At 44.3% G+C, this 142593-nt stretch overlaps 3 protein-coding genes and 1 pseudogene across 8 annotated transcripts; 3 read left to right on the top strand and 1 right to left on the bottom strand.

Annotated features, from left to right (window-relative positions):
• Window positions 1-602: 602 nt before the first annotated feature.
• Window positions 603-15276, bottom strand: CMAS (cytidine monophosphate N-acetylneuraminic acid synthetase). The gene is made up of 8 exons (XM_066634202.1): window positions 15049-15276; window positions 13023-13165; window positions 11989-12144; window positions 11505-11638; window positions 10279-10373; window positions 9109-9280; window positions 4381-4534; window positions 603-2586 (listed from the first exon to the last, which is right to left on the bottom strand). The coding sequence occupies exons 1-8, from the start codon at window positions 15237-15239 to the stop codon at window positions 2393-2395; spliced, it is 1239 nt and encodes a 412-aa protein (XP_066490299.1). The 5' UTR covers window positions 15240-15276; the 3' UTR covers window positions 603-2392.
• An 8234-nt stretch (window positions 15277-23510) lies between these two features.
• Window positions 23511-102690, top strand: ABCC9 (ATP binding cassette subfamily C member 9). Of its 5 annotated transcripts, none has more exons than XM_066633338.1 (40): window positions 23511-23612; window positions 30087-30252; window positions 30751-30892; window positions 32115-32236; window positions 33693-33859; window positions 35133-35375; window positions 36456-36647; window positions 38671-38829; window positions 41297-41452; window positions 43780-43914; window positions 44673-44835; window positions 47117-47157; window positions 47712-47854; window positions 53332-53440; window positions 54192-54302; window positions 55113-55185; window positions 55745-55850; window positions 59788-59826; window positions 61978-62016; window positions 65037-65135; window positions 65355-65439; window positions 66352-66432; window positions 67686-67823; window positions 70978-71103; window positions 71519-71615; window positions 73995-74236; window positions 74810-74958; window positions 75043-75112; window positions 76313-76470; window positions 76697-76789; window positions 82945-83047; window positions 85066-85167; window positions 86071-86191; window positions 93380-93510; window positions 93801-93879; window positions 96234-96342; window positions 97473-97576; window positions 98265-98398; window positions 99714-99776; window positions 102360-102690. In XM_066633338.1, exons 2-40 carry the CDS (start codon window positions 30108-30110, stop codon window positions 102495-102497), a joined length of 4707 nt encoding a protein of 1568 aa, XP_066489435.1. In that variant the 5' UTR covers window positions 23511-23612; window positions 30087-30107; the 3' UTR covers window positions 102498-102690. The 5 variants fall into 5 exon arrangements, with proteins under 5 accessions (XP_066489435.1, XP_066489433.1, XP_066489432.1 ...); XM_066633336.1 differs by lacking the exon at window positions 59788-59826 and adding an exon at window positions 100460-100638 and having other exon boundaries at window positions 102360-102447; XM_066633335.1 differs by lacking the exon at window positions 59788-59826.
• On the top strand, window positions 36216-36335 carry LOC136658030 (5S ribosomal RNA; annotated as a pseudogene).
• Window positions 102691-113040: 10350 nt separating the features above from the next.
• On the top strand, window positions 113041-121533 carry KCNJ8 (potassium inwardly rectifying channel subfamily J member 8). 2 transcript variants are annotated; one of them, XM_066633912.1, is made up of 3 exons: window positions 113041-113426; window positions 116034-116499; window positions 118561-121533. In XM_066633912.1, the coding sequence occupies exons 2-3, from the start codon at window positions 116135-116137 to the stop codon at window positions 119459-119461; spliced, it is 1266 nt and encodes a 421-aa protein (XP_066490009.1). In that variant the 5' UTR covers window positions 113041-113426; window positions 116034-116134; the 3' UTR covers window positions 119462-121533. The 2 variants fall into 2 exon arrangements, with proteins under 2 accessions (XP_066490009.1, XP_066490010.1); XM_066633913.1 differs by lacking the exon at window positions 113041-113426 and having other exon boundaries at window positions 115991-116499.
• The last annotated feature ends 21060 nt before the right edge of the window (window positions 121534-142593 follow it).

Here is a 142593-nt window from a genome sequence, read left to right as displayed (position 1 = left end):
ACCCCAGCCAGTGGGTCCTGGCCTCTGCCCCCTTAAGGGGCGAGGGCAGCCAGGAGACGGGGGAAGGCAGCTGCGCCATCCGCAGGATCGCGCCGCTCAGGGGGGCTTGGGTGCACTTGCCCAAGCCTCCCACAGCCTCCTGGGGGTGCGGGGAGCCCTGCGCAACCTTCGGCAGGGCTCCCCAGGTCAGGAAAAGTGAAAGCGGAGCGCAAAACCGGAAGTGGAGTGCGATCGCTCCACTTGCCCTTCTGATGGGGCTGCAGGGACTGGGGTGCACTCACCAGTCCCTGCAGCCGCCGTCCCTGTGTGCGGGAGCGGCTCTGCGGAGGCAGAGCAGATCGCTCCACTCTCCCTTTCCCTGACCTGGGGCGCCCTGCAGGCACTCGCGCAGGAATGGCACACAGGAATGGCTGCTGCAGGGACTGGTGAGTGCATCCCAGTCCCTGCAGCCCCCTGAACGACGTGATCCTGGGGATCGCATCGCTGCCTTCCCCCTGCCCCTGCTGCCCCCCCCCCGCCCCTGCAAAGACTCACTGCAGGTTTCAAACTCCCAGAGAGTTTGAAAACCGCAGCTCTAAGGATTGGAAAGAAACAGCATGAAGTTGATTTTTCCTTTTTATTGGATAAAACACTATAAACCCTATTTTGACCATGATTTCTTTTAAGACTGCAGATAACAACTTGGCAATCATAAACATCATAAAGACAAATCAATAAAAAGTATCTGATACAGTATTCTACATAACTCAAAACACTTGAGCATTAGAAAGTCAGCATTTTTTACTCCTAGGAGTTTAGTGTGAAGGGACTCTACAAAATCGGGGACACTGCAAGAAAAAATGTCTCCCCTTCCCCATACAGGTCTCAAACAATGCTAATGCCTTCCACACACAAATAATCCAAGGCAATTGCTAATGACCCCCATATACAAATCTGAGGCAACTACATATACACTCTTCTGGACATAGATCCAAAGCTGCCTTATATCAAGTCAGACCCTTGGACCATCTTGCAAGGTTTCAGATAGGAGGCCTGTCTCAGCCTGACTTGGAGATGCTATGAAGGACCAAACCCAGGACCTTGTGCACTGAAAGTGCATGCACCACCACTGAGCGATAGCCCTATCCCCAGTTCCACTAACGGAGGCTGTACTGTGCCTTTGCTGGGGAGAGATATTACATTCATAACCTGCCTGTTCACTTCCCAGAGGTATCTGGTTGGTCACTGGGAGATGGAATGCTGGACTTCATGGTCCAATGCAGCAGGGCTTTCTTACGTACCAATGCAAATGCCACCCTAGCTCCAGCAAGTCAGCTTGTCCCATAAAGCATGAAGTGTATTTGCGAGATAGTTTTACCTAGTTCTCACAAACAGCTGATAAGGTGGTAAGACTTGTGCCTGAGCTGTGCCACTTCAAGCTACAGGTGTGGTGGTGGTGGTGGGGGGGTGATCATGCAACTGAATGCTCCCACATATAAATAAACCCCTGCACATACAAAGCTAAATGGTAGGGAGAAGAGTTAACCCCAGCTCTCCTCTCCCTGGCATGTTCATTTTATATGTTTAGGAATGTTTTGTCATGCGGAAGTACTTGGTCATGTGAGCCCCCACCTTCAGTCTAAGGTAGTACAGTTTGCAGAAGTCTGTTTGCAACAACTAGTCCAAGAAGGAGCTTTGTGACCATGATGTAGGAGAAGGAAAGTTGCATTCCTTTTCAGCAAATCCTAAATTACAAGAATAAGAAGTAAGTAAGTAAGCAGCCAATCAGAGCTGATCCGGAGTAGCACCTGATGAACTGGGTCAGTCTTTCACATAAGTCCAATTTGGAGTAATGGTGGAATCAAGCCTCTTCCAACTGTGGGAACCTGCTGCAGACACAAAATTCTTGGAAGCTGACAGGAACATATTGTGGAGATTACCTATTCCTACCCACTAGGAGAAGATTTTTTCCCACTGTTTTCACCAGATCTACTCCTTTCACTGTCACATGGTCTCACTGAATCAATAATTTGTATTAGCCTGCCCTCCCACCTACCATGATTCTGTTCTGCTTGTCCCTAGTTCTATTTTTGTACATGAAAACATGTTTTCAAAAAAAAAGCCCCTGCGAGGCAAGCATTGATGCTGCAAACGTTTTAGCCTTTTCATAAGATCCGTGAAGCAGCATTGACCGGAATCAGCTCAATTTGTGGGCTTTTACGCTAGTTTGACTGCAACTGAAAATTAAACAATTTCGTTTAAGTGCCTGAAGATGCAGGGTTTTATGAATTTCTTGTCAATGCCCTTCGGATTCCTGAAATGTCAAAACCAAGGAGGGAGTAACAACAGAGAAACCAGCAGAATGAATTAGGACTCCTTCCTGCCAAGTGGTAGCTGCTGAAAGGCTTTGTCATCACAGTTTCTTTCCGGCCGAATTCACCTTTTCCATTAGGAGGAATATGTGCTCGCCAAACTCCCGGATTGCGCCACGGCCACCCTTACATTTGCAAATGTAGCTTGCGGCCTTCTGTGCAGCAGGGCAACTATCAGCAGGGACCGCACTCATGCCAGCATTTTTCAGACACTCTACATCAGATTCTTCATTTCCTATAGTGAGAGAGACATCAATACACATTAGATCAGGGCTAAGAAGGGGGTGGGGAAACATGTTATCAGTACAAGGTAACAAGTTCAACAATGCCTTGGGCAATTCTCAAGTCCATTTCTGAGATTCTTTATTGCTGTAAGCACCCAGAGTAAGTGAAAACCAAGCCTGTATCAAACGAACAACCATATCAACAACAACAAAGGGTCAGCTGATTCCAAGCCAGAGCTTTGCAGCAATCTGCTAATGCTTCAAAAACAGAGAGGTATTTAACTGCTGCAGAAGCACAAGGAGAGGGGCCAACTGGAGTTCTAGCCAAATGATGTGCTGCTACTGATGCTATTGGTGTTGAAGTATGGAACGTGCTTCAGTTGGCTCTTGCAGTGCTCGATATATGCTCTTTGACATTAACACCAGTAACTTCCATTAATACAAACAATAATAGTCTGTGGAAGAGTGGACTTCAAGGGGGTGGGGGAAGATGGGACAAGGGCATTCTGTCAAGTCTTAGTCTCATCAGCATTTACCAGAAATTTGCCATTACCTCCTTGTTTGGGCTGCCTTTTATACAGTTCTAAGCAAGTAAATTGACAGTGTATCCATGGATCTGGCATCCGCAGATTTGCCATTACCTCCTTGGTTGGGTTGCCTTTTATGCAGTTCTAAGTAAGTAAATTGACAGTGGATCTGGCATCTGGATCTGGCATTCTAAGTAAGTAAATTGACAGTGGATCTGGCATGGATCTGGCATCTGCAGATTTGACTCCCCATTGGTGCTGTGCATACTGGGGGAAAAGCCATTTCCCAGTCTGAAGAGCAAACAGAAGTGGCTTTCTGAGGACTCTGCGGGCATCAGAACACCTCTGATGTCACCAGAAGGCACTTCTGGTTGCATCCAGCGGCCCTCTGAGGGACTTCCTGCAGATCTCAATATCTGTGAGTTTGGTATCTGCAGGGGGTCTGGAAACAGAACCCCCACAGATACCAAGGACCAACCTGTACTTAAGCAGCAAGTAATAGTGTCCTATTATTGGGGGGGGGGGATAAATCTTTTAAATAAATGAATTTTTAAAAAACAGCACTTCATATTTTAAAGGAGAGTAGCTTATTCTGTTCTTAGAAATAGTAGTTTGCTAGCTGGCTGTGCTAATAGGATCATAGTGCTGTGTCTTGAATATATATCTAATTATTTTATTTTTCAATCTCACACTGTAGAAGTTCTTGTTTTGCCAGCTTCCCATGAAGCTGATGGTGGCATTCCTCCTGGTGCCCAGCCTTTTTTATGCCAGCAGGCCTTTTCAGAGTACTGTACTCCGATATATTTGCCGTGGCTGTTTTAAAATGAGAATCATTTGTTTTTGGCTTTAATCATTTTGCTGTTTCTTTAGTATTTGTAAAACTACACCGATTAGGCTTTTAGGAAAGAATAGAAACACAGTTGGCATACATCTAATGCAAGGGTTAGATTCTGAAGTCAGTGCATAAGGGGAAACTTGTACACACTCCAAATTACTGGAAAATCCCTTAAATCCAAATAATACATGAGGTCTTTAAAGACTACGAGAATCATGTGGGAACTGACTGAGGGAAGAGCAGATTCATTCTCCCATCTCATGCTCACTCCAGGGGATATATTTAGTAACTGGAATAGCAGGCAGAATTGCCCGCATTATTTAATAATTGTTGTTTCCTCTTTGTTTTCCAAGATCACATAGGTGAATTTGCACAAGAATGGATAAAATGAGGGCAACTGTATTAAGAAAGCAACTCAGTTTCACTTGGGGAGAGGGCCTCACCCAAATATGCCACTTCTTTCCAGGATAATCCCATTTCCTTCCTCCATTTCTCAACCACATGCAGCTTGTCAGTCACACTGACTTCCACAACACAGCCCAACTTCATAGCAGAGAGAGTCTTCGATGAGCAAGGCCTCTCAGAGACCAACCGCACCTGCTCAAACCAAAATACAATTAGAACAGTTTGGTGTGGTGTCGGCATAAGGAAAATTTCACAAAGAACAAGGTAATGAAATGGAAGTGGCCCTATAGACAGGGTTGGCCCAAGACCTTCTTGGCACTTGAGGTGGTGTGTCAAATGCTCTCCCCCATTACTGGGTGATGTACCAGCCTTTGCTCCTCCCACTTCCTTGATTAGAAAAAGAAGAGAAAGTTTCTGACACTCTAGCCCACTACTCTCCTCTGCCTGAAGCAACTGTCTCAGTTGGCCTCATGAATGGACCAGTGCTGGTTACAGAATCTGATCTAACATATGAGCATAGAAAAGGAGACTGCTGGATCAGACCCAAAGGTCTACCCAGTCATATATCCTGCCTGTCACAACAGCCTCCAGAAAGCCCACAATTAGGAGGTGAGGTGGCAGCCTATTGAACAGCATACTGCTTCTGGACATGGAGGTTCCATATAGCCGCTGACATGAGAGCACAGAGCTGGCAAAGCTTTCTGAGGTGCAGTAACCAGAAGATATTTGCCCTTTCTCATACCTAGCAGAAAGAAAACAAGTCAAATAAACAAAGCAAACAAAATCATAATTTAACTGAATACACTTACCGTATTAGTTGTGTCATGTGCTGGTTGTTGGTCGCTTTATAGTTCACTTTCATTAAACGTTTTCAGGCAGACACAACAAAGTGTCATGAGTTTGGTGATTTTGGCGGGCTTTTCCAATTTTGTTTTAACTTGCCTATGCCTTGCCTTCGAATTGGTTCAAACCACTGTGACTTTTGCTTGCCTCTGCAATTTTATTTTGCCTAGCCTTTGCGTTGATTCTACACTGCAATTTTATTTCACCTTGCCTTTGCGTTGATTCTACACTGTGTGCAGAATTTATTAAATCGCGTGTGGTGGTATTTGAACTTGTTTGGCAGTATTTGATTTTATCGGGTTTGCTGGACAGGTGTTTGAGTTTTTGTGATGATTGTTTGGTGGTATTTGATTATTGGTGCCAGTATGATGAATTCTTATTTTTATTTTTAGAACTGCATGTGTGGTTTTGGCATCTCCAGTCCTTGTATTGCACATCATCCAGAGGTCTTCAGTTCCTGTTGATCTTTAATACTTTGGGACAGTGACAGTTTTGGACCAGATTCAGCCAGTGTTTATACTAACTTAGCAGATTTGGCCTTCCTACATCCAACCACCCCAGTATAACGAGGATGAGTGTTCCAAAGAAGAGCAAAACCTACCACTTTCATGATGAATGGGAAATGGACTACTTTTTCATCATGGTGAAAGACAAGTGTTGTTGTCTAATTTGTAATGCCCCAGTATCCTTGTCCAAAAAGAGTAATCTGGAACATCATTAAAAGGCTCTGCATAGCAATAAGTTTGATGCTGATTTTCCACCAAAAGTGAAATTCGTAAACTGAAGCTCAAAGAACTTAAATCGAAATTGGCTACTCGGCAACAGTTGATGGCGAAACCAAGGTCACATTCGGTCAATGTAACCATAGCATCCTTCGAGGTCAGCAACCTGATCGCAAAGAAATGCAAACCTTTCACTGAAGGGGAATTTGTAAAAGATTGTCTTCTTGAAGCAGCTAACAATCTTTCTGAAGGATTTAAAAATAAGAAAGAGATCATAGCTGCTATTCAAGATGTACAATTGTCAAGAAACACTGTCGCGCAGCGAATAGAAAAGATGTGTGGAGACACAACTGAACAATTGTTGGAGGATGTTTCAAATTGTATTGCTTTCTCACTCCAACTGGACGAATCTACAGAAATAAAAGACATAGCCCAGTTACTAGTCTTTATCCGGATGGTTTTTGAAGACTTCAGTGTTAAAGAAGAACTACTTGGAATGATTTATTAAAAGGGAGAACTAGTGGTCAGGAAATATTCAGTTCTTTCCATTCTTTTGTGACAAAGTATAATCTTCCATTGCATAGACTTGTTTCCATCACTACTGATGGAGCAAGAGCAATGACAGGTGAGGTTAACGGTTTCATAGCCCTCTGTAGACAGCATGAGGGCTTCCCAGATTTCCTTTCTTACCACTGCATCATTCACCAGCAAGTTTTGGCAAGCAAGAGACTCAATACAAAGAATGTCAAGGACATCACTTTCAAAATTGTAAATTCAGTTCTTGGAAGATCACTCCAAAGATGGCTTTTCAATCTTACTCTTGATGAAGGGGCAGCGGAAATCATTTTGCACACAGATATAAGGTGGCTAAGTAGGCACAAACTTCTGCAAAGATTTCATGATTTGCTGAATGAAATAAGAAGTTTTTTGAAGGAGAGGGGAGATGACCAAGCAGAGTTGGAAGATGAGGAGTGGTTATGTGATCTGGCATTTCTCGCTGACTTTACAGGCGAACTAAGTGATATGAACCTTGAACTACAAGGTAAAAACCAATGCATTGGCAAGATGATGAGTACAGTTTCATCCTACAAGAGCAAATCTGAGCTAATGATGACTGATCTTGCAAACAACACTTTTGATCATTTTCCTAATACGCAGGACCATCTGGGACAATATCCAAATTTTGTTTTTCAGAACGAGAAGTATATGACAGAAATCTGTTCTGTTATCCAGGAATTCGAAAATAGATTCTGTGACTTCCAAAAAATTGGAACAGTTGTGGAGTACTTGTCATACCCATTCAAAGTAGATGTGGACATTAAAGAAACTGCAGCTGCTATCAGTAAAAATTACTCATTGAACAAGCCATCTCTTGAAAACGAAATATTAACCCTTAAAAATGACATTTTTCTCAAGACCCGTGCTGAGTAAGAATCATTTTGGAAGCTAGTGCCTAGAGACAAATTTCCCAACTTGAGAAGATGCAGTGAAGCTGTACACTCCTGTTTCGGATTGGCATAGCAGGGACCCCTAAAATCCTTCCCTACAACCCCCTTAATTTTCTGTTTTCCTTGGTTGCACCAAATACTCTTCACACGCAACCACCATGAAAGCTAGGTACCAAGAAATATATTTCTCCATGTGCATTATGTTTACCTTTGTTCTTCTGTAATAAACCATAATCTTTTATTGAAAGTTATCTTTCTCTCACTCTCCTCTAAGCAAAAGGAAATTTCTCTGCATTACGCCGTCTTGTTATCCAGCCTACGATCCTAATGTTCCAATAAGGGCAGTGTAATAATTCCCCTAAACAAAACAGCCCTTTTGGTAACAGCGGTCCCCACTGCGGTAAACCTCAAAGATGAACTCAAACAGTTGCCCAGTTGCCAACAGTTCACACAAACCACCAAAAGGGCTGGGGCATGTGAGTGAGGTACTCAGCAGAACTGGTGTAGTTGTCCTCCTCACTGTCATGAAACACGATGGAGAACTCCTCCTAGTTGTCCACCACATGCCTCATGATGAGCTCACGCACCTCATTAGCCAAGTGTCATACATGAGGTAGGAGAGAAACTGAACAAGCAGGCTCTGCCTCCTGTGACTTGGACAATAGTGTTCCCATTGACATTGAAATAGTTGCCATACCGACTTAAATTGAGGAAACCTCAGCTGTTATTTACAGCAACTAGTCAAGAGAAAATGCCTCCTGTGAGGGAAGCAAGACTGCGCCACACAACTCTCGAGCCAGTGCACCTCCCTAACTCTCCTCTCACTGGAACACAGGGATAAGCAGAGCAAGGGCTGGCATAGCACCAGTTCTCAGGAGAAAGACTTGTCAAAATCTTGGGGTAGCAGAACTTCGTACTGAGCCAGAAATACACTTCATTTTACAATTCAGAGTAAACACTAAAATCACTGTTTTTTTTTTCCTGTTATTTTACTGCTACTACCTTGCCATATGGACTTAACTCTTTTAAGTTAAAAGGGCCAGCCTGGGCTAAGTTAAAACGGCCAGCCTGGGCTAAGGCCTGCAGACTACAGGCCTTTCTCAGGCAGTAGCACGGGGGAAAGCCAGCCAGGCCTAAGTAATAGGAAGGGTTCTATATTCATCCATGAATTTTGATTTGCTCCTTTAAGGGTTGATTAGGGTGAAATCCTGAATTATGTTTTTAAGCATTTGTGTGGGTAACCTTTGTAAGCAAAAACCAAGTCAATATCTCATCAAACCTAAGAGATAAAGAGGAATCTGTGAAAACACATTTGACCCCTTTTCACTGCCTTAGAGGTCGAATTTCTGAAAATCCCTTCTTAGTGGGTGCTGACGTCATGGAATGAATATACTCCCTGAATTTCATGTTTCTAGGTCCAGGGGTTACAACCGGGTGTTGATGAGACAGAAAGACAGATAAATAGCATTACAGAGTTGTCATAAGGATCAAGCTCTGGACACTATAAGTACTAAAGAAAGTATTACAATATTCACCGCTCTGACATAATCCTTCTTCTCTTTCTGCTAGATATGGGGAAGGGCAAATGATGCCATGCCTTGGCTACTGCTCTGGCTGGAGAAATAGCTCCCAATCTAGAAATATACCTATTCTAACATGAAAGGCAAGATTCTGACAGTTGTCCTGACAGAAAATCCAGCCCAGCCAGAAGTAAATGATACCTCAACACCTCCCAGCCAGAAGTAAATGATACCTCAACACCTCTTTTCTGAAGCAGATTAATTCCAACAGCATCTCTGACATCATAAGAAAGTATCTCTTTTTCATCTTCTGAGACGTAGATGTGGCCAGTAGTGAGGCATCCGTCAATAGTGCAAACTAGCAGCTTCACCTCCTTCAAGGCCTCTTTCCCAAAATAACCATACCTAAAAATACAGATGCAGCAACCTTGTAGAGGAGAATAAAAATGCTTGCAAGGGCTGTGCCCATGTAAGTAGGACATGTGACTAGGGGAGGGGGGAACAGAGAGAAAGCATACAGTCTTAGTTCTCACTGAGATAGTAAAGCTGTGTCTGGATTTATGTTCCAGTTGCCCCAAAGTCCATGTTCTCTTCCTGATTTATCCTAGCTTGTTCCTTCTTGCCTAACTTATCTGGTTAAAAATAGAATGCTGAATATCCAGCGATTCTACAAAGGCCCATGATCGTAACAAGGGGGGTGAATCAAAAAGCAAGTAGCTTCCTTTCATCCCTTTCCTTGCACCACACCAAAGACACATATTTTCCATAACTTTAATTCTACTCTATTTCTATTCTTTGTTATTGCAGATAATGAAAAATCTTACAAAGTTACTGTAAAAAGAAAAAAAAAATAGTCAGCCCTACTTAACAGCGGGCATTGCAGATGCCAAGCCTGTGGCTGGAAAGACTCAGAGGACCTACTGGATGCGGCTTCTGGTTGCATCTGGAAGGCTTCTGATGAGGCCAGGAGGCTATGTGCGCCCTCCAGAAGGTTGGATGCAGCCCTCAGGTAATGATTGTGGTGGTGCCTCCCCCCACAGATTTCATTATGCATGGAATTCAGTATCTACTGGGAGTCCTGGAATGGATCCCCTGCAGATATCAAGGGCCCACTGTACATACAGCTATGCTTTTGAGGCGCACACATAAAATATTTGAGTGAGGGAAGACTGAACCATTATTGCCACCATGCTTGTTTCCTACATGCCGGCAGGGTGGGGAATAATCCTCATCTGCAGCCTGTGCTGCTGCAGACCAGGAAACATTTTCCTTTTTCACTCAGTTTTACTAAAGTTTAACTGACTTCTGGAGATAAAGATAAACCAATGCCCAGGAATTATAAAAAGGGAGAAAAATCTCACAATAGCAAGTCAGCTGACTGAGTAAAACAGTCTTCTTTTTACCTCAGGACTCTTTGCTCTGCAATAGGCCAATCAATATCGACGTCTATATCCACACTGTGTTCAGCACGCATTTCATAGTAGGCCATTTTCCCACCCTAAATAGAATTAAAGAAGTGTCAGTCGATTTTGCTTAGAGAGAACGAGAACGGGCACAGCAGTGGTAGTGGTAGCACAGAAGCTTCCTTCAAGATACACGCAATCATTCAGCTCTTCTTCCACCAGCAAACAGAGAGCTGGGGCAGAACAGTGGGGCTAAGATATGAATCAGGAACGCATCTGCTGTGAATCTCACCTCTGCCATGAACTCCCTGCGCAACCTTAAGTAGGCCACTTTCTCTCTCAGTCTACCTTTCAAGAGCATTGTAAGGGTCACACCATAATAAATGAATGCCAAGTACTCTCAGCGCTGAAAAGTACCATACAAATATGACATAGTAATGGTATTTCTTATCTCTCAAGGAAAGAAGAAACCAAGTCTGCCTCAACTTCTCAAAAAGGAAAGGTTTGTGGTTACTTATCATATTTGCATCCTGCCCTGTGCCTCCTGCTCTTTGCTAGGGACTGATCCTGGAGTACAGGCTCTGCCACCAAGTTTTAGCTTCCACATTGCTCCAGAGTGCCTAACATACACCAGTGGCAGACCATTGTGTACCTTATCTTCCTGTGCAAGGCTCAGTAGACCTCTGGATGAATTAGAGGCTCAGAGACCACAGCTCAGTGGTAGAGAACCTGACATCTCTACCAGGTGGCCTCAACTCCCTATGCAAGAGATTGTGTGGATTTGGAACTGAAGCCATTTAAGCCTGTGCAGAGATTTTGTGGCCACCCTGTAGACAGCTGCTCCCAGTTTGCTTCAACAATAATGGCCCAGCCAGACCAGCAGTCTGACTTACACATTCCATATGCTGCCACAGGCTACATTCTTAGTTCATATGGGGGTACGTAGAAGATCTGACTTGGGTCCCATGTAAGCCAAGGATGGCCTCCAGAGTAAACAGGTTTCCTCAGCAGATAATGTACAAATTCCTTATCAAATAAATCAATAAAGGGAAAACCCGATCCTTTGTCCTCTCCAGCTACTACAGTAGCTTAATAGCATGGTCAATGATTTGCATCAAGTGAATCGCAGCCCCAGAGGAAGATCTCAAGCCCAGCTTAGAAACTCATGACAGAAGCAGACAAGACGAGAGTCCATTTAGAGAAGCCCAATTCACATAAACACTAACCTGTAAATACCCCTTTTCAATCAAATGCCTTTTGGCAAAGTAAAAAGACCCATTTTCATAGAGCTCTCCATCCCAGTCCTGCCGCCGGGGGCGTTTGGCAGGATTCAGATTCTGAGGCACTGTCACTTCACACGCTGCCAGGAAAGAGAAGGTACAAAAGCAGTGTTAATGCTTCCTGCTTAAACACCGCTTGGTTCAAAGAGCCTCTTGCTTTTCTGAAATCTGCTTTGCTGCCTTGATCTTTTAAGGGGGAGGGCAAGCACTTTTGCCACTCTTGTTTGGACAAAGAGCATATGCTTTACCCACAGGAAAGGCTCAGTCTCCAGCTACAAGGATTTCAGGCCACAGGGCAGGAAAGATTTTTGTCCAAGACCTCAGAGTGCTACTGCTACAGTCCATACTGAGCTAGAAAGACCGAGAGAGCATGCTTGTGTATAGTCACAGGAGTGCTTGGCAAGTAGCTGAAAGCTTGAGAACACCCCACCTCCTTTCTTGATTTCACTCCATCTAAACTGATGCCGCCTCACAACAGAAAACACAGAGTCAAAGCCATCTTCCTTGATCATTTTGGCCACTCTGATGAGGTCGGTGGGATGCAAACAAGGTGAGGTTGCTTGAATATTTCCAACGATATCAACCTCTGAGGAAGAAAAAAACAAACCAAGAGCTTCAGGAACCAACTTGGCAGACACTTAAGGCAAAATATGTAATGTTACTTGGAGTGTATGTGGCACTTTACAAGATTAAATTTAAAACAAAAGACAAAAATCCACAGGCATCTGTGTTGGAAAAAAAATCTAAAGAGCAGCAATATCATTCTATTTTTTTCACCAACAGAGTAGCAAGTTAGGGATCTATGTTCCAGTTAGGGACAGAAACACAACCAAACATCTGCTATATTTTGCATTGCTAACGGTTGGTTTGCTGCAATGCAAAATCTTTTGCCCCGGCCACAAACTGATAAATGACAGCTTATGCATCCATTCCTAGAAGTACTTTAACTACCGTACAGTTCATCAGAAGAGAAGTTTCTGAATTGCCATCTTCAGACTGCTGCATAGCAGGGATGATCTTCCAACATCCTGAAATTCTCTACTACAACTTATGCTCTCAGAAGCAGAAAGCCCATAGTGAGAACCATAAAGACTAGAACCATGATAAATAAGGAACAGATCACATGAAATGTAAAGTGAGCAGCAGCAAACATACCCTAAAGACCGCTTTACAAATTATGGTTACAAATTATGGGAAGCATGGATGAAGAAACCAACATTTTTCAGGTGCTGTGGATCACTCACTCAGCAGGAAACTCAAGTCTGTTGCTATGACATGCTATGACATGAAACCACCCTAAACAAGAGGAGTGTCATTGTTTTTGAGCTGCACCTGCTGGTCTCGGGACTATTTTGGTCTAATCTAATTGTCTCCAAAATTCACTAAGGCCGCAATCCAGGTCTAATCCTACAAGAAACCCACTTCCCACTTGTACACTGGGTCCATTAAAAGCCACTGCTGTACCATCATGATACTGAAGGAACTCTATTATGGCATCCAGAGAGGTAGAGGAGTCTTTGGATACTTCTGAACTCCTTCGATGGACTTGTGCCCCAAACTGCTTGGCCACTTTCTCAATTTCATCGTGGTCTGTGGAAACCCACACACTGTTGACAGACAAAAGGCAGTATCATACATTAGTACCTGGGAAGATAAGGAGGATCAGAGCAGTTTTCTGAGTGTATTGTTACTTAGTGGTCACCACAGCCACCATTACATAAGGAGACTTTTGAACATAGTAACCATAAAGCACCTGGTAACACCTGCATACCTGAAGAAGGAGGTGGCAGTGATCATCCTGCTGAGCCAAAGACTCACAGTTGAATCACCACACCCCAGCCTTAATCCTTTTTGGCAGAGGTCTCTAAACTTTTCGGCCAGAGGGCCACATCAAATATCTGGTACTGTTTCAAGGAAAAATTAATACATTTTAAATATAAAATTTAAATAAATACATTAGAAAGCCCAAGGTCCAAAAAATGTCACTTCTAGTTTTTCAGGAAAACCAGGAAGTGATGCTTTTAGGCCTTTAGAAGGCATTCTGAGGGACCTCCCTGGCCCTCATATGGCCCTCCCTGGCCCTCACAGAACACCCTCCAAACGCAATTGGAGCACAGCTCAGATCACATTTGGATGAGCGGGCCAGAGGCTTTCAGGGGACCAGAGGTTTGCCACAGGCCGGATCTGGTCCCCAGGCCGGGGTTTGGAGACCCCTGCTTTAAGGGAACTGGTCATTTGATCTACCTGAGGCAGAAGGCTCCTAAACAGTGAATCATCATCTAACATCAAAAGAGCCTTGCTAGATCAGACCAAAAGCCTACATGGTGCAGCATTTCTATGCATGAGGCTTTACAACATATGTCAGAACAGGTCTCTGCCCCCAAGGTCTTGCATTCTAAGATTCAATCTAGGAAGGGAAAAGAAGAAGTAAACGGAAGCAGGGGGAGATGATAGGGAAGGGGATGGAGATTGCTATGTCAAATTAAAATATTGTAATACCTCTTCTTTAGTCTTTCAAAAGTTACCAAAGGGGAAAAAAAGAGATGTTCAGCCCAACTCATGACACATTTACTTAGGCACAAGTTCCACTGAATGTAATGGAACTTCCTTCTAAGTGGACACAGGATCACAATCTGAAATGGTACTCTGATTATACTCATTGCTTGTAAGTAACTAGTGACTATTACCCAGAAGGACTGTCACATCTGCATTTTAAGAACCATTTTCAATTCTCACAAAAAGCGGGTTTGACCTGAGAACTTGAGAAACAATTACCCTATCATGATTTCAAACTTCTTTTGCAATTCACTCATCTCTGAATGCTTCTTAAGCACCTGTGGATCCTGGCAATCATTTAGCCAAAAATAACACCATGATTTTGCAGGGAGATGCCACTAAGCACCCTCTCTCTCACTACTTCACTGTCTGCAGAAAGAACGCTTGGCACACTATTCCCCCAGCACAGGAAGCAGCTACAAGGCACCAGGGACATGCGGTGGACTGGGAGGCAGGTTAGGCAGAGCCTCCCCACCAGAGTTCTTCGAAAAGCACTGCCGCTGTGCAAGGGGCCCAAGCAAACACAACCCATACACAGTGAGGCAGAGCCTTCCCACCCCCAAGTCCTTTAAAAAGCACCAGCACAGTGGGAGGCACCCCAGCAGCCACAACCCAAGCACAGTGAGGCAAGTGAGGCAGAGCCTCCCCACCCGAGTACTTTAAAAGCGCTGCCACCATGGAAGGCACACAAGCACCCACAACCTGGGCACAGAGTGTGACCCTGGACCCCAGACCCTGTGGAGTGCATGGGCTGTCAGTGCCTCCTACGGCAGCGGTACTTTTCAAAGGAGTCCAGTGGGGAGGCTCTGCCTCACCTGCCTCCGCACCCAGTCACAATGACCACGAAAGGGAAGCCAGAAGTTCTGTCTGAGAACAAAAGAACCATTCTTCTTGGGAAAGAAGGGGGGGCAGAGTCGCTCGCGCATGCGCAGACCTCTGGAAGACGCCCGAGTCGAGGGCTGCCCTCAGCACCCAGCCAATCAGAGGGACGCCAGCCAGGTGCTTAATATTCTTCAGCGGGATCCCTTTGCTGCCGCCGCGGGCTAGCACTACCGCGGCCATATGCCGGGGCTGCAGTTCTGCGTCTCCAGACGACCGGCAAGAAGCGGCAGCCGATGAAGCCATCCTGTTCTGGGGGAACACCAGGCACCAGCATTCCCTTCCGGCCACGTCCAGACCCCGTCTGCGATTGCGCGTGCGCCTGGAGCATTTTGGGAGATGTAGTTTTCGGGGATGCTTTGGGCGGCCTGCCTTGCAAGGGCTTCTGGGAATTGTAGTTCAATGGCCAATGTCGGGAGGGGTAGTTGTGCTCTCCTCTGGTAGGAAATTATGGGAAACTGGGACGTGCGATGGGTGGGAAGGCTGGTGAGGCAGAGCCTCCCCACCGGAGTCCTTCAGAAAGGGAGAGGCAGGTGAGTCAGAGTCCTTTGAAAAGTGCTGCTGCCTTGTGAGGTACTCAAGCATCCACAAACCACACACAGCAAGGAGGGAGGAAGTTTGGGCACCTCCAACGGCGGCAGCACTTTTCAAAGGACTCTGGTGGGGAGGCTCAACCTCACCTGCCTCCCTCTTTTCAAAGTGGTGGGGAGGCTGTGCCTCACCTGCCTCCCCACCCACCGCATGTCCTCGTGAGAAATGCCTGGCTCTAAGAGAAGGTTGAGTACCAAGCAGACTCTTGCTTGATCACGCTGCGGTTTACAACTGTATTCTGCATTCTGTTTCCTGCAGCTACCGCCAACCAGAAATATAACTAGTGTGAAGCTCAAGGGGCATCTCCCCCAGGCGCAACGCTGGAGGGGAGCACAATGTGTAAGGCAGTCACTTCCACGTTCTCCCTAGAAGAGGAGGCGCTGGTGGCTTTGTGCCCCCATTCCTTCTCCTGTGGAGGCTCCCTGTTGAGTCTCCCTGTTGGGTGCGAAGCCACCAGTGCCACCGCCTCCTCCAGGGAGCACCTGGAAGTGACATCACAATGTCATCTGATAGCTTGATGTCACTGCCTCGGGCACCAGGGCTTCTAGTTACACTTCTGCTGCCAGCTGGATAACTTTGGAAAGCCCACAAATTGACATGAAGCTTTTCTCCTCATCTTTGCTCTCCAGAAAAGATTCGGCATACTGCCTCTTAACATGGAGGCTTTATTAATTCCCAGCAGATCTGCCCCCCTGTGAATTTCTTCTCATGTCACTCCTTCCCAAACGCTTAGATCATCTAACAGTTCAAGCCTATGCATGTCTACTCAGAAGTAAGTCCCATTACAGTCAATGGGGCTTACTCCCAGGTAAGCATGGATAGCATTGGAGCCTAAATTTTTATTTTATTTATTTTAGCCTTTCCTATGCTGAAGCAAATGCTCAAGGTGGCATACAATGTTCTACGTTCTTTATTATGTTCAAAGTATCATAACAGGTAAGAAGCATTAAAAACATTAATTTTAACATTAAACAGTGAAACATTAAAACAAAAACAAAGCAAGACCTAACATATATTACTGAGCCATTGGGGAAGAAATAAGTACAGGGAGGCAGTCAAGCTATAGCAGTATTTCAGAGGTGCAGAGGACCAATATCTACTCAGCACCCAAATGCCAGGCGAAGCAGGTATGCTTTGAGCTCTTGCAGAAAAATGAAGAAATCATTCTTTCCGGTGGGGGTGAATCCACTAAGGGCCCAATCCTATACAGCTTTCCAGTGCTGATGCAGCCACAACGCAACCAGCAACAAAACTTTGCCCTGAAAAATTTGAGAGGCAAACCAATGATCTGTCCACAGCTGCTTTTGTAGTGTTTTTGACTTCCAGCAGATGGCAGCCTTATCACACAGGAAGGAGTTGTGTTATGTATGTTTCTCAAAAAAAAAAAAAAAAAAAAAAAAAAAAAATAAAGTGCAGGACTTCTTCCTGCAAGCTTCAAAAGGGCATTTGGCTAGCCTTTGTCAGAGGCAAAATGCCAGACTTGAAGGACCCTTGGTTGTGTCCAACAGGGCAATTCTCATGGTCTCATGATTGAATACACCTTGGGTGCATCTTCCATACCCAGTGAGGTCCAAGGAAGGCTTACTTCCAAATGGTAGACTGATGGAAGAGGTGTGTCATGTAAGGGGTCAATGAGTGTCCTTCAATCAGGTTACCCTGGATTGCTTGGGTGGGGTGCTGCAACTCAGACACAGATGTCTGTTTTTGCAAAGCAGCAGCTAGGATGGACAAGGAGGAGCATTTGAATCCAGGGCTGGAGTCATGGTTCAGCCCCACCAGGTGGCTGATGAGGCTCCAGCAATTTGGCACCAACTCTTGACCTACAACAGAAGCCAGCTCTGCTTGGTGGGCTGTTGACCCTTACTCTGTACTGTGCCAGCCATGGCACCTCCCTTTCTGCCCATAGTCAGAGGGCAGGCTGTTTCTTGCTTGTTGTGATTGGCTTGTCCACCCAAGTGCATGGCAGATGCAGTGATTATGTTTGAGAGTTCCCCAAAACCTGGAAATGGAGTCAAAGAGTCCATCTGCCTCTCAGCTGTGGAGCATGAGCCTTGGCATGGTTCTGTGCTCCTTGCTCCCTAGCAAGTGTATTTTAAGCTGCAGTTGTAACTCCCAGAGACCTGGAAATAACGATGGCAGGCAGGGCATATGGTAACTTAGATGTAGATGTATTCTAACATATTTTAATTTTTTTTTTAAATGTAATGGTTGTTGGTTCCCTGCAGTCTCCCATCATGCAGCAGGACAGGAACAGGAAAGAAATATTAGTCCTCCCCATTCTTTTTCCCTTTCTAGTCTCAAGATGAATGGGGAAGAATCTGATTAAGGCACTTCTATCTGAAGTTGTTCCTATTTCTATTCTCATCCTTGGACAACAGCCTGCTCTGTGGCTCCTAGAACAGCATATGTGCAAATTATCTTTGATTTTTGTCTGTCTTGATATATAGCCAGCGCTGGCTGTAATTCTGCTGTAATTCTGCAGTCACACTTGACAGACAGAACCCTTCCAAGCTGTCTGACCCAGCTCTAAATCAGGGCTATGAGGTCTTCTGTACCCTGGAACCTGTTTTCAGTGAAGTAGTGAAAAAGACAAGAGTGATTTTGAGTACCTTTCAAAGTTCCAAAGCACCTTTCTCTCCACAATGGATAATCACAACTGTTACCTACATAGCTGAATTAGAAGGGTGCAAGAAAGACAGTCTCATATCCAGCAAGGAAAACTGTTGCAAAGACCTGATCAGAATTAGGGATCTGAATGTAAAGTACAACAGAGAGATAAGCACTGTCTGTAGCAAGTCCCTTATATCATGTGATGACTGCAAAGCTGCCAGTTTGGTTTACTGTGAGGGGGTAGCTCATCTGGTTGCAAAATGGAAGTATGCAAGGCGAAAGTGGGTTTGTGGGCCTTCAAGTGTGCAAATGATCTGTGGAATAGATGTTTAGATCTGGTCTTGCAGCATGCTCAAATTAAGGATACAGAGCGACCAAAATGATTACTGGGCTGAGGAACCTCCCTTGGGCTCTTCAGTCTAGAATGGTAGCTGAGAAGGATGTCATTGAGATGTACAAAATTATGCAGAGGGATGGATGGAGTGAATAGAAGAATGTTCTTTTTCCTCTCACACAACAGCAGTACCATGGGACATCCACTAAAATTGAGTGACAGGAGAGTTGAAAGAGACAAAAGAAAATATTTCTTTACCCAGCATGTAATTAATTTGTGAAACTCATTTCCACAGAATGTGTTGATGGTATCTGGCCTAGATGCCTTTGAAAGGGATTGAACAGATTTCTGGAAGAAAAGTCTATCAAAGGTTACAAGCCATGATGGGTATATGAAACTTCTTGGTTTTAGTAGTAGGCTACTTCAAGATGCCAGGTGCAAGGGAATGGCAACAGGACGCAGGTCTCTTGCTCTCTTGTGTGCTCCCTGAGGCATCTGGTGAGCCCCTGTGAGATGCAGAAAGCTGAATTAGATTGTTCTTTGGCCTGATCCAGTGGGGCTCTTCTTATGTTCTGATGTTCTTAGGCTGGCCTGAAATATTTTGATGCTCACATATTAGATTGCTACTTTTCAAGGTCTGAAATTTTTTGGTTTGAGCATTTTTCTCTGGGTTCCCTGGGAATGTCTAAACTATCCAGGTGAGTAGCTGAAGCCAAGGGGGCATCTTACAGTCTGGCTGTTTGGACACTTTCTCCATGAACTCTGCTACCATGTCCATCACGGTCTATTTGAGCCACTAGACATATCTTGGGTTTACCCTTTGCACCCCCATGTGCCCACCCTTGCCTTCACTGGGTGTCACCAGATGCCACCGCCATCTTCTAGGGTCCTCTCTGTGAGCCTAAGGAACTGATGCTCTAGAGACCTCCAACCCTTAGCCAAGTGGCAGCTTCTCTGGAGAAAACAACCTATGCAAGAACCTATGTAGAGCCACACTGTGATTCTGCTCCCTGATCAAGGATTGCACCTTAGTGATACTGGAAAGCCCACCTCTTTGATCTCACCCTATTCTGCTGGTGTCCTAGAAAACACAGCTGTCCCAGCCATGCATTTGCTTGAGGGGCTTGTCTTCTTGGTCCTACTTGAAACCCTCCCACTTTACTTGTGCAGTTATAATAGGATGAGAGGCACTGTGAAGCAGCACATGTCCAGAGATTCACATGATCAGTTCAACTTGCCCAAGACCACTGTGAAATTCAGTTCAAGGGGACCTCATCCTGTGTCACCTGCCCTCCTATTTAGAAATGCTGTGTGCTGGGCAACTTTTCTCCTTCCCCGTGCATAAAAATGGTTATTCAAATGGGTATCTCGGATGACTAAAAGTAATACAGAATTTAACCCATAATATTAACAGTTTTCTTTGAATTATTTATCCAGAAAAATTGAGCACTGGTAGATGTGCATGAGATGGGAAACATCTCTGAGGGACATTTCACATGGTAGCTGTCACCAAGCCTGAATTTGCTACAGAGTCCAAACTTAACAGGGAGCTGCACCCAATCCTGGCTCCTGCTGCATGATATAACTTCTGTTGATTGCAGTGGAGGAATATATTAGGTGCACATGTAAAAATTTTTTTAAAAAGGCGTACAGAAATGCAGAATCCATACAGATGTGTCATAATCTTCAATGCCTAGAAAAGCAATTCTTTTTTGCTTTAGAAGACCAAAGAGAGAGTGCCCTCATCTAATCCCTGAAGGCTGTCAGATGGTGCACTAATGCACTTTTCTATTGCAGGCACATATATTACAAAGCTACATGGTTGGAGTTTTCCTCCCTGCCTGCCTTGAGCCAAAGGCAGCAGTAAGTGTGCTTCAATCTGCAAACTGCAGCCTGCATTCCCTTTTAATATGGCACCCCCAAAGAGCTGCCTCTTCATCCATCCTGCTTCCTCAGATAGCTGCAATTGATCCTGGTAAGTCTTTTCCGATCGGTGGCTAAGGGAGATTGGGGAGAGGAAAATGCTGCAGCTCGTAATTGGGACGCTTCCCCATAGCACAAGTGTTATGTAACATCTTTCCAGCAATGCAGCCCTGCCCCTAAACATTATTACATGGGCAGCAGGCTCTCTGATCCCCTGCTGATTTGCTCCAAGGTTCACTGGAGCAGATTTACAAAGCGACTGCAGGGAAGGAAGGAAGGAAGGAAGGAAGGAAGGATGGAAGGAAGGAAGAGCAATGTACTTTGTGAGTGAAAACTGGGACTGGCAGAGCCACTGCATGTCAATTCGAAAGTCAGTCCAATATTGTGTTCTGTAGAGCTTATCCTCAGGAAAGTGTGTGTAGGGTTGCAACCTCAGTGCCTCCTACAGTAAGAGTGTTTCTACATGTGACACTAGAAATTAATTCCACTCTTTGCAAGGATGAACTTAACAGCAATTGTCATGAAAGGCAAGCAGCAAAATTAATAATTTGTGCCTTGTCTGCTGACGTCTCCTGCGCTTGCAAAAACAAGCAAACGCGTGCTTTATAGATCAAATGTTGGCGTCAAATAGGCACCAATTTAGTTGGAGTATTAAAAATATGAGTTCCAGTGAGAATGAAAATATGGAACTGTGTTACTTACAGAGTGCAATTGTACAGGAATGGTATTTGTCATGTTGATCTGTGTTTATCCCTATTTGGGGGGGGGGGTGTCTCAGAGACCCGAGATAACTATCTCATGCATTTTTTCCCCCTTCTGGCTCAAAGTCTCTTGGAAAAATGACCAAAGCAACTTCTTTTAAACTTTATTTTTTACTTAAAAAGAAAAAAAAACTACAAACAATATTCAAACACCAACCCGTGCACAGAATGAAAAAAATAAAAAAATAATAATTTTGACTAAATTTCTCCACTCAATTACCCTGATATACAGTGCAAACTAGTATAAAAAATACATTAAATAGATACTGGCTGTATTGTATAAATCAAGAAACAATTTCCAAAATATTATCAAATATATCCATCTGGAATTGGCATCTATAAGCCGTTTGTTCATAAGTAGCAAGTGTCAAGAGGCTGTCAGACCCATGTGTAATTAATGGGAGCTCTTAAATCCCTTCTTTGACAAACATTTAGGACACAATCCTAACCAACTTTCCAGCACTGACATAGCTGTGCCAATGTGGCGTGCACTGCATCCTGCAGTGGGGAGGCAGTCAAGGGGGCCTCCTCAAGGTAAGGGCATGCTTGTTACCTTACCTTGGGGGCTGCATTGTGGCTAAGTCAGTGCTGGAAAGTTAGGACTACGCCCTTAGACTTCAAGTCACGGGCATATAATTCAGGATAACATGAACATCAGTAAATATTAGTTTTTGTTCAGTTGCAATATTAATTTTGTTGATAACTTCTTCCCATGACCCAAAGCAATTTATAGCCCAATCCTAACTTGCGCTGGTGCAGCGGGGCATCTTGTTAGATATACCTGCTAATTACCATCACCTATATGGAGCCTGAATGGCAGACCAATCCTAACAAACCCTTCCGTGACATGATGCACCTGCACTGAAATGACAACCATTGCATCCAGCACAGAAAGAGAGGCTGCTGGAGGTCCCCTTCACTTGGGGTAACTCCCAGCACTCGCTATGGGGCTACCCAGGCTCAACCAGTAAAAGCAATGGCACAGGCTGGAGCAGCCTCATGTTAGCAGATCAGGCTGAGAAGGGGGGGATAGGATCCAGTGGGATCCTCTGCCACTGTCCCTGCCCCGCCTCCCATGCTTGATCTGCACCCCCTGCCCTCTTTCACCCTGTCACACTCCCACCTCCATTACACCCTTCCTCAACTGGCCCAGAGTAAGCCTACCTGCTCCAGTGGGTGTTGGTCTCTGACTGGTGCTGGCAAGCTGGCACAGGCCTGTCCATCAGCGCCATGATCCTTCATGCTGCTGCAACATGCCTTCCGGCACATTCATGACAGTGTGTGCACCCATTCCACCAGTGATAGCCAGTTTAGGATTGGGCTGTGAGTCTGTCCATCCCCTGAAATCAACTAGGGTGGCTGTCCTGTGTATACTTTCTATTGTGGACCCATGACTGGTTGCCTCCCCAAAAACGTTAGCACTTTATACTTAATGAGATCCTGTTTACGGATCACTTTTAGGAGCACTTTTAGGAATACAGCAAAGACTTTCCTGGTCAGTTATGAAACCTGTAATCTTTCATTTTGCAATGTGAGCACAGGATACAATAGCTGGAGTTGCCACCATATTTTTTCAAAGGCAACGTTTGTAGTCAAATGCAGATTTTCTTACACTGTCCAAGAAATTTAAAGGGAACTTCACAGAAGGCTAGTGGGTCAGGGATTGGTTACACATCTCTTAACTATAAGGCTAAATATTTAAGTTAGCATCTATGTGTGTCTCTGAATCAACAGTCCTGCACACACATACTCGGAAGTGGGTCTCTTTGAAGTGGTGGGACATCAGAATAAACATGCCTTTTAGGTAAGTGGATATTAACAATGCCTTTGAAAACTCTGGCAGGCCTGAACTGTAGTTGCCATGTTTTTCCCCAGCAGGGTTCTTATGCCTTTAATATGTACATTTTGACAGTCAACAGCTAAGATGTTGTTCATCAACTTCACCTGTTGAATTTCTGCAAGTTATGAAGCTGTTATGTGTTTAAAACATCCCATCAAAGTGGGGGGGGGAGAGACCCAACTGGTCTAGAAATGACACTCTGGAGGTGTCCATTTTTTCCTTTTGGAGTTGACAAAAGGGGATTTTAGCTGGCTTCTCTCTTCCCATGTTTCCGATTTGCTGCAGCAGACGAAGCGGGCTTGCCTTCTGGAAATGGTCTCTCCCCAGTCTTCTGCCCTCTTGAGTGCATATGTGAGAAAGACAAGAAAAATCTGTACACTTCAGAAACCCAATAGGAGGCAGCAGCTGATCTTCCCATCATCATCCTAAAAATAAGCCACTCTGGGGCTTATGTCGGTTTCATCCAGCAGAGCAGATCTCTGCTGTCTGAATGATATTGGCCACACCAGCAGTAGGTGTTGCTGTGCATTGTGAGTGAGGGGGTGTGAGTGTTTTTGAAGGTAAGATGCTCTACTGAGTTTGATGTGGACTTGAAAAAGTAATCTCTACTAATCTTTCCACCTCCTTTCTGTCATAACATTTGGGACAAAGTGCTCCCCCCTTCTTTGTACTTCTTCAGAGTTTACCGCTATAAAGGGCTTTAATGATTTCTTCACCGGCTCTGTAATGTTGCTGTCTTTCACTGGCTAGACTGGAGATTATATTTCTTCTTATGGAAATGGTCACAATAACTTTTCACTCCTAGCATGTAAAGTCTGGTGTATAATCTGAAGGCAGACAATGTAGCAGGATGGCACTGCAGAGAAACTGTGTAAATAGCTGCAGAAAGGATGCTTTGAGTTGTTGTTTTTTAGTGAGAAAAAGAAGGAAATAAGGATATTTGTTGGTTTGGTTGCAACTGCTAGTTTTTAGTGTCATTTTAATGTTTACGAAAAGTGCAAGTGTGATCCTAAGTCTGTATTTTTCTCTGTAGTTCCACTGAGTTCACTGAACTTAGCGAGGGCATAATCCAGCCAAAGAAGATTTAAATCCTGTTGATATCAATGATGGAAACATATTTAGCAACATGTTTAGCCTCTCTTACTGAAATCAACTGGACTTTAGAGTGTTTAATTTTAGCAAGATCATGTCCCGATTATCTGATCTGCTTGATCTAAACTCCAGAAAAATCAGCAAGAGGGAAAAATGTTTTCATGGGATTCTGGACACACACACACACACACACACACACACACACTAATTATAACCTGTTACTGCTTTTGGGGAGGACAGCAGGTAAGAAGAGTTTATTACGGTGGTGCTTGAGATATTACCTAGAACTGCCAAATCGAAATAATCCACATAAGACTGAAAATTCAATAGAAGAGCCAACAGTACATGTCATAGGTAGGATTATTGATCTGAGAATACAAATTGCATAAAATATGATTTAACTGGGACCTGTGTTATCTCACAGATAACAATGAGTTACTTGGGTTGTTTTGGAGAAAGTTAGGCTTTATTATGACAGCAGTTTATGCTAGCATATTAAAAAGAGTTGCAAGCCAGATCTTCCTCTACACCTTTCCCAAGTACTGCTATTAGAACATAGATTTAATGTTATGTTCTATAACATTACATTATTCGGAAATTCAACAGCTGTGATGTTGATTATTTATCTGCTTTGGTAATGAATTATATGGGGGGAGAGGTAGATCAAGAGAGTACTGAGGCAGTAGATAGCACAAAGAGAGGAGTTGGTACAGTGAACAAAGTGTTGGCTTCAGGTCAATGAGACTCAAGAAAGGGGTGTGGCTCAACCGAGCACATGTGTCACACTTGGAAGGTCCCAAGTTCAATTCCTGTAACCTCCAGGTAGGGCAGAGAAAAATTTCTGTCTGAAACCCTGGGACACCACTTCCAGCCTGTGTAGACAAACTCAGGACTGATTTGTTGTAAGGTTGCCTCCTATGACCCTCTGTGCTCAAATTCTGCTCTGCCATGAAGCATGCTGAGTGCCCTGGACAAGTGACTTTCTCAGCCTAACCTTCCTCAAACAGTTCTTGGTCTGATAAAATGTATCTTGCTTTGAATTCTTTTGAGGAATGATGCGATATAAATATGAAAATCTTAAAATTGTTGGAATTTGGAAAACTAGTTGTTGTTGGAAAGGAAAGCTAGTCTTTCCATCTTACCTATCCTGTAAACATATGCTGTACACAAGAGCCAGAACAGATTTTATCGGTGGTTCTCGAACTGTGGGTCTGGGACCCATTAGTGGGTTGTAACCCAATTTTTGGTGACTTGCAAAACTGATAGGGCAAAATAGGGCAAATTAGGGCATAAGAGTTAAACAAGGGTTAAACAAGCTGTTACTTGGAGCACTGTGGCCCAGTCACCATTAAAGCCACACCTCATGGCATTTATAAATCAGGCAGCAGTGTCTAGGGGCAGGTGTGTTAAACATAAAGCCCACAGGCCAAATGTGGTCCCCTGAAGCAATTTATCCAGCCTCCGTTAAAATTGGGCTCTCTCAGCTTGATAATTGCACTGTCTCATATCTTGAAAATACAAACAAGTTTTGCACATTTTCCTTTCTGACATTTGCAGCTAATGAGTTTCTGTGTGAAAAGAGAGTGTTTATTTCTGGTCACCATCTGCTGAGTGGGTCACTCTCTGCTTAATGATGTCACTTCTGACCCTCAGCAGGCACCATGAATGCTCTTGTTCTAAAGCAGGGGTGTCCAAAGTTTTTGGCAGGAGGGTCACATCAACTCTCTGACACTATGTCGGGGTGCCAGGGAAAAAATAATTAATTTACATTTAAAATTTGAATAAATTTACATAAGTTTACATAAATGAATATATTAAAGATGAACTTATATGAATGAATGACAGTCTTGCAATAGCTCAAGGCCTATAAAAGGCCTTGCACAAAGCAAGGCTGGCCTTTCCTTTGCTGCCGCTACTGCATCACAGATGTGAAACAGCAAGCAGTAGAGGGAGCCCTCATCCCACAGCTCACACAAGAGGTCAAACAGTTCCCCTCACGCTGAGAGCAGTTGCGTTGGGCCAGTGTGGTCTCCAACAAATCTCCAGAGGGCCAGAGGCTCATTGGAGACTGGGGCCTCCCTGAGGGCCGCATTGAGAGGCCTCGAGAGCCGCAAGTGGCCCCAGGGCTGGGGATTGGGCACCCCTGTTCTAGAGCCTCTAAAAAGTCTGGGAACCACTGAATTAGATTAATGTAGCATTAGGGAAAGTAGATACTATGGAAAGAATGGAAAATATTTAAAAAATAAGATTGTGGTATCTTCTGATCTTTGTTGTGAATTAGGTTCACGCTCCAAAACTGCACCATCAACGTAGAAGAGATACAGATCTACATATGATGAAACATAAAGTGCATTTTCTCAGTAGTTACAGATACATTTCCATGCAAGGAAAACCAACAAGCTGGGATAGCAGAGTAGCTAAGAGACAGAGCTACAAATCAGGATGTCCCTGGTTTGCAACTCACATCCGTCATGAACTCTCACTAGGTGGCCTTAGGCAAGCTGCTCATTCTCAGCCCCAGTTACAACTTGAGGAGGGGGGCAATAATATTTACTGGCTTGATGCTTGTTATAAGGATTACATCAAGATAATGTATTTGTTTTCCACACTTGGACAGCACTAAATGCTAAGTATTGTTATCCTTAAATACAAAAAATAAACTAGATAATACCCCTTGCTTAAAAGATTAGCTTTCCTACGATGTGATTTCCCATTACATTCTGAAAACCGTTCCAGTTTTGATCACCCGCTTTGAATACAATTTGTCAGAAGTTAAAGATGTTCCCTCTTTTCCCACAGCCGTCTCTCCAATTGGATATATCGCAACCCAGTGTTTTTAGCGTAACTTCAGTTCTTTCTTAAACATGTACGTCACTCCCTGTGGGAGCAGCCATGCCTTCATGTTAGTTATAATATGAGTATCTTCACTCTTATTGAGACAATCTTGAGCCAACTGTGGAACTTTCATTGTTGTGGCCATGCATATGAGCTACTGCAAACTACAGTTCAGGCATTTTTAGTTGTTAGGCCTACCATTTGAAATCTGAGAAGCCCATCTGCTTGTTGAGCAGAACCATTGAGCATTGGTTCTGCTCCATTGGGCATGGAGCAGAACCAATTTGCTCATGACTCATCTGCATTATCTCAATATGGATCCCTTCCTGATCCCTGTTGACCCACCTCCTTTCACATCCCTGCTCTGCCTCTACAAGGCGTTTTATTTCTGTCTTTGCTCTTTGCCTTTAACACCAGCTGACACACTAAACAGTAAAGATTTTTTCCAGTTTCTTCATCTCCGTGCCAGAAAAAAACTTCATTGGCTTGATTGCAATAGGGCTAGTTCTTACAGACAGGTCAGTATAACTTTAGACTGCAAGTAGTGGTCAGAAGACTCAGAGCTTCTGCATAATGAAATGAAACCTTGCACATAGAAAACTAGCATGGGGAAGAGGGGTTTGAGTCTATGTTGCTCACTTCCGTGCAGGGCTTTTCATTGTTGCTGTTGGTGGTTTTGTGTGTGTGTAAGAGTATTGTGTGGGGTGAGTTCTGAACTACAGTATGAAGTCACGCAACCCAGACACCAGTTTACCAGTTCATTTACTTGTGATAACAATATCTGATATCAGGCTGCTCATATAAGCACATGAGAAAAGCCGGGGGGGGGGGGAACAGTGATGTGCTGAGTAGTCAGAGAAAGGGCTCCTACTTCAGTTTCAAGGCAGAAGGCCTCACACCAATAGGACCTGCCTCACTGTAAAACAATTCCCGCCCCCCCAGGAGTAACATGGTAAGACAGATGATCAAGGATTGCGCGTGTATTTTCAAACTCCTAGGGTCATTTTTTACTCTCATCCAAGGGAGCCTTCTGATTTTGCATGGCGTGTGTACAGATGACTTCTGACGTGTGTGTATCAGTCATGTCCGTAGATGTAGTTGTGTTGGATCCATTTTGATTGCTCTCTTTCTTGATGAAAATTTGCCATAGGTCACTCTGGAAGTCCCTTTGGATACAAAAGCAGAATTCTAAATATTCCCAAGAAATTAGCAAACAAGAAAATATCCTGCAAAACATGCTTAGCAGAAATGAAAGCAGAAGTATACACACACCAAGATAGCTTTTCCCAAGTGCCTTTCAGTCTTTGGAACCCTCCCATCCCCCAGTTACTATCATTCTCCAGCATAAGTAAACTCAGGTGTCTTGTTTCAGTCCGAAGGCACTGAGCACTAAAGCTGTTATGACTCCTCCAAGCACAAGGCCACATATCTCACTGAACACCCAACGCATGTTAATAGGTTTTAAGTTTAGCCCATCTCCTGCAGTGAGTGGTTGATTGCTTCCGATTTCGAGCCAGGAGCCAGAACTTCCATGCGATTCTGTTTAACACGGCTGTTGAAGATACAAGAGAAATAAGGAAACAAAATGAGAGCCCCAGCATGATCCCTTACCCTCCTGCAATGTGAGATGGGGGTGTGCCCAAACGAACACAGGAGATACTATGCTGTGGTGTGCTCCTCAGATGACAGGAAGAGTGGAAGGGTTACTGCTGATCAGGAAGACCTTCAAAATTGTGTTGTGCTCTGTGAATCAAAAGAGGAAATTGTTCTATAATCAAAGATTATAGACAATCCTACACAATAACTTGATTTACTTAGTATTAAGGATGGTAGGCAGCTACATGTGGCAGAAAATGAGATGTAGGTTGCACATTTTTCTGAGACTAAGCTGCACTGAACACAAGCTGGAACTTGCTTCTGTATAAACATGCAGATGGGTATTGGGGGGAATTCTAAATGTAGGTGTCCCAAGGCACTGTCTGAAGATACATGGCATGTGTGGCATAATCCAGTCTATGTCCCACCAGTGTCTGGATGTAGCAGTTTTTGGAGGCCCCTGCTGAGTGGAGATTCCCCATGAAAGAAAGGTGGAAAATAAAATGTTTAGTAATTTGGTGGTGGGTGAGTGGGGTGGAAACAATGTATATTAATGTAGACCACTTCAGATCTGATGCCTGGCATTCCATAGCCAAGGTCATCAATTCTATATAGAAGATGTGCAATGCAGCCTTGGGGGCATGGCGCTCGAATCAGGCCTGATTTTGGTTTTGATGTCTGTCTGCCAGTGCAAGGTTGCAGGTGTTCCAGGAGCAAAGCCTGCAGTGGTCCCTAGGTACTCCCTGCCCACCCCCTGATGACATATTGGGTGCACCTACTGAAACTAGTAGTGAGGATTCCAGGTTCAGTCTCACCAGCTGTTCCCTTTGAGGCATGTGGGTCCTTGACTAGTTCCTGACCTGGCTGGCTGGCTGGCTGGAACTGTACTGCATTGTTGTTAAATGGGCAAGGGGACATTGCTTGTTACAGACTAATTCCAACATGTGTAATACTATAAAGTTCTGGAAACAATGGCCTAAAGAGTGGAGAGGTCACACTTTTTAATCTGAAAGGGATATGACCGTGTTCTCGGGTTGTTACACTCATGTGGTCAGCACTGCTTGTAGGCTTTGTGTTCCTGTCCACAGGGACCAATAGCATAGCGGGGGGTGGGGGTGGCAAAATGGTAAGTACTGTAGTTGCCGCAATGCACAGTGGAAATGGCACCTCCCATTCACCATCAAAGCCATTCTAGGCACTTAGGAGCATCACTTAGGAGATGCTATTGATTTAGTGAGTACCTGTGCATTACCGTCACTGCCTGGACACTTTGATGGTGAGTGGGAGGGGCCACTTATAAAGCGCATTGTAGCACCTGCAGTACTCACCATTTTGCCCCCCTCTAGCTATGCTACTGACAGGGACTCTTTTAGTTATATGATTTCCAAAGGATTATGGGGCTTGCTGGATAAAGTGATGTCTTTGTGCCTGGGCCAAGGGGAAAAAAAAACACACACACACACACACCTGTGCATTATCACAAATTTTGGGATGTTTTTTGCTTTTGACAGTACAACTGACTGAGTGGAGAAATGAAAGTTGCCTTTTGTGGCAGTGACAACCCTTCTGCCTATAACATCACTGGTGGCTTCTTAAGGAATGTCTGCTTTCTGGATGCCCTCAACTTGGTACCTCATGTTTTCCTCTTATTTATTACCTTTCCCATTTTGTTCATTGGTAAGTAATCCAACTGCCAGTATACGCCTTGCTTGTTTAGTGCTTTCTTTTAAAAAATATATAAATAATTTGATAGAATACATCTGCAGTATTGTGTGCATACTTTTGGAGCATGTGGCATGTATATTCTCTACTTCATAATCAATCAATCAATCAAAATTCTGCCCCAGATGAACCCACATTTTGGTGTGCGCTAGATTTTATTCCCTCTTTCTGACACTGCTTTGTCCCTTTTCTTTCTTAAACCAGACATAAATCAGAAAAATGGTTGGCGTATATCTGAGGAGACCCATAGGCATTCTGGCAGACTACTGGGGATGTATTTTTACTTACCCCATGCTGGCTATCTGATCACCCCCTTTCACTATTGGATGCAGCACATGCTTAACCAGTGTGGTTTCATCTGCGCTAATGGTGGGGGATAAGATTGGGCAGTGTGTTACACATGCACCTCAAACAGCTCCTTTTAAATCTGTTTTGGAATATTCTTGGTTTCAGGATGGGGAAGCCAAAGCTCCAAAGTCCAGATCCATCACAACACATGGCTCCACTTTCCTGGTCACAATCTACGCTGGATCCTGACATTCACCCTCCTGTTTGTGCACGTGTGCGAAATAGGAGAGGGCATTGTTTCAGATACGTAAGTGCTTGAAATTAGAACAAAAACCTTACTAAGGATGCAATCCTAACCAACTTTCCAGCACTGGCATAGTAATGCCAGTGGGGCATGTACTGCATCCTGCAGTCGGGGAACAGTCATGGAGGCTTCCTCAAGGTAAGGCTGTGTTTGTTCCTTTACCTCGGAGTTGCACTGTCCTTATGTCGGTGCTGGAAAGTTGATTAGGATTGCAGCCTAAATTGTGTAACAAAGGCCCAAATCCTAACCAACTTTCCAACGCTGGCATAGCGGTGCCAATGGGACATGTGCTGCATCCTGCAGTTGGGTATCACTCACAGAGGCCTCCTCAAAGTAAGCGAATGTTTGTTCCCTTACCTCAGAGCTGCATTGCCCTTAAGTCAGTGCTGGAAAGTGGGTTAGGATTGTGCCCAAAGTTGTTGATTTGGTGGAAACAATGACTTCCTTTTGCAAAAATGCCCTTGTTTCAAAAGGTTAAGAAATGGCTCTTCCATTTAGCACTGTTTTCCCAGATGTAAGGGACAACTTGGCGGGAAAATGCAAAGAACAGGTGATACATTTCATTTGCCTGATTATCTATCTATCTATCCTCCTCCTCCTCCTCATCATCATCATCATCACCACCACCACCACCACCACCATTCTGTTCTGCAACTTTTACAAAAAGTTACGATGATCAAAATATGAAACAAATTTACATATTTACTGGAACAAATTTACTGTACAAATTTACTGAAAGATGGAAGGCTTGGGGACATAGGACACCCAGGTTAATTGTTATGTGAATGTTCCAAAGTTCATCACGTACTTTGTAACCCTGTCTTGTTAATCTTTGCAACAACTTTGTAAGCAGCTTTGTAAATAAACACACAAAAGTCCTTAGGCCACAATAGAACTACCATCCTGCCTGGTCCCACGTGCTAGCATAAGCTGTTTCTGCCACACCAACTTTCCCTAAGAAAGAAGACCCTCTTTGAATTTTTTTAAGCCTTCCTGCTTCCACCTTATTTGTTGGGGGCAAGTAGGCAAGTAGCTGTTTACATGTGTGTTGTAAGGCAGGTCAACAATATTATTCTACCCATGTGGTAGATAGGATTGAGGTACAATAAGTATAGTAGCTTATTTAAAGCTACTGAAAAAGTCCATTGCCAAACTGAGATTTGAACCCAGTTTATTTTTCATATTGACAATGCCTCATATTGAACATGCCTCTATTCACTTGTAGACGTTTCCCCTCCCGTCACTTGCATCTCTTCCTTCCTGCCATAATGGGATTTGTTGCTGCTACAACATCTATTGTTTATTACCACAATATTGAGACGTCAAATTTTCCAAAATTACTTCTGGGTAAGTTGCTATTTCTTTTATCTTATGCATTCAACAAGCTGCACGCACACACTGGGCCTTTTTGAGGCAACTTGCATAACCTAAGACATGCTGTGACTGTTTTATGCAAGAAGCAGGAAAAGGGAAGGAAACTCCATACAGAGGCTTGCATGGCAAGCAGAGCTCTCGTGGGGCCCTTCCCCTACCCCGGCTTCTGTTTGGCCTGAAATTGGGCTACTCCGGAAGCAATTGGCAGTTGCACAATGATACCAACATATCACCACCAATTTACTTCTGGATGCTGTGCTGGCAGCCAATGTAACACCTGACCTGGGCAGCCACCACTTGTCACTGTAAGTGGAGGGGCTGTGCAGCAGGATGATCTGCAAAAAAAAAAAAAAAATGTGTGGAGCCTCACAAGGGCCCTGCAGAATTGGGCTCTGCATTTCCTACAGCCAACCCTGACTTGTGTGAAAGCACCAACAAAGGACTATTTCATCTGCAACTGCCTATAGCTCAGACGTCCATAACTTGGAGACCTGCTGTATTGCTAAAGCACTCTAAATGCCCTTATTTGTTCAGATCATTGTCTCACTTCAGAGATCCATGCAAGCTCTGACTGCCCCCTGGCATGCATGGGGGGGGGGGATGGTTTGTCTCAATTCATTCTGATAGGAATTGATTTGTCTGCTGTAAGAAATGCACATGAGAACTTGTTCCCTCTATGGGGTGACTTGGAGAACTCTATGTTCATCTAAGGCAAGGGTCACTAAACTTTTCTGCCAAAGGGCCGCATCAAACATCTGGCATAGTGTCGAGGGCCGGGGAAAAAAATCTAAATCTAAGATTTAAATAAATACATTAGAATGGAACTTAGATGAATGAATAAATGGGCTCAAATGTCCAGGATTTCTCCAAACACCAACAAAGCCCAAAGCACACACTTAAACACAACTGTGACCCTGCACGTGCCCAATCTCGTCTGATCTCAGAAGCTAAACAGGGTCAGGCCTGCTTAGTACTTGGATGGGAGACTGCTTGGGAATACCGGGTGCTTTAGGCTTATACCATAGTCTTTCAAGACTGAAGGTTGCCAACCATTCCCCCACCTCACAAGCACAACTCTGGTTGTGTCTGGTCAACTGGGCCAGAGGTACTCAAGGAATCAGAGGCTGGCCGCAGGCTGCATCTGGCCCCCGGGCCAGGGTTTGGAGACCCCTGATCTAAGGTGTGCCCCAAAGTCCTTGAAACATCTATAGCAAGAAAAAGGGTTGCAGATCTAGAATAACAACCTCGTCACGCCCATGCTGATGCAGCTTATAGGCCTGTTATCTGTTTATTATGTTGAATTTTCCCCACTGAATTGTTCCCATATTGTCTGTTTCCAAACTAGAGATATACGCTTTAAATTCTGGATCAATTGACTGGTTGATTAGTGGTGTGTATTTTGTTTTCTACTCATTTATATGTGCCACAGCTCTCTTTCTCTACTGGGTCATGGCCTTTGTCACCAAAACAATCAAGCTGGTCAGGTATTGCCAAGAAGGAGTACCATTTGCTCAGCTTCGTTTCTGCATCACTGGAATTATGGTAGTGCTCTATGGACTGTTAATGGCAGTGGAGATCAATGTCATACGTGTTCGGGTAGGTGTTCCTTATGCTGCTGCCAATTTTACAATGCTGTCTACAAACCATTGCACAACATAGGCAAATGTAGGTCTCAGTGAAGTGGATTCCTCTGGTCTCTTAGTTCTTGGAGTGATTCTTTACTGGTTTGCAGATTTAGGACCCCATAAAACAATACTGTAATTACAGGTGCATCATGCAATGGCTTTGAAAGAGGGAGGCCATCTATCCATTACACACCAGTCCCCCATATTCTGCACATCCTGGGAACTTCTTGTGTGGTGTCTTCTTCACATATTCAGGAGGAGCTCCATGAATTTAATGTGTATGTGTATATGGGATGGATCATTAGACTAATTGAAGGATAGCAGATAAAACTATCTAGTTAGAAGTTCATTAACACTATCTATACCTCTGCTGACCAGGTGTGGGGGTTGCATAGTGGGAACTGACTCCATCATGCCTTGCTTGAGAACTTCTTGGGGATATTTCTCTGGTCGCAGTTGGAGATACAGATGCAATACTACACACACTTACAGAGCAGTAAATCCCACTGAACGCAATGGAACTTACTTCTAAGTAAAATGCATAGGATTGCCCACACGTGTCATTACTAAGATCGATGGATCTTTGAGGTGATCCAACAAAACAATTATTTTGTTCTACTCCTCAAAATAAAAGTTATTTGGCTGAGCAAGCGCCAGTACACACTGTCACAAATGTCCTATAAGGCATGTTTGTGGGCATTCGCCCAATGCCAGAGCTGGCCCAACTTGAGCCTGCGCTGGGACAGTGCTGCTAGGAGACCAGTGGTCCATTGCCAGCACTTGCTCAGAGCGCCAGGCAGCAGAGAGGTAAGTTGGGGCAGGAAGGAGGTGTTCCAGGATGGGTAGAAGGCAGGGGAAGTTGAGGCAGGGGGAGGGAGTGGGGCAGAACTGACAGAGCTCAGCTCTGACAGATCCAGAGCCCCGTGTTGGACCTCGCAGCCCAACATGGGGCATCCTTACTCTGCGCTGGCTAAATAGCCAATGCAGAGTCAAGTAGCCCCATTGAGGGCTGCTTCTCTTACTCAGGGAAAGGGACAAATGTCCCATTCTCCTGAGGAGCCGCCGCCAGCTTTCTGGTGCATTCAGGATTCCACAGCAGCCATTTTGGTGTCGTGGCACCCCCATGCACTGCGCAACACAGGATTGGGCTGCCCATGAGTGGTAGCATAACAGAAGGCAATTGCTTAAAAATGGCCCAGGCACATGCCACTGAACCTGTTCTATGTTGTTGTTTTTTTCCTCAGAGATATGTATTTTTTACAAATCCTCAAAAAGTTAAGCCTCCTGAAGACCTTCAGGACCTGGGTGTGAGGTTTCTTCAGCCCTTTGTCAACTTGCTCTCCAAGGCAACGTACTGGTGGATGAATACACTCATCATAACTGCTCACAGGAAACCAATTGACCTGAAAGTGATTGGGAAACTGCCGATAGCAATGCGAGCCCTTACAAACTATGTCTGCTTGAAAGATGCATATGAGGAGCAGAAGGTATCTAGATAAGCAGAAAGTGTCCCTGAAAAGCAAGTTGCCCACCTCTACCAAAATTTCCTTGCATTATTTCCTGGTTACGCTGTAGAATAGGCAGAGAGGAGGCGAAACAGGGATGGAACTGGGATGGGAATGGAGCTGGGAGAGGTGGATTGAGTCCTGGGAAGTCCAGGACTTACCCCCCTTCCCGGTTGCAATCCTGCAGCATGGTTCAGCGCAAGCCTACACTAGCAAAATTGCTATCGTAGGCCTGAGTAGACCCACTTATCCCACAGAGATTTACCTCTGGGTAATGGAACAATTATTTTCTTACCTAGAGGAGACCTCCTGGACTGTCCCACCCCACCATAGGATGCAACAGTTGCCATTTTGCATTGACAGGTGGTAAAAGGGATAAGATTGGGGCTTAAGACAAATAAAATTCCCTGTGGGACTCCTACCCATGAAAACTAATAATTAGGGTGTAGACAATTGGTTTCAATTGATTAATTAAATCTGTATAGATATGAATAAGCCTGAAAACTCACTTTCTCTGTCTTTAAGGTGTGCATAAACAACAGCAGGTGATATTTTGGAACAGGAATTTCTTTCTTGTAGAGATTGAAGGGGAAATACCTCTTCCAAGATGGTACTTGCCATCTGCAGTTTGTATGAGTACCTAAATAAAAATAATTATCATCTTAAAAACTCACCAGATTGATTGGGGATGTCAGTTTAAAAAGATTTTTAATGAAAACATCCAGCCAAAACTTGATTAAAGATTGAAGTCCACCTTGGGTCCCTTTGGGGAGAAAGATGGGATATAAATGTAGTAAATAAATAAAAATAAATAAATAATAAATATGCAGCAACTGTTACCCTGCACATGCCCAATCTTGTCTGATCTTGGAAGCTAAGCAGGGTCAGGCCTGGTTAGTACTTGGATGGGAGACCGTCTGGGAATACCGGGTGCTGTAGGCTTATACCATAGTCCTTCGAGACTGAAGGTTGCCAACCAAATTTATTGAAAGCTGCATATTCTTCACAAGGAATCTTTCATGTGCTGTTGGTGAATATATTTTGCTTTTCTTCCTTTTCCAGAAAAAAGTAGCTGACCAGCCAAATCGTATCCCCTCCATCTGGCTAGCCATGTACAGGGCTTTTGGGAGGCCAATCCTTCTCAGCAGCACATTTCGTTACTTGGCTGACCTCTTGGGGTTTGCTGGACCACTCTGCATCTCAGGCATCGTTCGTCATTTCTCTGACAACAACCAAACCAACACTACCTACGTTGTAAGTACCAATCCTGCGGTAAGTTGGCAAGGATGACAACTCTACCTTGGTGTCCTCCTCTACATGCTCAATATATGCATTTAGTTAAAAAGTTTCTGATTCCTTGCATTTAGTCAACACACTTGTTGAATGAATGGGAGCAAGACTGGACACTCTTTCTACAGCCAAGATCTTTAGCTCTCATGCAGCATGGGAGCACCAACAGTGCATTGTGTTGTTCTCTAAACTGATCCCCTGGAAAGGCAATGAGAAGATGTCTCAGTTCTGTTTCTGGTGGAAGAGGCTAAAGATAGTAATTTGTCTACCATTTGACTCAATAAACAGGTATATCTCATTCCACTTAGTGCATGAAGTACTTTGAATTTAAAGTGGTGGATGAAGTGGTAAAGCAAAGGTCTCCTTACTTATAAAATACTAACCTTTGACTATCATCACTTTATCTTAATTAGGGCCCAATCCTATCCAACTTTCCAGCACTGGTGCAGCTGCAATGCAAGCCCGAGGCAAGGAGAAAAATGTTCCCATACCTTGAGGATGCCTCTGTGACTGCCTCCCCAATATAGGAAGCAGTGCATACCCCATTGGTACAGCAGCACCGGCAATGGAAAATTGGATAGGATTGGGCTCTTAGACCACTGTTTTCTTGTTGCTGATCATCTTTTTCAGCCTCAATAGTTTCACATCAATAGTTTGATGTGGCCACTACTATTAGGGTAGAACAGTGTTTCTCAAACTGTGGGTCAGGACCCACTAGGTGGGTTGCGACACAATTTCAGGTGGGTCCCCATTCATTTCAATATTTTATTTTTAATATATTAGACTTGATGCTACCATGATATGTGACTGCATTTGGGGAAATGTTATAGACCTGTACTTTTAACGACCTGTTTAACGACCTGTACTTTTAACTTGTACTTTTACTTTTGTACTTTTAACTATGTATATTCTTTTAACAATGATAGTAAAGGAAACTTACCCCGGGGTAACTGTGGGTAGGATTGCAGCCTAGGATAGTTAAAAATTTTCCTGCTTGATGATGTCACATCCGGTCATGACATCACTTCCGGTGCAGCCCAACAGATTCTCATTTTGTCCTGGTGGGTTTGAGAACCACTGGGGTAGAAATTATGTGAGGAAAAGGCCCTTCTGAGCTTCCCAGAGGCAGTGTGCCTCCGCACACTGACTCTGCAAGGCTCAGAATGCCCCAATCACAGGAGAGAGATTATTTCTGCTTACCTGGAGGAAACCAGAAATTGCGTCTCTCGCGCAACTCCAGCATTCTGAGTCTTGCAGAGGCAGTGTACAGACATGCGCTATTTCTGGGAGGCCCAGAGAAGCCTCTGGAGGCAAGGGAAGTGGAGCTACCCCACACCTTTGGAGGCTTCGCATAGCGTTAATCCCCGCTTGACAACAGGGATGCTGGTCCACACAACTGTATTTTGTTTATGCCACTATAAAAGCCAGACAGATTTTTAAGTTGTGTATCAGTGGGTAACAAGCAGCACTGGCCCAACCATGAGACCAAGTCACCTCAGATTCACCTTGGTTTCTCCACTCATCTAACTGCTGCTGCTGCCGCCGCTGCTGCTTCTGCTGCTACCACTCCCTGGACCGAAAAAAGCAGGAGCATAAGAGGAAGTGTTAAAGAAGCAGAGAGTGGTGGGCCAGAGTGTCTCTGAGGTCATCACTCTAGCCCACTGTGGACACTCCAGACCTCCACAGTTCCCTTCCACTCTGACCCCCTTTTTCTTTTTCAGTTCAGGGAATAGGACAAGCAGAATTGGCACATTATGAAATAAGGGGGGGGGGCAGCATTTGATGCTGCTTCAGGCTCTGGGAAGTCTTGAGCCTGTTCTCTTCTAAGTCATGGAACTGCTAGATAATTTTTGAACAAGTAAAGTATGAGAATTGAAAAGATTAAAGATTCTTTTAATTGGATGTTGATCCTATTACAGTATTTTTTTTCTCGCTTGTCAGAGCTCAAAAAAATCAATAACACTATATTTTGCTTTTTGTTTGAAAGGATTCAACAGACCCCTACCTCACCTCGAGCGACTTCCTCAAAACAACTTATGTCTTGGCAGTTCTCCTCTTCCTGGCCCTCATCTTGCAGAGGACATTTCTTCAAGCGTCATATTATGTTACCATAGAAACAGGCATCAACCTACGAGGAGCTTTGCTGGTGAATGAGGAAATTACTTCATTGGTTGTCTTGATAAGAGCTTTTATAGTCTTCAAAAGTAGGACCTGCAACAAAATGGTGTATCTCCCCAGCCTTGTGTCCAACTGGCTCAAGCAGGCCAGTTTCCTCCTCCTGTCCACCCTCCTGTGTTCTGCTGTTGTTATCTCCAATTGACATCTCAGCATCCCATGGACTACTGAGCATGTTCGTTCTGCATCAGACTGTTTTGCATTTTTCCCATTTTTTTGGAATGTACAAGTTTATCTATGTCTGCATATTTGAGGAATTCCTTGAGTATGTAGAAACTACCATTTCATCAACACAAATGGTGTTGTGTTGCTGCCATCTCCACCCCATCCCAGGCCCAATTCTCCCCTTTCTCTGCCCCTTTCTGCCCACTCCCTGCCTCCCCCCCCCCAAAAAAAAAGATTTACCGCTGGTCGGTGGTGGAGGAGCACTGGCTGTCCACGCAGCACTGAGGCCCCATGTCGACTGGTGCTGGCCCAGTTCCAGAAGCCCCTCCTCCCCGGTTGCCATGGACATGCCTTATGGCATGTTTTCAACACCAGTGCCGGCAGTGGAATTCAGCACCAGCACAAGGGCACCATAGGATTGGACCTTTAATTCATAGACAAGAGGGACCTGCACCAAAGGGTCCAATTCTATCAAATTTTCCAGTGCTGATGTAGCTGCAATGCAGCCCCAAAAGTAAGGGAACAAATGTTCTTTTACCTTCAGGAGACCTCTGTGACTGCTCCCCTAACCAGGCGTTGGTGACATGGCTGCATCAGTGCTGGAAAGTTTGATAAGATTGGGCCCAAAATGTTACATTTCTCCAGGTCTAACCACCTCAACTTAAAGCTGAAGCAGCCAATTCTCCCCCTCCCCCATGTTTCACTGCTGTTATTTTTCCCCACAAACACATCAAAATTCCATAACTCATGGGGGCCACGTTTTCAATTTGCATTGGGCATGACATGACATGTTAGTGATATGTGGTGGAGGCTCCACCTCAGCACTGAAATGGAGGGCAAATCCTAAGGGCGCAATCCTATCCTGCGCTGGAACAGGCAAGCCAAGAGGCTTGCGCTATATCCTGCGCAGGATAGGGGCCCAATGCGGCTCAGCCAAAGGCAAGGGGAAACTTTTCCACTTACCCCTGGGTAAGGCATCCTGGCCCCAATGGGTCTCTTCGCACTTGTGCCACCTCCTGAGGTGGCACAAGTCTGAGGAGAGCACAGCGGCTTCAAGCTACTCTGTACTCCCCAGGAATGAGCATTGGAATTCAGCATATGTGCTGGATTCCAGCCCTGCCTCCTGCTCCCCACCCACCTGCCCCTGGGGCTGCCTCCCTCCTGGAATGCCTCCCTCCTGCCTCTTTCCCCATCTCCTCCCTGCCCGCCCCAGAGGCTTACGTCAGCCCAACCAGGCCGACGCAAGCCTCGCCGAGGAAGCTGGTGCAGAGGCTTGTGTCAGCCTCCACGGGTCAGCACACCTCCGTGTGCCAGCACAGCTTACTCTTGAGGAGGTGCAAACATGCTTTACGAATTGCACCCTAAACCAGTCAGAAAACCACGATAGTGACAAGATCATGCAACCAGCTTAGTGATAGGGGAAACATACAGCTCCTTTAAGTGTTCTGACGAGAGAACTGGAATACTTGTTATAACTGGGAAACAGGGCACTTTAGAAACAGAAACCCTAAAGTACAAGTTAATAATATGATAAGAAACACAAGAGATAATCATATGGGGTATTTGTTACTGGTAATTGGTATGATTGTAAATGGTTATGTAGTTTTGACCCTCTATGAAATGAGTGAGCCTGAAGGGTTATGGAAGGGCTTTTCAAACTGGGGCGTTGCGATGCCCCAGCCTGTGGGCCCTGGCCTCTGCCCCCTTAAGGGGTGGGGGCAGCCTGGAGGCAGGGAGCAGGCAGCAGTGCAATCCCCAGGATTGCGCCGCTCAGGGGGCTGCAGGGGCTTGGGTTCACTTACGCAAGCCTCCTGCAGCCTCCCCGGGGTATGGGGAGCCTGGTGCGACCTTTGGCAGGGCTGCTCACAGCAGTGAAAGTGAAAGCGGAGTGATCGTGCTCCACTTCCGCTTTAGCAGAGATGGGGCGCGATTGCTTCGCTTTTACTTACACTGCTGTGGGGAGCCCTGCCAAAGGTTGCACCAGGTTCCCCACACCCCGGGGAGGCTGCAGGAGGCTTGGGTAAGTGCACCCAAGCCTCTGCAGCCCCCTGAGCAGGATTGCGCCGCTGCCTTCCACCCGCTGCCGCTGCCTCCCCCACCCGCCCCCACAAGCACTTACAGTGGCTCAAACTCTCCATGAGAGTTTGAAAACCACTGCGTTATGGAATTAAATTGTTTTGTAAGGAAAAAGGATAGTTCTTCTGTGTTACAGTGTACTGACCATCTGATGCTGAAATGTGTCCTGTCCACTAAATTTTTACTTCTTTTCTCAGGCAATGATTTACAATAAGATCTTGAGGCTCTCCACATCCAACTTGTCCATGGGAGAGATGACACTGGGACAGATCAATAACTTGGTTGCCATAGAAACAAATCAACTCATGTGGTTCTTGTTCCTGTGTCCTAACCTATGGGCTATGCCTGTTCAGGTACAGCATCGAAGTAAGGGTCTACATTTTGGAAGACAAAATAGTTGTGTGTAAAAGAAATATTACTGAATGTGAAAGAATTATGGTAGAGGTGCTTGAAAATTGCATTATTTACCTTTCTGAGAAATAAGCCCATTGTTCAGTAGGATTTAGGCTGTAATCCTATTTTACTCACTGGAAACAAATTCTGTCTTACTCACTGGAGGACTCATAGCTCTCTGCTAGAGGAAATACTTACGTGCATGAGATTCTAGTTTTAATCGCTGGCACTTTCAGTGAAAGATCTCAAGTAGCAGAGCTGGGGGAAAGACTTCTGTCTGACAACCAGGAGAGCCGTTGCTACTCAGAGCAATCTTGTGCTAAAGGCACCAATGGTATGTCAGACTATAAAGCAATATCAGATGCATGTTTGTATGTCAAGAAAGCAAGTATCAGGGCTGAGTTGGTCAGCCCATAAGGACTGACCACCTCCAATGTCCACAAACTCTGTCTGTGTGGTGCGATGTCATCACATTGTGAGTTTCCCTGCTTCTGCCATTGGCTGTCACTGCTGTGGAGAAGATGTGGAAACTCACAAGGAGATGCCGTGGCTTGCATGTGTTGTGGTTAGAGCGTGTGAAGCTCGCTATGGGGGTGCCTTTCCTTGTGACAAGTGTAACATGTAGTCCTCTCAGATTTTAGTGTGTGTCAAGTTCAAAAGTGATTATTCTACATGTGTCATACGCAGAATTGCTTCTCCTTCAGTGGTGTCTTGCTATGTTATTTAAGAAGACATTGGGTATGTTTAGGCGACTAAACAGCCACTGGGTAGATGGGACTCGTTAGCCTGGGAAGGCAGCTCATCTGAGAGAAGGAAAACTCTGATCCCAAACGTCTACTGCCTTGTGGCTACATTCAGTTATGGAAAAGGCTTCAGGAGTCAACCTCGAGGCAAAATCTGGAGCTGGAGTCCCTGAGGCAATTTATGGCTGAACACAGTCATGTTCTGGGAACTCCTGTGATGCCGCTGGAACCAACTGTATTGGCTTCTGCCTTTCCATTGGATCATTTCAGCGATGTGGAGAGGGGGGATTTGCTGCATGGGTAACAGCCTATCCTCCATACCTACTTTACCCAGGCTTCGCACACTGGAGAGGACACTCTGTTCCAGAACCACCATTCAGAGCGTGATACCATAGTCTTCCGAGACTAAAGGATGCCAACACACTGGGTATGGGGAGGGGTATCACCTGCAGTGTTGATTTATAGTGAGTGGAAGTGACTATCATAACTCTACAGTTTCCCTGTAATAAGGAAAGCCTGAGTGGCAGTATACAAAGAATCTCTTGTGAGTGTGAAACAGCCCTAGTTCTTACTGAGATGGTAAATCTGTGTTTGGGCTGTTCCATTTCAGTCTGTGTTGGAACTCCCATTACTGAATGTTCCTTGACATAAAAGAAATAAATAAATAAATCCCTCCTCATGCAAAATTAGATGTCACATAGAACGGTTTAAGCCTAACCTTCCTCTTGACATTCTACATGTAAAGTTTTTTTTTGTTTTTTTTGTTTGTTTGTTTTTTGCTTGAAGGAGCATTCAGACATGTGAAGCACCATCTGCATTCTGAAGTGGTACAGCCCAGAAACAGATTTACCACCTCAGTAACAACTAGGTGGCAGAGCAGTGGGAGTGAGTGGTACAGTCAGGATCTGGGAGTTTGCATTTCTTTTCCTCTGTCTTTTCTTTTAAGAGAGGACAGGAATAGAAAGTTCATCTTAAGGTTTTTATTGGGTTTGTTTTTTTTTTTTAAATCTCATGTAATTTATCTTCATATATTTAAGACATTGTTATAATTGTATATAGCCACTTTCCTATACCTGTGTAGGAAAACAACCCAAATGCTTTCTTACGCCAAAAGGTTTTGGTTAATCACCTAAAAGGCAGACCAGGCAGGCCTTTCCAGGCAGAGTTTCACAGTTGTTCCACTGTGGAAAAGGTCTAAACTCTTAGAGTCTTCTTCCATATCTCTGCACACGAAGGAGCACAAAACATGATGTCCTGTTTTGTGAAATCAGTGACACTTGAAAGCCTGTGAACTTTGACCGAATTGTGCTCCAATCATCGATTGATTGATCCTAATCACCAACATAATTTTCATCATCATTAAGGTTTCTGCTTAAGGGCATGTGTTGTGGCTGTCGCTTAAAATATGTTCACGCCTTTTAGAGTTGACAGGGTGTGTGCATATAGTCTGGTTCCCCTACTCAAGTACAAACCCGGATGTGTGAGGCAAACTTTATATCATCACACATTTCCTAAGCCTCTGTGTTTCATCCCCCTTTTTGTAGATCATAATGGGAGTGATCCTGCTTTACAACTTACTTGGATTGAGTGCCTTAGTGGGTGCTGCTGTTATTGTCCTGCTAGCGCCAATGCAGTATTTCATAGCGACAAAGTTGGCTGAAGCTCAGAAGAGCACCCTGGTAAGTCTTTCTCATGCAGGATAACTAGCTAAAGTAAATAACTAGAATAGAATCCAGAGTTTACTTCTGGCCACTCCCCTTTACAGCATATGCTGCTTAACCTCTCTATTTAGGCTCATTCACTGGACACTTGTTTCAACTACAGTAGAGTAAGAACAATTTTAATACCATTATTGTGCATTAAAACACATGTTTATTCAAAACATTGGCAGTTATGTTTAAAAAACCTTGACTGGTGATGATGATTCAGTTGAGACAATCCTCACATCTATGCTTGGAACCTGGAAATGACTTGTGGGCATTCAGGCTCCCTCCTCTTCTTTCTCATGATGTCACTTTCAGTTTCCAGCTTAGCACTAGCATAATTTACAATGACAGGCACATCAGCAAAAGAAGCTAGTCTTCCAAGCCAGGACTGTAAACCACAATTCAAAGTGGAGAATCACAGAATTATAGGATGTTGAACTGGAGGAGATCTTATAGGTCCCTTCCAACTCTAGTCCAACCCCCTGGTCACTGTAGGCAACTGCATATGTAGTGAGCCATAATCTTCAGTGGTAGGAATGAAAGTCAGTGTAACAAGTCCACATCACTATCCAATCCATTTCTTCACTGGGGCACCTAGAAGCATTTGCAAAAAGGGAACTACTTCTTAGAAAAATAAAAAAAAATGTAAGGAAATAAGGGTTTCTCTCCTTTTGCACATTTTTAAATACAATTTTTTTCCCTTTTGGTATCCAATTTCTTTTAATGGAAAGGATTATTCTACAGAAAGGTTGAAGAAAACCAATGAAATCCTGAAAGGCATCAAACTGTTAAAGTTATATGCTTGGGAGCACATCTTTTGTAGAAACGTGGAAGAAACAAGAATGAAAGAGCTCATCAGCCTCAAAACCTTTGCGCTTTACACTTCTCTTTCCAGTAAGCAATTATGACCTCAGTGGGGCAGGTTGGAGGGACCTTCTAATCAGATTTAAAGATCAGGAATTTGTCACTGGAACAAAGGTTGATTGAAGTTGTAGTGTGTGCACTGATGTAATCTTAGGCAGTGTTTCTCAAACTGTGGATTGGGACCTACTCGGTGGGTCACAAACCAATTCAGGTGGGTCCCCATTCATTTTAATATTTTATTTTTAATAGACTTGATGCTTCCATGGTTTGTGAATGCATTTGGGGAAATGTTACACATCTGTACACAAGTGTGAGAACCACTGATCTAAGGTCTTAGATTGTTCAAGTATAGTTAAGTAAGAGATTCTCCTGGATGTAAAAGTACATGTTAGGGGGGACGTCTGGTCCACCAGCTTGTGCCCCTCAACCACAACTCCTGGGTAATATTCAGAAACACATGTTTTCATTGTGTTCTGCATTTTTGTGATCCAAATTAGCAAATGAATCAGAATGTGGTTGGGGAAAAGCTGGATGTGATATTGCATCAAGCGTTTCTTTTACCATACATTATCAGGAAGTGGGAGAGGGAGGCAGGTTGGCATTCCTTGTACCTGTAGTTAAGCCTTGCCATGACAGTTCTCATTAATAAGAAGGCTTATCCAAGTCTCCACTGTCACAAAAACTGTCCTTTCCTAGGCTTTCCTAGACTTCCCACTTTTACACTCCAACTCTCTCTTCTTATCAGGCATAGACCCTAATTTCTGGTGCCTACCCCTGGTATATCATTATTCCCGTATTCTCTCTATTGTTTTGGTTTTCTGGGGATACTTTGTTAAAATAGTGAGTTGTTTGTACTCTCAGTCTTCAGGAGTTACAAAAAATTAAATTTTGGAGCGATAAATGTGAACACATTGTGTCTCTAGTGCACATTCCTGTAAATGTAGCATGCACTAAGAAGTTGTACAATCAGTGCCCTGCCAGTCATTTCATACACTGTGGATGCAGAATACATTTTGAACAACTGATAACCTACTGTTAGATAATTCTGATATTTTAATATCACTTTAACCAAAGGAATCACTACCTTCTTGACTTTTAAATCAGTGGAGGCTTGGGCTTTTACCAAGTCAGTGAACAGAATAGCATCCAGCAGACAGTGAAGAGCCGTCAACCATGTGTCACAGTGGAAGGTGTGGCGATCCTTAGTATGATGATAAGGGTTACAAGCATGTTGTGAAAGCCAATGACAGATGGCTAATGTATCATATGCACCATTTTATATGTGGCTCCTGGCCCCAGTAGCTTTCCTGGGGGGTGGGGTAAGTGCTACATTTTGCAGGGCACCGCAGTGTGCCATGGAAGCAGCCCCTTCCCCTTGCCTTCACAGCCTCTCCAGGCAGTGAGAGCAAAACAGTGGATACACCTCCATGTTGCTCTTGTTGTCCAGAATCACTCCCAACGACAAGGGGGAGGAGCAGTTACATAGTGCGTTGGGGTACCCTGCAAAACTTAGCACTGTGCCCCCCTCTAGGAATGCTGCTGCCTTCCCTCCTTTTAAGAACAGAGATTGAGAGGGAGATCTCCATGACCCACAGGGGCAAGCAGTCTCAGCACTGTCCATTCCTGGGACTCAGCTTCCTGTCTGCCCCCCCCCCCCAATTTGAGTGGAGGCACCACGTGCAATGAAGTAGGAAGTTTCCACATCTTGAATTTGCTTCTTCAGACGTGTCCTCTGACATCAGGGATGGAGGAGGGGGCACCTCAGTGAAGCCTGCAAGTTTATACACCTTGCTAAGCAAAAAATGTGGCTCAATAAAAACTGATCCACTGACCAATTTTGCCTTCCTCATACTTCAGGACAGACATGACTATCCAAATAATCCTCAGCGTCCTTATTAAACTTTGTTACATCTGTTGATTTCCACAAATGATTACAGAGAAAATATTGATAAATATCAAATAAATTTTTTGAGATGTTTTGAGAATACACCTTAGGACTTCGAGTGACCTGTAATCCTGTGACATGTAATCCTAACATTTTAAATAATTATCCTCCCCACAAAACAACATTTTAACGGTGGTATATAACCCTACAACTCTTCTGAGAATATGTTCTTCAGCTCAGTTAATGATGCAAATATTAATATTCCCAAGCATTTCTTATGTTCAATGGAAAAACATTTTCCCTGTGAAGGAGTTGTCCAGTATTTTGATTATAGGGATAGTTTATAGGAATCCCCTCTTTTTTGTCTTAGATTTTATTCAGTCTTTATATATAAGTATGTTAACGCTGCTATTATTATTTCCACAGTTTTTATGAATGCAGGTATACCAATTGCAGCAGTGCTTGCGGTAAGAATTTTTTTTCCTCTTTGCATTATGCAAAATTTAAAACTGGATCTACACATTCAACAGAATAAAGTGGTAGAATCTTAGACGGTGGAGTGGTCTGCACCACACTTCTGCTTGTGTAAAATGGTACAGTTTATGTTGCCAGCTCATTCTTGCTACATGTGGAGACCAGGTCTTGAGCATGCTTAGAGGAGTTCTCATACCCCATTAAGCAGCACAGGCTTATGCGCATTTACCTAGAAGCAAACTCCATTGAACACAATGCAGCTTTTTTTCTAAGGAAATGATAGCTGAGCCACAAGGTCTCCAGTGAGAACTTTGAGTTTGCCATTTCAGTGGGTGTAATTCCAGGGAACTTCTTGGAAATAAAAATGGCAGCTGTCAGCAAGCCAGAATAATAGCACTGGCAAGAAGACTTCCATGTTTCACCCCTTTTTTTCCTCCCCAGTTACCAAAATGCCACCCAGTTTTGCTGCCTGTAGATGGGGAGGGTTGTCTCATTCTCCCCAAAGTAACACTGCTTCCACCAACCTCCTCTTGTTCTGATTTGGCAGACTTTTGTGACCTATGCGTATGTTGAAGAAGAGCCATTAAGTACAGCCCAGGCCTTTGCATCTCTCTCACTCTTTCATATCTTGGTCACTCCGCTCTTCCTGCTCTCCACTGTTGTTCGATTTGCTGTCAAAGCCATCATAAGGTACGTGACTCCATACATACGAACAGCGGAAACTTGCTTACATTGAGTCTGGCCAATCTCACTTGATATCGTGTCCTCTACCTGGCCACAGGTATATTGGGAATTGGAGCATTCACCCTGTGAAGAAAGGTTAAAATGTTTAGGAAAACAGTGCTATGATAGAGGTTTATAAACTCAAGTATAGTGTGCATAAAGCAGACTGAGATACAGTACGTTTTCTTTATCTCATAATACTGAACAAGATCACCCAATGAAATTGATTGGCAGAAGATTCAGAACAGGAAGAGGAAAGTCTTTCAAGGAACACATTGTCAAAGTATGGCATTCACCATCAAAGCATGTAGTTATGGGCTTTAAGAGACATTTGAAAGAGGGTTTGGTGAATGCACCTGTTACTAGCTATTCATCGTGTGGAACCTGTGGAACCTCCAGGTTCTGAGATGGCATGCTACTGAAAATCATTTGCCGGGACCAGCAGCAGGAGAGGCTATTTGCCAGCATTCCTTGTTTCTTGGAAGCACCTGATGTGCTTCTTGATGTGTTTCTTGGAAGCACCTGACTGTGGGGAGCAGGATACTGAACTAGTCAGACCTTTCAGTCTGATCCAACCGGGAATCTTCTCATAGCCTTATGCACAACTTTCAGGGTCAAACTACTTTCTGCTTGTTTGTTAACAATAAATACCAGCTCTGAGGTGGATGGGGGAAAATCCAGATGGGGACTGTGTTGGAGTAGAGGGTCAAAGCCCCCTTTTCCTTCAATCCAGTCCTCCTCAACTCTATTTAGACAAAAAAGAATTTATGGCACAGTAGCAATGAGCACATGTAAGATATCATTTGACCCTCAGTGACCTTAGGGGAGGGTCTTTGGTTTCACATGGTTCATTGCCTTTCCTAATGACATGTCTACAACAGTAAAATAACTCCTGTAACACAAACGGAAATTCTGTGAGAAAAAATTATCACAAGCACAAATGAGCTTATTTGATGTCGGCTGCAGAACTGAGATTTCCTGGATGTATTTTGGGTTATCTTTCTCACAGAACTGTTGATATTTTTTAACCACACAAAATCAGCTCTGGCTACATGGGAAGAGGGGGAAAGCATAACAGAAACTGGGGGAAAGTCTCTTTCTAATTCTAAAAATAGTGTCTGCATTTTCTAATGACATGTTATAATGTTCTCTCCGTTGTTTAGATGTTCAGAGTCTCTCTCTCTCTCTCTCTCTCTCTCTCTCTCTCTCTCTCTCTCTCTCTCTCTCTCTCTCTGTACTATGTTTAGCACAGTTGTAATACCAGGAGAGAGAATCTGTCTTGCTTTGCACATTTGAATCATTCAAAGAGTCTATATTTGCCAAGACACTTAGAAGTTTTATTTTCTCTTATCTCACAACCCAAGCAATTCCTCAGTGAAGCAGTAGCAGGATAATGCATGCTTGACAATCCTTCCTGGTTTATCATCCATCAAATTAGTGCGTAGAATTAAGAACCCTATTCCCAGAGTAATTGAGCGTTTATGTCTTTCTGCCAAACTTCTTGCATTTTGAGAAGCAGTCTTACTGCCCTACAAATGAATCTCATTCAAATCTCAGTTGCGCTATTGCAGTGTACTAAAGAAGCCTGTGTGGACCAGTGGGTAGAGGCAGCTGCCCATAGATCCAAGAATGGCAAGCTGAAAAATCCCTTGTTGTCATCCATCCCTCTTCTTGTTTAAAGAGGTGGGCAGCCCAATCCTGAGCTGCCCAGAGCCCAGGGCTGCCACTGCACCAAAATGGCTGCAGCAATATCCTGCGCACCCCTGGCAGCAGCCACCGTCACCTCCTCGGGGGAAGGAGGCTTGACGTGGGGTTCCGGATTTGGCGGAGCTGAGCTCTACTGGTCCTGCCCCCTCCCTCCCCGCTCCCTCTCCTTGCCACATTTCTTCCCCACCCTCTTCCTGCCCTCCTCCCACCTCCCCCAGCCCAGAAACCCTCCTCCCCACCTCCCCTAACACCCCCAATCTCCTCTTTACCACCTGGTGGTCCAGGCTATCGCCAGGCAGCAGATTACCAGCCTCCAACCGGCACTGTCCCAGCATGGACTTGTGTTGGGCCAGCTCCAGTGCTTGGCCGCTCACAAATGGGCTTTATGGCATTTTTGCAACAGTGCATGCTGGTGGTACGCCAGCCCCCCAAGCCCAGGATTGGGCTTTAAGAGAGAAAATGGATCAATGGCTCTCAGCCACAATGGCTGTATGGCAGCTCCAGGCACACAGTGGGCCATTGAAGAATTCACATTGGGGGAGCAAAGGAATTGCTCTTGCCATTGTGCCCTGCTTGTGGGCTTCCTATTCATAGAGGCATCTGGTTGATCACTGTGAGATGCAGGGTGCTAGACTAGATGGATCTTTTGGTCTGATCAGCAAGGATATTCTTGTGTTCTTATGAGTTCTCATCTCTTGCTCACGAAAACTGCCCTATAACAGCAGGAACCTTTGAAAAGCTTGCTAGGCAAGTACCGTAGATACTCGCCTATAAGTCAAAAAATTTCTTCCCAGAAAAGCAGCCTGCATCATTGCCCCGCCTTATCTCCAGGGCAGGCAAGCATCGAGGGTGGGGGGGAGGCGAGTGAGCCAGCCAATCATTATTGTGGGAGGGAGGGAGGGAGCAAGTGATCTTCTGCTGAGAGGAAACTGTGCAGGCTGGGGCTGCTGCTGAGCATTTGCAGCTGCCTGTGGGTGTGCTCCATGTGCTCCTTCAGGCTGTTGCCCAGCTGCAGAAGCTCCAAGCGCAAGGCAACTGCCACCGAAGCCATCAGCAGCCCCCCTCCTCAGCACCAGCACTCACAGAGGCATCTCTGGAGCGGCACCCAAGACAGAGCAGGAGACAATGAGCTGTGTGTGGGAGGGGGTGCCTGAGCGAGGGAGAAGCAGTCATTTGAAACAGCTGAGTCCATCTCCTCTTTCCTTCTTGTTCCCCCTTCCCACTGTATTTAAACTTCAAGCACCCCATTTGAAAGCCCAACTTGCTAACCCCCTTCCAATCTCCCCACAGATGAAGTTGGACAGGGTGGGGAAGGGGGGAGAGTGATCTTTTTAAAAGAGAGAGCGAGAGAGAGAGAGAGAGAGAGAGAGAGGGGCAGCCTGCAGAAGGCTGTACCTTTGTTTCTCAAGCCATTGAAAGGGTTAAGTCTATCTCCTCTTTCCTTCTTGTTTTGCCCCCTCCCCCTTATTGAATCCAAACTTTAAACTCTCTGTTTCGAAGCTGAGGCTTGCTAGCCCCTCTCCCCATAATCATTCACCACTGATGAAGTTGTACTGGGGGAGGGAGAGGAAGAGTTAACTTTTATAAAAGGAAAAGTTTGTGTGTGAGAGAGACAGAGCACTTAAAACAGTTAAGGCTAAAATCCTAGCCTCACTTTCATGGGAGTAAGCCCCACTGACTATTAAGGGACTTGCTTCTGAGTAGGCATGCCTAGGATTGGGCTCCCAGTCTATTCCCTCCTCTTGCTTTCCTCTCCGCCTCTCCCCTTACTGTATACAGTCACACTTCAGTCTCTCCTTTGCAAAACTTTTTGCAAACCTCGTTGCTAACCTCATTTCCCCCTATCCTCACCAATGAAGTTGGACTGGAGGGGAAAAGTCCCTGCATTTGTGTGTGAGGGGGGGAGCATCTGTGAGAGAGAGAGAGAGAGAGAGAAGCAATCTCCCTGTGTGTGTGTCCTTTTCACTGGAAGAGTCCTGGAGACCCTGCAAAGATGTAAAACACAGGAAAAGCAGAGAGTAGAATTTAAAGTAGAATTATTCTGCAGCAACAGGTATTTTAGCCAGAGATCTTAGCTGCATGCTGGCAGGAGCTAGGAAGCACTTGCAACAGCTGCTTATGTAGTAAGCTTTTAGGAGAGCTTGCTTGCTTCTGCAGTATCCTCCTGCCAGGACCTCCACATGAGGCCCGGAGGTGCTGCTGCCCTTCCTCCACAGAGGGTCTACTTCGAAGTAAATCAGGTGCAGCTGCACTTGCTCAGTCACTCCTTGTTGCTTATCTCTCTACTGTGAACTGAATTGCACACTCCCAGTTGTGTGTTGTGTGTTCTACGCAGAGCTTTTGGCTTAAGGCACCAGGCACTTTAAAGGAGGATTTCATTAATGGTTCTACTGGTATGCTGTTTCCAGTGTACTTAGAGCCCAATCCTAGGCTTGTCTACTCAGAAGTAAGTCCCATTAAAGTCAATGAGGCTTACTCCCAAGAAAGTGTGGATGGGATTGTGGCCTTACTCTGATAGTGTTTACAAATGGTTGTTGAGAGAACAATTTAAAAAATTAGTGAATAAAAATGTATCTTATGATCTATGAGATAGATCATAGTTTTTAATAAATTAGAGACTATTTTAGTACTGTTTTTGCTATACTATGTATACATAGTAGAATTATTTCTACTGTTATGTATACATAATATAGCAAAAACAGTATTAAAAATAGTGTATGTATACATGTATGTATAGATGGATACATACTATGTATATATACTGTGTTTTTAATAAATTAGTGACTGTACAGTTCTTAGGTAACAATTACTGGGAGGTTATTTTTCAGGATCTGGCCTCGGTAAAATCAGACAAAATTATAGTCAGACACCTCCCTAAGTTAAACCCCCATCTTATCCGAGGGTCATAGCAAATTCCATGATTTTGGGCTCAAAACCTGCCCTCGTCTTATCTGTGAGATCGACTTATAGGCGAGTCTCTGCAGTAGCTAGCAGTAGAGCTGTAGATTGTACCACTTTCAAAGGTACATGGTTGGTTGTATGTCCTCCTATTGGAGGCAGCAGAAATACCTATACAGAGAAAACTGAAATGTCCGAAAGGAGTCTAGGCTAGAACCCTTCTTTGTTCTAAAAGGAATTTTTTTTCTCATCCTCATTCAGTCATGTGATTCCCATGTCACCCCCAGTCCCTGTAGTATGAAGTATTACTGTCCAGGGACAGTTTTAACACGTGATATTCTGTTTGGCTTGAGAGCTGTACTAGGGTATTTGTGTCCTGGACGATGATGCCCTGGTCAAATGTGTCCTTTGCATCCCTGGACATTCTTGTGCTTTTCTTTCGCATTCCAGTCATTTGCATCCCAAATGCAAATGGGCAGCAAACAAACTATAACTGGGCAAAAAACCATATATTATACGTCCTAAGCCTTTTATCCCTGCACTAACCCTACATTTGCATTTCAAAAAATTAAAACTATATCTAAATATACGTACATTGGACACAAATATCTGGGTGGCAAAAAGAAGGGAACATGAATGTCCAATATTAAGGATTCATTTGACTGGGATGCAGTGGTTCTGTCACACTTAAGAGCCTCCATTTCCATTGACTTCACTGTGTAGAATCAGAACTATGGAGTACAACAGTTATGATGAAAGTGTTTGAATTACCGTTCAGCGATTTCACAGGACGTTCTTAGGCATTGTGACAATTTGTCTCTCTCCACCTTTATTTCTAGTGTACAAAAATTGAATGAATTTCTCATAAGTGATGAGATTGGAGATGACAGCTGGAGAAATGGTGATAGTGCCTTAGCATATGAGTCTTGTAAAAAGCACACTGGAATGGTAAGGGTTTATTTAAAAAAAATGTAAGCATGACTGTGCAGAAAAGGGGTCAGGACACTATAATAAGCTGCTAGGGCCAGAACCAGGAGTTCCATACATAGCCACTCTCTGTAGTAGACTATCTAGACTGAGATGTGGAGCATCCCCCTTGCACAAAAGGGTTCCCAGATACCAGACTGGCTCCTCCCATCCATTGACTTTCTTTAACTGGAAGTTACAAAATTCTTCCTGTTTGTGCTGGTTCTTGCCCTGGACACCAATGGTCTTCTGACTCCGTCATGATCTGACTCCAGAGATATTCCCCAGCTCAGTTGCATGGCTGTATAAAGTGTCTGACTTTAAATGACAAAATGTACAGGAACATCCATGGCTTCCCAGTGCCTTGCATTCAGTGGAGATTGGTGCTAGGATGGAAGGTCCAGTCCACGGAATGTGGCATGTAGATCGCAGGGAGACTTCCAGATCCATTTCTTTGCCCAGTGACATCATTGTGAGTGCAAAAGTGCCTGGGGCTAGACTGATTTGTAATGAATTCAGGAAAACCAGATTCAGATATCTGGTACAGTGCAAATCCAGGTCATTAATACAGTTATCCTAGATTGATTATGTATCAGACCAAATCAGGGGGGCAGTTTGTTTATCCCTCAGGGAAAATGCATAAACATGTTCAACTTGATGATTACCTTATTCCTCAGTCTTGCAGAAAATAACATTTCTTTTCTTTTTTCTCCCTTGTGGTTGACCTGTTCAGCACCCCAAAGCCATAAACCGGAGGCAACCCTTTAGACACCAGTTAGACAGCTTTGAGCAACCACTGAGGATCTCAACCCGTCATATGGACGTAGACGACTGTGCCATCAAGGTGCCTTGTATTTAAAGTAGAGCAGCTAAATGATTGTTTTTAAGCTTGTCAACTGCCTAGCTTTTAATTTAATAATGGTAATGCATTGATCACATTCTGAAGCTCAGCCCAGGTAAGAAATAAGTGTTGTTGGTTGGTGGCTCATCTGACCAGACAAGTAGTATTTATCCTGTTTTGATGATGCTGAACTTCCCCCCTGCAGAACAGATTTGCAAATTGGAGATGGGGGCTGCTACAGCCTGCCCTGCCTTTGGATGTCCAGATAGCATCTTTAGCATGAAGCATCATTCATCATCTAAGGTTGTTGTGCCAGTTCTGAGCCCCCTTCTGCTTCCTGGACCGAAATACAGTGATCTGATCACAGTTATCCGTGCTTGGTTGACCCCCACACTAGTCTGCTGTGGTGTGTTATTTATTGAACTGCCTTTGAAGATTACTGTGAAATTTCAATTGGTGCAGAATATGGTGGCTGGATTATGACAAGTTTATGGAACACATCCCACCAGCACTGAAACATTCTTATAGGCTTCCTGTGTGTTTCAAATTGCTGGTATTTAAAACTCTATGGCATGGGACCCACAGGTGTGGAAAGGACTACTTTAGTCATTTGTAAAGGAACAGCTACCACATGAAGCTGTTTCTCAATTAAGATTGTCTTCAGAGGCCCTTCTCTGCGCCCTTCTCTGGTTCCTTTGGAAGTTAGGCAGGTAGCAACTGGAGAGAGGATCTATTCTGTGACAGTGCCCCAGTTGTGGAACACTCTCCCCAGAGACACTCGCAGTGTTAACATACAGTATTTATATGTTGCAGGTAACCAATGGATACTTTTCATGGGGAAGTGGCTTAGCAACATTATCCAATATTGATATCAGAATCCCAGCAGGTAGGATTCCGTTTTCAAAATCAGCACATTTTCTCTGTTGCCTCCAGATTTGGTGCACTAAAAGGAACTAAAATGTATAGTTGGATTATACAAAACTTAATAAAAAGCAAACTTAAGGACTTTTATATCTCATTGCTGCCAATGGGAGAAAAGTGTATGCTTAAATTTTAGGTGCTGATATTTTTTTTACTGGGTAATGTCCATACTCAGTGCAGTAGAACCTGCTCTTTCTTTCTTTCTTTCTTTCTTTCTTTCTTTCTTTCTTTCTTTCTTTCTTTCTTTCTTTCTTTCTTTCTTTCTTTCTTTCTTTCTTTCTTTCTTTCTTTCTTTCTTTCTCTCTTTCTTTCTTTCTCTCTTTCTTTCTTTCTTTCTTTCTTTCTTTCTTTCTTTCTTTCTTTCTTTCTTTCTTTCTTTCTTTCTTTCTTTCACATAGATTTCCCTATACTGGTGCAGAGTTCATTCATACATCTGACGGCAATCAAATTGACCATCAACTTTCCATTCTTAACTAATAAATGAATGGGTTTGGTTCTGATCTTAGTTTGTTGTTATTTTGTAGGCCAAATGACAATGATTGTGGGTCAGGTTGGCTGTGGAAAATCTTCTCTCCTTCTTGCTATCCTTGGTGAGATGCAAAACTTGGAAGGCAAAGTTCATTGGAGCCGGTAGGTTCTTAAGTAGCTTAGGCTACAATCCTTTCCTCACCTTCCAGTGAATAAGCCCCATTGACTATAATGGGGTGCAATTCTGAGTAGACATGTTTAGGATTGGGCTCTTAATGCCTTGAAAACAGCTTTCTGAAAAATGGGATTAGAACTTGGTTTTCAATGGAATAGTTGTCACCTTTGCCAATTACTTGGCGAACTGAATGTGACATAAAAGGTCTTCTTGACATCAAATGCAATTACAGGTGTCTTGAAAAATTGTTTGTTTTTAATTCTTGATACAAAGTTAGATAAAAAGTGATTACTATTACAGGCCAATGATTATTATTAGACCCTTATGATTCTACACTGCCCTTTTACTTTGGAAAAAACAAAACAACATCACTACAAATTTTGTCTGAAGTCCTAGCTCAGCTTCTCTTAGGCTACAATTCTATGCACACTTTTTTTGGAACGCAGCCCCATTGAACACAAATGCAACTTACATCTTAGTAGGCATACATAGGATTGCAGAATTAGGAGGTTGCCCTGCTCCATCATTCAGCTCAACGGCTGATCATCTGAAATGCCAGGCTGCTGGTGAAAGAACTATCATATGGCCTGTCACCAGGATGATCACGGACCAAATCAGTGAAGCCAAGTAAGAAGGGGCCATGTGACCATATTGCCACAGCAATGGGGATTGTCTCCCACCTATGTTCCAGCAGGACATCCTTGAAGTGGGTGGGATCAGAAGTAGGAGGGTGCAAAACTTGCCTGTAGGTATTTAAAGGTAGGCAAGCCAAGGGGGACTCCTCTGTGGCTCTTGGTGTACTCAGGAGGCTGGAGAACAGAGAGAGAGAGAGAGAGAGAGAGAGAGAGAGAGCAGTACTAACTTGTGCAGGAAACAGGCAGGCCAGTGGGCCCAAGCAGCATCCAGTGCAAGTTTGGGGCCAAAAGCGGCACAGCCCAAGGCAAGGGAAAACTTTTCCCCTCACCTTATGTTGTGCTGCAGCGGTCCCAATGGGTCTGTTCAGATCTGTTCCACTTGACACGATGGTGCAAATCTGAGCAGCCTGGGATTGCCCTGGGCCACCCGGGAATAGGGTTAGGATCTGGCAGTTATGGCCCCACCTCCTGCTCCCCACCCACCTATTCATGGTCCCCCTACCCCAAAACGCCTCCCCCCTGCCTCCACCCCACCCTCTGCATGGCCCCCCCAGACCCTGTGTCTGCCGAGCTCAGCAAATGCAACTCATCCTTTCCCTGAGGCCTGCATTGGCATGGGGATCTCCCCAACGAGTGGCGCAAAAGTGCTTTACCTCACTTTTGCAACACTCCCGGGCTGGCGCAGGGGACTTGCAAGGGCCCAAGTAGGATTGTGCCCAGAGTGAATTAAACCCTTTCCCTGTGATTGCTATGGCCAGGAGAAACAAGGGCTGCGTCCCATATTAGCCTTGTTTAATGATACTTGCAGCTGCTCCTTGTTGGGCCTTGAACCCCCTTTTTCTCAAACATGAAAGAGTCGGTCACTCATTCTCTGAGAAAAAGAGAGACCACACCAGCTGTGAGCTGTGCAGACAAAACAAATGGGAAAAACAGCTGGACAGCGGAGGAGCTTTGAAAGAACGTCATCAAACAAAACCTAGAGCAGCCCACTTCTTTTGGTGAGATTCTCATGAACTTTTGGGGGAAGTTGATTAATTCTCTTGAGACAGACTGGTTTTGATCAAAATGCGTCAAGAATGAACCCACTCTCTTTCCCACTTCTACCAGCTGTTCCCCCACCCCACCCCCCATCAATTTGGGCTGGTTACTCATCCCTGCTCCATGCATTCAGTGAACACCTAGGGGGAAAATAGGATCGTGCCCAATAGCCACTCCCCCAACATTCTGCAAGTTCAATGTTTGGGTAAAAGTGACTTGCAAGTAGGGCTCCTTCATGGAAGCAGGAGCTCTGATCTCTCAACTGTTCCTCATTGCATGTACATATACAGCTGCATGCACATAGAGCCCTTCACACAAACGGACATTAGCAGATGTAGCCAGCAGTCCCACTGATGTCAAGGGTGTAGTCAGCAGGCATCATCCCATTCCCACCTCACGTGTTATTTAAAGTGATGAGGGAGAGCATGAGAAAAGAGCCTTAGGGCCCAATCCTATCCCAACTTTCCAGTGCCAATGCAGCCCTACCAATGGGGAGTGTGCTGCATCCTGTGGTGGGGAGGCAGTTACAGAGGCCTCATCAATGTAAGGGAATATTTTTCCCTCACCTTGGGGCTGCATTGCGGCTGCATCAATGCTGGAAAATTGGATAGGATTGAGCCCTTAGTCTTGAAACAGAATGTGGCACAATTTGGCCTTCACAGAAAATGTAGGCAAGGCAGTAGAGGCCACACTCCTAATAAAAGCTTTCGGGGAAAAAGATTGAAATAATGCTCTATGGTAGTGGTTCCCAACCTGGGGTATGTGTACCTCCAGGGGTACTGGCCAGGACCTTTAGGGGTACTTGAAAAAGAATTGAATAATGGCGGGAAAAGTTAAGTCTGTATTATAATGCCTTGTGGGGCTGGCAAGGCAGAAGGAAGGCACCAGCTGAAAGCTCCAACAACTGCTGGTTTCTGGTCATCAATTTTGGTATTATCAGATATGGATCAGTAGTTGAAAACATACAAATGTTAAATAGGAACAACTATATATTAATTACAAAATATTCTACTAATATGAGGTATACATCGAAATGGGCTGCCAAGGGGTATGCAAGTGGAAAAAAAAGTTGAGAACCACTGCTCTATGGGATCCACTCCTCCATATATATAACTGAAAGTTATACATGCAAGAGAATTGAATTGTGCCTGGTTCTCTAAAATTGTGGGCAAATATCTGGATATATGAGCTGTCTGTAACCATAATCTTTAGTCAGCAGTTGGTGGCTTTTGTGCAATGAAGCCTATTTAGCTCCAGACAAATGTCTCATAGCAGGTTACAGGAGACAAATTGTGAGTGCAATACTAACTTGCGCTGGAACCACCAGGCTGGCTGGCCTGGACTGTATTCAGCACAAGGTAGGTACCAGCTGGAGGACAACATGGGGTAAGGGGATATTTTTTCGAGCCCAAACCAGCCCATGGGGCTACTCAGATCTGTGCCTGCTATTTCACAACCCATGTAAGGCAGGTTGGCCTGGGTTAGGATTTGGCCTGCACTGCTATGGCCGGTCCCATACTCCACCCATTCCTGATTCGCCCTCCCCCACTCAAAAATGTGCCCTTCTCGTCTCCTTAACAGCCTCCTGCCACCTTTTCCCAATCCCTCTCGCCTTGGCTGGTGCAAACTCAGCCTTTCTGGCACTGGATCTGGCCTTAGGGAGGTCACACCTCCATGCTGGTCAGATCAGGCCTTCATGCTGGCCTCTTCAACTCCTGTCTTGTCTCAGACATACTTTAAGGCACATTTCTGACACTCAGACACTGGCACAGGGCGTTTGCATCAGCTTAAGTTAAGTTATGGACCACACTATGCATGTATCATGTGTGAGTTGGCCACAGGCCTCATATTGTTGCACAAAATTTTCCTACTTAACACATCATTTTCACGATTGTGGTGTCTTTTGAGTTAATGAACATGAAACACATGATATCATATGTGTAAAATGTAACTTTGTTCTGGAAAACTAACAGATGGATTTAGAGATTTAGAGTTGAAAAATAAAATCAATTCAGCCCTGCTTTCAATTCTGTCCTTGTTTCCACTTGCTCAATATTTCACCATATTTTCAGTTTTATTTGAGTGCTAGAAACCTTTTTCCCCTAATAAATGAAGAATGGGACCTTTGGAAGTCCTATAATAGAAAAGATTGTACAAAGAGGCCTTATAGTTATACCTCAGAGACCTGATGTTTCCCAACCCTGTGTTGTAACTGACAACAAACATGGTTATGTTTTACTGATAATTTCAGACTACCTGACAGGGAGGCGATCGCAGAAGGATGCCTCAGGTATTACTAAATTAAATCCCACTGACTTTAGTTCCCTGACATAATAACCAAGGTTCTAATTCCTTTCATGATTCCTTTACCACATAATTCTGCATGCTTGATTTTAATGCCCACTGATCTTAAGAAGTAAGCATAGGGAGAGATAGGGGTTAGAAAAAATGCAAACAATGTCACAGAGGTGGATTGAGATTTTATACACACACACACACACACACACACACACACACTCATAGCCATTCGTGTGTGTGTGTCTCCACAAAATTCAAGAGAATGCACCCTGACCCCAAGGGTCTTATTATCTGAAACCTGACCATTGGAGACCCCTGCCTTAAGAGTTTAGAGGCTCTCCAGGTTGTATCCTGTGTTCAGGATCCAGAACTCTTGCACAAGAGGCTTTTTTCCTATCTGCTTTCTGTGTGCCTCAGTGCAAGGATTTATTGGCTCTATATAAGCCTCTGATTTAGTAATCCTTTGCTGAATGGGGAAATAATTTAGAATAACAAGAAACTCTTCCTTCCTAGGAGAAACAGGAGATGTACAGGAGAAACACTGTACATCTTCTGGTAATCTCGGAAATCTTGGAAATCTTGTGGTGTTGAGAATGGGCTATTATGAATCCATAGAGAAGAATTATCAAGCCACGTCTTGATTTTGACGGGATACTAGAATCTAATATTAGCAGGACTCCATTAATCAATGGTTTATATTATTATTATTATTATTATTATTATTATTATTATTATTATTATTATTTTATATATATATATATATATATATATATATATATATATATATATATATATATATATATGTATATGTATATGTATATGTATATGTATTATGTATGGTTTGAATGTTTTGCTTAAGCCAATGTTCTTTCTTTCCTCGTTCTAAAATTTCATTTCATGCTCCTGGGATTTCAGAGCCCATGTCCATATAAAAGCAATGTAATTGTCACTGCTGCTTTCTGTCCTCTTGAGTGTGTCTCCATTGGCCAGGCATGAGTTTCATCTTTTAAGCTGCCTGAGTTATGGCTTGTTGTGGTGATGTACTGTCAGATATATATCTCATCATTGCCGTTTGCATATGTGTGATCTTGACATGTTCTGTAATGAATCTGAGCTCTTCTCAGAAATGGGAAGGACACAAGGTTATGGGGAAGTTCAATATATGATAGTTTTCCAAACTGTTCAGAAATGTGGTGGAGGTCCTTGAAATAAGAAAAAATTATCAACAGGGCATAATGATTGACATCACAAAACCAGATTCTCAACTGGGCATAGCTAGTAGCAGTCATGTTCACAGGAAACCAGTTAGCATTGTATGATCATAAGACCGGAAAAGCAGCAAGTTATAGTGCTGAAAGGAAATGTAAATTTTACCTCAGTTCTTTCAAGGAGCTCTCTCCCTCTCCCAAAGCAATGACCTGCAGGGAAGGTTTGCTTGCCCTATCATATGGGTGACTAACCCAGGCCCTCAGGACTCACAAAACATTGGAGAGGGACACAGCTTAGTCATAAAGCACACTTGCATGCTGAAGGTCCCAGGTTCAATCTCTGGCATCTCCAACAGAAACGAGTATTCCTGCTTGAGACCCTGGAGAGTAACTTTCCGTGTTGACGATACTGAGGTAGATCGATCAATGGTCTGTTTCGCTGTGAGGCAGGTTCATATGTTCATGTGGGGCTTAAGAACCTAATCAGCAGAAGATATCTGCTGATAGGACCACCTGGAAACTCAAAATCTGGTAGACTCTCATAAAAATGATATCTGATCTCAAGGTCTCCATGCTGAGGCCCTGCAAGTTTGCAGGACTTGATGACATCTCATGAGGACATAAAAGATCCCTGTCTCATAGGATATTAGAAAAAGATAAGGGCCAACCCAGTGGGCACCTTGTTGAGAAAAATTGCTTTTGGAGCAGGTATCAGCTCCAAAATGGAGAATATGCAAAATTGGTCAGAATTTTTATCAATATCCTCCTCAGCTGCATATGAATTATGTTCAATTGACAAGATGGATTTCTTCCTGGGCTTCAATTTTGATTTATTTTTGTTTTTGACTGTTCCTAATCTGATGTGCACAATTTGCTCACCAAGTTGCTGTTATTTCTTTCCCAAGCACTAAAATATTGTTTACCATAACTTGCAGTGTAATTGAAACCGATTCTTCTTTTGAAGCAAGTCGGAGGTATTATTCTTGAATCTTCTTTAATCTCCACTTTTTGTACTCTACGACCGATCAATGCCTTGTTTCTTTACTATAGTTACAATAATTTGCTAGCATACATTAACTAGTAGATTTTTCTCAACATAGTGGTTTCCAGTCTTTGAGGGAAATGGGCTTATCCATCTGAATTCTGAACTTCTGGTCACATACATTTCTGACTACTTGTTACAGATGTTTAAGCTCCATTTTGGACTATGACTAGGCCAATCAAAGAGTTTTTATGCTGGAGGAGCAAACACTCCCCTTTATCCTTCACCGTGCAGATCCTGGTGAATGTCCTTCTTTCTTTGAGGGGGGAAAAGGGGAGAGCTGTGCAAATCAGATGTTCATATGACGCTCCCATATCATATGTGACATGTCCAAAGGCACACAAAACAACCACCTTCCTGAGACTGCTAGGGTGTTTTGTGTACCCTGACTTGAGCTCCAAGTGGAAGAGAGCTGAGATATAAATGAATAAGTAGTAAGAGAATAATTGGCTGCTCCTGCACCACATGAAGACTGAATAATTTGTAACTATCTGGACCCCTGTCAATAAATTGCTACTCACTCGTCCCTTGATAAATATGATTTGTAAGTATTGATCCTCCGTTCTTCTCATCTGCCTTGGCTCTTGGGTTGCTTCAAGGCCTAAGATGGACTGGAGTCACCAGTATTAAAGCAATCAGATACACCAATATAAAAGAAATCAGATAATGATAAAATTACCTGATGAAGAAAGAAAATGATATTGTATTTAAGTTTCATGTCAATGAAACTAAGAGTTTACCTGTAGTCTTGAATACATTGATCACTGAGCACAGGGGAGAGAAAAGAAATGAAAAAGTACCTCCCACAAAATGTGTAGGAAAATGGAAATAAATTTTCAGTATAAATGACGATTATGAGTGTACGGATCTGAATGTGAGGGATTTTAGTTTTTGAAAAACTGTCATTTCCAGAGTTATGACATTTGCATTTTGAATCAAGACCCAACATTTGATGCCCAAGCTCCATTTGGATAACAATGTCGGCATCTTAGTTGTAAGATTCCAAATGACAAAACTCTGATTCTGTTGTTGGAACTGGAGTTTAGCCAAAGGTTCATGATTCTGATTTCAGTGATTAAAATTCACAGACGTTTATTGAATTTGAATGCAATTTCATTTTAGCTCCAACGAATAGCACAAGTTGCAATGGCTGGGAACCACTGTGTTATCCAATATCTGATAACTTAAGGGAAATTATTAACATAGTATAACAAGTTTTTGGTTTTCTAAATTCTTAAAATATGGAAACTGGGGGGGGGGGATACATCCAATGCTTCTAACCATTAGTCAGTATTTCCCAGCACCCATGTCTCTTTTTATCAAGTCACAGGTAGCTACCACTGAAACTTGCAGAGAGTCTAATCAGATAAAACCCAACACAGTACTTACAAAAATGTCAATGGTGATTAGTGGTGAATGAATGTCTGCAAATATTCAAATAGGCTATGACATGTCCAAATTCACCAATCAAATGTTCAATCAGAAATGTCAAATTCAGCATTGAAATCTATCTTCAACATTCAAAAGCTTTAGACTTACTGGCATCTCTTGATGGTATAGTATTTATCTTGGCTGGTTTCAGATATGGGCAGCCCAACCAGACTGATGCAGCCATGCTCCCGGAATGCATGTTGTATTCACAGGGAGCAATCCCAGAAGTTGGGATAAGGGGTAAGAGAACACTTGCATCAGCAATTTTGTTGGTGCAGGTTCAAGTTGGTGCAAGTTCAAGTGGGCTTGGGACAGTGAATTGAGATCAGAAAGGGGAATAGGATATTGGTGGCACCACTGCCACTGATACCACCCCCTTCTTAGCCTCACTTTGTCCCACCCCTCCCCAGTCTCCATCCAATTCCTCCCTCTCCCACCTCCTGTCCTCCCCCTATGCTGACATACCAGTATTGGGGGTCATTGGCGGAACACTTGTGGCAGCAGCTTAGCTGCACTGAATGTTGTGTTTCGTTTTGTGATGGCCGTAAAGTGCACTGTGCCACTGGAACACAAGTTCTGGCAGCACAGCAGCCCAATAGGATTGGGCCCAATTTCTCATAAATTATCTCATGCTAATCATTACACATAATGTTTAGTGCTGACCGAGGCGCAATACCATTGCATAATATTGATCAAATGCAATCAGACTTTAAAAAAAAACACCATTAGATGTCCACTGTTATCAAACACTATTGTATGCCAATAATCAAATACTATAAAATAGAATGTGCTAGTGGTTTTCAAACTGTTATCTCAGGAATCCTGGGTTCTTTGGACGCTTATGGGAGGTTGTTAATGAGAAGATTAAAAATGATGAAGAAAGCTCTCCACAAGACAACTTGCCCACCATATTGACTTCCTCTGCAGTGTGCAACCACAGGGGATCCAGATTCTTGCTGCTACTTGTGCAGTGTGTAGAGTCCATTCTGTCAAACTCCTGGACAGAATGCAGGACATTCAGAGGCAGGCCATGCTCTCCTACTTCAGAATGCCAGATGCAAGGGAGGGCACCAGGATGCAGATCTCTTGTTATCTGGTGTGCTCCCTGGGGCATTTGGTGGGCCACTGTGAGATACAGGAAGCTGGACTAGATGGACCTATGGCCTGATCCAGTGGGGCTGTTCTTATGTTCTTACTGTCAGAATATAGGTTGTGAGCCTTTTTCACTGCACATTGCCTCTGCTGATCAGTGAGAAAAGGACACCTTTTGGTTAATCACAGAGTTAATTAATCACAGGGGGAAAACACCAGGGCAGAGAATGGGTGCTCCTCTAACATAACTGTTTCCTTCAAAGCTTTCCCTTTCCCACTTGCACTCTGGTTACTCTAACAGCTGCTTTTCTTTTGTGTGCTTCTTTGTATGCGTGTCTTACCACTGTCAGTGCACAGTTGCAAAACTCTGTCCAAAAGAAGCTGCCTGCCCACTGCCTCTAATCTAGCTATGTTCTCATCTTCCATCAGGAATCGCTACTCGGTGGCTTATGCAGCCCAGAAACCCTGGCTCCTGAATGCAACTGTGGAGGAAAACATTATCTTTGGGAGCCCATTTAATAAACAGAGGTAATGTGCAAATGCCTACACTACAACAGCAAAAGTCCCTAGGCTTCTTACTCCTCTCTCTGGTAAGGCTAGAAGACACAGTGGCGTGCAGATGAGAGGCTACAACACTTCATAGAGGGAATTTTTCGCATGAAAACAACTTAGCACTTAGTTCAAAATGGATGGGCAGCTCATTCAATACAATTTTGCATCTAGTTATTTTTCCTGATCTTTCAACAGGTATAAAACCGTCACAGATGCGTGCTCCCTACAGCCTGATATTGATCTCTTGCCCTTTGGGGATCAGACAGAAATCGGAGAAAGGGTAAATCAAGAATCAAGAAATGATTACTCTAGTTTGGCCTCACTGAACCCATTAATGAAGCTGTTTTCAGTGAGCTTCAGTGAAGCTGTTTTCATCAACCTGAGTTGCCTCCTCGGTAGAAATCTCCTTGAGATTCACAGTTTTTGCTGTTGTCCTGCTTTTAGCTTCCACATTCTGCAGATCAGACTGACTGCTGTCATCCCCATTCTCTACCACTGTGGCTGCCGCAGGTTCCTCACCATGACAGTGCATGGCTTCCGCAGCTCTGAAAGACCATGGAAATAGGGTCTGCTGGACCCCAAAGTTTAGAGGCTTCCTCAGGCAGTTCCAGGGCAGGCATCTTTCAAGAATTTGAGGGGGGGGATGAGACTTTGAGGAATGTGGTGAGGCAGCCATGCGTAAGCTCAGTGACTTGTCAGAAGACGGGATTTATGACCTACTGGTTGTTTGGGGTTATTTTATTCCCTGACAAATATTTCCATGATTCCAACACTCTCTAGGTTTGACTATCAATGGTCCTAACTGTACAACAAATTGTTTAATGCAGTGGTTCTCAAACTGTGGGTTCATGACCCACCATTTTTGGTGGTTTATGAAACTGACAGGGCCGATTAGGTGATATGCATCAGGGGTTAAACAAGCTGCTACTTCGGGAGGGGAGGAAGCACTGCTGTTCAATCACCAATACAGCCGAACCCCTTGGCATTTATAAATCAGGCAGTAGCCTTTATGGCCTTTGAAAAGATTGAGAACTACTAGATTAAAAAATATTGAAGATTTTTTTAAATTTTGGGGTCTTTTTTTAAACCTTTTTTAAAAAAGTTTTGAAAAGTAGACATTTTTCAAAGTATAGTCAATAAAAACATCACTGTGTTTATTCCAGAGACTGATGCGGTCTGTTTTGTTCATTAGGGAATTAACTTAAGTGGGGGCCAGCGGCAGCGCATCTGTGTTGCTCGAGCACTCTACCAAAACACCAACATTGTCTTCCTGGTGAGCTGGTTTTTATATCTTAAAAAGGACACAGCATGACCCTTTCTTCCTCTCCCCTTTTTTTGGTATTTAAGTTTCCAGCCATTTATTCAGACTGAAATTAACACTCAAAACTCCGCTTGGAATTCTTGGGAAAAGGTGGCATATTTGGTTATTGACATTTTGATGCTTGACTCTGAATTTCCCTGTTGAAAGCAAAAGTGAACTCTAATCCATGAGAGCCTCTGCGATAATATATTGGCTACTTTTTGAGGTGCCACAAGACTGTTGGATTTTAACGCTACAGTGTAACATCAGGAAATCTCCCTATCATCACTTAGATGTAGAGAAGTGGTTCTCAAACCGGTGGATTGCAACCCACTAGTTCATGCAAAGGGCTGCACAGGGCTCCCTGCACCTCCTGAAGCCTCCAGCAGCCCTACCTATGTTAGTGAAAGCACCCCCTTGCCTCCCCTTAGCAATGTGATCCTGCGGATCATGTCACTGCCCTTGCCCCTCTCCTGCAAAGACTTACTTAGGGAGTACTTAGGGTGTAAATCTCCCTAAAAGTTTGAGAATTACTGCTGTAGAACACAAAGCAGTCTACACATTAAGGCAGAGCTGTTGTCATGCAGCAGGTCAGGGTGTGTGCTGTGAACCAAGAACCTTCTGGCTCAAATCTTCACTCAGCCATGAAATTCCATGGGGAATTTTAATCAGGACCATAGCAAGACAGAAAAGGGTTAAAAGGCTCTGCTTCATGCATTGCGATCCTGATCACAAATAGGAACCCAGTACCTATTTTAATAAAAAAATTAAAAATGGAGGGCTATACTACACATCTAATGTAATAAAGTAGTGTGGCCTTGGACAAGAGATCACCTGTTCATAGCTCAGCCAATATTTGAATGGAGGTATGGGTTCATTGTTCCCTTCCTGTGCACCATAATCCTGATCCTGATTGCTCCTCTTTAAGTAAAGCTGGGGGAGGAACCAAACTATGCAATCAACATATTGTGTAGTTTGCCCCTCAAGTCAAAACTAAGCAGAATTCCTTGTGTAGATGGAACCCTCATCAGATGACATTGAAAGGTCCAGCATTATGGCTTGTCTGAGAACAATAAAGATGAGATCAGCAGAGTCCTTGTCTTCATGTCGGCCCCTAACTGTAATAAACAGAATCAACTTTTAGTTGGCTGGTTTTTTATGAGATATTTATTGTGAACAAGTCAAATCTAATTTCTGATGTGCTTTTTCTTTCTGTATCATTTTAGGATGATCCATTTTCTGCTTTGGATATTCACTTGAGTGATCACCTAATGCAAGAGGGTATCCTGAAGTTCCTCAAGGATGACAAAAGGACACTTGTATTGGTGACTCACAAATTGCAGTACTTGCCACATGCTGACTGGGTAAGAAAGCACTTGCCAGTATATTATTTCCAGTGTAGAATGTTATTTATTTGTTATCACATCTATTGGTTTTTCATGATGGAACTTAACCGTAGACCATGTACATAGTAGCTCCCCAGCAGTCTTCCTCCAGACACTGACCAGAACCAGACCTACTTAGCTTCAGCAAGATGGCTGCATTATGTGTCCTCAGACCATAACCTAGATTGTCCTGCTGGATTAGATCAAACTAGATCCATCTGGCTTAGCACTGTGACTCCAACATCATTCAGCCAAGTGCCCACAGGATGCTTGCATGCAGAGCAGAACAGAAATAGCCATTCCCTGTCTAGTCATTTTTTTCCAATACCTTATAAACAGGAGTGGAACCTCCATATTGAGAAGTCTTTCTACTTCTTGTACTTAACTCCAAATGATAGACTTGTCCTGCATGAATTTCTGACTTCTCTTTCAAAAATATCTAAAGTAGGGACTATCACCACATTAGTTATGTGTTGCAAGCAAATTTGGGCTGTAATCCTATCCACATTTACCTGTTAGTAAGCCCCATTCATCATAATGGGGCTTATTTCTGAGTATACATGTGTAGGATTGGGCTCTAGTTCTTTTATCTTGTCCTCAACCTGTTATCAGTCAAATGTCAGTGGACATTTCTTCTGAATTCTAATATTCTGAGAAAAAGAAAAAAAGCATGATTTCTCTTAATATATTTGCTTAACCCAATTCATAATATTTGGATCACTCTCAGATCCTTGTTAGACTGTCTTTTTATTAATTCAGATGTTATGAATGGACTATAATTTACACATTTGATCCCTCACCTGTGCAATCCTATGCACATTTTCTCAGAAGGAAGCCCCACTGTGTTTAATGGGGCTTACTCCCAGAAAAGTTTATAAAATTGCAGTCTTACTTGATGTTGGTTGAGGGTATCATGGAAGACCATGTACAGGAGACATACTTCCATGAAAAGGGATTTCTGCGTTTTCAGTGCTTCTTTCACATAGAAATAGCTGCCCTCTGTAAGTTCTGCCCTCTGCCACTATCACTCATATGAGTGACAAATTACAGGCATGCATTGCTTAAGGACTTTCTGCCTAAGGACAGACTGCATATAGCTTGCAGCAGAGTGTCTGTTTACACAGCAAAGAGTCTTTTAATGCAAAGAGGCAATCAGTCTTCAGTAGCCTGCACAATGAGTGTCTGGCAGGGGGTGTCTGTTTACCCAACAAAGGCACTGGATTAGACTGAATGTTCACTTAAAGATGGGGATCCAAGAACACCTGTACAGGGGTGAAGGCTGATCTATAACTAATAAATTGATCCTGAGCTTCAGGGTGCATTGTTGGGTTCCAAGTCAACTCTAAAATAGGTTGGTAATAAACATTTTGCCTGAAAATTGCTTTCAAATAGATTATCCTGCTTTCTTCTCACTTGTTGCCTCCTGTCATGGACAGTTGTGATACTTGCAGGAGTCATAACTAAGTAATGGTGTAGATGTAGAGACTCTGAATGACATGAACAAAAGTTGCATGCCACCTCAGGGTTATTATAGGGGTCTGGTGTGCCAGTTTAGTGCATTCCTCCCTCACAAACTGTGTGCTCATTTCCTGGTAGTCTGGAATCACAGAACAATTAGAAAGTCAGGTGGGCCTTTAGGAGCTACCCATCATACCATAAACTGTTGGATGCGGAATTTCAAGTGGAGTGCATTGCAAAAAAACTAGAGCAAAATAGCTCCTTTTGTTCAAAAGTTATGGCCAAAAAACCAAAAAGAAAAAATGCATGGAGCCCTATGGAAAGTGAAAGTGAGCTGTATCGTACATTTACTCGTGAGTAGGCATACTTGCCATAGTCCGTTGGAAAGGGTAGGCTGAGAGGAATCCAGTGACACCAGAATGGTCCCAATCGAATGAAGGCATCCCCCCAAAAACACCCAAGAAGGAGATCCCCACTCCCTCCCAGCTGCGAGTCTATTGAGTCCGAAGCGAAGCCACGTGGCCACGTTTACTCATGAGTAGGCAAACTTGCCTTAGTCCATCAGAAAGGGCAGGCTGAGAGGACTCCAACAATGTCAGAATGGTCCTGATCCAATGAATGCAGTCCCCAAAAACACAAAAGGGAGAAGGAGGTTCCTCCCTCCCAGCTGCGAGTCTATTGAGCCCTATGGAAAGCGAAGCAACCTCATGGTCACATCGCGTTTACTCGCGAGTAGGCAGACGTAGGCAGACGTAAGCGAGTAGGCAGACGTGCCTTGGCAGATGTGTCAGGCCAGGCAAAGGGGAATGTGAGGACACCAGAATGGCCAGATGGAACTTGAGCACAACAAATGCTCCAGAAGGCAGCCTCCCCCACCCCCCACCCCCACTAAAAAGGACACAAAAAGAGGCTTGAACTGGTAAAGGGAATGTTTTCTATTTTGCACTTGCAAAGTTAGGTGGGTCTTTGTACTGATATGCTAGAAATAGAAGAACTTTAAACTGGGTACTAGGGAGGGCTGGAAATCTCACTGCTTCTTTTTGGGGGTTGTTATTGCAGGCAGACTACAGAGAAAATTCACTTGGTGGAACAGGAGTGGCTCACCCTTATTTAAATATTTCTTTTATTTTAATTTAATCATTTATAATTGTTTATTTTAATTTGCTTGATGATGTCACTTCTGGCCATGACATCACTTACAATGAGTACTGGACAGATTGTCATTCTAAAAAATGGGTCCCAGTGCTAAAAGTCTGAGAACTGCTGCAATAAGGTGTTAGTAAGTTGACACGGGTGTGTGACTCTACAAGTTTTCAAAATCACTAAAATCAGAATTTGGAGAAATAATACCATCAAGTTATATATCAATCAATGCGTAATTTCATGCAGAATGCAATGAAACAAACTACATTGAAATATCTGTGTTCTAACAAAAGGTACAGCCAAAAAACCAGTGGGGGCGGGGCGATGGTACATCACCACACCCACCACCTGGGGTGTTGCCCCACCCACTGAATGGGGTGACGCGCAGGCGTCCCGCACCAGATGACGCGAATCCTAGTGACGCCACTGATTGTGCATTAAACCTCTGAATCATGAGAAGCTAACTTATAGATCAGTGAGGCCAAATTTCTAAGGCAGCAAGTAATGCTTATCTAATTCTCCTCTTTCCTAGATCATTGCCATGAAGGATGGAACGGTGCTTCGAGAAGGGACACTGAAGGATATCCAAACTAATGATGTTGAACTGTATGAACATTGGAAAACCTTGATGAATCGCCAAGACCAGGAATTAGAAAAAGTAATAACAAACCTCAGAGGTGACAATTTAAACTGAGGGGGCTGACCGCACAGGAATTGGGCGTTCTTCCCATGTTCAGACAACTGAGCATTGACTTTCCTCTCTTGAGAGCAGGGGCAGAATGGTCAACCAAGCTTTGACAGCTTATGAGGTCAACTTTGTGCATTTGCAAAACTCCACTGCAGGTAACTGCACAGATGACCACATGATAATTATAGTAACAGATAAGCAACCTGCCCATCCTGTGCTTTCTTCCCACTCCTCTGTTTTCATAGTGCTGTGTTTTTTGAAAAATACTTAACTGAGTGGAATCAGGCACAAGGTATCATTCCTGTCTTTAGCAAATAAACTATAGTATCTTGCGTTCTAACTAGTCCTTGCACAAAAAGTTACATATTTAACATCTTGATGACAGGACATGGAGGCTGACCAAACTGCTCTGGAAAGAAAGACTCTCCGAAGAGCAATGTACCCAAGAGAATCCAAAGCTCAGCTGGAGGATGAGGATGAAGGTATTGGCGATAAATAATGCTTACTTGTTTACTTACTTTTCCCTGTCTGTTTAAGAAAAATGAATGAATGAGCATCATGAAGTCTTAGGATCAAATCCTATCCAATTTTCCAGTCCTGATGTAAGTGTTCCGAAGGGATGTATGCTGCATCCTGTGGTGGGAAGGTAGTTATGGAGGCCTCCACAAGGCCTCCCCACATTTGTTCCCTTGCCTCAGAGCTGTTCAGCACTCTTGCTTTTCAGCACCGGTGCTGGAAAGTTGGATAGGATTGGGCCCCAGTGGCATAGCTAAGGGGGTGCAGGGGGTAGCTGTTGCACCGGGCAACAAGCTTTAGGGGGGCAACAAGCTGAGCTTGACACTAGTGGCCAAAATTGTGAAAAAATTTGGTATGTACAAATAATACCATCATGTTGTATATCATTGGAAAGGTAATTTAATGCAGAATGCAATGAATCAAACCCCATTGGAATATCTGTATTCTATCAAAAGTTATGGCCAATTAACCAGAAAACAAAAATGCAACTGCCTTATGGAAGTTTTTTAAACTCAAAACTGACCCATGAGACTGATTGTTCTGAGAGCCAATGAGATGTTGTTATGATACAGCATGGAACCAATAAGGTGTTAATATGAGTCAGCTCTCATTTCCATGTATCATAACGCAGCTACTCCTGTTAACTGGTAAAGAGGCACTTTTTCAAGTGGTGTTCCTCTTATATTTAGCAGGGGGAGAATAACCATCCCAGCACAGTGTCTCTAACCAATAAGGGGCACACTTTTTATTTATTTACTTATTTTGTCATGGGGGGGGGGGTACAAAATCTTTTTTGATCCCAGGTAGCATATAGATGCCTTAGCTATACCACTGGGTGGGGAGAGGTCGCAGATCAAGTGGGTGGTGAACTGCTGGGGGGGGGGAGGCAGGTTTCCCCCCAATTTGCACTTTTTAAAAAGCTCAGGTGTGATGTCACTTCTGGTTGTGACATCACTTCTGGGGCATCATTTTGGGCTCTGCACCAGGCTACACGTTAATTAGCTACACCACTGTTGGGCACTTATTCATTCATAGATGAATACTTGGGTCTCACTAATAAGATTACACAGGCCAACACACATTTTGCTTTCTTAAGATTACACCATTTTATTACCATTACACCTCATGAGGAAGCTGCTTGAACCATTCACTAATGAGGCTATACTGTATCTCCAAAACTAGATGTGATCGGGCAAAACGGATGCCATTTTTGGAATCGGCGTAAACCACCAAACCACCATAAACCCAAACCACCATAAAGTTTGGGAAAAACTTTTCTGACCCTCAATTTTGTAGGCCTGTGCTATCAAAATTGTTAATTAAAAGTGCTTCTGCAATAGCTAAATTTTGGTGCACAAGTGATCACATTCTGAAGACTAGAATAATCTGAAAATGGAACATTTTTGTACTTCTCTTCATCAGAACTCAAGATGTCTGCCTCTTTACAGTAGCCACCATTCCATCCCTGAGCAAACCAAGATATAAATGGAAGAAATGTTGAGCTGAGAGAGTTCTAAATCAGCTTTGAATTAGAGGAGTGGGGAATTTGCAGTAGTAGCCAGGAAGTAAAAGAAATGATCAGCAACTACCTCTAATTAAGCTAAAAGCAATTGGCAAAATGAATCCTTGCCAGCTAAACAGAAATGTCTTGCCAGGCTTTCAAAAGAAGCTTAAGTGAATCTCTAGGTTCTTACCTTCATAATCTATACTTATGAATCAACTACTGCATACACCTTAGGCTTTATGACTTCTGCATACAAACTTGGGTTGTGCACCCAGGGTCTACGCAGGAAGGATCCATTGCCTGAGCAAAGAGATTATGGTGGGACAAAATGGAGGCATTTTCAGTTTTCTTCAGCCCTACCCTGTGTTATCAGCCTATATTTGTTATTTATTACATTAATGCTCTGCCACCCGGGGTTGATTGTCATTCAAGGAAACACCAAGCTATTATACCAGTTGAAATTATACTGTAGAAAGGATCTGTATACTTATTTATGTGTCTCTATAAGAACTGGTTCACAAATGTATTCGTGTGTTGCTTTCATATACTTGACCACTGTATACCACTGATGGTAGCTAAAGCTGATCATGTGAACTGAATTCATTGAGAAGCATCATGTTGGAAGTAATATGAATTATTCCCTGTGGTGTTATATCTGTGGTGGCTCATTCACATATTCAATTTCACTCAATATTAATTGTCAAGAGATGAGAATGAGCAGTCCTTAAACTGCCAGCATAACTGGGTCTATACAGGTAAATCCTTTCCATGTTTTTGGAATGCCTTGTGATTAGAATACGAAGGGCAGGCTTACCGACTTGTTTAATTTGTGATCTGTCAGAGGAGGAAGAAGAGGAAGAGGACGATGATGATATGTCGACAGTAATGCGGTTCAGGACAAAGATGCCATGGAGAACGTGCTGGCGATATCTCACCTCTGGAGGGTTTTTCCTGCTTTTCCTTATGATCTTCTCTAAACTTTTGAAGCACTCGTTCATGGTTGCCATTGATTATTGGCTGGCACAGTGGACATCAATGAACCAAAGCCAGAACTTGTGTTCCATGGAGGAGCCTGCTAGAACGGTAGGCCAAAGTTTATAGGAAATCCTGTAATCCTGTGGGACAAAGTAAATGTACTAGGATTACATTGGTAGCAAGGGTGTGGGAAGGCAAGTATCAAACCACCTTCTTCTGCAGATATGGATGGAAGAGAAACCTAAATAAAATAAATATACAGCTTAAATATTACATTCAAAATTCAGATTTTGATCACTGAATTTTATGATCTCAACATGTATATTTTGATAATATCCAACATGCTGATTTGAGTGGAATTTTTTTCCTCTCCCCATACTAATCTCAGCACTAAAGTTATAATCTGGTTTAGCACTTCAGTGGCGCTCCCACAGAAACGCACAGCGGATCACGAAACAGAGTTATAGGTCACAAACTTCATTTTTTCCACAGTGCTATAAAAACATCCAATTAATTCAAATAGGAAGTGCCTAGAATATTCAAGCAGAAGTCTTTTGGAACTAAGACCCAGCAGCTGGTGTGAGCTGTTGATATAAGCATGTATTTGAGGGTGTTTCATAATCAAAGGAAAATGATATTTCTTCCCAGGATTAAAAAGTTGTCCTCTTCTTATTGTAATAGACTTGCTATGTAGCAGTGTTCAGCATCCTTAGTGGTGTGGGGATTCTGCTTTGCCTTGTCACGTCCTTGACCGTTGAATGGATGGGCCTCACAGCAGCTAAGAACCTTCACCATAATCTCCTCAACAAAATCATCATTGGACCAATACGGTACTGAGAAAATGAAAAGAGTATGTAGTTTAGTCCAAAAATCAATCCTTTCCATTAAGCCTTTTTTCCCCTTTCATCCAACAGATTCTTTGACACCACACCCTTGGGTCTGATTCTGAACCGCTTTTCTGCTGACACAAATATTATTGATCAGGTGAGCTCCTCAGTTCAGTCTTTCCCAGGATAAAGATGGTGCAGCATTTTCACTAAAAGTACACCCTGAGCAGACACATGTCCGCTCAGGAGTAAATCTCAGAAATGGTCTGCAATCCGCCACGGTAAGTCCCAGGCCAATGATGTGAAAGCCATTTCAATGTTTGGCAGGCTGTGGCCCCTAGCACAAATGTCCGTAGGCCATGAGAGGGCAACAGCAGCCCACTGAACCTGTTCTGTCCTCTGCTGGAGCAGGTAGGAGAGGGCCATGCCCAAGGCATGAGGGGGAAGATCTCAGTGGTAGCTGCTGTCACTGAGATCCTATTCTCCCTTCCCTGCCCAGAGCCACCCCTAGAATCTTCTCAGGCTTACACCAGGAAAAGAGCTGGTCTGGTGTAAGTCTGAGAAGACCCACCGAAGACCAGGTGGGTGGGTGATGTACTGTGGAGAGGGTGGTGGTGTAGTGGTTTGGGAGATGGACTCAGACCTGGAAGATCAAGGTTCGAATTCCTCCTCAGCATGAAGCTTCCTGGGCGACCTTGGGCCAGTCACTTTTTCTCAGCCTCACCTACCTCACAGGGTTGTTGTGAGGGGAAAAAGGAGGGGAGCAACTGTGTATACCGCCCTGAGCTCTTTGGAGGAAGGGCGGTATAAAAATGTGATAGAGAGGTATGTAAAAAAAGATTCTACTTGCCTTTCCTGGGCTATCTGGTCCCTCCCCAGTCCATAATATACAGTGCATACTCTGTCAGCTGTATTGCACACTCTTGGGTAGTGTGAGATAGGACTCTAGGAGACTGTGGTATAAAATCAAAATTTCACTGGTTCATATCGCACCTCTGCCATGAACATGCTATCTTGCCTTAGGTGAACCATTTGCTCTCAGCCTCTACTGCAGTGGTAAAAAAGTTCATTCACACAAAGAAGCTTGGGACAGTTTTGCTTTCCAGACATGTTTGGATTCTGGGACATGGTCTGAAGGCACTTGATGGCTGAAACCTTGCTAGAGCCAAGCAGGTTTGACTCTGGTCAGTGTTTAGAGAGAAGAATTCTTGGAGACCCTGTTGTACCTCCCTGAGTTACATCATGGATGAAAGGCAGGATATAAGTCTAACAAATAAAATAGTGCATCTATCAGCATGTCATTATAATGATTGGAACAGTGGACTGTCATAACGTTTCGGAACTATCTTTGGTGCAGCACATTCCACCTACTCTGGAGTCTCTCTCACGGTCCACTTTACTGTGCCTGTCTGCCATTGGGATGATTTCATATGCCACTCCGCTTTTCCTTGTTGCTCTCGTGCCCCTGGGGATTGCCTTTTATTTCATCCAGAAATACTTCCGAGTTGCATCCAAGTAAGTTTTTTAAAAAAAATTTAAAGGCATTACTGTGACAAGAGTCTTTCCAGTTCATGGCTAAATGTATTCCACGCCACCCCCAATTTACCTGTTCAGGGGGAAAACAAATTGAAATGATGGGGTTAAAATGAGCACCAACTGTCCTTTTGTTTGCACATTACTGCTGCGTTTTTTTTCCTGGTCTGTCTTTTGCAGTTTACATGCCTCTTTCCCTTTGTGATAGGGACCTTCAGGAGCTCGACGACAGCACCCAGCTGCCTCTTCTTTGCCACTTTTCTGAAACAGCAGAAGGTCTCACCACCATCAGAGCATTCAGGTCTGTGAACATGGAGTCCTCAAATTACGTCCATGTTGGGCTTGGGGAATCTGACTCAAACTAGAAAATGAGCCACATTCTGACCAGGTTTCTGTCAAGCTGGAGCGGTGGAGGCTATCAGTAGGCAGTACAAGGAGAAACAAGAGCAGAACCTCTCTGTTGCTTGATTTTTCAACTCTCAGTGGTGTCCAGGTCCTTTCCTTCCTTCCTTCCTTCCTTCCTTCCTTCCTTTCTGTCTGTCTGTCTGTCTCCACATGATAACTTGCAGCCGGGCCAGCCTTGGGAACTGTGGGGTCCAATGCAAAACATTTTTGCAGCCCTCACCTGTGGGCCCCCCTCTTACTGAAATGAGCAGCAATGGTGAGCCTAGGGCTGATCACACCCCACACAAAGCACCCAGAAGTAGGTGGTGTGGTGGTGACATGATTACATCACTATGAAGTTTTGAAATTTGTTGAATTGCAATCACTATAATGTTAGACAGTTTGCACAGGTGACATCTTGAAAAGATCTCCTGCCTCTGTTCTGCTGTACCTTGGCTCCTGTAGTTGCTCTGCTACATCACTGCCATTCAAGATCAGGGTTGCCAAACTTGTTTCATACAGAGGGCTGAATAGCATTCATCATCCCTGCTGAGGGCTGGAAGTGATGTCATTAGGCAGGGAGTGATATCATTAAACAGGTCATAACCAAAAGTCAGCGCTTTTTTCACTTAGGAAATCATTAGCTGCAAATGACAGAAGAGAAAACACACAAATCTGGATCATAGTTCAAGATATGGGAGAGCCCGATTTTCATGTGGGCTGCCCTTTCAGCAGTAACACGTCAGCACTGCTCAGCAGCTGAGAGCTTGAGGGCCAGGTAAAAAGCTTCCACGGGCCACATCCGGCCGCCAGGCCTTATGTTTGACACCCCTGTTCAAGATCATCTTTATTTTCCTGCCTCCTCAGCTGCTAATACTGTTTTCTTCCCTCTCAGGCTAAGGCTACAAGCCTATACACACTTGAATGAAAGTAAGCCCCATGGTACACAACTTACTTCTGAGCAGACATGCCTAGGATTGCGCTTTAAGACTCAAGCAGGTCTTACTTGCAAGTAGACATAGCTAGGACTGTGTAGTAAGGTATACTGAATTCGCCTGCTAGTTGTGTCTTTTTGTCCTGAGTTCATTTTGTGACCATCAAACAGCAATGAACTAGTTAACCACCAAGTAGTCCAATGAGACTGGGATTTTGGTTTCCTTTTACTAGAGGATAAAAGTCTAAAAATGTGCAGAAGATGAGCTGGATGGAGATGAAAAGAGGCCTTTTTAAGTGTGTCAGATTTTCCATGGATGGTGGGGGCGGGAGTGGAGCACAGTTGCCAAAGAGACACCGTCCAAGGCTGGAGGCAGACACTCATTTTAAGGAGAGGGGAAAGTGGTAGGGTGGAGGCATCATGGCCTTGAGTGCACATTTGAGTGCACCAGAATTCATATTTCCTAGCACAGGAATATGCGTCTTGGCTCCTAATAGGATTATAATAATAATAATAATAACAACAACAGGTATTTATATACTGCCTTTCTTGGTCTTTATTCAAGACTTTATTCAAGGCGGTTTACATAGGCAGGCTTTATTTAAATCCCTTATTAAATAGGGATTTTTACAATTTGAAAGAAGGTTCTTTCTTTCAAGAACCACCACATTCAGGTCTTTCATTTCGATCTGGCTTCACATTCTGGCCTCCATCCTCCCACGCTCAGAGCAGATGGAATAGCTCGGCTTCAGCGTGTCAGCTGCTTCAAGGTCGCACGGTGCCGGTGGCCTCGAACTGGCGACCTTGTGGATGTTATCTTCAGGCAGACGGAGGCTCTACCCTCTAGACCAGACCTCCTGCCAGACCTTTGATTACTACAAATTTCTGGAGGAAAAATCCATCACGGATTACAAGCCATGATGTGTATGCGCAACCTCCTGATTTTAGAAATGGGCTATGTCAGAATGCCAATGCAAGGGAGGGCACCAGGATGAGGTCTCTTGTTATCTGGTGTGCTCCCTGGGGCATTTGGTGGGCCGCTGTGAGATACAGGAAGCTGGACTAGATGGGTCAATGGCCTGATCCAGTGGGGCTGTTCTTATGTATAAAGCTTTTGAATGTTCAGAACACTCAACATGCATTGTCTTGTAATTCTTACAACATCCCTGTAAGTCAGGGACAGCTCAATCCTACCTAACCCCCTCCACCTATGAAGCTGCACTACCTGAGTGCATGCTGCAGCCCGCAGGGGTCAGATCCTGGAAGTCTGCCTGGGAGTAAATCACTGCCACCCAAATGGGTCTACTTAGACATGCATCAGCTACTTTGCTGGCCCAAGTCCATGTGGACCCCAGAAGGTGGATCGAGGCTGGGAAAAGGGTTCAATATCAGCTATGCCGATACCAACCCCTTCCCAATCCATCTCCTCCTCTGCCCTGGTCTCCCCCCCCCATTCCTACCCACCTTCTACCCATTGGGATTGGGCCATAAGTATTATTAACCTCATGTTGTAGCTGGGGTTGAGAGCAAGCAGCTTGTTTAAGAGCATTTAGAGCAGCATTTCCCAACCCTTGGTCAGGCTTTATCCCCTTCAGGAGGGTAGCATCCTGATCAGGGATCCATAGGTGCCGTTACTATAGCACTTCCAGGTTTCGCCGCTGCCGCCACCATCACTACCACCAAGCGTGAGTAAGTAACAAACCCCTTTTTTACTTACCCGTGTTTGGTGGCAGCAGCAAAATCCAGAAGTGCCATTCTAATGACACTGATTGGTCCCTGGTTGGGTTGTTACCCTCTTTAAGAGGGTAGCGTTCCAAAAGCAAATGCTGAAGTCTGCCCTGGGGGGATGGAGACCCCCAGGTTGAAAAACACTGATTTAGAGCTATCAAGACAGAGGCAAGATTTGAACCAGAGAAGTCCTGATTCATAGTCCAGTCTCTTAGCCACTAAATTAAAGGGCAGTGTGCTGCCAAGCCATCCATGAGGCCAACTGATGCAGGTTACATCAGTGGCAGATTGCAAGGGGTATGAGGAAGCAGAGGATTTGGAGTGCCTTTCACCGCAACTCTGCCACCACCTCTCTCCAACCTGCTGCCATTGCAGGCCACATTGATCTGCTCCCTGTTTACTCAAGTGAGAAGCAGATCATTTCACTCATCATCATGCTCCTTATGTGCTGATGTGAAACCCAGAAGTGTGGAACCTCCAGTTTCATTTACAGGGACAGCGTGAACGTGCTGTCTCTAAATGAAATTGGAAGTCCTGCACTTCTGGGTTTCATGGTACCCTGTGAGAAGGTTTTGGTGTTTGTTTGTGAGAAGGTTTGTTTTGTTTTGTTTGTAGCCCAGTGGCGGTGGACCTGCGACAACTTTAGGTGGCATTGTGAGTCACACCACCCCTGGATAAGTGTTGTGGTCCTCAACAGGTGTCTCCAGCTTGGATTTGAATTTAGGCCGGGGAAAAAGCAAAAATCTTTCCCTATTTCTGTCCCACCTCTGTACCTAACTTTCTAGCTACTCCAGTGGCAAGGACTGGAGGGAGGAAAGTCTCTGTTCCTTCTCCCTGCTCTGGGGCCTGGCACACTGCTACATTTGCAAATGAAGCAGTAGAAAGGGAGGGATTCAGGGTTTCTCAGTGCGCAGAGGATAACTGCCCCCCCCACAGGCATGTTCAGGATACTGGGAGACCCAAAAGGCATGGCCAAGGAATGTGTTGGCAAAGGGGGTGTAGATCTTCCAAAAAAGAAACCAGTTGTTGCTTCGCTCTCCACTAACATCTCCCTGTGAGGTAGGACATTGATGTCATTTCCATTTCATAGATGGGGTGGACAGATGTGAAGAGCATGAGCTGTGTCCGAGGTCAGCACAGCTGCACCAAAATCTGAAATCTGCCCCAAGTTGGCCTTGAAGGGTTTAGCTGTGATCAAACATTTTTGCTTCTAAATTGTTTCCCTGGTCGCAACAGGCAACATTAAACAAAACTGAACCACAAGCACCCTATTCTTGCAATGTATAATAAACCAGCAAAGAGCTTTTCATCTGCTTCCACCAGTCCAGGCGCACAACCCTGACATTTATATAATGCAGTCAGTCTCCTGCCAATGTTTACCGGCTTCTAAACATCACTGTAGCACCAGTGCGCCTGCACGCCCAGCTGAAGCAAGGCTGCATCATGATGAAATTTCTCTGTGCTGAGTGTCAGGATGGAGGGAGAGATTTTACATGAACACAGGCCACAGTCAAACAGTGCTCGGTTAGCCTGCCAAGCAGGCAAACACAGCAAATGTGTGCTGTTGGGCCCAAAACATCCTTTATTCAAGTCAAACATGGGACCCTGACTCTTCCCATGCTCTAGCTGATCTGTGTCAGACAGCCTTTGGTTTGGGTAGGATGGAAGTAGTTGGAGAGGTGAAACAATGCTGGGTTCTCCTCCACCCACCTATTCCGAGGCAACAACAGTGAGCATGAAACATTGGAATCATGCCCTGCCTGACTCTGTGGAGGGGGCTGCAATTTTGCCCTACCCCTGGGGAGAAAGGTAGGTGGCTCCAAGTTTGGGTGTCGCTGGCTGGAGCCAGATTGAGCTGGGCACAAGGGTGGAGCTTACTTGGGCGCTGCTCCATGTTGCGCTGCTCAGCCTGAGGTTGACACAGTTAACCACCCACCTTCCCAGTTTTTTTTTTACAGCATAGGATTAGCTGGTCATTTCAGGGCCAAGTAGGAACTTTTGTGTTCTTTCCAAAGTGGTGTAGACAGGGGGACTTTGTCACCTCCTTCATTCTGTGACAGTGTTAGTTGCTTCGGGGTTAGCGGTTGGGCAAAACCTGGCAGGGGCAGTGCAGAGCAGGGAGGAAGACGGTAGGATTGATGAGTAATAGCCAGGGGAAGAATGGGGGCTTGATTAAAATCCCTTGGGGGCTGTATGGCACGGGAAGAGTGGTCAGACCCTCTGGGCTGCATCTGCACTCACATCCTCATAGGCTCTTTGGTTTGGAGAAGGTGGAATGGGGATGGAGCTTGCTTATCCCTTGGCAGGTAGAGCTCACTGCTCTCACCAGTGGGGCATTAATGGCATTAAGTATCCTGATGGAAGAAGCAATCAGATGCTTGTAAGATGACAGGTGTTCACCTCCACCTAAATGGGAGCAAGAGTTGATGACTGAGTGTAAAAAGAGAATAAAAAACAAGCAAGACAGAGATGGAATGGGAAAACTGAAGACTAACAGCAGGACTCTTTCAGGTGCAGAAGTGGCTCTCTGGGGAACTCCTGTAACCTCTTATTGCTTGTAGGGTGCATTGCCTCCATTATTGCCCAGCCCATATGTTTGAAAATAAACTAGATATGACAAAGACTTTGAATGCTTTCAATGATCTCCTCTACCAGAGAAGCCAGGATCTAGGTAGTTTATAGAACTCCTGAAACTTCTCACTAGTCAGGGCAGTGAGGAGCATATTTCAGCTCTCCTCCTTTTTTTTCAGTGTGACCAGATGCAGAGGCTGCTATATTTTTAACTGTTGCATAGAAGAGGGAATTTTTGAAGGTGTCGGAGTGGAAAAAGCCATACAAGTCCATCTTCCTTTCCATTTGGATTACCCCTCCCCTTTCCTTTCCCCTTCACTTTTAAAGAAACCCAAGCAACAGTGAAAAAAGAAAGGAATGGGAGGGACCACTAGCATGACCCACTTTCAGTCGGCACACAACCCACTTGTGAGTTCAGATCTCCTGTTTGAAGGCCAGGTCATTGGGAGACAAGGACCTTATGCACCAATATGGATAGGGTTCAGCTGAATGGATGGAATCATGAGCCTGTTGTTCAGGAAGTTTGTCCCAGTGAACTAGAATGAGGTAATGTGTTTTGATTGGGATGGTGGTAGATAGCAGAGCAAGCAGTTATAAGGGCTACATTGGAGGAATCAGAGAAACAAAGGCAACAATGGATGAATGTGAACAAAACAGCAAAACTTTTCACATCAGTTTTTTTCAAGCACTTGACACAGCCTGCCTCAAGCTGTGTGATCCATTTGCTTGGGCTGCTGCAGTTTCACAACCTGAGGTTCTTTGCTCTATTGTGCATGTTCTAATGTCAGGATTGTGAGTCACGTAAATGATTACGGTAAGACTTTTTTCATTGTTTGCAGGCACGAAGCCCGATTTAAGCAGCGTATGCTGGAACTGACGGACACAAACAACATTGCATACTTGTTTCTATCAGCTGCCAACAGATGGCTGGAGGTCAGGACGGTACGTACGGCCTAGTCTCTGCCATGGTTTTGAAACCTTAGAACTAAACAGTAACTTAGTCTGATGTAGGACCCAGGTGAAGAATTATCATTGGGACGCATCTGGCACTGTTACACAGCAGTTTCGTATACGTCAATCCTTAAAATAGCTTGGGGCTCTTTCTGTTGTTTCATTTGCTGCTCTTGGAGTGACTATCCTTCAGAAGAGATTCGAGCAGCAAAGTGCAGGTAGCAGGTCTCTGGCAAGAGTGTCAGAGCAAGCCTATGCATGAATTCAATGGAGTTTACTCCCAGGTAAGCATTTATAGGATTGCAACCAAACTGGCACTGAGTTTTGCCTAAAGACAAAATCTGAGGAATATTCATTCATTCATTTAGTGGTTTTAAAGTTAATATGTATGGTTTTTTAATCCCACGTCCCTATTCCCAGTGGGGTCTTCAAGGTGATTTACAAAACAACAACAAAAACATGGTATTTAATGAAACATCAGAAATAAAACAAATTTTAAGCAGTAATTAAAACAAAATCAGACCAATCATTTAAAAAAAACTAGAAAAACCAACACTGACATAACTAAAATGACTCCTGAACAAAAAATGTCCACCAGCTGGCAATGAATTAGCAATGGGAGAGAGGGGGCAAATTGGTAGCATGCTTCCAAATGAGAGGACATACACTCCCCACACACAGTTTGGATAATTATATTTGGCTGAGGAATGCAGGGAAGTCCATAACCCCAAATCCTATCCTTGAAGGCCAATTCTCTTGGTATACCAGACTTCCCCCTTCCCGCTCCCGGTGCAAAGGTCTGCAAAGCCGCCCCCTGTGAGATGCCACCCACTCCATGCACAAAGCCTCCCCCACCTCCAAAGCATGATGAAGCCTCGCACAACCATAGGACCAACTGGAGAAGAATTAGACCACTTCCCTTCGGTCTTAAACTGCACTTCTGAAAAACCAGAAGTGCCATTTTCAACTGTGTCAGGAACCTCACTGAGGCTTTCCATGTAGTCCTAAAGTAGCGTGGGCTCAGTGCCTGGGCATTTGCCCCATTCACTCAGCACTGGGTTCGCTACTGTGTACTACCCCTTTATAGGATTATGTTTGCAAATAAGTCTCATATCTGAATGTTCTTGAAAATATAATTTCTGGAGATATAATGGTCTTTGGTTATTTATGGGTGCAATTCTAACCTTGTGTTAGGCTGGCATAAATCCCTTGCGCCAGCCTAGGAGGGTCGCAAACATGCCGTAAAGCAGGTTTGCGCCTCCTTGGGAGCAAGCCATGCCAGTGCACAGAGGTGGACTGGAGCATGGAGGATGCATCTAGCCTCCATGGCGGCTTGTGCCAGGAAGGTTGCGTCAGCCCAACTCAGCCAACACAGGGGTCTGGGGAGGGGAGGGAGGAGGCGAGGAGGAGGTGAAGAGGAGGCAGGAGGGAGGCATTCCGCAATGGGGGAGGGCGGGCAGAGGATGTTCCAGGGGACAGGCAGGCAGGGAGAGGGAGACGGGGCTGGGACCCAGCAATTATGCCAGATCCCAACCCCATTTCCTGAGCTCAAAGCTGTTCCATTCTCCTCGGACTTGTGCCACCGCCTGACACAGGTGGCACAGGTCCAAGGAGACAATGGGCCTGTGTTGGCTTACCCGGGGGTAAGGGGAAAAGTTTCCCCTTGCCTCCAGCTGAACCAATTCCGGTCCAAATCTTGCGCTGGATACAGCACAGGCCTCCTAGCCTGCCTGTTCCAGCGCAAGCTAGGACTGTGCTTGTATGTTAGTGAAACTACAAAGATGCTATACAATGTTTTACACAACCTATCAACTACATTTAATAATCACACTTTAAAACACAATAACAAAATAGCAGTTAAAAATTTCAGTCCACTGCAGATCTGTTTGAACCATCAGAGCATTAAGAGCTATTTAAAGGCCATGAAATCCCTAAGAAAACAAGATGTATTTTACTGGCAATAAAATGCTTTGCTTTGTAGCATAACTCTCCCTCCCTTTTCTTTTCAGGATTATCTGGGAGCTTTTATTGTTCTCACTGCAGCTGGGGCCTCTATTTTCCAAGCACCCTCCTCTGGCCTTGTGGGCTTGGGCCTCCTCTATGCACTGACAGTAAGTATACTCAGTTTACGCTCCCATGCAGAAACCACATCAAAAGTAATGTGAGCTGTGCAAGAACCCAGTAATGCTCTTGCACAACTCCCACACATTTTGGTAAGGGGGGGGGGGTTGCAAGAAAATTTATCTTTGAATCATGAACTTTGAAACTAACCCATTGAGTTCATGGCCACAGTTAAAAACCTGGAACACAGGGTTCCCTCCCCAGCTTTCTCAATATTGAAAGAAACAATCTTGCAAGTCATGGATTCAAGCCAGAGGAAGTTCAGAACAACTTGGAGTGCCCTCAGGTTTTATGAGCCAGTTGAAATCAAAACAAAACAAAAAAGTCACCAAGATTCCCAGGCCCTGAGTGTTCCCGAGGAAAGGCAGACAGAAGCACATGCAAGGACTTCAGTGCACTGTGTCCATCCACACCAGCAGCCTCCAACCTTCTCATATATGCAAGGCCTGAACCTACAACATGGGGCAGACTTTCAGTATCATGTCTTGTAATTGATGAGGATACAAGTGTGCTAATTATAGATCTAGGGTCAAAGCACAAAATGAACTGTCTGCCTGGCCATATGGTTCTTCTATAATAGCAATGATTTAAAAGTCCAAGCAGACTTTTTTTCTCTGGTTCTCTGTAATGAGGCTTTCAGGACTCAAAATCCAAGATATTCAGATGAGGAGAGTTTCAGAAAAATCTTTAAAAAGAACTTTAAGACCTCATTTATTGTTTAGAAAATCAACACTGAAGATTTATAACAATGCCATGAGCACTCAACAGACTTTCAAAAGTGAATGAATGAATGAATGACATTACACAATCACCAACCAACTTCTGTTCCCAGCAGCAAAAACAAGTCATTGTCCTTACATTTTTCCCTTGTTATGTCTCTATTTTTTTCCCAGATCACAAATTATTTGAACTGGGTGGTGAGAAATCTGGCAGACCTGGAGGTACAAATGGGTGCAGTAAAGAAGGTGAACAGTTTCCTGACCATGGAGACTGAGAACTATGATGGCACCATGGGTATGATGCAGAAATCTTTTTGTTAACTGCACAACATTTTGAAAATAATTTTAAATGTTTACAGTTCCTCTATTCTATTTCTGGTGTCAAGACTATGTTGAACTAAGGCTTAGTTCACACAAGGAGCAGATGAGCTGATAAAACTGTGCCGAGACTGTGGGTCAGAGACTGCATGATTGAATAGTCCATATATAGACACACCTACACACACATACACACACTCTTTGTGCATGGGAAAGAGAAGCTGTTTATGAGAGCTGCTGACGCAGGCAGATAACAGCATCTAAGATTCTTGTAGCTGAAGCTAAAAGAACCAGCTTTATCTTTTTACTCTCTTGGAACCCAAAGAAAAGAGGAAGGAATATTTTAATATATGTGAGGAAAATGATAATGCAAAGAAAATCTTTTCACAATCCAGGCTAACTGAGGTTGTTTTAGAGACTGCGGATTTAGGACTTTATTTTCAAGTATATTTAATTAATTTATATGCTTCTTCCATAGATCTGAAAACAACGTACTTAAGAGTATCACAGTTAGGCAATTTACAGGGCTGAACCTGCCTATCTTCAGAAGCAGAACAACATCAGGACAGACCATTCTCTGAGCCAGGAATACTGCCCATCTCCCCAAGATTATGGTGGGCAGGGCACCCTTGTCTCATTTGTACCCAAGATTGTACAGGGGCAGGAAGGTGGCATCTTCATATTGGCAGGAGAGGCCATCAAAGAGCAGTTTAGGGCACAACCCTAACCAACTTTCCAGCACTGGCATAGCTGTGCCAGTGGGGCGTGTGTTGCATCTTGCAGTTTGGGGGTAGTCATGGAGGCCTACTCAAGGTAGGGCAATGTTTGTTCCCTTACCTTGAAGTTGCATTGCCCCAGTGCTGGAAAGTTGGTTAGGATTGCGGCTTTAGGGCACAATCCTAAGCAGGTCTTCTCAGAAGTAAGTCCTATTGTGTTCAATGGCACTTACTCCCAGAAAAGTGAGGTTAGGAATGCAGCCTTAGACAACTAGTAGGGTGTCCAGTTGGTGTCTCATTCTGTTTCTGTATTTGTAGGAGAAGAAATTGGGAATGGTAGCATGATGGGATGTGACAGATGGTTTGGCACAATGAGAGGATGCAGGGATAAAGGAACTAATAAGCAGCCCATCCTGGGGCATTCCATGTACAAATGCTTTTATGCAAATGCCCGAAGTCTCCGAGCAAATATGGGAGAACTGGAATGTCTGGTGACAAGGGAAAACATTGACATAGTGGGCATAACGGAAACCTGGTGGAATGCGGAAAAACAGTGGGATACCGCAGTCCTGGGCTATAAACTCTACAGGAGGGACAGGGAGGGGCATGTTGGAGGTGGGGTGGCCGTTTATGTTAAAGATGGGATAGACTCCAGCAAAGTAGAGATTGTAGGTGGATCCAACTCCACCATAGAATCTCTGTGGATTAAATTACCAGGCCTGAGGAGTGATGTAATACTGGGGGCATACTATCGTCCTCCAGACCAGAAATCGGAAGGGGACCTTGAAATGAGGAAACAGATCAAGGAGGTGACAAGGAGGGACAGGGTTGTAATCATGGGGGACTTCAGTTATCCTCACATCGACTGGGTCAATTTGTGTTCTGCTCATGAAAAGGAGATTCCTTGACATGGTAAATGACTGTGCCTTAGAGCAGCTAGTCATGGAGCCCACCAGAGGACAGGTGACTCTGGATTTAATATTGTGCGGTACGCAGGACCTGATTAGAGACGTCAGTGTTACGGAGCCATTTGGGAACAGTGATCATGCTGCGATCCGTTTCGACATGCGCGTAGGGGGAGAATACCAGGCCAATCTATCACAAAAACTCTTGACTTCCGATGACCAGACTTCCCTCAAATGAGGAGGCAGGTTAGAAGGAGGTTGAAAGGGAAGGTAAAAAGAGTCCAATCTCTCCAGAGTGCATGGAGGCTGCTTTAAACAACAGTAATAGAGGCCCAGCAGTAGTGTATACCACAAAGGAAGAAGGGCTCAGCTAAGTCCAGGTCCCCGCCTGGCTAACGAGCCAAGTTAGAGAGGCCTTAAAAGGCAAGGAAGCTTCCTTCCATAAATGGAAGTCTTGCCCTAATGAGGAGAATAAAAAGGAACATAAACTGTGGGAAAAGAAATGTAAGAAGGTGATACGGGAGGCCAAGAGAGACTATGAGGAACATATGGCCAGCAACATTAATAAAAGCTTCTTCAAATATGTTGGAAGCAGGAAACCCACCAGAGAAGCGGTTGGCCCTCTGGATGGTGAGGGAGGGAAAGGGGAGATAAAAGGAGACGTAGAGATGGCAGAGAAATTAAGTGAGTTCTTTGCATCTGTCTTCACGGCAGAAGACCTTGGGCAGATACCACTGCCCGAACAACCCCTCCTGACCAAGGAATTAGATAGAGGTTAAAAGAGAAGATGTTTCAGACCTCATTGATAAGTTAAAGATCAATAAGTCACCAGGCCCTGATGGCACCCAAGAGTTATTAAGGAATTAAGTTGCTGATGTCTTGACTAAAATATGCAACTTGTCCCTCACAACGGCCACGGTGCCAGAAGATTGGAGGATAGCAAATGTCACACCGATTTTTAAAAAGGGAAAGAGGGGAGACCCGGGAAACTATAGGCCAGTCAGCCTAACATCTATACTGGGTATTGTATTGGCAACCTTCAGTCTCGAAAGACTATGGTATCGCGCTCTGAAAGGTGGTTCTGGAACAGCGTCTAGTGTGGCTGAAAAGGCCAATCCGGGAGTGACAATCCCTTCCACACCGGGAGCAAGTGCAGTCTGTCCCTGGTCTGTCTCCCTGGCTATGGGCCTTCCTTCTTTGCCTCTTAGCCTCAGACTGTTGGCCAAGTGTCTCTTCAAACTGGGAAAGGCCATGCTGCACAGCCTGCCTCCAAGCAGGCCGCTCAGAGGCCAGGTTTTCCCACTTGTTGAGGTCCATCCCTAAGGCCTTCAGATCCCTCTTGCAGATGTCCTTGTATCGCAGCTGTGGTCTACCTGTAGGGCGCTTTCCTTGCATGAGTTCTCCATAGAGGAGATCCTTTGGGATCCGGCCATCATCCATTCTCACGACATGACCAAGCCAACGCAGGCGTCTCTGTTTCAGCAGTGAATACATGCTAGGGATTCCAGCACATTCCAGGACTGTGTTGTTTGGAACTTTGTCCTGCCAGGTGATGCCGAGGATGCGTCGGAGGCAGCGCATGTGGAAAGCGCTCAGTTTCCTCTCCTGTTGTGAGCGAAGAGTCCATGACTCGCTGCAGTACAGAAGTGTACTCAGGACGCAAGCTCTGTAGACCTGGATCTTGGTATGTTCCGTCAGCTTCTTGTTGGCCAGACTCTCTTTGTGAGTCTGGAAAACGTGGTAGCTGCTTTACCGATGCGCTTGTTTAGCTCGGTATCGAGAGAAAGAGTGTCGGAGATCATTGAGCCAAGGTACACAAAGTCATGGACAACCTCCAGTTCATGCTCAGAGATTGTAATGCAGGAAGGTGAGTCCACATCCTGAACCATGACCTGTGTTTTCTTCAGGCTGATTGTCAGTCCAAAATCTTGGCAGGCCTTGCTAAAACGATCCATGAGCTGCTGGAGATCTTTGGCAGAGTGGGTAGTGACAGCTGCATCGTTGGCAAAGAGGAAGTCACGCAGACATTTCAGCTGGACTTTGGATTTTGCTCTCAGTCTGGAGAGGTTGAAGAGCTTTCCGTCTGATCTGGTCCGGAGATAGATGCCTTCTGTTGTAGTTCCAAAGGCCTGCTTCAGCAGGACAGCGAAGAAAATCCCAAACAAGGTTGGTGCAAGAACACAGCCCTGCTTCACTCCGCTTCGGATGTCAAAAGGGTCTGATGTGGAGCCATCGAAGACAACAGTGTCCTTCATGTCCTTGTGGAAAGATCTGATGATGCTGAGGAGCCTGGGTGGACATCCGATCTTGGGGAGAATCTTGAAGAGGCCGTCTCTGCTGACCAGGTCGAAAGCCTTTGTGAGATCTATGAAGGCTATAAAGAGTGGCTGTCGTTGTTCCCTGCATTTCTCCTGCAGTTGTCTAAAGGAGAATACCATATCAGTGGTGGACCTGTTGGCTCGGAATCCACACTGCAATTCTGGATAGACGCTCTCTGCAAGTACCTGGAGCCTCTTTAGTACAACTCGGGCAAACAGCTTTCCTACAACGCTAAGGAGAGATGCCGCGGTAGTTGTTGCAGTCACCCCTGTCACCTTTGTTCTTGTACAGCGTGATGATGTTTGCATCCCTCATGTCTTGAGGTACTCCACCTTCTCTCCAGCAGAGACAGAGGATTTCATGCAGCTCAGTGACGATGATCTCTTTGCAGCATTTTAGGACTTCAGCAGGGATGCTGTCTTTTCCAGGTGCCTTGCCAAAGGCAAGGGAGTCCAGGGCCACGTGAAGTTCTTCTAGGGTTGGTTCACTGTCAAGCTCTTCCAGCACAGGCAGGCACTCAATGTTGTTCAGTGCTTCTTCGGTGACTACATTTTCTCTGGAATATAGCTCAGAGTAGTGCAGTTGGTGGAATACCTCATCAAAGATAGAATCTCAAAACACATAGATGAACAGGCCTTGCTGAGGGAGAATCAGCATGGCTTCTGTAAGGGTAAGTCTTGCCTCACGAACCTTATAGAATTCTTTGAAAAGGTCAACAGGCATGTGGATGTGGGAGAACCCGTGGACATTATATATCTGGACTTTCAGAAGGTGTTCGACACAGTCCCTCACCAAAGGCTACTGAAAAAACTCCACAGTCAGGGAGTTAGAGGGCAGATCTCTCATGGACTGAGAACTGATTGAAGGCGAGGAAATAGAGAGTGGGTGTCAGTGGGAAATTTTCACAATGGAGAGAGGTGAAAAGCGATGTGCCCCAAGGATCTGTCCTTGGACCGGTGCTTTTCATAAATGACCTGGAGATGGGTGAGCAGTGAGGTGGCTAAGTTTGCAGATGATGCCAAACTTTTCCGAGTGGTGAAGACCAGAAGTGATTGCGAGGAGCTCCAGAAGGATCTCTCCAAACTGGCAGAATGGGCAGCAAAATGGCAGATGCGTTTCAATGTCAGTAAGTGTAAAGTCATGCACATGGGGCAAAAAAATCAAAACTTCACATATAGACTGATGGGTTCTGAGCTGTCTGTGACAGATCAGGAGAGAGATCTTGGGGTGGTGGTGGACAGGTCAATGAAAGTGTCATCCCAATGTGCGGCGGCAGTGAAGAAGGCCAATTCTACGCTTGGGATCATTAGAAAAGGTATTGAGAACAAAACGGCTAATATTATAATGCTGTTGTACAAATCGATGGTAAGGCCACACCTGGAGTATTGTGTCCAGTTCTGGTTGCCACATCTCAAAAAATAGTGGAAATGGAGAAGGTGTAAAAGACAGCGACTAAGATGATTACTGGGTTGGGGCACCTTCCTTATGAGGAAAGGCCATGGTGTTTGGGCCTCTTCAGCCTAGAAAAGAGACACCTGAGGGGGGACATGATTGAGATATACAAAATTATGCATGGGAAGGATAAAGTGGATAGAGAGATGCTCTTTGCACTCTTACATAACACCAGAACCAGGGGACATCCACTAAAATTGAGTGTTGGGAGAGTTAGGACAGACAAAAGAAAATATTTCTTTACTCAGCGTGTGGTTGGTCTGTGGAACTCTTTGCCACAGGATGTGGTGATGGCATCTGGCCTGGATGCCTTTAAAAGGGAATTGGACAAGTTTCTGGAGGAAAAATCCATTACAGGTTACAAGCCATGATGTGTATGTGCAACTTTCTGATGTTAGAAATGGGCTATGTCAGAATGTCAGATGCAGGGGAGGGCACCAGGATGCAGGTCTCTTGTTATCTGGTGTGCCCCCTGGGGCGTTTGGTGGGCCGCTGTGAGATACAGGAAGCTGGACTAGATGAGCCTATGGCCTGATCCAGTGGGGCTGTTCTTATGTTCTTATCTCAGAGGCAAGGGGCGCCTGCTTACCCCTATCCCCAAGAAAGCAATTTGAGAGTCGTTGGTTGATTGGTTGATTTGGGGTGCGGAGGTTGAGAATGAATGAATGTTTTGCTCTTTGCCTGATTGACCTGGGATGGAGGGGGATTTTTCCCTTAGTGGGGTACATGGTCAATCAGTGGCCACTGTTTAAATGGTCAAATAACTGAAGGAGGCTTTGTTAAGGATCCCAGACCATTTTCAGATCACTGTGTGATTGCAGGAAATTCTCACCTCTGCATCCTTCTCTGATCTTGTAGAGATTTTGTAGTCCTTGTAGAGGGAATGTATGCACATTACCTTGATCATGTATTGAGGGAACAGTGGGATGAGCCTTGGAATGGCCTCAGCCCCACATTGTGCACACATTCAGTATAAATTTTGAAAGACCTTCTCTATATACAAATTGCACATGGGCTCCTTTTGTACAGATGAGAATCCTGAGAAAAGCAGAGCCCTTAGGCATGTATTCTGAGCCTACACATGTGTGGAGCCTACACCTTTATACATTCTTTCAGAAATTTTTCAGAAACTAAGCTGACCTTTATGGGTGGCCAGGACGAGGCCGATAAATACTACCTTTCTCAGTGCACTGCATGCATTCATTTTAACATGCATTCAATTTCATAAACAACATTGTAAGGGGAATACAAGCATGCAGAAGCTCAAGAAACCACACCGTGATTGGAAAATATGCAGAATCCTTCTGAGAAATCTGCATTTATCTTCTAGGAACTTAGGGCCTAACCCTATCCAACTTGACAGTGCTGATGCAATCCTGCTGATGGATCCTGCACTGCATCCTGCAGTGGAGGGGGGGGCAGTTACAGAGGCCTCCTCAAGGTAAGAAAATATTTGTTCCCAAACCTCAGGGCAGCAGTGCAGCCACATCTGTCCTGGAAAGTTGGATAGGATTGGACCCTTATTTGGCTTCCTTCGACATTTTCGTCCTTCAGAGGGAGCCTAAAAATTGTTTCAAATTTTACTGTTTCAAACTGTCTGGGCTCATGCACTTACTGTAACTTACTGTTGTTTGGCTCTCATGTTTGGATTAACGCCTTGATCATGTTTACAGAAAAGAGAGTGAAGCAAGGGTGTTACTGAATGCTGATTGCATGAATGAGACTTCCAAACTCTTACCTTCATCTATTTCATCTCCTTTATTTGTCTTCCAGATGTTTCTCAAATCCCCAAAGACTGGCCAAAAGAAGGGGAAATCAAAATTGAGAATCTGTGTGTCCGATATGAAAACAATCTGAAGCCAGTTCTCAAGCATGTCAAAGCTTACATCAAACCAGGCCAGAAGGTGCCACTAAATTAATCATTGTAACAAGATCCCTTTTTTATTGTCTACTATGCTGGAAGAAGGGTGGTGGGACTAGCAGGGGAGAGCCTTCTGTTCTCAGGCTCCATGCCCAATAATGGAAATTCCAGCCTTTCCAAGTCAAGCATGCAGTACGGGAAAGTCCCCTCTTTCCAAGTAGCTTGATGACAGTTTCTGGAATGTTCTTGGGGCCTTCACCAACTTGACCTTCATTTTGGAATTTCTTCATTGAGCTGCATCAAAAACTCAAAAAGCCGCATATATTTTTGCAGGTTGGGATCTGTGGTCGTACTGGAAGTGGCAAATCATCATTGTCTTTGGCTTTCTTTAGAATGGTAGACATATTTGATGGTAAGCAACTAGAAATATTATTTTATTTCACCTGTAATGACTGCCAGTATGCCTTTGGATTAAAGAGTTGTTGCTAATCATTCAAGTCCTTCACAGTCTAGGTTCCACTCAGTGAGTGCCTCTCTTTACACAGTTCCCTACTCCTGCTCTACTCCATGTTCCATCTCCTTGTGCAGTAAAAATGGCCATGGCAATGAACAGGAACTTTACATCAATTTCTCTGAAACCCTGGAGTAAACGTCCCCCTGAGGAATTTCGCCTCTCATCCAGGGGACTGCCAAATGTCTTTAGCCTTTGCTTCAGCTAAATAGTTTGGTTGTTTTGCCTGTCCTGTCCTTTTGATCTTTACTGTGTACTGGATTTGATTTTTTTAATTGCTATTAATAATTTTTATTGACTAGAATTATAAAGCAACAGTTATTCATTATTACCACCATACCTGTAGTGGTATTGGTTTGTTTTATTGCTGAGGTTTTTATTTTTAAAATGAGTTTAAACCTTGAAGTTAAAACAAGTTTAAACCTTAAAAAGCTCCAACCTGAGCTTTGGAAAGTCAGTCAACAAATGGTTTTAATAAGTTTAAAAAAACAAAAACAAAACTCAAACCCAACATCAAATAAGTAGTTACTACTTAAAATAGACCTGCACATTTTCTGACCCACCAAGCCAAATGCAACCCACCAAGTGGTGTCGCTAGAGGGGGTGCAGGCCACACCAGTGACTTGAAAAGGGGGGGTGACACCACTACTCGTCACCACAGAGTGACTTGAAAAGGGGGGGGGGTGACACCAATACCAAAATTTTTAAAATCTTGGTATTTTGGAGTAATACCATCGTGTTATCTATCAATTGATGTGTAATTTCATGCAGAATGCAATGAAACAACCCATGTTGAAATACCTCTAGTCTATGAAAAGTTATAGCTAAAAGATTGGTGGGGGCAGGGCGATCATACATCACCACACCCACCACCTGGGGCATTGCCCTGCCCACTGCATGGGAGGAGGTCCATCATAGGGGTCACATGCTGGCCTCCAGTACTGGGTGACCCAAACCCTAGTGACGCCACGGAGCCCACCAGCCCTGTGTCATGGCTCAAGAGGGCTTTGATAAACCTCCTGCTATTGCTTCTTAGAGCTTGATGTAGGACGCTCTGCCTGTTTTCCTTTCCAGGATCATCTGCTACCTTTTCTCAACTTGTAACCTAATCTCCTATACTGCTACTGAACACTTGTTTGGTGTCAGTTTGTCTCTCCTTGCAGCTACAGGCTTACACAGCCAGTCCTCTAAAACAGAGGTGAAACAGACGAGAAACAAAAGGGCCAAGTCCCATTGCATGGCTGAATTAGATCAGCCTCAGATAATGACAGCTACATTAGCTGCTGCTCTGTCTCTTCTCCTGTGTCCAGCACGTAATAAATTATCCCTTCTGTAGCATCATTAATCATGCACTGTGGAATAGAAATATTTCCTTTATGGGAAGAACAAAAGAGGATGGAGGAAGAGGAAACCAAATGGGGGCATCTTTCCATTTCAGTCTGGGCTGGATCATTGGTGAATTGCCTCTCCTTCTGAGTGAGCTAGAAACTGGACTGGGAGGTGTCATGTTTGCCTTTTGCTGCTGCTCTTAGTCACTAAACATTTACTTTTCCTGGTTTGTTAGTTTGTTTTTGGCCTTGGCGCATTCATTAGGGCCCTAAGCTTTTAGACGATTGCCATGTTTAACCAAGTTGAGCTCTAGCTGCAAATTTAAGAAGCAAGCTGGTTGATCAGGAAAGTTGTTGTATGAGTTCTTGAATGACAATACTGTGCCCCAGAACTTTGGCTCTTGCGAATATGAAGCCCAAACACATGATAAATGAACCCCTCCCCCAGCTCAAATCAGATTGGCTCAGAAATTAGCTGTTTTCTGATTTGCTGGAAAATAGCTCAATTTTTTTTCAGAGCCGAGTCAAATTAATCTGTCCCCACTCCATGAGCCCCCAAACCTTATTGCCAATTAACTCCTGGGAAATGTAGTTTCCCAAAACCAGAAGAGAAAAGCAGCTGGAGCAACAGACTGCAGAGAGGGAGGGCGCAGGGGAAGGTGAAGTTTACACCCCTCTCCCATGTGTTCCTTTTACTGCTAAAGTTCCCATCCCTTTCACACATTTTATACATGATCAAAGCAGACATGTGAATTATGCCCCATTGCATCTAGTTAGCCCGGTTACTCTCCACAATATAACAGTGTTGGGATTATTTGTTACTGAGCTCACAGCATGTTTCCTGTTGGCCATGTGTCTTTCTGTGTTTCGTTGCTTACCTCTTTCACTTTGCATCTCAACTGCTTTACTCTCTGCTATTTCAAACAGGAAAGATCATTATTGATGGAGTTGACATATCAAAACTGCCACTCCATACACTGCGGTCCAGGCTATCCATAATCCTCCAGGATCCAATATTGTTCAGCGGTTCCATTCGGTAAGCATGAGCGTCTCCTCCTGTAATTCCCTAGGCTGAGCGATTCATCTGTAATGTTGTGGGCCCAGAATTTTGGACAGCAGAAGTGTTCAAATATGCACCCACACATAACTTGGTGCACATTCAGATGCGTGATGCACAGTTGCTTGTAGATCTGACTGCTAAACATGGAATCAATACCTAAAAAGCACAGGTGCAATTTTGCACAAGAATCTCTTGATTGAGCCATACCACTCACACTGACTCCTGATCCACATTTGACATGTTACAGATTATGGGATCTGAATTTTATTCTAATATTTCAGTGGTGACTTCTAAGATCACGAATCACAGCTATTATTTTGGGTTTCTTGCCCAGCTTCCCACCATACCCTCTTTCCTCAAGGACTGCCATGATTACACAGAATTCTGGTTCAGTGGACTCAGAATGACTTCCTGAGCCATGTTCTGCATCTCCATGAAGGCCATTGATGGAGCAGGGAAATAAAGTTCGAATACAAGGTTCAAAACAAGCCTGTATACTGAGCAGTATCTATGCTAAAGAAATTCACTTATGAAATCCGCTTGTTTTCTTTGGTTGGAATTTGGCTGTTTGGGCATGGAGTGTGTTGCTTTTGGAGTGGACACAATCAGTCTTGCTCTGTGCTGTTTGAATCCACGGATATAAATACAATATGAGTCCCCAGAGAAGTGTAATGTTGGGGGAAGGAAAACTGCCCCCAAAGCAGTAAACAAGAAAACATACCTTGTAAGCATATTTTTTCCCTCAGGAGGGATCAAGAGTAGGTCTTGGGGTTGCATGCATGCTCCCCTATACTGTATGCACACCCCTAATATTCTCACATCGTGGAGAAGGTACCAAGTGAACTGTGAGATCCAACATTCAAACAAAAGTGTGGGTTCATCTATTCATGGCTCCAAACAGGGGAGCAGGGGAGAGAAGGGGATGTATACCTGAAGCCCATTCCCTAGCTCCTCTAGGGTAGACCTCCATGGATAAATACTACCTTTCTGTATGAGAGGTCCAGGCTGAATTTAACTGAGCAACACACTCCCAAGCTTGCAGTATAATGGATGTACAACACCATCAGAGGCAATCACTGAATATATGCAAATGTCCATTCCCTTAGCTTTAATCTGGATCCAGAGTGCAAATGTACGGATGATACCCTTTGGGAAGCTCTGGAGATTGCCCAGCTGAAGAACATGGTCAAGGCGTTGCCAGGAGGTCTAGGTGTGTATATTGGAAAAACAGTTTGACATTAATGTAGCCCCATCACCATATTAAATGAATAACAAGAGTCTGGCATGCAAAGCAATTGTTAGGCTGTTTATTGTTACAAAAGACCTTCCCACACTTTATGTGGTCACAAATTCAGGTCTGAGACTGTCTACACTTGATAACATGCTATAGCCAACTATGGCTGTCTGATGAGTATGTGATCCACATATTCCAGCAACTGAGTTTCTCATTCATACATTATCTTTCTAAGTATGCACTTAAAATGGGGCTCCACCTGCACCTGCAGAGGGAGTCTTTCTAGTTGGGGTTCCTCCCCCACATGACATGCTGAGCTGCCATTGGGCAAACAGAAGGTGGGAAGGCCTTTGCAGACTACTTCACAGTGCTGAGGCCTTTCACAGCAACTTTCATTTTGGCTGCAACAGAGACCATCCACCTGCCCAGTAGGCAACAGCCTAAAATTAGCTGGACACCTCTCAAAGACAGGTAGGCATTTTTCATGCCTCCTTAATTGGTCCCCTTGTGCAGGTGATGCTATGATGTTAACACCATATCCTGTGCTTTGGTGCAGTTGTCCAATGGTGTATTATCCCAGTTACTCACATAACTGAATAAAGCCCATGATTGCCAGTCATGATTGCTATCTTTCCTTTTATTCTCGACTCTAATCCTTGTCCAGACGCTGTCGTGACCGAAGGAGGAGAGAACTTCAGCGTAGGCCAGCGTCAGCTCTTCTGTTTGGCAAGAGCCTTTGTGCGCAAGAGCAGCATTCTCATCATGGATGAAGCCACAGCATCCATCGATATGGCCACAGTGAGCAAGCCACTATGCCCCCACCTCTTTGTCCAGTTACTTTTAGTTAGGCAGCAAGATGTTATTCCAAGAGAGGTCGTGTAGGCAATTCAGTGGACATGCATTTCCCGCAAGTTCGTTCAGCAGGGAATCATGGGACATTACATTAACAACTACAACCCAGGCCAATTCAGTCCAGACACTGAAACCTCTGGGGAATTCTGTCACCTAGGACAAGGTGCCTGCTAGAACTGAAGCAACTGTTTGCCCTGATAGCCTGATGGTCAGATGAGAGGGTCCAAGTCCTAAGCAGTTTAACCAGGAGAGGTATACCAGAATCATCAGCTCACTAAGGGCGCAATCCTATCTTGCTCTTGAAGCTGCTCTGCGCTCCTCGGGAATGGGGGTTGGGATCCAGCATAACTGCTAGGTCCCAGCCCTGCCTCCTGCTCCCCACCTGCCCACCCCCGGGGCTGCCCACTGCCCGCCCTCCCCTTGTCCTAGAACGCCTCCCTCCCGCCTCCTCCCCACCCATCCCAGAGCCTTGCGTTGGCCCAGCTTGATCAACGCAAGGCTCAGTGCCTCCATCGGTGCGGAGGCTTATGTCGGCCTCTGTAGGCTGGTGCGTCTCCGCAGCCCAGCCTAGCTGACTCACAAGGAGGCGCAAAAGTGCCTTATGGCACATTCGCAACCCTCCTGGGCTGGCACAAGGGGCTTGCACTGGCCCAAGTGCAGTGTGAATTGCTCTGTAAGCCTGTCCCTGTTTTGCATTTCAAGGAGAGGTCTGAATTGGTGGTACCCAATCATTTAACTAAGGGAAGCATTAGAGTGTGTCTTTGCCCAACTCACATGTGGATTTCAATCCCTAATTTAGGCATGATTCATTCATGTCATGACCCACAGGGGCTGGTGCTCAGGATACAACTTTATGGTCCATTTGTATGGACCATATTGTTCATATGTATTGAACTTTTACCATGCTAATGACAACCCCTGAAACTACAGGGTCTGATGGGTGAAGTCAAAATCCATTCACACATAGAGAATCACACATGTAAAAAGCTTAGACTGTGGCACATCATTCATGTTGTCGTATTGAAATGGCCACCCACTTGGGTTATTGTGAGTAGGAATAAACTGACCCCACTTTCTCAAAGTGAAACTGATTTAGCTTTTTTTTTAAGCATAAATTCCCATCAGCCCATTGCTCTATAAATGTAAACTTGTGGGTCCTAAGCCTACAGTTTGAGATTCACTGGCCAGGCCACATTGATATTGGAAGGACATAGGGCATTGTGCTATCAAAGAAATAACACATCCTTTATTTATTTATTAGGAAAACATCTTGCAGAAAGTTGTGATGACTGCCTTTGCAGATCGCACGGTTGTGATAATAGCTGTAAGTATCTGAAGACCCTCTATCTGCATTTTTCCATTTGATGATAGACTTGTTTTATGCCAGATAATAAGTCTGATAAAAATAGTCTTAAATCATGTTGGTAGAAGCCCATAATTTTGAAAGGATTCAGAATCCAAACAAGAAGTCCCTTCTAAGGAAACTTCAGATACTGTGTGTAATCTGTTGCATGTGATTATCCCATGGAAACTGATGCATGCACATGTCCTGGAAAGCACAGGAACATCACAGGTGAAGATACTACCCATAAGATTCATGCCCTTCTGGTTTTGTAATGTGTGAAGCTGGCCATAGTACCTTTGTGATACTAGCATTGTGATAAAAGAAGTGCCATGGTGTGGGATAGTGTGTGGGGAAATCACATACATCTCATCTATTGAAAGCAGGAATGATGGGAGTGAATAAATGCTTCTTTGTTGGATTCTTCTGTGGTCCATGACGCTCATGTTGATACTTGCATGCTGCCTCCACTGTTCTCTCCAAAACTCATTTTTTAAAAGCATGTATAATATTTATATTCAGCCTCCTTGTTTTTCATATGGCCTTGTCTTTTTGCTTTTTCTTCTGCTTCTGATATTTTTCCTTCCTTCCTTCCTTCCTTCCTTCCTTCCTTCCTTCCTTCCTTCCTTCCTTCCTTCCTTCCTTCCTTCCTTCCTTCCTTCCAGCACCGAGTCTCTCAAATCTTGGATAAAGACCTTATCTTAGTCCTTTGTGATGGTGTGCTTGTTGAATGTGACACGCCTGCCAATTTGCTCCTTAAAGAAGATGGCCTTTTCACCACTTTGGTGAAGACAAACAAATAAATACACTCGACCTAGGAATCTTGCAAGATTCTGCCTTTCTGGTATTGCTACCTTTTATTCTATCTTCTTCAGGCTTGAATGGTTAATACTTTCTGCTTGTTTTGCCGGACGCACTGACTTTTAGTTTCTTTTTTTATGATTATTATTTTCCAAAATAAAAATAAACAACAAATATAAACAAACACATAAACACAAACACACACAGCGGAACAACACTCACTTAGTTCTTCCAACGTCCTTCCCTGCTTGGGGCCTTCAGCTTAGTTTCAGCATGAATCCTCACCAACACCGACATTGATGGCTGGGTTTCCTTGGAGAAGAAACAGCCCCTGGCTGGACCCTTCCTCTCCGAAACCGTGAACCATCTGTAGGTTTGAATCTCTCCTGATCACAGATCCTCAGATCTCTTCAGACCCATGGTTTTTTGGGAGGAAATAGCATGCTTTTCCAAGAGCTTTCAAGAGCTCCGAAAAGCACGGCCATTCAGTTGCCTCTGGCTCTGCCCCCCGTCCCCGGACACACTGACTTTTGAGATGAGTATTCACTGCATTTGAATATCAAGGGGACAGATTTCTTTTTAATTGAAGTTCAGAGCTCACTTCACTTTTACATTTGAAATGGCGCAAATGTATTTCCTTGATTGGTTCCTAGAACAAAACCTAAATAGTTTGGATCCTGGTCGTCTTAGGGAGCCTCTCCATCAACTGTAATGGATTGTGAAGAGCTCCAAAAGAAACTCTCCGAACTGGGTGACAACAAAATGCCAAATGCGGGAATCACTTACTAAAGTAATGGGGCAAAAATATCCAACTTCACATGATGGAGTCCAAGCTGTCCATGACAAACCAGGAAAGAGATCTTGGGGTCATACTGGACAGATCAATGAAAATGTCAACCCAGTGTGCGAACACAGTGAAGAAGTTCATTCCATCCTATGGGTTATTAGGAAATGGGTTGAGAATAAGACAACTTATATTATATTGCCCCATAGAAATCTATGACGTAGTCATATTTGGATCGGTCTTCTGGAAGGATATTGGGCAGCTGGGAATGTTGCAGAAGAGGGCAACTAAAATGATCAGAGGGCTGGAGCACCTTCCTTACTAAGAAAGGATACAGTATCTGGGGCTTTTAAGTTTAGAAAAAAGCTGACTAAGGAAGGAATATGATTGATGTTTATAAAATAATGCATGGTGTAGAGAGAGTGGGCGAGAGAAGTTCTTCCTCTCTCACAACACTAAAGTGACTGGCCCAAGGTCACCCAGCAGGGATCTGAACTTGGATCTTCCAGGCCTAAGTCCAACTCCCATGCTACTACATCATTCTGGCTCTCTTATAAACTAATATACTGATTGATTGATTGATTGGATTTGTATTCCGCCTTTCTCCCTGAAGGGCACCCAAGGCGGCTAACAATCAAGTTAAAAAATACAGATAAACATTAAAAATACAAAACATTTAAAAACAATTAAAACAAGATAAAATACATAGCAGCAGACTGAAAGCACACATTAAAAGACATAAGTTATAAATTTATAAAAACAGCCCTTATAGTGCCTCGAAGGCTTTCCTGAATAAAAATACTTCCGTGTACCTGGGAAGTCTCTTGAACATTAAAAACTGCAGCCTTATTTTAGAGGGGCTGGAGATCACTTCCAAACTGAAAGGCACAGGCCTACCCCAGTTTCCCAGTAGGGATCAACAGCCAGTGGTTGATGGTGTAAATGGAGACAGAAGTACTGATGCCTTCTTTTCATTGCAGCATCGGGTCCACACCATCCTGACTGCGGACGTGGTCATTGTGATGAAGCGAGGGATCATTTTGGAATATGACACCCCTGAAAATCTCCTGGCTCAGGAGGACGGCATCTTTGCATCTTTTGTTCGGGCCGACATGTGACAGAGCCTACAGATTCCATCGTGTTGGCTTTTTAATGGCTGATTTTTCAACCAATTTTTTTAAAAAATGAGGTCTTTTCTGTATCCTGTATCAGCACTGCAGACTTTGTCAAGGATTGTTGCATTTATAACTTTTGTAAAACCAAAACCCATTATGTATTATGGTTCAGAGCAATAAATCCTTCTTCACAAAATGTTAGAAAATCCTCCTGTGCCTTTTCCTAAACAATTTGATCCCTTCGCCTGACACGAGCTGGCATTTTCTTGAAGTATTAAAAGCTGAGATTTCCCCTTTTGATGACCAGGCTAATTTATTTCAGTTGGAATGGCATAGAAAATGTTGGAGGGGAGTTCTTTGCAGATGGAGAGAGGCCATAAACATTTTTCTGTCTGAGGAATTAAAAATGAAGGGACAGGGACAATCCAGCAAAACTTAGTTGCTACAAACAGCTATTGAAACCAGTAGAATCGGACGATGCAGCTTGATCCTGTGCATATTTACTCCAAATTAAGTCACATACTGTTCAGTGGGTTGATTCCTAAGTAGGCATGGGGAAGTACTCACTTTCTTCCCCCCCCCCAGGTGATTGCTTTAAAAATCCTGAGGGACTTTTGAATCAACTACTTGCAGCCCAATTTTTGTTGCCCCTTTCTCCATGTTGTCTCACAATCTCTTTTCCTCCCCACCTCTCCTTGATACTCCCCCTTTCCCCAAGAAAACAGACCTTACCTTGGGGAAAGAGGGAGTAGGAAGTACCCAACGGCAGGAGCGCTAGGTAGACAGCACAGGATAAGAGAGTGAGGTGAGCAGTGAGAGTCCCCTCCTTTGTGGCAAATAATGCCCAGTGTCAGTCATTTGCTGCTGAGTAAAGGCCCTGCAGCCTGCTCTCTGCCCTACTCTCCTTCCCTCCAGTGCCCTGAGATAAGGTGAAGAGGCAGTGTCCAAATTTATTTCAAACATGGCCCCTCAAAGGAATACTTAGCCAGACTCCAAATGGGGTTGATCGATCCAAGGAGGGAGGTGCTTGCATTTGTGTACCCTCCAGGTTGAATACTCATGGAAATCCTTCTGTCATTACGGAAAATACAATTTAAAAAAAAAGTAAAACAGCAGTTCGTTTTATACAGAAATAACCCCATCTGTATATAAAAAGTCTTTCTTGTAAAGGGAGGAGTGTTATAAGAATAAAAAAAAATCAGGCAGAGGGCAAGAATAATAGGGCTTTCTGTTTTGCAGAAGAAAAAGGAAACAAAATTGTAAAATGGTGAGATCCAACAGTATCTTCTGCAGGCCTTGCACCTGAGATCTGCTGTGAAAGTGAAATGCCTGGGTTTTGTGGAGGAGGAGAAACTGTTCCTCAACACCTGTACAAATTCACAACCACCGTCCCAGCACACACGTGTTCCCTATTGCTTGGGTCTGTTGGCTGTCGTATATGTGCTGCTACAACATTCTTTCTAGAACAACACTTGAACAAGAGAAGTTAATGGATGAAATTGGGGTGCATGGAGTTCTTGGAGTTGCAAGTTAAGGGTAGTCCCCCCCTCCCCATTGTTTCTGTAGTGGCCTGATGACTACTGATGTAATTGTGCTCAGTGCCAGGAAGCACTAGGTAACTATAACAAGAGGCCCTGGCTGCACTAGGTAAGTTGTCTTCTAAGTACACTGATGATCTCCATGATGCAGGAGAATCTATGGTGCTTGTGGCACTGGTGCTATTTTGCAGAGCTTTTGAAGACAATAACCATCACATGCTGGCAGCTCCTGGCAATAGGGTCTAATTACTATTATTGAATATAGGAAGCTGCCTTAGACAAAATCTGCAGTTGTCTATCTAGAAGTACCATTTTATACCGATTGGCGGGGTTCCAGCCAGGGCTCTTTTCCAGGCCTATTGACCTGGCTTTGCAGGGGAGGTCCAATTGCATAGTAGGCAGATGAGGGTCAAAGGACCCAGAGGCAGCAGAAAAGGGGTCAGGACAGACTGGGGTTAAGTGATGGATCAGGTGAATGAAGATCAGAAGGACCAGAGGCAGAAGGTGTAGTAAGGGCCAAGCAAGGATCAAGGACCAAGGAAGGCACAGCAGTCCATCTTGCTAATCCAGAGTGAAGTTTCTCTATTCCAGAGATTCCAATCCCTCTTTCTACTTTGGAAGATGCCCACAGCAGCTCAAATCAAAGTACACAAATAGAATAATAAAAATAATCATAAAATCTTTCTTCTTCTCTTCCTCCTCATGGGGCAGTTGATATCTCATGTTGGTCAAACTGAGGAACCTGGGCCAGGAGCAAGCGCTGTAGAGAGCCAACCAGGCCCCTACTGGCTCCCCAGGCCACCTGCGCAGAAGAAGAAGAGTACCCAGAAAAGGTGCTGCAGTGCAGCAGGAATTAGACCAATATCTCCTGCTATCTGGGAAATGCCTTGGTAGTGCAGGGAGAAAAGCACATGAGTTCTGCTGCCGGTCTACAGTTTGAGAGCCCTGGCTTCTTCTGGCTACCTGAGAATGCCAGGAGTTGAATGAATCAGGAACCTTCTGCATGCAAAACAAGTCCTCTACCACAGAACTACAGCCTTTGTCTACTCTAAGGGTACTTCATACACTCAAAGACCACCCTTGAAAACAGTGGATAACATTCTTACATGTAACAAGTTGCCTCTTTAGATTGAAGCAAAGGCAGCGATGTTCTTCCATTTCCTGTGAAAAAGCAGCACATCGACATCAGCACCAAAAGTAGACTGGATCTCAAAGCACCGCTGTAAATCAATCCTCCACAACACATCCAACAGCTGCCACAATTCATTCCCAACATTATTTCCCTATTAGTCGAACTGTCCTTTGCCAAGATCGAGAACTGCCTCTGTCATTCTCTAAAGCAGAGTCAATTCAGTTTATCATTTGTTATGAGATAAGAGAACCTTGACTCCTACAAATTAAGTGCTGGCACAAGAAGCATGGCTCGGTCCAAGTCAGTCCTGGATCTGAGGAGCAAAGTTGAGAGGTGAACTGTTGGCTGCTTCACACAGTGTATTTCTGTCCACATAAGTCATGGTTGCTGCCAATGCATGGGCCAGCTGAGCTTTGGTAGAGGCCCACAAAGGGAAGAGGAGTCCATTTGGAATGGCAGACAGGCTGGAGGCTACAACTGTCTGATGCTGGGCTGTGGATGGATTAGAATAGGAAGCAACATGCAAGCAGGGTGCAGGAGTGAGGGCATAATTCCACACCTATGAATTATTAAAGCCCTACCTGGTCAGGGAAAACCCGTGTATTCATGGCGTATTCAACCCGTGCAGCACATGGTTAAAACTACAAATTAAAAGCTCACTCAAACCAAATAGTCTTCATAAGATGTCTGAAACAGAGTAAAATGGGACCAGAGTCCTCCATACAGAAAGTGATTCACAGACTTGGCACTGCCACCAAAAAGGCCCTGTCATGTGCCAGCCCATCGGCTGTCATGGATGGACAGAATGGATAGCAGGGCTCTGATGCTGATCATAAGTGTCAGGCAGGCAGTTCTTACAACCGCTGCTCCTAAATGCCCATTTCCCGGTCTCCACCTCCATGTACTTGTCAGTTGAAAGGCATGTTGCAAAGAGGGAGGTGATTGGTGGTAGGGATTAGAGGCACTACCACTGATGATCAAGAGCACTCCTCCCTTCCCCAAAACATCTAGGGCCAACCCTGACACAAGGGGTCCTGGTCATTCCCGGTTATTCCAGCTTAGGTCGTCTGATGGCCACCTCTACAAGAGTCTACAGAGACACTTTCTCTGTCCCAAGTGAGAGAGGTGGCAGCTTGGGGGCCGTATGAAGTAGCACCACAACTACAGAATTCCCTTCCAGGTGAACTAAGAACTACTTCCTCCCTTGTGGCTTTTCAGCCATGGCTCAAAGCATACCTGTTTCGTCTGGCATTTGGTTGCTGAGTAGATAGATGTCCTCTGTGTCTCTAAAATACGGCTGTGACTTGATTGCCTCTCTGGACTTATTTGTTCCCCCAATGGCTTAGTGATATGTCTTAGTGGCTCCCCCAATGGCTCAGTGATATGGCTTTGTTTTTGTTTTTATGTTTCTCTGTTTAATGTTAAAATCAATGTTTTTAATACTACTTTTCTGTTATGATACTTTGTCCTTTATTACTGAGCGTTGCAAGCTGTCTTGGGCATTTGCTTCCTGGGCTCATTTGTTCCCCATTGGCCCAATGTTATTTGTTAGATTTTGCCCTGTTTTGGTTTACATTTCACTATGTACTGTTAAAATTAATATTTTAATGCCTTGTTTGATTTTCTTTTTACCTGTTTTGATACTTTGTACTTTATTATAAAGCTTTGTAAACTGCCTTAGACATTTTCTTCAGCATGGGAAAGGTGGGGTATAAATTTCTTAGGTAGGTAACTATGGGTGCAATCCTCACCAAATTTCCAGCACTGACCTAGTGCTGGAAAGCTAGCTAGCTAGATAGATAGATAGGCAGGCAGGCAGGCGGGTGGGCAAAGGAGATCTAGATTCAAATTCATGTTCACCCATGAAGTTTGCATAGTGATTTTGGTCCAGTCAACTATGTTTGATCTGAGCTTTTCATTGGAGTATTGTGCGTGTTGCCAGTGGCCTGGTTGCGGGGGTGGGGATCCACCACGCCCCCACTGTAGATGCACTAATCCAGCCTGACTGTATGGGTGGGAATCTCTTCACCTCCCCCACTTAGGGTGCAATTCTAGCCCACTTTTCAGCACCAACATAAGGGCTATGCATCTCTGAGGTAAGGGAACAAGCACTCCCTTACTTTGAGGAGGCCTCCTTGAGTGCCACCCAACTGCAGGATGCTGCACATGTCTCATTGGCACAACTTTGCTAGTGCTGGAAAGTTGGTTCAGATTTGGGTGTTCCTTGCTTTCCTCCTGCTGCTGCTGCTGGTGGACACAGCAGGTTGGTGGCTGGTCACCAACCCAGCAGCAAAATGCAGACATAGTGTAGCAGGAAGAGCAGCTATGAGTCTCCATAGGATGAAAAATGTGTTCCAAGAGCTTTGTCAACCTTTGGTCAGTACAGGTCCTCTTGAGCTCTCTGTGCCAAGATGTTCAACATTACCGAAGGTTGGTTACTGGATCAGACCTATGGGAAATGAAAGGGGGCACGTTGTCCCAATCAAGCCAACATTATCAGCACAGCAGCTCCTATGATCATAATACCGGGAACAGCTACAGGGACAAAAGCCATGGTGTGAACCCCCACCTCACCCCCACAACAAAGAGAAGGTCTGTCACATTAGGAAAGAGGCATTCGACTGCCCACCCAAAGAAATCCAGAATTTACAAGTAAGGTCTGGAGTGGAGGGAAATATGACAACACCAGTTTCTGATTACAAAAGGTAATGGGAGGCCAGTGCTTTCAAACATTAGGGTATTTTGATTATACTGTATTATCGTTACTATTAAAAAAATAATAAAAGCATTGAAAAACACTGACTTTTCAATAGCCAGTGGTGATGGAACGTGCATTCTACCAATGCAAAGAGCCGATATGATTGGGTTGATAGTCAACCCTAAGGGGAAATTAAACAAGACTTATTATAACAGTCTTTGTGCAAAAAGCTTTTTAAAAATCTTGCTTCCTTGCTTGCTTGTCACATTCAAGTTCACCTATTTACCAGATAGGATTAAATCCCTATCTTGATTTGATGGGTGCCTCTGGCTTGCAGATTTCATGATCGGACAAACGGATTAAGTTCAAATTATCCAAGTCAAGCAATGACATACACGGCAAACCCTTGGAAGAGAGATGAGTTAAGATATGTACTTAAGATTCAGTAACTCCAGATAAATGTCCTGGAGACATTTTTATAAAACTGTTTGGCAAAGGTTTAAAGATGCTGCTTTGGCTGCATTATAATGCAGCAGAAGTCTTTGATCAATCCTTAATTCAGGTGGTATCAGACTTTTATCCCTGAACTTTAAGAAAGCACAGGTGGTTAAAGGAAGTCACAGCTCTACTCTGAAATAAGAAAAAGAGATCATCATCATTAGTGATTCACCTTGAAATTGATTGGTTCCCCCCCCCCAAGGTTTCTGTGTCTACTCATGAAGAACCACAGTCATTCTGGGAAAAATAAATGTCATGGAATGGTTTTGAATTATCACTCCTCCAGTGCAGCACAGCCAATTTCTTCAATTTTTAATGGAGTCTTTCTTAACTGGTTCTGTACCTGCTGCAAACTTGTCGATGTTGATGTACCTACTGCCATTCTGGTTTGAATAGTATTGGGGGGGGTAGTCTTATAAGCATCTAGCATAGATCCAGGAAAGAAGCAATTTAGCGCTGGGCCTGGATAAAAATGATCTCTCAAACAACTTACAAGTAGTGCAGAAGTCATTCACATGACTTTTACAAAAGTGCAGTTAACTAGTGGCAAAAGCTACTTTTCTAGGCAGTAGTTATTCCTTGTATTTAAATGGTTCTTGAAGTAATTTATTGTGCACATCAGTGCAGTACACCTCTGAGTAAAAGGTGCTGGAGTCAAACAGAAGAAGACATTGCCATGATGCCCTGCTTGTGAGTTCCAAGAAGCAGCTGCGACAGACATGCTTGAAAGTTAATGCTAGACTAGGCAGTCTCTGGCTCTCATGATGATGGTTTGGCATGGCAATAGAGATACTAAGCTCCAAATAGTTCCCAGTTTGAACCTTGCCTCTGCCATAAACTCAGGGCACAATCCTATGGTGCCCAGGAAGACAGTGGCACCAAAATGGCTGCCAGTGTATCCTGTGGGGACAGGGAAGCTGCCACTGGTCTCCTTGAGGGAAGGGAACAGGGGTTTCCTTACCCCATGTCGAGCCTTGGTGGCCCTGATGGGTCTACATGGATCTGCGCCCACTGTTTAGTGGGCACAGAACCGAGGAGACCCATGTCAGTCTCCATGGCTCAGGAGAGGGGTTTAAGATGCAGCAGCAGTCTCTCTTGGGCCTGATCCTTTCCTCGTTCCACCTTCCCTCCACCCTGTTCTGCCAATCCCCACCCCCAAAAGCCTTCCTACTGCCTGGTAGGGATCCTGCTCTGTGCTACTTGGGAGTGTCCCGGTGGCACAGAGGCCCAGCGCTAACTGGTGTGGGCCTCTCTGGCCATACTGCAGGCTCACCAGTGGTGGCAATGTGCCTTACAGCACTTTAGTGATGGCCGTTGCCTAGGCAACACAGGAGCAAGTTGTGCTGACCGGGCTCAGGATCGGGCTGGCCATTAGGTTGCCTTGGGCAACTACTCTCTCTAAGCCTGAGGACCCCCCCCCCCCACTCCCAATAATATTAATTATCTGTAGCAGGGCAATTCTGACACAGTGGCATCACTAGGATTCCTGTCACCCGGTGCGGGAGGCCTGTGTGTAACCCCATGCAGGGGGTGGGGCAACACCCCAGGTGGTGGGCATGGTGATGTACCATTGCCCCCCCCCACTGGTTTTTTGGCTGTACCTTTTGTTAGAACACAGATATTTCAATGTGGTTTGTTTCATTGCATTCAGCATGAAATTACGCATTGATTGATATATAACTTGATGGTATTATTTCTCCAAATTCTGATTTTAATGATTTTGAAAACTTGTAGAGTCACACACCCGTGTCAACTTACTAACACGTTATTGCAGCTGTTCTCAAACTTTTAGCACTGGGACCATCCAGCCCCAGCACTGTCATGAAGTAGAGCGAACCTATCTCTGTATGTCAGAATTAATACTCTTAGGGTGCAATCCTAATGCACTTTCCAGCACCAACACAAGGGCAATGCAGATCCGAGGTAAGAAAAGAAACATTCCCTTACATTGAGGAGGCCTCTGTGAGTGCCAGGCAACTGCAGGATGCAGCACTCGTCCCATTGGCGTGTGCCTGTGCTGGAAAGTGGGTGAGGATTTGGGCCTTTAAAACACAAAAATTATTTGGAGGATTTGTTTCAGCAGCCGCCTGGCATCCACCCTCACGCACCCGTAGGATGCCTTTCAGCAAAGACAGGTTCCCTCCATCGCTGGAACCCTATATCTGGTGAGAACCAGTATCCTTCCTCTGTACGAGGCTCTGTCAGGCTCTGTCACCCCAACACATTTGATTACTGTATCGGAAGAGCAAGTTTTATGCAGGCTATGAAAAAGGCCACTTTTCTAATCTTGGTCCTATAAAACAGCTGCAAAGTGTGTCCCTCCAATTAGTTGGCAGGGCGCAGGGAGGGGGAGGGCAGTGGAATTATTTTTCCAAGAATGCAAGTTTCCATTAAACAGAAGAAGCCAAGTGCCAGGACTCTACACTTCATCAACTCAAAACCAGTGGGAAAACAGCACAAATGTTTTCTCTGAGCTGATTAGCTTTGTTTTGTTTTTACAATGATGTTTGGAGCGTATGATTTCTACCATTCCACAGCATATTTCTCAAGGGGTGCTCTCAGTGCAGAGGGGGGGGGGTGAAGAAATCTGCCAGACCAATGGTTAATATGACAGTTTTGTCAGCTGTCAAACCATAATAGGATGCACAAAAGGGATACATGCAGTTGTTTACCTTACACTGATGGCAACAGTGGCAGGATAAAAGAAGCTGACTGGGCACCATCCAGCAGAAGTTAGTTACAATTCAGTCCTCTTGAAAGCAACAAAAGAGGACACAATTGTGACAAAGTCTGTCAAGGGCTATTTAGCCATGGTAGCTGAATAGAACTGATTTTACTGTTCAGGAGCAGTGAACCCAGTGAACTCCAGGGGAAAATATATATAAATATAAATATAAATATAAATATAAATATAAATGTGTGTGTGTGTGTGTATTGCAGCGGCTCGGGGAAGCCAAAAGTTGACCAGGAAGTAGCTGGAGAAGGAACAGGGGGGTGGCCTCCTCTGAACCTGGAAGTGATGTCATGGCGTCTCACAGTTCATGTGATGTCATGACATTGTGTGACATCATGGCATCACTGCCCCTGGCTATGCCACCAACTGAAATAGTTGGGTTTTTCAGCAGCATGTAGGAGCACAATAAGAGAGAAATGATTTGCTTCTAACTAGAGCAAGTAGGAAGCAGACCATTTCTGTTCCTGTTGGTGGCAGGTTGGAGGGATGCAGCAGCAGCAGACTAGGGGTGAAAGGCACACCATATCTGCCATCCCCTCTCTTGCAATCCGCTGCTAATGCAACCTGCATCAGGTGGCCTCATGGGTGGGCCAACCTGACAGAGCACTTAATTGCCACAATGTACTGTTCTGGGCCCAATACAAGCTTGTAATATGGGGTCCATTCTCTTGTTTGTTTTTTAAAAAATTGGAGGATTTGGAGGGGATCTTTTGCTTCTTTTGTTCCCCTTTTTAAAACTCCTTACATTTGCTGGCTACCTAATTTGTACTGGCTGGCAGGGATGTAATTGAGGGGGGACAACAGGAAAGTGGAGCACTAGGATTTTTCCTAGAGCAGAAGCAGTGAAATCAAAAGTAGGTGATTCCTTCAAGAGGAACTTAGCAGAGAAGCAGCAACAGGCTCAGATGGCAAACTGAGAAAGTTGCCTTGGGCATACGTAAATCTCTAGGATGTCTTCTTCTCCAAGGGCTGCTGGAGAGACAGTATGTCACCTGTGTTACTTTAAGACTACACTCCTATCCCAGGTCTATGCATACTTCCCTGAAAGTAAGTCCTATTAAACACAATGGAACTTCTGAATAAACATGAGAAGGCTAGCACTATACCTTTTATATTTATTTGGGATATTTTTTTAAATCCCATTTTTCAATTTTGATACATTTGTTTTAAAGCTATTGCACTCTGAAAGTTTGGGATGAAATGCATCATACTGTGATGTCAGGCCATAGATAGTTTTTGCTACGGAAGAGGGAAAGCTCTGTGCAATCCTTGAGGCATGTCCCAGAAACCTTTGTAAGAGTGAGAAAAAAATACTGGGGCACAACTCTCAGCCATGCACATGGGAATGCCACTAGGGGCATTCCAGCATGTTCTTGCAAAGACTTCTAAAGCACTCCTCTTGAATCACAACCTCCACTTAGCAGCAGAAATATATTTTGGGCTGCTCCTTCCCCAGCAGGAAGAGTCAACCTGTGTCCAGTTACTCAGGGCCTGAGAGCAATGCTCTACACTGCCCCCCATTGCACCCCCTGATGCCACACTGGGTATTATCACTATCACTGGACCTGGGGGTTCAGGGGTTTGTCAGGTTGGCTGGCCCTCTGGTGGGTTTGTATCCTCTGGCCGACCCCTGATGCCCCCCTGGTCAAAAGTCACATGTTTCATCCCTCCATTCCTTACAGAAACCAGCCCACCACAGAACCAACCTGAGGGTCAGCTTTCCTTCAACATTCTAAAAATGGAGGTCCTGTTGACTGGAAAACTCCAGTGAACTCAACTCAGTTCACAGAGGTTAAAAGAGAATCCAACTCTCTTTCTCTCTCCCTCTTTGCGTCAATGGAGGTTTGGACTTTGGCCAGTGTCCTTCCCCCTCCTTTCTCTCTCCCATCCCCAAACTCAGGAAAAGGTTGAAAACTTTGGAGAGATTTGTGCGTCTGAGGAGGAGAAGGAGCTACCGCTGGTGCTGCTGCTGTTGGGATGGCTCTCTTCTACCTAATCTCATACGCAGCTTGGTTAGTCTCCCTCTGACTTGAGCTGTTTGACACTCTGCATTCTGCAGTCCCTCCTCCCCTTCACTGAAGAACAGCTCCTGGGCCAGGAAGTGCAAAATAACATCTTTGCCAGCTCTCTGGCCATCCTCTCCAGCTCGGAGGTCAAGTGGTGCAGGAATCCCAGAGGAGAGCAGTGACTGAAAGATCAGCCACCTGAGTCTTAATCCTGCATGCTCCACTCTTGCCTTCTTGCATCTTGGGGATTTGGCTGCCATGGAAGCTCAACGGATCTGGCCAGGCTGACACATGCTACAGAGTGCTTCTGCCGCTGTGAAAGGCTTGTAAGTTTCCGTTTTCCTTCTCGGGTCTATCTAAACTCCCTTAGATTATGCTTCTCTCTCTCTCCCCCCCCCCCACATCCTAGCAAATTCAGCCCAGGTGTTTGCAGCTGTTGCAACTCCCTCTTGAAAGTCCAATTTTTTTCCCTAAATGAGTTTTTTACTTCACTGAAGTAACTTCTAGCAAATAGTGCCAGTGCTTCATTTCTAAAATAAGAAATGATGTTCTCACACATCTTAAGAGTCACCCCCTCTACCCTAGAAATGTCTTCCCCCTAGTGTAGTTAATTAAGTTTTAGAGAAAAATACTTTGCACATGCTCAGAGGCACTCATATTCAGATAAGCCCAGAACTGTTTGTAGTGTTTTCACAATAAGGTTGTAGTGCTGCCCAATCTGAGGGCCCTTATTTTCACCTTCATTGCATTCCCTCCAGCAAATATTTGTTAAATATTATATGAACACTAAATTGGTATTAAGGTGTGTGTTTGTATGCCTTTTTGCTCCATTAACTTAAGTCATTGAGCAAATGAGACAGTAACTGTCTTTGGAACATAGTGCCAAGTATATAAAGATGTCACTTTACTAGGTCAGTATCTGCCATTCATGGTGTTTTCTAGCCAGGTCTGAATTAGCAGTTTCTATTCATTTTTGAACAACCAACCTAAGGAAGAGCCCAACATGGCATGAAAACTTACTTCCTGCAGTTCTTGCACTAGTATTCCAAAGAAAGGTATTTTATCTCACTTGCTATGTTGCCTGCTTGTGAAACTGACGTGGCTGATATGATAAGGCTTTTATCTTGGCTTATCTACCAGTGTTCTTCACTGTGCTAGGATGATACCAAGGTGCATATGGAATACATTTATTCCAAGCATTGTATCTTATTTATTAGAAATGCACCAATACAAAGGGTAAAAGAATTTCAAAATTCATAATACAATCTTATACATTATAATGTAGCATTATAACAGACATTATAACCTAACTTTTGGACTCAAAATACATTTGTTGAAATCATCTGGCCTTTTGAAATCACCTGAGAAAGGACTGATAAAGGGCCCAATCCTATCCAATTTTTCAGTGCCAGTGCAGCCATGCCAGTGGGGCATGCACTGCATCCTATGGTGGGGAGGTAGTCACAGAGGCCTCCTTAAGATATGGGAATATTTCTTCCCTTACCTTGGGGTTGCATTGAGGCTGCACTGGTGCTGGAAAATTGGATAGGATTGGGTCCAAAATCTGAACTATCTTTGGAAGATGTTTGAATGAGTGTTGTTGAAAAAATCTGGGATGGTTTAGCTTTTGGCCTCCATCTCGGGTACAGTTGCCTTGCCAAAGCCCTCTGCAGTTTATACTCTGTGGCTGTTGTGTCGCTTCCATTCATGTCAATTTAGCTTCTGCACCAGCAGAATGTCTTGATGGATGATTCCCCTACTTTTGCTTGGCACATGTTTTTATCTGTATCATCTGAACTAATATGCAGAAGCCCTCTGTTCCACTTCCTGAGAAATACTGGTAGTTTTGCCTAACCCCTTTTCAAATGTTCTAAATGTGTTGGAAGATCTTCTACCACATTGACCTTGAAATTTCACAAGAGGTGAAATTCAGCAGCAAATCAGCTCTAGTACCTGATCTGTCAACTCTTTCATGGCCTGGAGGAAAGCCTTGGACACTACTACCATATCCAGGACTGGTGGTGAGAGGTAAAGACCATCCACAATCTGTGGTGAGAGGTAAACACCACCCACACTCTCTTGACTATCAGCCCACATTGATGGGTCCTGGGTAGGAATGTGCCAAATCCATGGAGAAATTTCACTAACCCTGATGAAACTTGCTTCTACTTCCCTTGAAAATTCTGTCCAGGAATTTGAACTTCAAATTCCTGTTGAAGCAAAATTCATTCACAGCTTTAGTCTGAAGTACAGTGGTTAGAGTGTGAAGCACAGTGGTTAGAGTGTTGTATTAGGGCTGGGGAGACCTGGGTTCAAGTTCATGTAATGTTTACTGAGAGCCCAATCCTAATGTCTACTCAAATGAAAGTCTCATTATAGTCAATGGGGCTTTCTCTCAGGTAAGTGAGGATATGATTGCAGCCTTAGTGACCTTAAGTAAGTCTCTCTCTCTCTCTCTCTCTCTCTCTCTCTCATCCTAACCAACCTCAAAGGGTTGTTGTGATGACAAAATGGGGAGGGAGGTGAATCATGGGAAGTTTAATTTTTCATTCATCTCTTCTAAAAATCTACTTTATAAATCAGTCATGGTTCTTTAAAGGGAAGCTGATGCAGCTGCAGAGCAGCTCTGAGGTAAGAGAACAAATGTTCTTCCCCCTCCATACTATACCATGCTAGAAAGTTGGATAGGATTGGGCCCTAAGAAAGGTTATGAAAACAAATGAACCAAACTTTGTGCTGCACTGACCAACCTAGATTTTTGTATATTTGAGCTTGAGAGTGCAAAATGTGGCATATTTTATAGAGGCCCAGAAGCCCTTTATTCTTGTACATATATGAGAAATTCTGACAACCCTATTATGCAGCTTCTTCCTAATTAGGCACATGATTCTTGGTGGGAAGGGAATGAGCTGTATTTTTTTTTCTCTTCTCAGGATTTGATAAGAGTCAAAAGAATTCAGATCCCTTCACGTTTCTTTTCTGCTCTCCACTACATCGCATTTTTTGTTGATTTGTGGACTATGGTGATAGGAATATGTTGGCCAGGAAGAGCATTATCCCTGAGGAATATGTTCTCGCACGGATTGCTGCTGAGAATCTGGGCAAGCCACGCATCCGGGACCGTCCACGCACAGCCCGCTTCATTGCCAAGAACGGGGCTTGCAACTTGGCCCACAAGAACATTCGTGAGCAAGGGCGCTTCTTGCAAGACATTTTCACCACCCTGGTAGACCTGAAGTGGCGTCACACAATAGTGATCTTCACTACGTCCTTCCTGTGCAGCTGGCTCTTCTTTGCCCTGGTGTGGTGGCTGGTCGCTTTTGCTCATGGTGATATGGACCAGGAGTGTCCATTGAATGATGATGTCAATAGGTGGAAGCCGTGTGTCACTTGTGTCAGGTAAGGTGTGGTCATAAAAATGAAGTAAATGATGCCATGGTGACCAGTTTTTAAACAAGAGTGTCACATCAAGTTGACACTCTTTCATTAGTGTCATTAATGTATTCACACTGCTGTACGCGTGCAGCCTCACCACCATGCCTTGACATGGCTACTGAGCCAGAGAGTGACCCAAGGACAGTACTAGAGAGGTAAGCAGGAGCGTAGACTTAATTCCATGTCTTAAACTGTCCCATAGGTCCACCAAGTCCTGTCTAGGCATGAACACGTGCCCTATGCTTCTTGAGGCAACAGTGTCACAGCTTGCCATCCATAATGCATTGGGACATTTGTAGGTGATGGCTTGTTTTGAAACAAATACATCTAATACGTAGACCTTAGAGATATTCTCAAGGCCACTTTCGAGGTAGGCCAGGTGATCTTTTAAAGCCTACAGAGACTGCCAAATTCTGTCAACATTCAGTTTTTGTATTGAAGGCATTACTTTGTCTCTGTCTAACATAGCCAAGGCTCCATTCTTAAACAGCAGTCTCAGGTTGACATTGAGTCTGGAAAAGATATGTGTGGGGAGGGCTAGTCATGATCTCCATCCAAGGTTTCAAGAGGATATAGGCTCTCTGCTCAAAAAATAAATATTTGTGTCAACAAAGATAGACAATGTTTTGTACAAAGTTGTTCAGTATGCACTCTTTATTGTGGAGACTATTTTTATTCATTGATTTGCATATAAAATGTGGAATGTTTATATATCAAGGACAAGAGAGGGAATATTGGTAGGAGACTATCAAAAAGAGATACAGGCATGCCAAGGGATAAAGGCTGCAATCCTAACCACACTTTCCTGAGAGTAAGCCCCATTGAACAAAATAGGACTTACTTCTGAGTAGACCTGGTTAGGATTGTGCCTGATGTCTCCTGAAGAATGAAGTTATTCAAAGACTTTTTCTATGTGATATTAAATATACCTCCTAGAAAATGTTGGCCAGGAAACCCTTTTAAAAAACATTGAAAGTTAAGATTCTGTGAAATCTAAGTTCTGGATGAGGCACTAGATTTCACAAGTAATTTTATGGGAATACCGGATGCTGTAGGCTTATACCATAGTCTTTCGAGACTGAAGGTTGCCAACCATTTATGGACTTAATTTGATGAATGATAAAACATCTCTGATGTATCAAGCGCATGGAACATGCATAGCCAGTAAACATGGCAAGGGGATTATAAGGTATTGAGGAAATGTCACCATGATCACAGGTGAGCTGTGTGTGTGAAGGTTTCCATACTGGAAGAATTCATGTCAGTGAAAACTGAGCCAGCCAATATTGGAATGGAGATGGCCCTCATCACAATGTTATCCCTTCGCAGTGCATTACTTTTTTCCACACAAGTAAATGGCAACTGTTCACATAACTGAGAGAAAATTAAGGGGTCCACTAGCAGAGACCTGCTCCTGAGATGCCTGAACCACAGCTCATGCATGGATCTCACCCAACAGATCCATGTGATCAAAAGTATATTTCAGGACACAGATTTTACCTCAAGGGAGATTCACACATCAGTGGTCTTGGACTTCAGCACTGATCCAGGTGTAGGTTTGGACATCAGCAGAAGTTGGTGATTCCCATATGTGCTGGTGACATTAATAAATCCATTGTCAACATCTGGACCAATTTATACAATCAGACCCGGAAGCAAGGTATGGTTTTCCAAAACTATACCACTTCTGGCAGCAAGGCAAGGTTTGCTTGTTTGAAGGATCTCTCATGTAAATATTCCTAGAAGCTACACAATAAACATGTCAAGGAGAAGTGTTCTGTCTAATCTGCTTCCTGACATGCTGTATTTCTATGTGCAGGTGGGGGAACTTTATGGCAGGGGATCATTCAGACATCCAATCCCTTGCACATCCTGAAGTGGTACAGTCCAGGATATCTTTCACCAGCTGATTCTAAATTACACACATTACAGTCCATTACACGCATGACTCATCAATGGATAACTTGGCTGGTCAGATGTTTCAGAATGCTATAATGGTGTACAACTGTTTTCCCCTCCCCCTAGGTCCTTTGCCTCTGCATTCCTCTTCTCCATTGAGGTTCAGGTGACCATTGGTTTTGGTGGCAGAATGATGACTGAAGAGTGTCCCTTAGCCATCACTGTCTTGATTCTTCAAAACATTGTGGGCTTGATCATCAATGCCGTCATGCTTGGCTGCATCTTCATGAAAACAGCCCAGGCACACCGAAGAGCAGAGACCCTGATCTTCAGCCGGAACGCAGTAATTGCCGTCCGTAATGGGAGACTCTGCTTCATGTTTCGGGTAGGGGACCTGAGGAAAAGTATGATCATCAATGCCTCAGTGAGAATCCAGGTAGTAAAGAAGACCACTACCCCTGAAGGAGAAGTCATTCCTATCCACCAGCTAGATATTCCAGTTGACAATCCCATTGAAAGCAACAATATTTTCCTTGTGGCTCCTTTGATTATTAGCCATATCATTGACAAGCGGAGTCCTCTTTATGACATCTCTGCCAATGACCTGGCCAACCAAGACCTAGAAATTATTGTAATACTTGAAGGTGTGGTGGAAACCACTGGAATCACCACTCAAGCAAGAACATCCTACGTCTCTGAAGAGATTCTCTGGGGTCATCGCTTCGTGCCTATTGTGACAGAAGAGGAAGGGACCTATGCAGTTGACTACTCCAAGTTCGGCAACACAAGCAAAGTAGCTGCTCCGCGCTGCAGTGCCAAGGAGTTGGATGAGAAACCTTCCATCCTCATCCAGACACTCCAGAAAAGTGAGCTGTCCCATCAGAACTCCTTGAGGAAACGAAATTCCATGAGGCGAAACAACTCCATGCGGAGAACCAACTCTATGCGGAGGAACAATTCATCCTTCATTGTGCCCAAAGTCCAGTTCATAACACCTGAAGGAAACCAGAACACACTGGAGACATGACAGATCTTTAAAAAAGCTGTTTTGTACACACAGAAATGTTATTTTTTATTTGTGTTAAAATGTCAGTGTTGTTGACTTGAGGCCCAATCCTATCCAAATTTCCAGCGCTGTGAAAACAGGGTGTGTGCTGCATCCTGTGGTGGGAGGGCAGCCACAGAGACCTCCTCAAGGTAGGGGAATGCTTGCTCCCTTACCTCAGGGCTGCATCAGCACTGGAAAGTTGGATAGGATTGGGCCCTTGTTTGGAAATATAATGGGACTGGAGAATATTTATTATAGGAAAGCCCCAAGTCCATGCAAATAAGAGACACACTGTTACTCAGGCCTACTTGCAATTGATGTGCTAAGCCTGGGCTTGGACTGTACCACTTCAGGTTGTAGCAAGGGGCTCGCATGACTAAATCTTGTCCATACACAAAATTCCGAAGACATAGAAAACTACAAGTCAAGGAGAACGTTTCTAGCCTAGCCTTCAGTCTGGCATGATCATTGTTTATGTGTACAAATTTTTCTTTTTTTCCCCAGGGAGAACTCATTCACATGAGCACTGACTTGCAGCCTGAAATGGTACAGTCACCACCTTGGTGAGGATTAAACCCTCTACCTGTCATTCCATTTTCCTGAGTGTAGGATTTCTTTTTCATAAGGGAGCATTCCATCATGAGCCTTTACATCATGAGCCCACAGTTTAAAGTGCTACAAGCAAGAAACCCAGTGAGAAGTAGGTCTCAACATAGTTTTCATAATGGGGGCTTCTCACAGTTCAGTGACCATGTGACTTCACTGTGTAAGAAAAGGAAACATCAGAATTCCAATTATGTGAAATTAACAAAATGCCTGTCATTATGAGAAGTCAGGTGTGAATGGATTTGGTTGAAGGGGAGCTTCTATCTTACAGGGTTCAATCCAAGGCTGCAACCCCCCCTCCCCAAGAGTCCTGTCAGTGAACATCTGGGTTTTGCACTGCAATGGTTTCTTCAAGGGAAGCTGATACCTGTAGCAAATGTCAGGCAGTCACTTATATGGGTTAAAGAAAGAATTGCACTAAGGACATTGTTGGGGTGGGATCTAACTAAGATTAACCCCCATCCCCGACTGTTCATTATGTCATGGGGAAGGATAGGCTTTACCACTGGAACATTTTATCAGCTGAAGCAGTTTATTGTGAATGAATCAGTGGGGGCCATTGAAGTAGGAAAAAATGAAGCAGAATGTCATTGAGTTCTGTGGTACAAAGCAGCCTGGATCTGTCCTAAAGGACAATGAGTGACTCAATTGTCTGGGGCACAGTGTAGGTTTTGCACACCCTGCAGTGTCCTAGATTTTCTGTTGTCTTGTTCTGCACTTAGAAATGGAAGCTAGTGAATGGAAGCTAGGGACAGGGCTATCCACATAGCCCTGTCCTGTTCATTTGTATATCCTGTCCATCATTTGTTTCTGTCCATCAGTTCCACCCTGACTTCCACTGTAGTATGGCATCGCACAACAAAGCAAAGGAATTCAGGAACTACTTTGTCTACAGTCAGATTAACAGGAGCTCTGCACTGACACAGCAGCTTGTGGGCTCTGGTAAACAGAATCGTACCACCACAACTGCTATGATTAATAAACTGAGACCAATAAACTGAAACTCATGGCCCAGTTCTATTAAGGGCTGGGCCAATGGGCTCAGGGTTTTATGAATGTGGAAAACAGTTCCAATGGCTGCCAAAGGAGAGCTCTGCACGTCAGCAGCCATTTTGGTAGCACTGTTGCACAAGGCAGCTTCCAGGGTCTCCCAATTGCCCACATTCTGGAATGCCCTCCCTAGAGACAGACACTTGGGGCCCACTCTTTTTTCTTGCTGAAGCCAAGTTCAATCCGTTGAGTTAATATGAGCTTTCAAGGGGATGTCATCACCTAGAATGGTTTTTCTTGCTGTCTTTACCTATTATTTAATTCTACAGCTGCCATATCTATTTTTTGTTTGCTAAATTTAGCCATGGTTTAGTTTTAAAGTGTTGTATATTTTAGTGTTTGATTGTATTTTGAAAAGTTGTGTTGCATACCTTGCAGACTGTATTGTTGAATGGCAGTGATGCAAATAAATATCTTAAATAAATGAATGACTAAGTGCAAGGGCATGATGCAATCCTTATAAGGAACATTCTCTGGGTCCATGATCATTTTGATTTCCCTATGATCTCCTCCACACCTTTTCATGCCCCACCATATCCTTCGTGAAATGTGGTGACCTGAACTGCATGTAACATTCCAAGTGTAGCCACATCATATACTTGCATAAGGACATTATGGTATTGGCCATTTTATTTTTATTGTTGAGTTTTTTTTATAATGATTGCTATGGCAGATAACTTCCTCCCTATATGGTTTGAAGCAGCTGTGGTAAGTTGAAAAGCAGATATCACACAGCTACAGTCATCCAAAAACTTACCTCAATTAACAAAAATGTAAATGACCCTGGCTTACAGAAATGTATTAAAAACATTCATATCTAATTCATAGGTACCAGTTGTCCAGCTTCACAAAGAGGAGCTTTTTCCATAAAGTTTTCTTTCTCTGATGTGATGTTTAATTATGTTTTAGGTTGAGACTGTTGTGGAAAAGTGCAAGATCCCCCAAGGAGTTAAGGTGCGATGCCAGCAGTGGCCCCTTGCCCAGACAGGCCTGGGAAGTATGGGGTTAAAACCTAGGCTTTTGGTAGTGGGTGTGCTGCACAGCTACAGCCACTAGAGGCAGCCAGGTGATTACAGGATATAAGCAGCACTTGGAGCAAGGAGAGTTTGTGGGTAGTAGAAGGAGGAAAGCTTGGAGGAAGGAAGGAGAGAGGACCAAACTAAAATAACTGATTGACTGGCTGATGAACCAACAGATAGGCGGGCAGACTAATAAACTGGTTGACTGGTGGATGGACAATGAACTGATGGACTGACTCATGGACTAGCTAATGAACTGGCTAATGGACTAACTGACTGCCTGGTAAACTAGCTGAACAAGAGACTGCTGAGTGGTGGAGAGGTGAGGGAGCGCTGCTCTATGGAGAGGAGCTGCTGCTCTGAGAACTGGGAGGAGGGACCAGAAGATACTAGTTACTAGACACTCCCAGAAGATACTAGTTATCTTCCCATTGGTGCTAGGGTTCAGCAGTAGGTTTTTATGCCGATAGAGCTAGCTGTGCTTGAGCCAGGGAGACTAATTAGCTCAAAGTGAGCATAAGTTCTCTAGGCCAAGCTTTGGGAATTTGGAAAAGCAGAGACACAAAACTTGTCCCATATGCCCATCTGTGTCTGAACCAATGAGATCTGGGAACATTGACACGCAAGTACATGGGGTGAAGAAACAGTCTTCAATCTTACACTTTATGGGTACATCTCTTGGACGATCGATCCACATGACCGGAGACTCTTGTTTTCGATCAGGACAGTGATGGTCACTTGCCATTCCTGAGTACCAACTACATGTATATAAAGAGACAGCAAAATTATGAAGGAGCTGAGTATTGGTTACAAAGGAGGTTGAGAGTGACAGGGGGTGAGTTGAAAACAGGCCTTTAACTCAAGTCCTTTCCAGGCATTCTTCTGGGTACTGTAAACAGGGAATAGAAGTGCACAGGCTAGCCCTAGTCTCCATGCTAACATGCTTCTTAGCCATTTCCTTGGCACTTCTTTAGTTCAGCACCTAGCTGAGGATAGCACTAAACCCAGGTAGAGGAGGGAGTGTGGCTAAGAAGTGCATCATCCCAGGAATTGGGACTACTGCAGAAGGTGAGGCAAAGGAATGAATCATCACAGGAGGTGGGGCTGCAGAAGAAAGTGTAGCCAAATGCATCATCCCAGGGGTTGGGACTAGAGCAGAAGGTGTGGCTAAGGAGTGCATGGTCACAGTAGGTGGGGCTAGCCGGCATTACTCCTCTACCGGGGTACTGTGTATCCAGTTTTAGAAGCCTGAATAGGTCTCTTGTTTGTGGGCAGTGCCTTGGCTGAGTATATTAAACCACAGTGTTTGGGGGCATAATTTTTCTCCCTTCCACGCATTCTAAAATGGTGGACAATGGAGGCAACATCCAATTTCCTAAGTGTTCTTTATAACTGAGAAAACAGCTATAAGACTTCAGTCTGTTACATTGCCAGGCAGGGCAGTTGCAACCACAATAACAGCAGGCAGCAAACTATCTAGCAGCCTCATTAAACACTTGAACTGCAGCAACCTGGTGCAGAGTGCCACACTCCTCTGGGTTTCCCAAGTCTGGGGTGGGAGGCTTTTCCCCCAGGTACAATGTATACATCTTCAAAACATTGGAAGACCCAAAACTTTGCTATCTAGTGAAGGAAAAAGACGACAGCTGCTGAATAGGATGCATGTCCTGCGGACGAAGAATCAACAAATGAGTGAGATACATTTGCAGTTTTGGCTGCAGATTTGTCTGGAAATGGCAAGATAGTCCAGTAACCTGCCATGGTCAGGATAACTATCAAAATCGTTTCTATTCAAGGGCTGCTCCAACATCTATAGCTTAAAGACGAAGTCACGCTCCTTGCAAGGAGCTCCTTGCAAGCCACGCTCCTTGCAAGGAGACTTGGTCTCCTGCTGCCAAAGTCTTCCTGGTGACCATTTTCCTGGGGGCTGTTACATCTGGCCTGCCTCAGACATCAGCAGAACTAGAACAACCCATGTTGACACTTTTTGAGTTGCTGTGAGAGAAAGAAGAGATGGCAGTCAATGGAAGAAAAAGAACTTATTTTGTTTTTGTTCATTATTTCGGAAGTGTTGGGAAGCTTCTGCTTGAAAAGTGATATTCAAATAAATAATAAACTTACATACTCGAGTAACCTAATCAATGTGAAACCACTGCAGAATAACAGCCCAATCCTGAGCTGCCCGGCGTGCATGGCTGCAGCAATGCCAAAAATGGCTGCTACTGCATCCAATGTACCCCAGACAGCCACTGCTGTCTCTTCGGGAGAAGAGGACTTTCGTCCCCTTCCCACAGGTAAGGTGAGTAGCACTGCAATGGGGCTACGCGATTCTACACCGAGAGCCTCCGTGTTGAGCAGGCAGCCCAACCTGGAGGCTCAGGATCCAGTACAGCGAAGCTCCACCAGTTCCACCTCACTTCCTACTCCCTCTCCCAACACGCCCCCTCCCCACCCTCCCTCCGCCTCCCGCCTCACCCCACCTACTCTCTGCTGCCCGGTGGTCCATGTGACCGCTGAGCAGCGGAGCTCCAGTGCTCCACTGGCGCGAGCCCAGCACCAGCCAGTGCTGGGCTAGTATCGGTGCTCCACCGGCACCGAGGGCCACAAATGTGCCTTACAGCATGTTTGTGACAGTATGCACTGGTGGTGAGCCGGTGCACACTGCATAAGATTGGAACCTAAGTGTCTCAACATTTGCAGGTTTAGGATAAAATAAAAATGCTACAAAGATTTCATTTGTATTTATTTATTTTATTTATAATGACCTTTATATCCCGCCTTTCTCTGTAAAGCAGACACAAGGCCCAATACAATAACTCAGTTAAAAATAACCAGAAGCCATAAAATCCAATCCCAAAAGAGATAATGCCCTCTGAAACACATGCCAAACACACGACAAAATAAAATATAGGAAAGGTGTGAAATTACAAGAAAAACCATTATTCTTCAGGAAACGCAGGTGGGGCCTCCATATCTGTAGATTATTCATCGGTGGATCTGGCTCCACGCAGGTCCCCCTGGACTTGTGTGGAGCCAGACTTGGCCCCACCTGAGCCCTCCAGAGGTGACCAGAGGGCTTTCTGAAGCCTGCAGAGGCAGCATGTATCAGAATGGCCTTTTTGGTGAAAAAAATGCTGCTTCTGGTTTCCCGAGACATTCTGAGGTCTGGGGAATCCCTTATTTGGCATAAAAATGCAACTTCCAGTTTCCCTCACTGCCTCTGCAGGCTTCAGAAAGCCCTCTGGAAGTGACAGGAGCACAGATTTAATTACCTGCGGAATTCGGCATCCCTCGCAGAGAATGGATCCCTCGCAGATACTGAGACCCCACTTGTATGTTCTTTTCTCTTAAGAGCAGTAACTATGATTTTCAGAGCTGAAAAGGAATTTGGAAGGAAACATCAAACATTAATTTTACACCTTTTCTCTTGACTCATAATCACTTAACGTAAATTGTTCTATATTATCCAGCTTCTGAATGTACTCAATGATGTACTAGCTTGAATGATTAATCACAGGTAACACAGGCCTACAAAACTGAGAGTCAGAAGAGTTTTTCCCAAACTGGTTTGATATGAATTTGGGGTGCTGATTCCAAAAATGGCATCTGTTTTGCCCTATCACGTCTAGTTTTGGAGATATAGTATAACCTGATTAGTGAATGGTTCAAGCAGCTTTCTCATGAGGAAGTCATGGTGTAGGCTTCCTCATGAGGAAGCTGCTTGAACCATTCACTAAAGAGGCTATGCCATGTCTCCAAAACTAGACATGATAGGGCAAAACGGATGCCATTTTTGGAATCAGCACCCCAAATATACCCAGGAATTGATGTAATGTTTACGGAAGCAAAATGTGTGTTGGCCTGAGTAACCAATGGAGAGTGAATGGGCTTCTCCTGGATGTAAGAAAACCTTAACCATTGACATTGAGGAATGGACCAATGGTCTATGTAACACAACATCCTGTCTTCTGAGGACAAGTCTAGATGTGACACAGAGTCCTGATTAGAATCTTGTGTGTGTGTGTTTAAAAGAAATCTAATTAGCAGTCCTAAACAGAGTTCCTACTAATTGCATAGCCACACAGCTCCAAGCCTCGCCAAGCTCCATGCAGCTTGCAGCTTGGCAATCTGGAAGTTCAGAGGTGATGCATGCTGTCATAGCCAAGGATCCAGAGATGCTGTTGCAATGCAGCCTTGACATCAAATGGCAAAAGAAGGGGTCTGTGCCCCAGCACAGTCAAGGAACTGTGCACCAGTTCCTTACACGAAACATAGGTCCAAAGTAGCTGCTTTCATGATTAGGGAAGGAGGACTCTGGGAGAGAGTCCATAAATCCCCAATGTTGAAAGCAATCACTGCTGATTACTGTCTCCCCTAAATTCCCCCCCCCCCAAAGATTAAAGGATACACAGTAATAAGCTTGGAGAGAAAGAAAGCTTGAGAGCAGAGTTACAGGTTATGTACAAGGTGCCACCCTGTCAATTATGTACAAGGTGCCAATTCCAGTAATGGATATCACCACTATTGCCTTTTTCACACGTGATGTTCTTGAGGCACTGTTAATGATCAAGAGTTAAATTACTCTTTGGAGCAGCCCTGTGTCCTAAAAAAAGCAATTATACATTTAATTCATAGCACTTAATAGTAGCATGTCTAGTTTCTACAAATCAAGAACTTACTGTATGCACTAAAGGGCAGATAAGGGCCAATGTGGTGTAGTTGTTGGAGTGTTAGACTATTACAAACAAGGACAGTCAGGTTTAAAATATTACAGCCATAAAACTGGTCATGTGACCTTGGGATAGTCATAATCTCCTAGCCTAACCTACCTCACAGGCTTCTTGTGAAGATCAAATGGGCAGGAGAAGCCATGTACTCCACCCTGTATTCACTGGAAGAAGGATGGGATGCAAGAGTAATAATTGTCAGCTCAGGAATCCCTCTTTGGTTCTAGAGCTCAGCTCCAAAACCTGTAATCTGGACCCCATGACTCACCATGTGCAGTGTGCTTGCCTCTCTTGATGGTCACGGAGTAATTGTAGATACAGTTTCCCTCTTGAATGTCTGAGAACAGGGGCTTCCAGTTCAGAGGGTGAGTTATGCTGGCACACTCCTCCTTTAAAAAAAAATACGAAGCACTGCTTATGAAGTTTGCCAGAATTAGAAGAATTATGAGTGGCAACCACAATTTGCTTAGATCACCTAATACTCATTAATGCTCTTGGGTGGTCATTTTTAGATTCTGAGCTTATTTTTCAAAAGATGATTCCATAAATACCATAAAGCACATTATATTCTCCTCAGTCATAGACAATGGTGCCTAAATAGGGGCTCAAGAGAGACTAATCGCAGCAGCTCAGATGGAATAATTTACTGTCAACTAATTTTTTCCATCTTCAGCCCGTGCACATGGTGTGTACTTATTAAATGATGCTCATTTATAAGGCAATAGCAATGGGCTGCTGAAGGTTTCATTTTTCCAACATGTTATGGTTGTATATATTAGGACATTCTTTCCTACTCCATTTTCAGCACAGATCTGTTAATCCAACAGTAAATTCCTTAAACTGCTCTGAGCCATGTGTATATTTTTAAATCAACAAAAAAGAAAGCTGACTTGCATGGTCCTTATGTAAACCACAGAAAATTCTGCACATGGCTGAAGTTAGGTGGAGAAGTTCCTTTATTTTTGACTGACAGCCCAATCCTATGCTTGTCTACTCAGAAGTAAGCCCCATTACAGCCAATGGGTCTTACTCCCAGGAAAGTGTGGATAGGATTGGGTTGTCAGACTCTGGTCAAGAGTGCCCATTAGAAACTCAAACCAACCTGATTTCCCAGGACTCTGACAGAGACCCTGCCCAGATGACCACCTATCCAGGGGTGAGCTTCAAGGAGTTCATAACCTAAAACTTGACACAGGGTAGTGGTGTCACTAGAGTTTGCATCACACAGTGTGGGAGGTCAGCACCTTACACCTATGATGGACCTCCTCCCATGCAGTGGGAGGGGCAACACCCCAGGCAGTGGGTGTGGTGATACACCATCGACCCACCCCCAGTGGTTTTTTGGCTATAACCTTTGATAGGTATTTCAACATGGTTTGTTTCATTGCATTCTGCATGAAATTACACAGCGAATGATATATAGCATGATAGTATTATTCAAAAATACCAAGAGTTAAAAATTTTTGGCCAGTTGCAGTTTCACCCCTCCCCTGTGCCTGTCACCAAGTGCAGCCTGCACCCCCCACCCCCATAGTGATGTCCCTGACACAAGAGAGGCAATAGGAGAAGGGAGAAAATAGTGATGGGGTGAACAGGACAAGAAAATGTGTTCCGCTCCCATGTTTTGTGCCCTGATTGTTACCAGGCACGCTTTTAAGACACTTTTAAGACACTGCAAGGATGAAGTGCAGGATTTTATTTTGTGTGCAAGGATCAAGTGCAGTGGCCAATGCACAACTCAGCAGAATTGCATATAAGAAAGAGGGAGGTGAGAATAAAGGTACAATAGAGAACTTTTATTGTGGGGATAAACACAGTAACAAGGAAGGAGCATAAAAATAAAATGCATTACAATATGTTCAACAGTCAGACAGCTAGACCTTTCAATGCAAGTGCTTTGGAGATAGAAGAGAAAATCCTTACTAGGAAAAGGGGGTAAGCAAGAATGGAAGAAAGGGGGGAAGTAGTACATAGAGAAATCAGGAGAGTTACCCAAAGGGAACTGGGGTTTGAAAACTGCGAGTATTGCAATAGCAGGATGGAGTGGTGGAAAGAATTGGGGAAGAAGAAAAGAAAGAAGCAGGGCAAGACTGTGGTGGTGCTGCACTTCTCTATAGCCTCAACCAGGGCTACAGGCAAGGAGTGAGCCCTTCTGTAGGCCCTGAAATCATTTCACTCACTTGCTACGGGAGAGATAGTCTGTGCCATCATCCAGTCACTCCAATCCAATCCAGTCACTCTCAAGCCTCTGAGAGATGATCCATTGGAAGTGGGGACCTTCCTTATTCTCAGAGTACTTGAGGACTGGTCGGGGAAACCACATGCTGGAGACCTGGGGCTGATCTCAGGCCTCTCCCTAAACAGTTCAGAAATAGCTGCAGACTTGCAAATACACAGCACTCAAACAGCACAGCAAGGGAGCCAAGGTTGCTTTCCTGGAGGAAAGGGTGCATTGCAGGGTGGCTCACGAAAGGTTAGCTGTTAAGACAGTTGCTGGAGCAACAGCTTCTTGGTGGCGCCTAGGGAGGGGAAGTGGGGGAAGAAGGGAGAAAGAATGGGATAGAGGAGAGTGGTATGATTCCTCTCCTGGGTACTGCTTGGCACAGTGATGTTTTGGCAGCAGAAGGAAAGGTGTTGCTTGGCACAGCATGCTCCCAGTGCCACAGGTATGCGTAACCAAAAGGGTCTGCACAAAATACAAAGAAGAAGCTTGTCAGGCAATAGAACATAAAATCTTTATTTTTTTAACTGCTTATATCATAGACCAACACACATTTTGCTATCTTAAATGTTAGGCCTATTCCTGGGTGTATTTGAGCTACTGATTCCAAAAATGGCATCAAGTTTTGCCCTCTCACATCTAGCTTTGAAGATACAGCATGGTCTCATTGGTGAATGGTTCAAGCAGTGTCCTCGTGAGGAAGCCTATTATGCTATGGCATCCTCATGAGGAAGCTGCCTCAACCACTCCCTAATGAGGCACTCCAAATTCAGATAAAACCACCATAAATTTTGGAAAAAGTTTTTTCTGACCCTCAGTTTTGTAGGCCTGTGTATTAATTATACCGCCATTATACAAAGCTATAATTCTGGTTGCCACATCTTAAAAAGGTTCCTGAGTGGTAGCCTTGCTGGTGTGTTGCAGAAGCCAGAGTAGCACTGAAGTCAGGCCACCACTTTTTTTTTTAAGTGCATGCAAGCATGTGCACTGCAAACACCACCTCTACCTCTTCTACCAGTTACAAGTGACCCTCCAGCACTGGGGCACCCGCACATGCAGGCAGAGTGGCATTGTTCAGTATGGATATGTGAAAATCTGTATCGCAAAAGTTTTTATAAAGAGGAACTTTTATAAAAAGTTTTTATTTGCGATCTAAATTTATTTTCCCGATCTTTGGCGCTGTAACGGGGATGCAGGTGGAGGAGCAGCTTGCCTTTCTGCTGTCTGATGTAAATCCTGATATATCGCTCAGGGTGGCCCGTTTCTGTCATGCTGCACAGTTGATAAGAAAGAAAATTGAGAGTATAAATTGATGATTTTATGATTTTATATATGTGTAAAAGGATGTTGGTTTTAATTTTGTGTATTTTGTTGTGTTGTTTTGTGACTAGCTGGTCGGATGACCGTTAATAAAGTATCTATCTATCTATAAAGAGGAAGGTGTGTGCACAAAATGTTAGACTAGGACCTAGGTGAACTTTGGTCTCATCTTGCAAAGCAGTCCCTATGTTCTGGGAGCAAATATTATAAATGAAACCCTCTAAATACCTTGCAAAGGAGGGTAGGAGCTGAGATGTTAGGTATTTTCTTGGCATTCTGAATACGGCAAGGAACATTCTCACCAAGTGTGAGAACCGTTGATCTGGGATAGGAGTCATCTGACCGGTCTTCTCTGGAGAAACAGATATTTAATTTTTTTTTCCTTTGGCCTTGAGGGATGCAAGGAAAAATCTATGAATAATTTTCCTTAATTACCAAGTACTCCAAGGCACTTTGTTTCATTGTGTCACCGACCTATCACTCTGAGGGAGTTTGCTGGCATATAAATCAAACGAGATATGGCTGTGGTAAAACGGTTCTCACCCGTTAAAGGAAGAGGCAAGCCGCCAATTCCCTAAGGCCTTAGCTCAGTGGGAATGCTCAGGAGCAAATGGCTTGAGGATTGAGGACTAAACCTTCCTTCCTGAAGAACGTGGGGAGAAGCATTCATGACTGGACAATGCACATGGCTGGCCTCTGTCATCTGGGTGAGACTGTATAGAGGGATGACCTACACTGAGAAAGATAAAGCTTTCCCATGACCTATAGGGGACTCTTTGAGGCAGTTCACAGATGTTTTGTATTATAAAAATTGGTCAACTGATGTCAACAACCACGAAAATCTTTGCTTGAAAATAAATACACCCGGTGCTAAATTAAAAGGAGGGGCGTCACCAGCAAAACCAAGGTTAAGAAGTCTGGGAAAAGGGGGCTTTCTGAGGAGAGTTTATATTAAAAAGTTGGGTTTTTTAAAGTGATTTTTCTTTTTCGGAAGCTAAGCAGGGTCGGGCCTGGTTAGTACTTGGATGGGAGACTGCCTGGGAATCCCGGGTGCTGTAGGCTTATACCATAGTCTTTCGAGACTGAAGGTTGCCAACCATTTTTTTTTTCTTTTTTAACTCAGAGAAATTCTGCCTTCTGATTTCCCATCTGAAAATGAAAGGATATTTGAGGTGGAAATTTGCAAAAGATCCTTGACTTTGCTTTGACTCACATGGACCCATGTTTGGCATTATCCTCTTACTGTACATGGACGGAGGGAGGACTCTGCAGCAACCAGAAATGAATGGGGGGAGCTTGTGGTCTGCCGAGACTTTGAGGCAATGGGAATGGGGAAAATAAGCCAACTCTGGGTCAGTCCTCCACAAAGGTGAGGGTCCAGTCACCTAGGGACTGGGAGAGGGTGTGGAGCTGGTTTTCAAACCCATTGGGCCAGTGGCAAGGATCAAGGCAGCAATCAAAGGAAGGAGTTGGTGCTTGGTTGAGCAGTACCCTCAAGAGGCAGGTTGCTCTGATGCTTGGGCTTTGAGGTAAGCCGACTAGATGCTCATGCAACTGGTGCTGAAGCCTAGTTGGCACCTTTGAAGCACAGAGCCTAATCAGCTTGGTTTGCAGGGGAGGCACAGTGCTAGTGGCCCAAAAGATAAGGTCCAAGGCCAGCCTAAGACCTTCTGACACCTGAGGCAGGGTGCAAAATGTTGCCCCCCCCTTACCTGGTGATGTGCCAGCCTCCTCTCCTCTGACACTAGTCTAGCCCATCTCCTTTCATGTAACAGAAAAATAAACAGCTAAATGGGCCCCTGTAGTAGAATATACACCCTGGGAAACGCAGGCTGCTCTCAATATCCACTTTATTGGGGTCATGTTTTTCCATCAAGAGAGTGGCTGTGGTTGCTGATGACTCAGTGTTTCTGCGCTTCTGGGTAGTGGTGCCATCACCCCATGTTGCTGGATTGCCTGGGATGAGGAGCTTGGGACAACTTTTACAGGCTAGCAGTTTGTAAGCATAGACAAGAAGCCATCTGTGGAACTGGTACCCACATCAGACAACACTAATCTAAACAGCATCCTTCAGGCTCCTCAGAGACAGCCTCATCCTCCTCCACTACGACCTCAGACCTCCTTCTTATCACAGAGGGGAGTCTGAAGAATCACATCTTCCTCTGTCTCCCCCTTGGGATTTAGTCCCACTTCCTCTTTGCTTCAGTTCCTCTAATTTCTCATGATTGCTTCCAAGGAAGGACATTAAAAAGAAAACAAGCACAAACCAGATCCTTTGTTTTGAAGACCTTTGAGAATCCAAGAAGTACTCATATCCCACCCAGGGCTCCAGTACCTCTGTCAACATTATAAAGTTAACTTAGAGCCCAATCCAAAGGGCCATTTAGGCCAACGCAAGTCCCCTGCACCAGCCCAGAAGGCGCTTCTGAGCCGCCAGGAGAGTCAGCAGGTTGGCATACGGAGATGCATCAGCCTCTGGAGGCCGAATCCAGCTTGCAGAGCACTAACCTGAAGGTTTGTGCTGGTCGCGGTCACCAGGTGATGACTGAAAGCAATCCTGGAGCTTTTATGAAGGTCTCCAGAAATTTCTAAAATTTCATTATGCAGGAAAATAACAGGCCAATCCTGAGCTGCCCGGCACCCAAGGCTGCAGTGGCACTGAAATGACTGCCGCTGCAACCTATGGCCATTCATCCCCTTCCCCCGAGTAAGGGAAGCGGCCCCCCAATGGGACTACTCAACTCTGCACCCGCTAAATAGCTGGCCCAGAGTAAAGCAGCCCCTTGTTTGGTCAGGATGCCTGACACAGGGCTATTGATCCAAAGGAGCTGAGCTCCGCCTGTCTCACCCCCTCCCACCCCGCTTCTTCTCCCCATCACAGCTTCTCCCCGCCCTCCCTCTACCCCAGAATGCCTCCCCCCCATGCCCCCACTCACCTCTCTGCCACCCAGTGCTCGCTTGGAGCTCCGGGCAGCAGTCACCTATCCTCTGCCCGGTGCTGGCTCAGTGCTGGCTCACGCTGAGCTATTGCCCGTACTGGCCAGGCGGTAAATGTCACAGGCATGCCTTATGGCATATTTATGACACTGCATGTCGGCGCTGAGCCCACGTGAAGCATTTAGGATTGGGCCCTAAATCTCCAGGAAGAACTTCAGTCAGAGTTGATGACCCTCTTTGTTATAGGGCAAAATCTGAATCCTGCATCCTCCAATAGGCATGAAACAAAGATGAGTGGGCCAATGGGAGTAGCAGAATGGGAGATAATATCTGGCTCATGCCTGCAAACTGTATTTTTGGTGCTTTTGCCATTTGCTTTCAGTCCAGTTGATTTGTTTGCTTTTTACGACTGCCTTAAGAAATGTAAGCACCAGTCATGCAAGCACAGTGGGAAAAGTGACTGGATAGGCAGCTCTGCCTTGTGCTTTTTCAAAATCTCTCGCATATCTCTGCAGGCCATCTGCTACAAGAAAAATCTAAGACACCAGAGTTAAGGCCACAAGTCAAGGCAACCATTTATAGATGTGTTCTCATAAGTAATGACATCAGAACTAAACAATATTTCCATTATAATGAACCTAATGGGAATATGGGAATGCAGCAGCTCTTGAGGGCTGATTAAATACAGCAGAGTTATCATTTGGGCCAAGAGGCATTTTTATTGGCCATTTATAGGTCTGGGTGCTTTTAAAATGGGCTGCTAATCACAGGGAGGGGGAAGTAACTAACTTTAGTTCCCTACTACCACCAATTGAAATGTTATTCAGCAATGATATTGCCAACATTTCACCTAGCCATTATCGCTATGCCTTTAACAGCAGCTTGCTGTGCAGGCAGCACCACCTGATAGCATTCATCTCCATGCTGTGAAAAGCTTCACTTACTGATTCCTATAGATCAGGCTGCTGTTGCAGGCATGAGAGCAGCCCAGGGTGGGTTTTTCTGGTCAGTTGGCAATCCTGTCTGGCATCTGAGATCCCACACACTCTCCAGCATAACTACACAACCATAATGCCTAGAACAGTGATTCTCACACATTTAGCACCTGGACCCACTTTTTAGAATGCGAATCTGTCAGGACCCACCAGAAGTGATGTCATGACCAGAAGTGACATCATCAAGCAGGAAAAATTTTAACAATCCTAGGCTGCAATCCTATCCACACTTACCTAGGAGAAAGTCCTATTTACTAAAGAATATACATAGTAGCTTGTTAAAACTACAGATCTGTAATATTTCCCCAAATGCAGTCACATAGCATGGTAGCATCAAGTCTAATATACTAAAAATAAAATATTGAAATGAATGGGGAACCACCTGAAATTGGCTTGTGACCCACCTAGTGGGTCTCAACCCACAGTTTGATAAACACTGACCTAGAATAACTTTTTCATCTAAAAAAATGAAAGGAAGCTATATTCTGAGTACACTTCCATATTCCACACTTTTTCTGCACTTGGGTAAAATTTCACACAGAGTACAGACAGTCCTGCTGATATCTGTAAATTGCACTTAAACAGGGATACTGTCTGACCCACTGTTATCTCCCTGCTTAGCTCTTTTCTATAAGAAAATCAGACAAATGGGCCTTGAGGCAGATCTACAAGGAGCTGCTACACCTGAGGTTTCTATTAGGCTCCTGATAACAAGATTAACTGATATAGAAAGGCAAGAGATTCTGGGTGCAGCACAAAAAAAATGTTCGCCCCTGAATTTCCACCTAAGTATTACATTTGGTCAACAACCAAAGTATCTGACCTTCTTGGAGTGCCCCTTCGCAAGGAGGGCTTTTACATTAGCTCGCTGCAATGTGTTGCCTTCTAAAGACCTACTTGGCAGGTTTAGAAATGCCCCGAAGGAAGAACGAGTCTGTAACTGTGGCCTTAGAGAGGTAGACTCTCTTTTACACATTGTTTTGCACCGTGTCGGCAATCAAGTGCCTAGAGATCAGTACCTTCTCCCATTATTAAGAACTAAAAAAGGTCTTTCTGAGAATGTTTGCCTACAATTTTTGTTGGCGGGAGATTCTAAACTCGTGACCCAGTTGCAAAATTTTTACACCTGAGTAACTTGAAGAGGGCTAATCTGTTGGTCCTAAGCAACCTGGAGTTACCGCGCAAGTAAATTGTTGTGTTTTAACCTTTATCTTTATTTGCTTTTTTAACATATATTTATATATTTGATTGTTTAGAGATATTATGTGTTAATTTTTATGCCTAATAAAGGTTTGATTGATTGATTGATAAAAAAAATTGCACTTAAATCAAAAGATTTTAGCTTGGATTACACAGGCCTACAAAACTGAGGGTCAGAAAAGTTTTTCCCAAACTTTATGGTGGTTTGATATGAATTTGGGGTGCCAATTCCAAAAATGGCATCCATTTTGCCCTATCACGTCTAGTTTCGGAGATATAGTATAGCCTCATTAGTGAATGGTTCAAGCAGCCTCCTCATGAGGAAGCCATGGTGTAGGCTTGAGGCTATACTATATCTCCAAAACTAGACGTGATAGGGCAAAACAGATGCCATTTTTGGAATCGGCACCCCAAATATACCCAGGAATTGGTGTAATGTTTAAGGAAGCAAAATGTGTGTTGGCCTGTGTTATTAACTAGGCTGAAGGTCTCTTTTCAACAGTGGGTCATAGCAATACTAAAGTAACAGGGAAACTCACATAACATTTTTACAGTTCTTGTGGCTTATTTTTAGGACATATCTAGGGTGAGTTCACAAACACAGAAGAACAACCTGCCTGTGTTTTGCTGAATGTCTACATAGCGTATACAGCCATACCCATATAGAACTCTTTTTCTGCAATTAGAAACTCTGGGTTCTCAGATTGCGTGGAGAGAGCCTTTGCTGTACACCTATATGCACCATATAGATATTCAATGACACATGTGCAGATTCAGGACAAGTCCTCCTGCAGTGATCCTGACAGCCCTGCGTCCTGCAGTGTATTCACTTATTCTGGATATGGCATGAGAACAGGTCTGCTGTGTCTTATGGGCTACCCTAAACTCTGCCCTATGAACCTCCTGCTGCCTTCCTTCAGTCTATGTCAGTGCAGGAAGCACAGTTCTGCAAGTGTTCCTATAACTGGACTTTAGTTTGCTCCATGCCCATCATCACAACTTGGGGTGGAACCACTGCTCTCCAGTCTCCTGGGGTCTGATCTTGAAGGTGCCTTTCTATACTCCTCATGAGGGATGAGCCCCAGTGAGGGTAGTTGGGTCACAAGAGAGCTGACCCAGGCTCTTGGGCAATGTTGTCCAAGATGTGGATACTGAGGCTCCACCTATAATCCTTTGTTAAGGGGTTCCCAGCCCACAAATCCTCAGGTCAGTACAAAATTTTCATCATCAGCTTACTGGAATAACTGCAGAGGCAGGAAGAATATGAAAAAGAACACGTTCCCCCACATCTGACTCAGGGCAATTAATTATTCCTGACCCCCGAAAAGAATGAATTACATTAAAAGGTAAGGTTGCTCTGGGCAACTCAAACAAAACCTACATTAAATGGGTTCACCATGGGGAGGAGGTGGAAACCAGACACTAAACACTCTGGAAATCACCAATTAAAGTTACATAAACAATCCCCACACCGTCTCTGTATCTAGCCTGTATATACACAACCTGCTAAAGGTTTCCAAGTGCTTGCCAGAGGACTTGTGCAGTACATTTGGAAATGAATCGACGTCTCTGAGTCACAGCAGGGGCAGAGGCGATCTTGATAAACCTTCCATTTTGTTTTTTAGGAACTGATAAGACATCTGATGTCCAGTCATATCCTCTCCCATCCAAAACTTAGGCCTTTGCAAAGGGGGCAAGGCAGGCAACTTGATTTTGCAGACACAACCCTGCTCCTTTTTCAGTGGAGTGGCAGCAAAACCTACTCACTGATCCTGCAAACCCATTGTCTGGGTCAGGGAACTGATTTGCCTTGGCCCCATCTGCACAGTCTAATCCCCAGTTTGTTTTATTTGAGAAATTTATATTCCAATTTAGCTATGCCGAAGCAAATGCCCAAGGCAGCTTACAACGCTCCATAATAAAGTAGAAAGCATCATAACAGAAAAGAAGCATTAAAAACATTAATTTTAGCATTAAACAGAGGCACATAAAAACAAAAACAAAGCAAGACATAAGACATATCATTGAGCCATTGGGGGGAACAAATAACTCGAGAGGACGTCAAGTCACAGCAACATTTCAGAGGTGCAGAGGATCAATATCTACTCAGCAACCAAATGCCAGACGAAACAGGTATGTTTTGAGCCCTTGCTGAAAAGCCATGAAGTAGTTCTCAATTCCCCTGCAAGGGAATTCCATCGTTGTGGTGCCACAACAGAGAAGGCTTGCCCCCTGAGCTGCCACTTCTCTCACTTAGGACAGAGATGGCACTTGTAGAAGCGCCCCCTCAGAGAACCTAAGAGGGCAGGCTGGAATGTATGCTAGGAAGCGATCTTTCAGATAGCCTGGACCTTAATCATGGAGGGGTTTAAAGGTTAGAACTAGAAACTTGAATTGGAACCAGAAGTGAATGGGCAGCCAGTGTAGCTGCTGAAGCAATGGTCCAGCAGTCATATCGTATAGCCCCCATAATCACTTGATCCGCTGCATTCTGCACTAACTGTTTCCAAACTCTTTTAGAGGGTAACCTCACATAGAGCACGTTACACTAATCCTGTCTTGAAGTTACTAAAGCATAGAATGTTGGGAACTGGCACCACTGAACTGCTCTGATGTAGACTAGGAGCACGAAGATACAACTTCAAGTCCTTGCACAAGCATGCAGCCCACTGGGTGATGTTGGGCCAGTCACTATTTCAGCCTGCCCCACCTTACAAGGTTGTTGCGAGGTTAAAATGAGGTGGGAAGGATCAAGTACCCTGAACTGTACTGCTCGGAAAAGGGTTACATTGTGCCATTTAAGTTGTACCCTGGAACCAGTGTTCCTGTAAACTGTGTTGAAAGCTGGGGCAAAAAAAAATGTGTTTCATGTGAGCCTCAGTTATTAAAATCTATGCATGTTTCTTTTTCTCGACCCTCCCACAGCAGAAGCAACAACAATTTCCTGTAAAAGAATGCCTGCTTTGACGTTAGTACGCCAAGGATTCAGCAGTGGGCTATGTTCCTCCAAGGTTTTGCGAACAACTCTGATGGCGCATTTAAGCCCAGCTTGCCAAGAAATGAGAGCGCCCTCTTAACCCAACACCTTATCAAAGTGTGGGGATGGCTGCAGACTGTGATTACATTTCCATGAACTGGGGAGGCTGACTAAGCCGGTCCGGTGTGCCATTAATCTCAAGGGAGTGCTACTTCTGAGACTGCCTGCCTGCAGCCAAGATTTCTACAAAAATAGATCACAATGAGCTCACCAAGGAATACGTGTGGATACAGCTGCATGGGGGCCTTCTACGGGTTTTCGGGCAGCTGTCTGGGAAGCAGCTGAGCGGTACAAAATGGTCAGTGGTGATCATGAACTATACTGATAGCTACCGAAAGAGTGGGCAGAAGCACAATATTTTGTAGACAAATGGCCCTGGGTTCAATTCCAGCTTTCTCCACGGATGAGAGGGAAAGATCCCCAACTTAAACCCAGGAGAGCCATTGATACCAAATACAGAGCTAGATAGAACAAGGGTCTAAAATGGGCCAAAGCAATTGTAAATGTTCAAAATAACAAGTATGTGATATTCCTTTTAAATATGAACATGAGAATTCAACTCAGAGATCAATCCCTTGTCTGTACTGACCCCAACTGCTGGGTATCCCAAAACCCTTCTCTGCCCCTAGTATAGGCAGGAGATGACTCATCTTACCATAGCTATCCCATAGATCTTCTCATAAAAATCCCATTCTGACTCAAAAGAATATGATGGTTGCCTCTCACACTGAAGGCCTGTGGGAAGTATTCACAGGGCCACCACTCTATTTATTCCAATAATTTATTTCCAAGGTGAAGCCTAAATGTCTTTCATGACAACTGAATTTGGGAAGCTGGGGGGGGGGGGAATGAAACAGTCCTTCCTGTTTTATCTCTTTCCACCACTGCTGCTGTTTCAGGTGGGGCTACCAGTGCTACTAAGATAAGTGTCCACAGGGATTTGAGAAAGGTGATGATAATGGCAGCTCTCAGCAGCCACACTGACTGTTGCCATCTTTTTTCACCAGGCCTCAGGGGTCAGTCATGAGCTCTTTTATAATGCAGGACCCTGGGCAGGGCCTCTGTTGGCCAGCTGCTGATGCCAGCCCTATATATATGTGAATGATGCCAGCCCCTTTTAGACACATTGCAGATATGTAGTAGACCATGGGGACGGGAGTCTGCTGCTGCATCCCAGAACATCTTTACAGGGCTATAGGCTGGTCTACAACTGATGTAGCTTTCTATCCAATGAAAACATGTATCACATACACAGAGTGGCCTTTTGAACTACCAGCAAAGAAGGAAAAAAATCAAGCAGACATTTCAGGATGTGGTCATTAGCTATTCTGGTGATTTCTTGGTCTACTGTTACACTGTGTGTTGCATTTAATAAACTTCTCTGTCATTTTTAGGTGAGGCCAGCATCCTGTCGTAATGGCCTATGGCACTGCTTCAGAGACTAGATTAGGCCCAGGGTCTACCAGCCACTGTTCACCAGGTTAGATTATCCTGTCCTCTGTTGTCTTGGTTGTGTCTATTTTTTATTGTGAGCCCCTCAGGGCAGAGGCCTGTCTCCTGTTATAAAGTGTCATGCACTCTGATGGGCTATATAAAGAAACAGTATTATGCTATGGTCTGCCTTCTCCCTCCCTTAACCAGTTGTCTGGTGGTTTTGTCAAATGGTGGAACTACAGGGCATCTCACAACCACTGCAATCACTCACATCTCACAATCACTGGTCTGTGTACCAGTGTGCACACAAACATCTGTTTAAATTCTCTTCTTTTTGTTTTAAACTAAAAACACACACACATATATATTCTGCTACTGCCATCTAGTGGTCATGGTATTCAGCAATTTATTACTATTTAAAAATATAAAGTCTTAATTTGAGTGGAGAAGAAATATATAAGAATACAGTTTGGCATTAAAAACCAAAATCATATTGGTTTTCATATTGGCTGAGACAGTTCAGATGATTCCCTTCACCCTCATTGGATGGCAGTGATCTATAGGAGTGTCTGAAAATGGTTTTATTTTTTCACAGATTTCATGATTTGAAAGACAGAAAGCAGCGATATGTGCTTTTATTCCAACTTCTCATTTTTTTATTTTAAACACTGTAAAAGTGTACTAGGTAGATGATATAGGTGATATAGTGTCAGCAGATGCAGTTGCAGTATTACTTCTAACTTGAAAAGTAATCTGTTTTAATTTCTGAAAAATATCTTAAACACCAAAGTGTGGTGTTTAGTGTTTTCATTCAGATATTTTAAACTCAAAAGGGCAGTGTCTTGTGTTTGTATGTGTTTTTAAATAAAAAAACACCTCTAGTGATCTTACATAGGTTTTCTGACTTCCAAGAGAAAGTCAAAGATACTTTTTCTATAGCGCTGTAATCCCTTTCTTTAACCATTTTTCTTACATGCAGTTTACATTATTTGTCAACCAAATGCTCATGGGAATTTCTGATCCTTTGAAAGCCCAATTTGGTTGTTTGCCCCACTGCTGAAGTGACAAATTCTGAAGTGTATGACACCCTGTGTCTCCATAGCTGCCCCTTGCCTCTCCCCCCGGGGTGGCAAGGACGGCCACAGTAATGGGCAACCAGCCGAGGACATACCAGCTTGAGAGAAGAACCACTGGGAGCGTTGATGGTACTGACAAAGAAGATTTATTTTTGTCAAGTATTTCACATTCATTAGGACCCAGTTATGTCACTGGGCCGTGAGCCCCTCAAGTAGGCTTCATTCACAGTTCAAAAGTCCGGATTCATCTGGCCCTGCTGGTCAAATTAAGTCTCAGTCCCAGACGGTGAGGGTCCGCAGGTTGGAAAGGCTTGGGTCAGCAAGAGCTGTGCTGCTGCTGCCTCAGGAGCGGAGGGTGCAGGTCAGGCACTTGGTCCACATGAATATTGGTTGAAGCAAGGTGGGCTAGTCCAGTATCCTTTTGCTCTATCCCTGTAACCCCGCTGCTAGGTTCTTCATCCCCAACCTGCTCCCAGTAACTGCTAGGGTCCAAGGTGGTCCCTCTGGTCCAAGGTGGGCTGTTCTTCACCCCAGGAGCTAGTGGCTGGGAGTGCCCCTGCAGGGCCTGCCACCTGATCCCATGTAGGGTGTAGACCCTTCCCTTGACTGATAGGCAACTCCAGCTCCTCCAAGGCAAGACTCAGGTAAAGGCCAGGCCAAGGGGTTGCCATGGCTCACTCCAGCCATTTCCCAGGAGCCCAAGTCCCAGGGAGAATCTCTCCCTCTGGCTGTTGGGTGCCTTATGAACCCAGCAGCCAACCCAGAGGGCTCCACCCCTTCTGGGGCCGTCATCATCCCCAGGTGTGGAGAGTTCTCTTTCCCCACTTCTTTGGGGGCTGAATCCTAATAATACCTATTCCTTTCGCCTGAGGAGCCCCTTACTGTTGGAGCTGACCACGGGCAACACCCCCCCTCCCACAGCTACTAAGACTGTACAACAACAACAACAACAAAATCACTTTTGCCTAATCCTATGGGCTACTTCTGCCGGCGAAACTAGCACTCCGTCAGCGGAAAACCCTCTCTGATGGCCCCACAGACTCAGCAACAATGATACTTTATTTACGGTCACAGACCCAACATTCATAAAACATTTAAAACATTCATAAAAACATTTTAAACAAAACTTTTATAAAAAAGAAGCAAGAGTCTTCTTACGTGTTCTTTGTGCTAATAAAAGAAACTTGGCCACTGATTCTGTTATGGACTTATTCTTATCAGCTAAGATATATTTTGAATACCACGTAAAAGTCCTACTTGGAAAATTACACATAATAGGGTTAATATATCTTACACGCTCGTCCCTGTAAAAATTACATACAAAGAGAACATGTTCCAAGGTCTCCATTTCCATACTATTACAGGGACATAATCTATTTTCGTATGGCACATTATTATAGCGTCCTTCCAAGACTGCAGATGGAAGACAATTAAATCTAGCTCTTGTAAAAATTTGCCTATATTTGGTATAGTTAAGGTGTCTAGATAT

This window comes from Tiliqua scincoides, chromosome 7, assembly GCF_035046505.1.
Source record: "Tiliqua scincoides isolate rTilSci1 chromosome 7, rTilSci1.hap2, whole genome shotgun sequence".
Lineage (NCBI taxonomy): Eukaryota > Metazoa > Chordata > Lepidosauria > Squamata > Scincidae > Tiliqua > Tiliqua scincoides.
The sequence above is the reverse complement of the archived record's forward strand: the minus strand, read 5'-3'. Positions and strand labels throughout refer to the sequence as shown.

Excerpts from the sequence above, each read along its gene's own strand:
- CMAS (XM_066634202.1), bottom strand. The coding sequence starts at position 15,239 with ATGGCTTCATCGGCTGCCGCTTCTTGCCGGTCGTCTGGAGACGCAGAA. Across the intron at positions 12,145-13,022 it reads GTTCCTTCAGTATCATGATG|AGGTTGATATCGTTGGAAAT; the intron begins GTACAGCAGTGG and ends TTTCTTCCTCAG. Across the intron at positions 2,587-4,380 it reads GAAAGAAGTGGCATATTTGG|GAAATGAAGAATCTGATGTA; the intron begins GTGAGGCCCTCT and ends CTCTCACTATAG.
- ABCC9 (XM_066633338.1), top strand. The coding sequence starts at position 30,108 with ATGAAAGTTGCCTTTTGTGGCAGTGACAACCCTTCTGCCTATAACATC. Across the intron at positions 55,186-55,744 it reads TGATATCAGAATCCCAGCAG|GCCAAATGACAATGATTGTG; the intron begins GTAGGATTCCGT and ends GTTATTTTGTAG. Across the intron at positions 96,343-97,472 it reads TTGTTCAGCGGTTCCATTCG|CTTTAATCTGGATCCAGAGT; the intron begins GTAAGCATGAGC and ends CCATTCCCTTAG.
- KCNJ8 (XM_066633912.1), top strand. The coding sequence starts at position 116,135 with ATGTTGGCCAGGAAGAGCATTATCCCTGAGGAATATGTTCTCGCACGG. Across the intron at positions 116,500-118,560 it reads CCGTGTGTCACTTGTGTCAG|GTCCTTTGCCTCTGCATTCC; the intron begins GTAAGGTGTGGT and ends CCCTCCCCCTAG.